This window comes from Aulonocara sp. 'chitande type north' Nkhata Bay, linkage group LG9, assembly GCF_057382095.1.
Source record: "Aulonocara sp. 'chitande type north' Nkhata Bay isolate Kocher_YH1m ecotype deep benthic linkage group LG9, A_spYH_male_GT1.1, whole genome shotgun sequence".
NCBI lineage: Eukaryota > Metazoa > Chordata > Actinopteri > Cichliformes > Cichlidae > Aulonocara > Aulonocara sp. 'chitande type north' Nkhata Bay.
In genome coordinates this window covers 36,176,577-36,300,015 of record NC_141352.1, presented here as the reverse complement: position 1 = coordinate 36,300,015, position 123,439 = coordinate 36,176,577, and the positions used below count along the sequence as shown (strand labels likewise).

At 40.0% G+C, this 123,439-nt stretch overlaps 2 protein-coding genes and 1 long non-coding RNA gene across 9 annotated transcripts; 1 reads left to right on the top strand and 2 right to left on the bottom strand.

Annotated features, from left to right (window-relative positions):
- Positions 1-20,681: 20,681 nt before the first annotated feature.
- LOC147322739 (outer dynein arm-docking complex subunit 2-like) lies at positions 20,682-43,677 on the bottom strand. 4 transcript variants are annotated; one of them, XM_086307294.1, is made up of 23 exons: positions 43,541-43,677; positions 42,723-42,931; positions 39,349-39,387; positions 38,929-39,086; positions 38,374-38,578; positions 38,131-38,237; positions 36,349-36,485; positions 35,870-35,983; positions 33,669-33,799; positions 33,069-33,200; positions 32,793-32,924; positions 32,512-32,665; positions 31,960-32,106; positions 31,410-31,619; positions 30,288-30,521; positions 28,182-28,292; positions 27,916-28,070; positions 24,844-25,024; positions 24,690-24,751; positions 23,937-24,051; positions 22,213-22,401; positions 21,782-22,003; positions 20,946-21,160 (listed from the first exon to the last, which is right to left on the bottom strand). In XM_086307294.1, exons 2-23 carry the CDS (start codon positions 42,905-42,907, stop codon positions 21,035-21,037), a joined length of 3,246 nt encoding a protein of 1,081 aa, XP_086163420.1. In that variant the 5' UTR covers positions 42,908-42,931; positions 43,541-43,677; the 3' UTR covers positions 20,946-21,034. The 4 variants fall into 4 exon arrangements, with proteins under 4 accessions (XP_086163416.1, XP_086163420.1, XP_086163418.1 ...); XM_086307290.1 differs by lacking the exons at positions 42,723-42,931; positions 43,541-43,677 and adding an exon at positions 20,682-20,826 and having other exon boundaries at positions 21,013-21,160; positions 39,349-39,656; XM_086307292.1 differs by lacking the exons at positions 42,723-42,931; positions 43,541-43,677 and having other exon boundaries at positions 33,669-33,796; positions 39,349-39,659.
- Positions 39,392-42,619, top strand: LOC147322740 (uncharacterized). Its single transcript, XR_015131127.1, has 6 exons — positions 39,392-39,805; positions 40,663-40,903; positions 41,001-41,112; positions 41,428-41,517; positions 41,632-41,804; positions 41,968-42,619. It is a non-coding gene; the product is annotated as an uncharacterized LOC147322740 (long non-coding RNA).
- Positions 43,678-46,543: 2,866 nt separating the features above from the next.
- Positions 46,544-80,840, bottom strand: LOC147322738 (MAGUK p55 subfamily member 7-like). Of its 4 annotated transcripts, none has more exons than XM_086307287.1 (20): positions 80,789-80,840; positions 71,049-71,167; positions 67,002-67,079; positions 65,785-65,865; positions 63,687-63,818; positions 63,449-63,530; positions 62,703-62,788; positions 62,132-62,206; positions 61,647-61,843; positions 61,053-61,117; positions 59,592-59,633; positions 59,022-59,042; positions 58,895-58,909; positions 58,114-58,146; positions 55,289-55,459; positions 54,758-54,838; positions 53,685-53,778; positions 52,903-53,011; positions 51,162-51,305; positions 46,544-48,418 (listed from the first exon to the last, which is right to left on the bottom strand). In XM_086307287.1, exons 2-20 carry the CDS (start codon positions 71,082-71,084, stop codon positions 48,263-48,265), a joined length of 1,698 nt encoding a protein of 565 aa, XP_086163413.1. In that variant the 5' UTR covers positions 71,085-71,167; positions 80,789-80,840; the 3' UTR covers positions 46,544-48,262. The 4 variants fall into 4 exon arrangements, with proteins under 4 accessions (XP_086163413.1, XP_086163412.1, XP_086163414.1 ...); XM_086307286.1 differs by lacking the exon at positions 80,789-80,840 and adding an exon at positions 71,377-71,582; XM_086307288.1 differs by lacking the exons at positions 58,895-58,909; positions 59,592-59,633; positions 80,789-80,840 and adding an exon at positions 71,377-71,582.
- Positions 80,841-123,439: the final 42,599 nt, after the last annotated feature.

The window sequence follows — 123,439 nt, the reverse complement described above, 5'->3', positions numbered from 1 at the left end:
ATGTGTGGAAGAAGACAATGTAGCATTTTTTAAAGGAGAGAAAAGAAAAGGCAAATTCCTTTTTTCTTTTGAGATTATTGAACCATTTGACAAATTTGTTATAAAATGTATTCTTAATTTTTATAGTATTTGCTACATCTGGAATTTTGCTTAAAATGTATTGTGCAATTTATTTAGATTTTTCAAGGGAAAAAGTCACACTGATTATATACACTAGATGTCGATACACCATATGTATCTATCTATCTATCTATCTATCTATATATATATATATATAGATATATAGATATAGATATATATATAGTATAATAACACTGTAAACTCCAAATATGTCCAGATAAGATGTTAAGTAAAGTTAAGTAAAGCATGCTACACTGCAGATGTCTTTTAAGAATGTGATGATAAAAAATAATCACTAGATGGCGCAATCAGCCCACTGAAAATATAACACACAAACCCTGTATTGGAGAATGGTAGGTACCTTAGGTTTACATTGCGGCTTCAGTATCTGTATTTTTGTGTTCAGACATCAGTAATCTCATCCACTGCCTTCCACGCAGGGCCCCTTATTCCTAATGATACGAAGGGGCCACAGAGGAGACTGTTTAGCTTTTGATCCTCATATAGTTAAGGTGGCACACAAACATAAAAAATTATATATATATATATATATATATATATATATATATATATATATATATATATATATATATATATATATATATATATATATATATATGTGCTAAAAAACAACAACAAAACTTTAATTTTACAGTGTTTATTTATCGGATAAAGTAAGTTAAATTTCATCGTTATTATTGTCCGGCTGGAAGCAGCAGGGGTGTCAAAATTCAGAGGCCATATCCACCCGAGGCCTTCGCGGTCTAAGTGCGCCGGGTCCTCCGAAAGCCAGGTAGGCTGAAGTGAGCGACTGTGAAATTGGACGGTCAGAATTACGTCACGGGCTCTCTCGGTGGAGATCAACTCTGCCGTCTGCTGCTTGCTATCTAAAATATAACCGGACTTTGGCGCAAATTCTCGACCATCTCACACTTCTGTTTAATCGGTTTTCTGTTTGACGTTTATTCAGTTGTGTGAAATACTCAGGAATCCTCCAGAGGGCTTAATAAAGTTTTATTGACTCTAATCATCTCAGCCAAACCGATTTACTCACGAATAAATAAAACACTGAAAAAAGCCAGACAATAACATTTTTAAGTTATCCAAGTGACTTATCATGTTTAACCTGAGTAGCAAAAACCGCGGGGGTTTGCTGCTCTCGCCGGCTCAGATATTTAAGGTTTACACACCTACATTCTCGCCTGAAAATATGTTAAAAGTTTATTTTGCGACCCAGAAAGAATAATAAGAGTAATATTAACACTAAGTAGCTGCCGCCATTGTTGGAAACTGGAATTGGCTGGACCGTGCTTTGAATTCTGGGATATGGTTTTTCAACTTTGTTGTCCGGGTGGAAAATCGGGAGAAATTCGGGAGAATGGTGGCTCCGGGAGATTTTCGGAAGGGGCACTCCCGGAGAAATCGGGACGGTTGGCATGCATGCCTTAGACCCATGCAATTAATTTTTCCCTACTTTTACAAAAAAAAACAAAAAACAAACAAACAAACGGTTCTGCGGCTCAGACAGCGTGTAGCGGTTGCTAGGCAACAGTTTCTCGTTTTTTCTTTGAGGGTGGGCGGGGTTAAACGCAGATCAAATGACATCACAACCAGGGATCAAAGGAGTAGTCACGTCACAGGCAACGTGTATCTATATATAGAAGGCAAGGCAATGTCTAGACACACACACCGCTTGGGTTCAAACGCAGTTACTTGCTTAATAACAAACCTAGAATAAATTTTCACGAAGCAAAGAGAAATTTAAACACAATGAAAAATATAAAAGCTAGGAGTAATCTGGATAATTGTACAACTGATGACACAGTAAGTGCTGTGAAATCACTTGTGCGCCAGTTGTTCGACAACATTACAGCGGGGCAGTGGGACGAGTTTCTGTTAGGTCGCGCAGACAAGGTCACCACACAACAGCTCTCTCAATTTGTGGCAAACATGGTGACCCTGTGCTCGCAGTCGACAGCTGCAAACCAGGGGTCTTCCCAGGCCACCCCTGCACTTGACGTCTCCTCTGCCACTGCTGGCAGAAAAATAGTCAAGCGAAGGAAGACTGCACGTGGCGGTGGGTTAAAGAAAAAACTCAAAAACCCGTGGATGCGCTGTAGGCGTCAGTCAAGTTCTGTCAGCTCCGCAGACGGAGTTGAAAGCGCCATAGAAAATCCAGTCAATGTAACATCTTGTGACGTTCCTATGGATTACACCGTACAGTCAGTCATTGACGGTGTGATTTTTCAGGCCGAAAAAGCAGCACATCTCTCTGCTGAAAATTACAAGAAAGAAATGTTTGACAAACTCTGGCCTGAGCTGGAGTCTAAAGATGTAGAAATCGCAGAAAATGTGGAAACTGTCATTTTCTCTGACATCTGTAAGGAGCTGGCTATTCCAGAGCATGCGGTTTTCTCCACCATGGTTTTAGACGAAAAACACCAAGAAACGATCATTTCTACATTCAAAAAACACCTGGTTCCATCTTCTGAATATACATCTAGTTCTGTAAAAGCTCCAACCCCACAGAAATCCCCTGTTAAACATGAAAGCGTGCCGGCTGAAAACAACTCTGAGGATAAAATATGGCTGAGCAAACTTATTCAAACTGTGTTTTCAGAGTTTGCTAAAATATCAGTGTCCCCCTCTTCCGATTCTCTGCATGAACGTTTGTTGGAGGAGGTCTGGGCTGAAATCCAGAACATTAAAGTGCCTTTAGGCCCAGAAGTGCTGGAAAAGGTTGCCAAGGACATTTTCAGTGATCTAAATGAAAAATTAACTGCTTTAGATGAATCACTGAGTGACACCACAGTTTTTTGTGTGTTCAAACAACACCTATTGGCATTAACAGACACGTGTGAAGTTGAATCACGTGAGAAAGAAGAAAAATACAGACTTTCTGTGGAACTCTGTAATGGGGACGTGATTAGGTGTGCTTTTGATAAGGCAGGCATTTTCATGCCCCCAGACATGATTGAAGCCATCCAAAACAGATTTACCACTGTAGTCTGGAAAGAACTCAAAGAAGAATGTGTTAAAGTTCCATTGGAGAACTTTAAAAACCTCAGCAAGCTGGTTTACAAATCTCTTTGCAAAAAGTATAAAACGCCTGAGAACGTTCTCCTGTTCATGCAGTTACAGTACCCAATAGTTGAGGAAACAATCGTGGACGTGTTCAAAAACCAAATAGCAAAATTATCTAAGAAACCGGGTTCCATCCGCCAATTTTTAGCATCTGCACGCAATTTTTTTTGCCGGAGCAAAAGACACAATAAGGTTTCTGTAATGTAGGGAAATCAACTGAAAACATTTCTTAAAAACTAATTGGAGCCATTTTTAAAATCATAATGGCTCTTTAATTAATTGGATCATTTATGAAACTCCGCGGACCGGTCGCGACAGATGGCCGTCCCCTCACTGAGCCTGGTTCTGTCGGAGGTTTCTTTCTCTTAAAAGAAAGTTTTTCCTCCCCACTGTCGCCGAGTGCTTGCTCAGAGGGGTGTGTCTGCTGGGGTTTTCTTTTTAACACTGGAAGGTACCAAACCTTACAGTAATACATTGTAAGGTTTCCTTACAGTGTATTACTGTAAGGAAACCTTACAGTGTGAAAAGACCATCATTTACTTTCCCTTACAGATTGAAGTGAACTGAATTGAACCGAAAACACAACTAATTCAGCGCTTCAAGTTAATGTCAATAAAAATGTTTACATTTCATGCCCTGATTTCTGTTTGATTTCATTGTCTGTGAGTTGAACAAATTCATTCTTACCAACTTCGTGTTTCATTTAAACGTGTAACCTATTTTTAAACCTTTCAAAAATCTGAACATGGCAGAATACCGTTTAATAAAGCAGAATGTGATATTTTGTATCTGACTTATTTCAAAACATACATTGATTTATGTGTGGAAGAAGACAATGTAGCATTTTTTAAAGGAGAGAAAAGAAAAGGCAAATTCCTTTTTTCTTTTGAGATTATTGAACCATTTGACAAATTTGTTATAAAATGTATTCTTAATTTTTATAGTATTTGCTACATCTGGAATTTTGCTTAAAATGTATTGTGCAATTTATTTAGATTTTTCAAGGGAAAAAGTCACACTGATTATATACACTAGATGTCGATACACCATATGTATGTATCTATCTATCTATCTATCTATCTATCTATCTATCTATCTATCTATATATATATATAGATATATAGATATAGATATAGATATATATATATAGTATAATAACACTGTAAACTCCAAATATGTCCAGATAAGATGTTAAGTAAAGTTAAGTAAAGCATGCTACACTGCAGATGTCTTTTAAGAATGTGATGATAAAAAATAATCACTAGATGGCGCAATCAGCCCACTGAAAATATAACACACAAACCCTGTATTGGAGAATGGTAGGTACCTTAGGTTTACATTGCGGCTTCAGTATCTGTATTTTTGTGTTCAGACATCAGTAATCTCATCCACTGCCTTCCACGCAGGGCCCCTTATTCCTAATGATACGAAGGGGCCACAGAGGAGACTGTTTAGCTTTTGATCCTCATATAGTTAAGGTGGCACACAAACATAAAAAATTATATAATTACATATATATATATATATATATATATATATATATATATATATATATATATACATATATATATATATATATATATATATATATATATATATATATATATATATATATATATATATATATATATATATATATATGCTAAAAAACAACAACAAAACTTTAATTTTACAGTGTTTATTTATCGGATAAAGTAAGTTAAATTTCATCGTTATTATTGTCCGGCTGGAAGCAGCAGGGGTGTCAAAATTCAGAGGCCATATCCACCCGAGGCCTTCGCGGTCTAAGTGCGCCGGGTCCTCCGAAAGCCAGGTAGGCTGAAGTGAGCGACTGTGAAATTGGACGGTCAGAATTACGTCACGAGCTCTCTCGGTGGAGATCAACTCTGCCGTCTGCTGCTTGCTATCTAAAATATAACCGGACTTTGGCGCAAATTCTCGACCATCTCACACTTCTGTTTAATCGGTTTTCTGTTTGACGTTTATTCAGTTGTGTGAAATACTCAGGAATCCTCCAGAGGGCTTAATAAAGTTTTATTGACTCTAATCATCTCAGCCAAACCGATTTACTCACGAATAAATAAAACACTGAAAAAAGCCAGACAATAACATTTTTAAGTTATCCAAGTGACTTATCATGTTTAACCTGAGTAGCGAAAACCGCGGGGGTTTGCTGCTCTCGCCGGCTCAGATATTTAAGGTTTACACACCTACATTCTCGCCTGAAAATATGTTAAAAGTTTATTTTGCGACCCAGAAAGAATAATAAGAGTAATATTAACACTAAGTAGCTGCCGCCATTGTTGGAAACTGGAATTGGCTGGACCGTGCTTTGAATTCTGGGATATGGTTTTTCAACTTTGTTGTCCGGGTGGAAAATCGGGAGAAATTCGGGAGAATGGTGGCTCCGGGAGATTTTCGGAAGGGGCACTCCCGGAGAAATCGGGACGGTTGGCATGCATGCCTTAGACCCATGCAATTCATTTTTCCCTACTTTTACAAAAAAAACAAAAAACAAAACAAACAAACGGTTCTGCGGCTCAGACAGCGTGTAGCGGTTGCTAGGCAACAGTTTCTCGTTTTTTCTTTGAGGGTGGGCGGGGTTAAACGCAGATCAAATGACATCACAACCAGGGATCAAAGGAGTAGTCACGTCACAGGCAACGTGTATCTATATATAGAAGGCAAGGCAATGTCTAGACACACACACCGCTTGGGTTCAAACGCAGTTACTTGCTTAATAACAAACCTAGAATAAATTTTCACGAAGCAAAGAGAAATTTAAACACAATGAAAAATATAAAAGCTAGGAGTAATCTGGATAATTGTACAACTGATGACACAGTAAGTGCCGTGAAATCACTTGTGCGCCAGTTGTTCGACAACATTACAGCGGGGCAGTGGGACGAGTTTCTGTTAGGTCGCGCAGACAAGGTCACCACACAACAGCTCTCTCAATTTGTGGCAAACATGGTGACCCTGTGCTCGCAGTCGACAGCTGCAAACCAGGGGTCTTCCCAGGCCACCCCTGCACTTGACGTCTCCTCTGCCACTGCTGGCAGAAAAATAGTCAAGCGAAGGAAGACTGCACGTGGCGGTGGGTTAAAGAAAAAACTCAAAAACCCGTGGATGCGCTGTAGGCGTCAGTCAAGTTCTGTCAGCTCCGCAGACGGAGTTGAAAGCGCCATAGAAAATCCAGTCAATGTAACATCTTGTGACGTTCCTATGGATTACACCGTACAGTCAGTCATTGACGGTGTGATTTTTCAGGCCGAAAAAGCAGCACATCTCTCTACTGAAAATTACAGGAAAGAAATGTTTGACAAACTCTGGCCTGAACTGGAGTCTAAAGATGTAGAAATCGCAGAAAATGTGGAAACGGTCATTTTCTCTGACATCTGTAAGGAGCTGGCTATTCCAGAGCATGCGGTTTTCTCCACCATGGTTTTAGACGAAAAACACCAAGAAACGATCATTTCTACATTCAAAAAACACCTGGTTCCATCTTCTGAATATACATCTAGTTCTGTAAAAGCTCCAACCCCACAGAAATCCCCTGTTAAACATGAAAGCGTGCCGGCTGAAAACAACTCTGAGGATAAAATATGGCTGAGCAAACTTATTCAAACTGTGTTTTCAGAGTTTGCTAAAATATCAGTGTCCCCCTCTTCCGATTCTCTGCATGAACGTTTGTTGGAGGAGGTCTGGGCTGAAATCCAGAACATTAAAGTGCCTTTAGGCCCAGAAGTGCTGGAAAAGGTTGCCAAGGACATTTTCAGTGATCTAAATGAAAAATTAACTGCTTTAGATGAATCACTGAGTGACACCACAGTTTTTTGTGTGTTCAAACAACACCTATTGGCATTAACAGACACGTGTGAAGTTGAATCACGTGAAAAAGAAGAAAAATACAGACTTTCTGTGGAACTCTGTAATGGGGACGTGATTAGGTGTGCTTTTGATAAGGCAGGCATTTTCATGCCCCCAGACATGATTGAAGCCATCCAAAACAGATTTACCACTGTAGTCTGGAAAGAACTCAAAGAAGAATGTGTTAAAGTTCCATTGGAGAACTTTAAAAACCTCAGCAAGCTGGTTTACAAATCTCTTTGCAAAAAGTATAAAACGCCTGAGAACGTTCTCCTGTTCATGCAGTTACAGTACCCAATAGTTGAGGAAACAATCGTGGACGTGTTCAAAAACCAAATAGCAAAATTATCTAAGAAACCGGGTTCCATCCGCCAATTTTTAGCATCTGCACGCAATTTTTTTTGCCGGAGCAAAAGACACAATAAGGTTTCTGTAATGTAGGGAAATCAACTGAAAACATTTCTTAAAAACTAATTGGAGCCATTTTTAAAATCATAATGGCTCTTTAATTAATTGGATCATTTATGAAACTCCGCGGACCGGTCGCGACAGATGGCCGTCCCCTCACTGAGCCTGGTTCTGTCGGAGGTTTCTTTCTCTTAAAAGAAAGTTTTTCCTCCCCACTGTCGCCGAGTGCTTGCTCAGAGGGGTGTGTCTGCTGGGGTTTTCTTTTTAACACTGGAAGGTACCAAACCTTACAGTAATACATTGTAAGGTTTCCTTACAGTGTATTACTGTAAGGAAACCTTACAGTGTGAAAAGACCATCATTTACTTTCCCTTACAGATTGAAGTGAACTGAATTGAACCGAAAACACAACTAATTCAGCGCTTCAAGTTAATGTCAATAAAAATGTTTACATTTCATGCCCTGATTTCTGTTTGATTTCATTGTCTGTGAGTTGAACAAATTCATTCTTACCAACTTCGTGTTTCATTTAAACGTGTAACCTATTTTTAAACCTTTCAAAAATCTGAACATGGCAGAATACCGTTTAATAAAGCAGAATGTGATATTTTGTATCTGACTTATTTCAAAACATACATTGATTTATGTGTGGAAGAAGACAATGTAGCATTTTTTAAAGGAGAGAAAAGAAAAGGCAAATTCCTTTTTTCTTTTGAGATTATTGAACCATTTGACAAATTTGTTATAAAATGTATTCTTAATTTTTATAGTATTTGCTACATCTGGAATTTTGCTTAAAATGTATTGTGCAATTTATTTAGATTTTTCAAGGGAAAAAGTCACACTGATTATATACACTAGATGTCGATACACCATATGTATCTATCTATCTATCTATCTATCTATCTATCTATCTATCTATCTATCTATCTATCTATCTATCTATCTATATATCTATATATATATATAGATATATAGATATATAGATATAGATATAGATATATATATAGTATAATAACACTGTAAACTCCAAATATGTCCAGATAAGATGTTAAGTAAAGTTAAGTAAAGCATGCTACACTGCAGATGTCTTTTAAGAATGTGATGATAAAAAATAATCACTAGATGGCGCAATCAGCCCACTGAAAATATAACACACAAACCCTGTATTGGAGAATGGTAGGTACCTTAGGTTTACATTGCGGCTTCAGTATCTGTATTTTTGTGTTCAGACATCAGTAATCTCATCCACTGCCTTCCACGCAGGGCCCCTTATTCCTAATGATACGAAGGGGCCACAGAGGAGACTGTTTAGCTTTTGATCCTCATATAGTTAAGGTGGCACACAAACATAAAAAATTATATAATTACATATATATATATATATATATATATATATATATATATATATATATATATATATATATATATATATATATATATATATATATATATATATATGCTAAAAAACAACAACAAAACTTTAATTTTACAGTGTTTATTTATCGGATAAAGTAAGTTAAATTTCATCGTTATTATTGTCCGGCTGGAAGCAGCAGGGGTGTCAAAATTCAGAGGCCATATCCACCCGAGGCCTTCGCGGTCTAAGTGCGCCGGGTCCTCCGAAAGCCAGGTAGGCTGAAGTGAGCGACTGTGAAATTGGACGGTCAGAATTACGTCACGAGCTCTCTCGGTGGAGATCAACTCTGCCGTCTGCTGCTTGCTATCTAAAATATAACCGGACTTTGGCGCAAATTCTCGACCATCTCACACTTCTGTTTAATCGGTTTTCTGTTTGACGTTTATTCAGTTGTGTGAAATACTCAGGAATCCTCCAGAGGGCTTAATAAAGTTTTATTGACTCTAATCATCTCAGCCAAACCGATTTACTCACGAATAAATAAAACACTGAAAAAAGCCAGACAATAACATTTTTAAGTTATCCAAGTGACTTATCATGTTTAACCTGAGTAGCGAAAACCGCGGGGGTTTGCTGCTCTCGCCGGCTCAGATATTTAAGGTTTACACACCTACATTCTCGCCTGAAAATATGTTAAAAGTTTATTTTGCGACCCAGAAAGAATAATAAGAGTAATATTAACACTAAGTAGCTGCCGCCATTGTTGGAAACTGGAATTGGCTGGACCGTGCTTTGAATTCTGGGATATGGTTTTTCAACTTTGTTGTCCGGGTGGAAAATCGGGAGAAATTCGGGAGAATGGTGGCTCCGGGAGATTTTCGGAAGGGGCACTCCCGGAGAAATCGGGACGGTTGGCATGCATGCCTTAGACCCATGCAATTCATTTTTCCCTACTTTTACAAAAAAAAACAAAAAACAAACAAACAAACGGTTCTGCGGCTCAGACAGCGTGTAGCGGTTGCTAGGCAACAGTTTCTCGTTTTTTCTTTGAGGGTGGGCGGGGTTAAACGCAGATCAAATGACATCACAACCAGGGATCAAAGGAGTAGTCACGTCACAGGCAACGTGTATCTATATATAGAAGGCAAGGCAATGTCTAGACACACACACCGCTTGGGTTCAAACGCAGTTACTTGCTTAATAACAAACCTAGAATAAATTTTCACGAAGCAAAGAGAAATTTAAACACAATGAAAAATATAAAAGCTAGGAGTAATCTGGATAATTGTACAACTGATGACACAGTAAGTGCCGTGAAATCACTTGTGCGCCAGTTGTTCGACAACATTACAGCGGGGCAGTGGGACGAGTTTCTGTTAGGTCGCGCAGACAAGGTCACCACACAACAGCTCTCTCAATTTGTGGCAAACATGGTGACCCTGTGCTCGCAGTCGACAGCTGCAAACCAGGGGTCTTCCCAGGCCACCCCTGCACTTGACGTCTCCTCTGCCACTGCTGGCAGAAAAATAGTCAAGCGAAGGAAGACTGCACGTGGCGGTGGGTTAAAGAAAAAACTCAAAAACCCGTGGATGCGCTGTAGGCGTCAGTCAAGTTCTGTCAGCTCCGCAGACGGAGTTGAAAGCGCCATAGAAAATCCAGTCAATGTAACATCTTGTGACGTTCCTATGGATTACACCGTACAGTCAGTCATTGACGGTGTGATTTTTCAGGCCGAAAAAGCAGCACATCTCTCTGCTGAAAATTACAAGAAAGAAATGTTTGACAAACTCTGGCCTGAACTGGAGTCTAAAGATGTAGAAATCGCAGAAAATGTGGAAACGGTCATTTTCTCTGACATCTGTAAGGAGCTGGCTATTCCAGAGCATGCGGTTTTCTCCACCATGGTTTTAGACGAAAAACACCAAGAAACGATCATTTCTACATTCAAAAAACACCTGGTTCCATCTTCTGAATATACATCTAGTTCTGTAAAAGCTCCAACCCCACAGAAATCCCCTGTTAAACATGAAAGCGTGCCGGCTGAAAACAACTCTGAGGATAAAATATGGCTGAGCAAACTTATTCAAACTGTGTTTTCAGAGTTTGCTAAAATATCAGTGTCCCCCTCTTCCGATTCTCTGCATGAACGTTTGTTGGAGGAGGTCTGGGCTGAAATCCAGAACATTAAAGTGCCTTTAGGCCCAGAAGTGCTGGAAAAGGTTGCCAAGGACATTTTCAGTGATCTAAATGAAAAATTAACTGCTTTAGATGAATCACTGAGTGACACCACAGTTTTTTGTGTGTTCAAACAACACCTATTGGCATTAACAGACACGTGTGAAGTTGAATCACGTGAGAAAGAAGAAAAATACAGACTTTCTGTGGAACTCTGTAATGGGGACGTGATTAGGTGTGCTTTTGATAAGGCAGGCATTTTCATGCCCCCAGACATGATTGAAGCCATCCAAAACAGATTTACCACTGTAGTCTGGAAAGAACTCAAAGAAGAATGTGTTAAAGTTCCATTGGAGAACTTTAAAAACCTCAGCAAGCTGGTTTACAAATCTCTTTGCAAAAAGTATAAAACGCCTGAGAACGTTCTCCTGTTCATGCAGTTACAGTACCCAATAGTTGAGGAAACAATCGTGGACGTGTTCAAAAACCAAATAGCAAAATTATCTAAGAAACCGGGTTCCATCCGCCAATTTTTAGCATCTGCACGCAATTTTTTTTGCCGGAGCAAAAGACACAATAAGGTTTCTGTAATGTAGGGAAATCAACTGAAAACATTTCTTAAAAACTAATTGGAGCCATTTTTAAAATCATAATGGCTCTTTAATTAATTGGATCATTTATGAAACTCCGCGGACCGGTCGCGACAGATGGCCGTCCCCTCACTGAGCCTGGTTCTGTCGGAGGTTTCTTTCTCTTAAAAGAAAGTTTTTCCTCCCCACTGTCGCCGAGTGCTTGCTCAGAGGGGTGTGTCTGCTGGGGTTTTCTTTTTAACACTGGAAGGTACCAAACCTTACAGTAATACATTGTAAGGTTTCCTTACAGTGTATTACTGTAAGGAAACCTTACAGTGTGAAAAGACCATCATTTACTTTCCCTTACAGATTGAAGTGAACTGAATTGAACCGAAAACACAACTAATTCAGCGCTTCAAGTTAATGTCAATAAAAATGTTTACATTTCATGCCCTGATTTCTGTTTGATTTCATTGTCTGTGAGTTGAACAAATTCATTCTTACCAACTTCGTGTTTCATTTAAACGTGTAACCTATTTTTAAACCTTTCAAAAATCTGAACATGGCAGAATACCGTTTAATAAAGCAGAATGTGATATTTTGTATCTGACTTATTTCAAAACATACATTGATTTATGTGTGGAAGAAGACAATGTAGCATTTTTTAAAGGAGAGAAAAGAAAAGGCAAATTCCTTTTTTCTTTTGAGATTATTGAACCATTTGACAAATTTGTTATAAAATGTATTCTTAATTTTTATAGTATTTGCTACATCTGGAATTTTGCTTAAAATGTATTGTGCAATTTATTTAGATTTTTCAAGGGAAAAAGTCACACTGATTATATACACTAGATGTCGATACACCATATGTATCTATCTATCTATCTATCTATCTATCTATCTATCTATCTATCTATCTATCTATATATCTATATATATATATAGATATATAGATATATAGATATAGATATAGATATATATATAGTATAATAACACTGTAAACTCCAAATATGTCCAGATAAGATGTTAAGTAAAGTTAAGTAAAGCATGCTACACTGCAGATGTCTTTTAAGAATGTGATGATAAAAAATAATCACTAGATGGCGCAATCAGCCCACTGAAAATATAACACACAAACCCTGTATTGGAGAATGGTAGGTACCTTAGGTTTACATTGCGGCTTCAGTATCTGTATTTTTGTGTTCAGACATCAGTAATCTCATCCACTGCCTTCCACGCAGGGCCCCTTATTCCTAATGATACGAAGGGGCCACAGAGGAGACTGTTTAGCTTTTGATCCTCATATAGTTAAGGTGGCACACAAACATAAAAAATTATATAATTACATATATATATATATATATATATATACATATATATATATATATATATATATATATATATATATATATATATATATATATATATATATATATATATATGCTAAAAAACAACAACAAAACTTTAATTTTACAGTGTTTATTTATCGGATAAAGTAAGTTAAATTTCATCGTTATTATTGTCCGGCTGGAAGCAGCAGGGGTGTCAAAATTCAGAGGCCATATCCACCCGAGGCCTTCGCGGTCTAAGTGCGCCGGGTCCTCCGAAAGCCAGGTAGGCTGAAGTGAGCGACTGTGAAATTGGACGGTCAGAATTACGTCACGAGCTCTCTCGGTGGAGATCAACTCTGCCGTCTGCTGCTTGCTATCTAAAATATAACCGGACTTTGGCGCAAATTCTCGACCATCTCACACTTCTGTTTAATCGGTTTTCTGTTTGACGTTTATTCAGTTGTGTGAAATACTCAGGAATCCTCCAGAGGGCTTAATAAAGTTTTATTGACTCTAATCATCTCAGCCAAACCGATTTACTCACGAATAAATAAAACACTGAAAAAAGCCAGACAATAACATTTTTAAGTTATCCAAGTGACTTATCATGTTTAACCTGAGTAGCGAAAACCGCGGGGGTTTGCTGCTCTCGCCGGCTCAGATATTTAAGGTTTACACACCTACATTCTCGCCTGAAAATATGTTAAAAGTTTATTTTGCGACCCAGAAAGAATAATAAGAGTAATATTAACACTAAGTAGCTGCCGCCATTGTTGGAAACTGGAATTGGCTGGACCGTGCTTTGAATTCTGGGATATGGTTTTTCAACTTTGTTGTCCGGGTGGAAAATCGGGAGAAATTCGGGAGAATGGTGGCTCCGGGAGATTTTCGGAAGGGGCACTCCCGGAGAAATCGGGACGGTTGGCATGCATGCCTTAGACCCATGCAATTCATTTTTCCCTACTTTTACAAAAAAAAACAAAAAACAAACAAACAAACGGTTCTGCGGCTCAGACAGCGTGTAGCGGTTGCTAGGCAACAGTTTCTCGTTTTTTCTTTGAGGGTGGGCGGGGTTAAACGCAGATCAAATGACATCACAACCAGGGATCAAAGGAGTAGTCACGTCACAGGCAACGTGTATCTATATATAGAAGGCAAGGCAATGTCTAGACACACACACCGCTTGGGTTCAAACGCAGTTACTTGCTTAATAACAAACCTAGAATAAATTTTCACGAAGCAAAGAGAAATTTAAACACAATGAAAAATATAAAAGCTAGGAGTAATCTGGATAATTGTACAACTGATGACACAGTAAGTGCCGTGAAATCACTTGTGCGCCAGTTGTTCGACAACATTACAGCGGGGCAGTGGGACGAGTTTCTGTTAGGTCGCGCAGACAAGGTCACCACACAACAGCTCTCTCAATTTGTGGCAAACATGGTGACCCTGTGCTCGCAGTCGACAGCTGCAAACCAGGGGTCTTCCCAGGCCACCCCTGCACTTGACGTCTCCTCTGCCACTGCTGGCAGAAAAATAGTCAAGCGAAGGAAGACTGCACGTGGCGGTGGGTTAAAGAAAAAACTCAAAAACCCGTGGATGCGCTGTAGGCGTCAGTCAAGTTCTGTCAGCTCCGCAGACGGAGTTGAAAGCGCCATAGAAAATCCAGTCAATGTAACATCTTGTGACGTTCCTATGGATTACACCGTACAGTCAGTCATTGACGGTGTGATTTTTCAGGCCGAAAAAGCAGCACATCTCTCTGCTGAAAATTACAAGAAAGAAATGTTTGACAAACTCTGGCCTGAACTGGAGTCTAAAGATGTAGAAATCGCAGAAAATGTGGAAACGGTCATTTTCTCTGACATCTGTAAGGAGCTGGCTATTCCAGAGCATGCGGTTTTCTCCACCATGGTTTTAGACGAAAAACACCAAGAAACGATCATTTCTACATTCAAAAAACACCTGGTTCCATCTTCTGAATATACATCTAGTTCTGTAAAAGCTCCAACCCCACAGAAATCCCCTGTTAAACATGAAAGCGTGCCGGCTGAAAACAACTCTGAGGATAAAATATGGCTGAGCAAACTTATTCAAACTGTGTTTTCAGAGTTTGCTAAAATATCAGTGTCCCCCTCTTCCGATTCTCTGCATGAACGTTTGTTGGAGGAGGTCTGGGCTGAAATCCAGAACATTAAAGTGCCTTTAGGCCCAGAAGTGCTGGAAAAGGTTGCCAAGGACATTTTCAGTGATCTAAATGAAAAATTAACTGCTTTAGATGAATCACTGAGTGACACCACAGTTTTTTGTGTGTTCAAACAACACCTATTGGCATTAACAGACACGTGTGAAGTTGAATCACGTGAAAAAGAAGAAAAATACAGACTTTCTGTGGAACTCTGTAATGGGGACGTGATTAGGTGTGCTTTTGATAAGGCAGGCATTTTCATGCCCCCAGACATGATTGAAGCCATCCAAAACAGATTTACCACTGTAGTCTGGAAAGAACTCAAAGAAGAATGTGTTAAAGTTCCATTGGAGAACTTTAAAAACCTCAGCAAGCTGGTTTACAAATCTCTTTGCAAAAAGTATAAAACGCCTGAGAACGTTCTCCTGTTCATGCAGTTACAGTACCCAATAGTTGAGGAAACAATCGTGGACGTGTTCAAAAACCAAATAGCAAAATTATCTAAGAAACCGGGTTCCATCCGCCAATTTTTAGCATCTGCACGCAATTTTTTTTGCCGGAGCAAAAGACACAATAAGGTTTCTGTAATGTAGGGAAATCAACTGAAAACATTTCTTAAAAACTAATTGGAGCCATTTTTAAAATCATAATGGCTCTTTAATTAATTGGATCATTTATGAAACTCCGCGGACCGGTCGCGACAGATGGCCGTCCCCTCACTGAGCCTGGTTCTGTCGGAGGTTTCTTTCTCTTAAAAGAAAGTTTTTCCTCCCCACTGTCGCCGAGTGCTTGCTCAGAGGGGTGTGTCTGCTGGGGTTTTCTTTTTAACACTGGAAGGTACCAAACCTTACAGTAATACATTGTAAGGTTTCCTTACAGTGTATTACTGTAAGGAAACCTTACAGTGTGAAAAGACCATCATTTACTTTCCCTTACAGATTGAAGTGAACTGAATTGAACCGAAAACACAACTAATTCAGCGCTTCAAGTTAATGTCAATAAAAATGTTTACATTTCATGCCCTGATTTCTGTTTGATTTCATTGTCTGTGAGTTGAACAAATTCATTCTTACCAACTTCGTGTTTCATTTAAACGTGTAACCTATTTTTAAACCTTTCAAAAATCTGAACATGGCAGAATACCGTTTAATAAAGCAGAATGTGATATTTTGTATCTGACTTATTTCAAAACATACATTGATTTATGTGTGGAAGAAGACAATGTAGCATTTTTTAAAGGAGAGAAAAGAAAAGGCAAATTCCTTTTTTCTTTTGAGATTATTGAACCATTTGACAAATTTGTTATAAAATGTATTCTTAATTTTTATAGTATTTGCTACATCTGGAATTTTGCTTAAAATGTATTGTGCAATTTATTTAGATTTTTCAAGGGAAAAAGTCACACTGATTATATACACTAGATGTCGATACACCATATGTATCTATCTATCTATCTATCTATCTATCTATCTATCTATCTATCTATCTATCTATCTATATATCTATATATATATATAGATATATAGATATATAGATATAGATATAGATATATATATAGTATAATAACACTGTAAACTCCAAATATGTCCAGATAAGATGTTAAGTAAAGTTAAGTAAAGCATGCTACACTGCAGATGTCTTTTAAGAATGTGATGATAAAAAATAATCACTAGATGGCGCAATCAGCCCACTGAAAATATAACACACAAACCCTGTATTGGAGAATGGTAGGTACCTTAGGTTTACATTGCGGCTTCAGTATCTGTATTTTTGTGTTCAGACATCAGTAATCTCATCCACTGCCTTCCACGCAGGGCCCCTTATTCCTAATGATACGAAGGGGCCACAGAGGAGACTGTTTAGCTTTTGATCCTCATATAGTTAAGGTGGCACACAAACATAAAAAATTATATAATTACATATATATATATATATATATATATATATATATATATATATATATATATATATATATATATATATATATATATGCTAAAAAACAACAACAAAACTTTAATTTTACAGTGTTTATTTATCGGATAAAGTAAGTTAAATTTCATCGTTATTATTGTCCGGCTGGAAGCAGCAGGGGTGTCAAAATTCAGAGGCCATATCCACCCGAGGCCTTCGCGGTCTAAGTGCGCCGGGTCCTCCGAAAGCCAGGTAGGCTGAAGTGAGCGACTGTGAAATTGGACGGTCAGAATTACGTCACGAGCTCTCTCGGTGGAGATCAACTCTGCCGTCTGCTGCTTGCTATCTAAAATATAACCGGACTTTGGCGCAAATTCTCGACCATCTCACACTTCTGTTTAATCGGTTTTCTGTTTGACGTTTATTCAGTTGTGTGAAATACTCAGGAATCCTCCAGAGGGCTTAATAAAGTTTTATTGACTCTAATCATCTCAGCCAAACCGATTTACTCACGAATAAATAAAACACTGAAAAAAGCCAGACAATAACATTTTTAAGTTATCCAAGTGACTTATCATGTTTAACCTGAGTAGCAAAAACCGCGGGGGTTTGCTGCTCTCGCCGGCTCAGATATTTAAGGTTTACACAGCTACATTCTCGCCTGAAAATATGTTAAAAGTTTATTTTGCGACCCAGAAAGAATAATAAGAGTAATATTAACACTAAGTAGCTGCCGCCATTGTTGGAAACTGGAATTGGCTGGACCGTGCTTTGAATTCTGGGATATGGTTTTTCAACTTTGTTGTCCGGGTGGAAAATCGGGAGAAATTCGGGAGAATGGTGGCTCCGGGAGATTTTCGGAAGGGGCACTCCCGGAGAAATCGGGACGGTTGGCATGCATGCCTTAGACCCATGCAATTCATTTTTCCCTACTTTTACAAAAAAAACAAAAAACAAAACAAACAAACGGTTCTGCGGCTCAGACAGCGTGTAGCGGTTGCTAGGCAACAGTTTCTCGTTTTTTCTTTGAGGGTGGGCGGGGTTAAACGCAGATCAAATGACATCACAACCAGGGATCAAAGGAGTAGTCACGTCACAGGCAACGTGTATCTATATATAGAAGGCAAGGCAATGTCTAGACACACACACCGCTTGGGTTCAAACGCAGTTACTTGCTTAATAACAAACCTAGAATAAATTTTCACGAAGCAAAGAGAAATTTAAACACAATGAAAAATATAAAAGCTAGGAGTAATCTGGATAATTGTACAACTGATGACACAGTAAGTGCTGTGAAATCACTTGTGCGCCAGTTGTTCGACAACATTACAGCGGGGCAGTGGGACGAGTTTCTGTTAGGTCGCGCAGACAAGGTCACCACACAACAGCTCTCTCAATTTGTGGCAAACATGGTGACCCTGTGCTCGCAGTCGACAGCTGCAAACCAGGGGTCTTCCCAGGCCACCCCTGCACTTGACGTCTCCTCTGCCACTGCTGGCAGAAAAATAGTCAAGCGAAGGAAGACTGCACGTGGCGGTGGGTTAAAGAAAAAACTCAAAAACCCGTGGATGCGCTGTAGGCGTCAGTCAAGTTCTGTCAGCTCCGCAGACGGAGTTGAAAGCGCCATAGAAAATCCAGTCAATGTAACATCTTGTGACGTTCCTATGGATTACACCGTACAGTCAGTCATTGACGGTGTGATTTTTCAGGCCGAAAAAGCAGCACATCTCTCTGCTGAAAATTACAAGAAAGAAATGTTTGACAAACTCTGGCCTGAACTGGAGTCTAAAGATGTAGAAATCGCAGAAAATGTGGAAACGGTCATTTTCTCTGACATCTGTAAGGAGCTGGCTATTCCAGAGCATGCGGTTTTCTCCACCATGGTTTTAGACGAAAAACACCAAGAAACGATCATTTCTACATTCAAAAAACACCTGGTTCCATCTTCTGAATATACATCTAGTTCTGTAAAAGCTCCAACCCCACAGAAATCCCCTGTTAAACATGAAAGCGTGCCGGCTGAAAACAACTCTGAGGATAAAATATGGCTGAGCAAACTTATTCAAACTGTGTTTTCAGAGTTTGCTAAAATATCAGTGTCCCCCTCTTCCGATTCTCTGCATGAACGTTTGTTGGAGGAGGTCTGGGCTGAAATCCAGAACATTAAAGTGCCTTTAGGCCCAGAAGTGCTGGAAAAGGTTGCCAAGGACATTTTCAGTGATCTAAATGAAAAATTAACTGCTTTAGATGAATCACTGAGTGACACCACAGTTTTTTGTGTGTTCAAACAACACCTATTGGCATTAACAGACACGTGTGAAGTTGAATCACGTGAGAAAGAAGAAAAATACCGACTTTCTGTGGAACTCTGTAATGGGGACGTGATTAGGTGTGCTTTTGATAAGGCAGGCATTTTCATGCCCCCAGACATGATTGAAGCCATCCAAAACAGATTTACCACTGTAGTCTGGAAAGAACTCAAAGAAGAATGTGTTAAAGTTCCATTGGAGAACTTTAAAAACCTCAGCAAGCTGGTTTACAAATCTCTTTGCAAAAAGTATAAAACGCCTGAGAACGTTCTCCTGTTCATGCAGTTACAGTACCCAATAGTTGAGGAAACAATCGTGGACGTGTTCAAAAACCAAATAGCAAAATTATCTAAGAAACCGGGTTCCATCCGCCAATTTTTAGCATCTGCACGCAATTTTTTTTGCCGGAGCAAAAGACACAATAAGGTTTCTGTAATGTAGGGAAATCAACTGAAAACATTTCTTAAAAACTAATTGGAGCCATTTTTAAAATCATAATGGCTCTTTAATTAATTGGATCATTTATGAAACTCCGCGGACCGGTCGCGACAGATGGCCGTCCCCTCACTGAGCCTGGTTCTGTCGGAGGTTTCTTTCTCTTAAAAGAAAGTTTTTCCTCCCCACTGTCGCCGAGTGCTTGCTCAGAGGGGTGTGTCTGCTGGGGTTTTCTTTTTAACACTGGAAGGTACCAAACCTTACAGTAATACATTGTAAGGTTTCCTTACAGTGTATTACTGTAAGGAAACCTTACAGTGTGAAAAGACCATCATTTACTTTCCCTTACAGATTGAAGTGAACTGAATTGAACCGAAAACACAACTAATTCAGCGCTTCAAGTTAATGTCAATAAAAATGTTTACATTTCATGCCCTGATTTCTGTTTGATTTCATTGTCTGTGAGTTGAACAAATTCATTCTTACCAACTTCGTGTTTCATTTAAACGTGTAACCTATTTTTAAACCTTTCAAAAATCTGAACATGGCAGAATACCGTTTAATAAAGCAGAATGTGATATTTTGTATCTGACTTATTTCAAAACATACATTGATTTATGTGTGGAAGAAGACAATGTAGCATTTTTTAAAGGAGAGAAAAGAAAAGAGCCAGCTGAGTCTATTATTGTTACCAGACAAGAATATAACTGCACCAAATTTTGGAAGATTAAATACAAGAAATTTTAATCTTTTGACAAAGTGATTAAGTGAAACATTTTGGATTTACTCAGTTTCGAATGATGAGATTTTCTGAAATGTAGATATATTTAAAATAAATACATTTTTAAAATAGACATTGAACAGGATACACTTCCTTTTCAACATGACACCCACCTTCAGAAGGCATGTGACGCTCCTTATTGGCCCACAGTTTTCACTGATCGATGTCTCAGGCCAAAGGGTTGAGTAATGAACCATGACGGCTCTGTAGGCACGTTCACTTATTCAACCTGAACTAAACTGAGAGCAAATTTTGGCTTTTAGGGAGAGGTGAAAGAGATACCTGTAAAGGAAAGAGGAGATGTTGATTCAAAGCAAAAAAAATATGAACAAATGAGATCTTCAAAGGTGGGAATTTTTTTTCTAACAATTAAATGGTCCAAACGAAATTTGATAAGCCTGGAAAAACAGTTCTTTAAAGTAACACATTACATAACTGCGCTGATCATTTTTGTATAGTCCCTCTTACATATCCAGGGGTGTTGCTGTGATCAGTTTCTAAAAGTGAATAACTCAGCATTCCTGTTAGCCATGTACAGTAGTCGGATGCTGCGCACACAGCCGGCAGCAGCTTCTTGAAGCTCCTCGTCATTGGATCCCATCATGTGGATCAGTGGCTGTGGAAGTATACAGGACAGAGCTGACAACCAGCAGAAGAATGTATTCCCAACAAATCTCATTTACTAAAGAGTGTTTCTCAAAACTGAATTAAAACACCAGAAACACATCACATTTCAAAGCATGAGATGCATTATAATACACCAGTCCACACATCGGTGTGGTTAGCAAAGAAGCAGAGGCAAGGCATTCCTAGGATTTTCCCAGAAAAACCAGAAGATGAAGTGAGCTAGCCTGTGGATGAAAAAGCTGTGAACTTACAGAATAAGTCTGGTTAAAATCTAAAAAACTGCTGTTCTTCTACTTATAACCACATTATTTTGTAGAAAAATACAAAAGCAGTCTGCTCAGTGTCGAGGAGTGTGTGTGAAACATTTGTGTTTCATGTGATTAAAATCCAAATATACATTATGGAGTAGTGTTGCAACTCTTAACTGGTACATTAATAAGGGCAAACATAGACACAGATTTAAAAAGTATTTCTTAAATTGGCACATTCTTACCACCCGTTAAAAAAAATCTAATAAAAATGTAAGTCTAAATGGAGGAAACAAAAAAGCAGTTTGAATGTGACTGAATTTTGGAGTCAGATATCTAGGTACCACAGCACTGTAACTGACCTGAACTACTTCTTTTTCATGCATGGTAATACAGTTGTTGGGATTCCTTGACAGCTGATACAGGGCCATGGCTGTGCTCCGCTGTACCGAGCCTTCTTTCGACTTAAGGTTACGCACAAGTGGTGCCACAGCTCCAGCCTCACCAAATGATGCCCTATTGCTGCCCCACATGCAGCACTGTGCGATGGCATCAGCAAGATGGTGACGGAGCCTGTCATGAGTCTGGAGAGAAATAAGACGCTACTGAATCCCAGACAGCATTTTTTACATTGCCCAGAACAAGTTGTGTCTACTAATGCACCCCTCATTAGCTGGATTCATACAGCAGTGAGTGATTAAAGAGCACCTAAACTCAGCATAAAGACGGTATATGAATACTGACAACAACACTACAACCCTGTTGTTTTTCTCCAGCTGTGAGGTGTTCTTACTGTGTTAGTCAGCTTGGCCAGCGATGGGACAACCCCGAAATCAGTGAGGATTGCCAGATTCTCCTCATCTTTGGCTATTTTGCAGATGGCAGCACAAATACTTGCCAGCACCTCATTGTTTGTTGAGCTCAGCAATTTAACAATCAGTTGGAATCCACCGATGAGCGAGCGTGCAGTTTCTCCTGCATCCTAGAGTCAAAAAGTCTGTTATTAGCTGCAAATGAACACAGAAGATGATCAATAGGGGAGCAGTCCTAAGAATCCAGTCCAGTGGATCCAGTGAATAAGTACTAACAAAGCCCGACCCTGTTTCCAGAAAATATCAGGATGCCTTTTAAAATGTAAATAAAAACAGAATGCAAGCATTTACATTTTTTTTCTTCCATCCATCCATCCATCCATCCATCCATCCATCCATCCATCCATCCATCCATCCATCCATCCATCCATCCATCCATCCATCTTCATCCGCTTTATCCGAGGCCGGGTCGTGGGGGCAGCAGCCTAAGCAAAGAGGCCCAGACCTCCCTCTCCCCAGCCACCTCCTCCAGCTTATCCGGGGGAACACCAAGGCGTTCCCAGGCCAGCCGAGAGATATAATCTCTCCAGCGTGTCCTGGGTCTGCCCCGGGGCCTCCTCCCGGTGGGACATGCCTGGAACACCTCACTCAGGAAGCGCCCAGGAGGCATCCTTGTCAGATGCCCGAACCACCTCAGCTGGCTCCTTTCGATGTGGAGCAGCGGCTCCACTCTGAGCCCCTCCCGGATGGCCGAACTTCTCACCCTATCTCTAAGGGAGAGGCCAGCCACCCTTCGGAGGAAGCTCATTTCTGCCGCTTGTATCCGCGATCTCGTTCTTTCGGTCACTACCCACAGCTCGTGGCCATAGGTGAGGGTAGGGGCGTAGATCGACCGGTAAATTGAGAGCTTTGCCTTTACACTCAGCTCCCTCTTCACCACGACGGACCGGTGCAGCGTCTGCATTACTGCAGCTGCAGCCCCAATCCGTCTGTCGATCTCCGGCTCCCTTCTCCCATCACTCGCGAACAAGACCCCGAGATACTTGAACTCCTCCACATTTTTTTTCTTTTTAATTTTAATTTTTATCTATCATCTATCTATCTATAAATCGATCTATCGATCTATCAACTTTCAAATCACTGAAGTGGACTCTGACAAACAACACGAGTAACTGATGCTTAAATTATTTTCTGTGTTAAAGCTCAATTTAACTGGAATCTACACTGGTCCAAAATATGGATTGGCCTTGCTAACCACACAACTTAGCATAACCTTGTTCAAATATTGGCACACAATAACAACACAAAAATGTCCAAACTGCTGAGCTAGAGGTTTAAAGGTGGTAGTCCACTGGATTTGGACACAGTGGGTACATCAATATTTAATTTACAGCATTTCATAAGTTTATATGTTTTCTATGCTTTTAACATACCACGGTTACAAATGAATATAATGTTATTCTGTGCATGGTTGCTCTGTCCTCTGAGCTACAGCCACCCCAACTGTGTGCCTCTGGAGCTGGTAGCATGTTCAGAGAAGATTTTCAGCTGGGAAATCAGAAGCCATGCCACAGGATATTTACTCAGTCTGGCAAAAACACTGCAGAACTCTTTGGTTTACAGGATAAATATGTGCTTCACTTCACACAAACAGGAGACACAAAAGACCCAGTTTTAAGTCACAGACAACTAAAGAAATACATACCTCTGCATTTTCAATGCATGCACAAAGAGCCCAAGCAGCACTAGACTGAACATCTGCACTGGGGGTTTTTAGCAGCGACCACACCAGACGGATTCCATCAAGCTGGTCAATGATTCTGAAGAGAGAGAAAGACATGGAAGTGTTGTGAGAAAAGAGGGAATGAAAGACTGAATGAACAAACAAATAAACAATTGTAAACACATTTTGCCCACTGTGTGAAACTCCCCACAGTAACTGGCTATATTTTATCATACTAACAATTTTTTATTGGGCTTTTTATCCCAAACACATGTAATGGGTTTATTGTTAGTTAGCACTAATAGATAACTAACAACGTGAATTCTGACATTAAGTTGTATTTAGGTTTAGGTATGTTAGTCTGACCAGCTCACCTCCTAACAGTGACTGCAGGCCGATAGTAAAACACTGGGAATTAAACCACAACCACATTTAACACAGCAGGTACAATAAACAAAGCTTTTAAAACCTGTCATTAAGCCGGGGATAACAGGGTAACCTACCTGCATAATTACAAATGTAAAAAACAGGAGATTTCTTGAAGCATCAATGCATGACCAGTTAATGATACCGTGTTTAGATCCTTGACTTGATGTCATTCTTTTGTAAAACGGTATGACCGTATTGTCAAGAATATGTGAGTGTATGAATATATGAGTCAGACACATCACATTTTAACAGGCAGTTTGTCTTGTGTAAATTGTACTTGTGATGTACAGAAAGAGACAGACTTACACCATGTTATCCTTATTTGTTGCACAGGCACCCACTGCTTTGGTAACATTCACAAGCAGCGCCTGGTTAGATTACAGGAAGATGAATCGGTAAAGGAGCAAGTTGTAAACATGGCATCACCATTAATGCAAAAATAGAAAAAAAATCTAGATACCTGGTTTGGGCTTGTGAGCAACTTAACTAGTGGTTTGATGCCTCCAAACTCACGGATGGCAGCCTTGTTAGCAGGTATCTGGGCAAATTCTCCCAGGGCTCCCACTACATTGACCAAGACTTCTTCGGGTTGATCAGTTAGTAGATTCACCAAGATCTCCAAGGCTTTGTACTCTTGAAACCTTTAAGGAAAGAAGACAAAACTGGGGTTGTATGATATCACTTAGAATAATTTAGCAATTAATTATATTAACCAAAGAATGTAAAACAACACTAAGAGTTTAGTAGTGTTTACCAGGTTGTGCTAGACTGGGAACTGTAAACATTTGTGCTACCATTGGCAGCAAAAAAATACATAGGTGGAAAGTCAGGGGATGAATAAAGTACTTCTTATCTCACTTTTTAATCCATTCACTAGTCTGAACCATGTCTGGACCACGGTGTGAAGTGGTTTGAACAACAGACTGATGACTATCACTATGTCTAGAACCCCATGCAGGGCATACTACTCAAACTTAGCATTGACTTAGTTGCATCTGCAAGCCACACTGCAACCCACCTCTACTCCCCTTCTCCTTTCATGCCGTTTCTGACTAAATCCAGCATGAAATACTAGGAAAACACATGCATATCTACAATGGGAAGAAAACCAAGTCAAAAATAAATGTAAAATGTCAACAGCCAGCACACTGTGTGGCTCCAGTTTTGCCTTTTAACTGCACCATGGAATCAATGTCTGTATTATCATTAATCAAGAAAATGGCTAATATGTGCTGCTGTCCAGACCATGTAAATCATCAGTCACAGAAAAGAAAAAAACATCCTGTTGTTTGCAGTGGGCCACAGGGTCTCATTTGACCATGAACTTAATGACGGAAAAGAGAAGAAAGTCGACTTCCCTCTCAATACTCCTGTAACAAAACATATTCAAAAATGATTGTCATTTCAGTACGCCACTCAGCCTGTGACTGATTCTGAAATGAGCGCATGCCCCTAAAACCCTGTTACCATTAACAGCCTTTCCTTTTTGACAGTAATGGCTCTGTCGCTTCATTCCAAACTTTTGCCTGACCTAGACATTTCAACCTCCTAAGACCCGCACTCCTCTACAGCATGCATTTTTCATTTCTCTTTGATATTTGGTCACATTGGGGCCTTATTTTTGTTTTTAAGAAAAATAAGAGCCACATATGAGGATATTCGTTTAAAATTTTGATAGAACAGTAGCAGTATAATGTCCTTGTAAGTGGATATCAGGCCCTTGTCGAGCAAAATTGAGTATTTTGGTCTAAATAACCCAAAATGTGATGTCCAAATATGTGGACGCCAGGTCCTAGAAGGTTAAGTGATAAGCCTGAGAGAGTTCGAAAAAACAGATCCACTTACACATTCAAGTGGGAATTAAAAACATTTGCTGTACATCATGCTGGTTTCCTCCCGAAGAGGCGGCCAATTTCACCTTCATTCATATCCAGCTGTGCATGTCATCCAAAAAACACAACATAACACAACACACGGAAACCAAACCACAAAATGAGAGAACGCTGTCAACCTTTGTGATAAGTTAAAGTTAGAGTGAGGACAACCAAAGTGTTTTTTAGTCTTTGTAGTGTCACTAAATGTGCTTTACATAAGATTAATGGCATCATTTCTTCTCCCATGGAGGTTATGTACGTGAAAGTGTTTGTGCGTGTGTGCATGCATGCATGTCATTCTTTCTGTAAACACTAAAATTGTTTTTATAATCCTTATAAAAATGTCTAAGGCTGTAGAGTGGGGTCATGTTTACTATCCATTAAAGTTTGGCTAACATCCTCCGAGGTCTCAAAGGTTGAGTTGATAATTAATTGGTCAAAAATTGGTAAATAGCTTCAAGTGTAGAATGTATTGTCAACATAGAGAAAGTACCGTACAAAGACCTATTTAAAACTATGTTTGTTACTGCCATTGTTTGTATGATAACAGCATATAAGAGATTCTAAATATCACATTACTTTGGACCTCTCACCTCTCTTTCATGGTCAAATGTTCATAAAATGTCTTTTATGTCGTAAACTGCTTAAAATTCTACTGCCATTGTTTGTAGTGGAAACATTTAGGAAGTGATACTGGCATATGGGAATTCTAAATATTACTTTATAGTTTTCATCCAAATATCATGTAACATTTGACCTCTGACCTCACTTTCAAAGAACAAAGAAAACGATAGGAACAAAATACAATACTGTTTCCTTGAAAGTAAATACAGCCCAGAGAGTGAGCTGCCTTGGCTGAGGTTTGCACTGTCTGAGCGCTTCTTCTGTTATTATTATTATCATTATCGGTAGCTGGATAACTGTTTTATAGTGTGACAATTCATTAAGTGAGGCAGAGACCCTGTACTGACAACAAGTGTTTTAAGCTGCTAAATTAGTCATGGCCAGTTAAGCTTTCATTGTGTCAGTTATGATATATGAAGTGCAGAAAGCCTTGTGAGTGCTACTGAACCCTTTTTCTAATTATTTTTAGAATTCCACTAAAATCTGAACTACACATAAGAAAAAATGCATTTTCTCACCTCAGGAAAAAGCTTTCAACTTCATATAGTACTTTTTTTTTTTTAAATCATAACAATTATTACAACAGACTAGCTTATGAGTTCATTTGCTAAACTGAAGGGAATAACCAACACATCCTGACGTCTATGCAATCAGCATCCACGCTGATCCTTTTGTTTAGCTGTGGAAAAAACTGAAATCTATAAAAATAACATGTGGTGATGGTATAATGTCCCTCATGCACAGAAGTCGGCAGGATGCGTTCTATATCCACCGCTGCTACTCATGTGTTCACAGACTGCATCATTCTGGCAAACATATGTTCGAAAGGCATGGGCATATGTGGACGATTCAGTGTTTTACTGCTATCAAACTATTTCATCAAGAGATTTGTCAAAGTCATACTAATCTGTTACATCTAATAACGAACACTAAAAAGTTATGAATACATTGTTCTTTGTGTCTCTTTTATATTCTCTTTTAAAATCTGTGTGTGTTAATGAGTGGTACCGCTGTGCTGTCTGAGGTATTCATACTTAGTTACATTCTCCTGGCTTATGGAACATTTCCATATTGCTCCGGTAGCAGCAGCCAGAAGTTGCTTGTTGTCTGCTTTATGCAGCAGTGAGACCAGTGGCTGCAGACCTTTATACTTGCGCACCAGGTCACGGGTTTGCTTATCCTCTGCACACTGCAGAGCAAAAAGAAAGAAGTGAGAGCTATGTTAACACTGTATAGAACTCTTTTAGTCCAAATCCTTTATTCTCCAATGGATCCAAGACACAGACAAGAAACACGGTACCTTAAAGATAGCACTGGCACAGTGCATTTGTAGCTCATCGTTGTCACTGCTTAGGTTTCTGACCAAATCTTTGATCATGCCTAAAGTCTGAATGTCATTCCTGTAGCTCTCCTGTAGTGACACAAGAATAAACAGATCACATAACCATGAATGAACCATGAGGTGCTGTAGGGTTAGGCTCAGTGTGTCTCAGGCAGCAGCCAAGAGTGAAGGCCATGGAGGACCAATTGGTGGCTATTGAGGCTGGCGACTGAGTCCCAGCCTCCCAGTCTCCTCTCTAGTGGGGAAGGAGCCTGAACTAGTGTGTGAGGTTGAGAGATACTGGCTAGATATAGCCTCACCTCAACACATGGCTTGAGCTATGGAACCAGTCTCCTAGAGAAGGACTGGACTCTGTTCTAGTCTAGAGTTGCCTTCAATGGGAGGTGGTGGGCTGCGGTGGGCATCCTTGAATTAGAGTTTTAATCAGTGGACAAGAGCGTTTGATCCCTGCACCTGCAAGCCAGGGAATAGGTCCTGGATGTTGTTTGCGCTTGGAGTACCCAGTGTACCCATAGTATCCACCCTTCTTGGAGTTGCTGGGTGGTGTGCTCGACAGTGCTCTGTCTGGAGCCTCTGTTTTCCTACTAGGAGACTTCCACACTCATATAGGCAACAATAGTAAAACCAAATGGTGTTCTGTTATTGGACCTGCACTATATTGCCAAATGTATTCACTCATCTATCCAAATCACTGAATGTAGGTGTTCCAATCACTTCTGTGGTCACAGGTATATAAAATCAAGCACTTAGGAATGCACACTGTTTCTATAAACATTAGAAAGAAAGAATGGGTTGCTCTCAGGAGCTCAGTGAATTCCAGCGTTGCACTGTGATAGGATGCCACCTGTGCAACAAGTCCAGCCATGAATACTTCCTAGCTACTAGACAGCCGACAGTCAACTATTAGTGGTATTAGCTCAAGAACAGTGCATAGAGAGCTTCATGGATTTGTTTTCCATGGCCGAGGAGCTCCAATTAAGCCTTACATCTATAAGTGCAATGCAAAGTGTTGGATGCCATGTTGTAAAGCATGCCTGGAGTGAAAAATCATGCTTCTCTGGCTGGAAGAGTCTGGTTTGGTGGTTGGAGTGATACTTGACTAACTGCACTGTGCCAAGTGTAAAGTTTGGTGGATGGGGGATTATGGTGTGTGGTTGTTTTTCAGGACTTGGGCTTTGCCCCTTAGTTCCAGTAGAAGGAATTAAAAAATTTTCAGCATACCAAAGCATTTCTGACAAGTTCATGCTTCCAACTTTGTGGGGAGAGTTAAGGAAAGAATGACAATAAGTCAGAATTGTTTTGTGCTCATCCAGTGCTCTCCTATGTCACACATTTTGTTCATAACCTTTAAGCACAGAATTTGTATGAACAACCAAGCATCGGAAAGTTACGGTTCGTGGCACCCAGTATCTCATGTGGTCTTGTTGGCTGCAGGCGGTGGTCTCCAGCTCACACTGGAGCAATTCACAGTCGAGCATGAACCAGTGAATATGAGAATTAACTCCTACATGTCTAAGGCCATGGCCATCAGCAGAAATAGGGTAAATATTTTGACCCCTCCAGATAAGGGGCTCGTTGCTGTCCCAAGTGGAGGGATTCTTGTTCCCTTGATTGAGGGAAGACAGGGGCAGAAGATTGACAAATAGATTGCGGCTGCTGTACTCGTCCGTCGTGGTCAAAAGAAAGCTAAATGTGAAAGCAAAGCTGTCGATTTACCGGTCTATTTACATCCCTACCCTCACCTATGGTCACAAGCTTTGAAACTAGTAGAAAACCAGCAGAAACTAAAAACTAAACATTTTTAAACAACAACAAAGAAAATGTAAATAAGAAAGTTAACTCTGAAACTAAATTTTAATTTTTTTTAAAGTTAAAATGAAATAAAAATAAAAACTAATTAGAAAATGCAAAACTATTATCAGTTCTATAAATGTATTTACAATAAAAAAGAAAGGGAAATTACTGGCATTGTCATTTAATAAAAATGATTTGCAGTATTTGTTTTAACACTTTGAATAGATGTTTTAATTTGACGACTTGTTGTCAATCCTAGGCCCCTCTCACCTCTGAAGCACATTCCTGTAGGGTGCCAACCACTGGAATAAGCATTTTCTGAAGTGGAGACTTGAGCAGGCGTCCCAGCAGAGGGATACCCCCAGCCTTCCGAATGGCCTTCTTGTTCTTGGTGCTCCTGCTGCAGCTCCATAATGCTAAAGCCCCACAACAGGCCACCTCTATATCCTCCTCCTGGCTGGGAGTAAGGCTGGCGAAATTAGGAAGGCAGTCCAGCAGCTTTACCTGATTAGAGATATAGACACCCCAAAACTTACATGTATATAAACACACAGATGAAGCTGTGTGCAGACAAGCAAACACACTCTGTATTTAATCTGATATTCTCTACATATAAGATCTGTGAGCCTAACACAAATTCAAGAACTAAACTCAAAAAATTTATTTGCTAGATTTGGGTAATAATTGATGGTTCCAGATGGAAATAGCTCATTTTTGGTCATGATGGGTGGGATTAAAGTTCTGTTACTAGAACATTTCATTCAGGGAGAATTAAAACAACAGAGAAGTTAGGAGTGGAAAACTGTCAGGATAGATGTTGATGCTGAAAAGCCCAGTGTGACCATTTAAAGCCATCATTCTGTGTTCATTTGATTTGGAGCTGAACAAAATAAACAAGACATGGTGGCTAAATTAGGAAGGCAGTCCAGTCAAAGATCCCTCCATCAATAATCACAAATGCAGGTCAGAGGATGTAGGAGACATTCTATCTGGTACCCAGCACCCACTTTCTAATTTAAAAAAAAAACTGATGACCACTATCAGGCATCTATTGTGTGAAAAGGGAACATAATTCTTTACTTCAAGGAAGCCAAAACAACAAAAAAAAACCTTTGAACTATGTTAATATATGGATTTCATCAGAATAAAACAGAATTTTTCTCAAGGTTTTCAGGTTTTCTGAGGTTATTACAAAGAAATACTACATCATAAATAAGCTGACCTGTGTTTTCAAGGAAAATCTGCCACTGTTGGACATTTTTCGTTATTACCAGTACAGAAAGATCAGGCTCAAATCTGCAGTGTTTTTTCCTGCTGCATTCCTCACCATGGGATTGTAGAGCTTGAGCCATGTCACACTCTGGACTTACATTTTACTGTGCTTACACTCACCAGTTTATTGATACCACCATATAACCTGACATTTCTTCTTGCTCTGCGGAACTTGGCCACGTTAGCGATGGTCTCGGCAGCTAAGGCCTTCAGTTCCTTGACTGGTGAGTCCAGGATCTTCACTATGCTCTGCACGCCTTTCATGTCAACAATAACCCGACGGATTTGCGAGTTGTGGCTGATGGTTCTCAGTATTTTTAGAGATCCGATCTAATCACAAGAACACACATTAATATTAAATATAACCAGTTAAAAATTATGTTTGTTTTATGATAAAGAAACTTATGCCTACAAGAGGTCTCTAGTAGCCAAAAAAGTAGCAAAACTTTCCACTAAAAGTAGATAAAATGTTGCAGTACAACCCAGTTGAAAAGCACCAACCCACACATCTCATTAGGAATGCTATAGAATAATTGCTACCCCATTTTTTAAACAGCATGCTTTCTACCTTGCACTCATGTTTCTGAAACTAAAACACAGGCTGGCACACATGGCCAGCTCTGTTCATGCCAGCAGGCCATGCAGGTCCAACTTTGTCATGGCAACTCACTTTGCATTTGTGTTCATCTGTATCCAGCAAGTTAAGGAGGACTTTAAGGCCACCTGTGTCCTGGATAGCCATTTGGCATGACTCCTGCATCAAATTAAAGTCCATCATGGCACAAAGAGTGTCAACAGTGACTATCTGGTCACCATCCTGAAACAATAATTTCAAACACAAATGAATTAAAAAGTAGGAGAGGAGGAAATAACATTAAGAATTCTCCATTCTCTTATACTGCTCTTCCCTCTTACTCTGTTGTTTTTTTTTCATAATGCTACACATGCTGGAGCTGTTTCATTGATGCCACAGCCTTGTACTTTAAGTGTTTAGCGTTGTGCTGGTTAACACTGATAGAAAAAAAAATGATTTGCTGAATTCCTGGTGTTCAGTTTGGCTCATGGTAGGTTTCAGCATCTAATGGTAATGATATTATAAAATGACTACTGGGCAAACTATAAATAACTGTGCTGTGTGGCGTCCAGACACACACACACACACACAAAGAGGTTTTTGTGAAACCTGAGTTTGCTTCTGTTGTGCAGAGTGAACTTATCATACCTTGAGATACTTAACCAGTTTCTGGATTTGCCAGTATTCAGAGGGCAGGTCTGTGTTAGTCTCTGGATGGCGATATGGCTGCTCCTCTTCCTCTTCACTCTCAGTGGAGCTCTCACTGAAAAGTTCCCCTGGCAGGGCTCCTGCTGATGTCTTCCTAAAATACACAAGAGCAACTTCTGCCTTTTTAATTAGACATACAATCAAAACCCTATATGTCTAACGTCTTGGTTGAATTTACCCCAATTGCAGATCTAGAGGAAACTCTTAAAAGGAAAACTTACAGTTTCTGGGAAGACACGTGTCCAGGTGAAGAAGATGCAGATAATTCTGCTTTCGTCTTGCTCTTGGCTCTTTGTCTTAGATTTTTGTGCTCATCTTCAGAACTCTTAAGGGGTTTATTTTCCTCTGTTTTACTATAATGAGGTGAAATAAGAGTCATTATAGCTGCTTCATGGCTACAATCAGATCCCTTGCACTTTTAACCTCTGCTTAGTTTAATTTAGCCCAGCTGCAGTGCAAGAAGGAACCCTTGTAGGTTTTGACAAAAGAGATCTTACCGTTTTTGGGAGGACATGTGTCCAGGTGAAGAAGATGCAGAGAATTCTGCTTTTATTTTGCTCTTGGCTCCTTGTCTAAGACTTTTTTCCTCCTCTTCAGAACTCTTATGGCCTTTATTTTCCTCTGTTTTACTGTAATGATGTGAAATAAGACTCATTATACCTACTTCTATTTTGAGATGGTCATTTTTCTGGCATAATCATTATTTAACAATTCAGGACAGGGTTCAGCATTTTTTAAGCAATTAAGATTAAAAAGACCAGTTTCTCCTCAGATGGGTACAAATATCCTGAGGTAAAGCTGCAACAGCTCAGCCCTTGCTAGATCTATTTATCAATCAAAGACCAAATTTGATAGATCTTTTGGGGATTCTTTTTTCATACTTATTCCTAAGTTTTGTGTTTAGCAGAGAGCAAAGAGGGTTTCCCTTGAATTTCTAAACCATATAACGATGTTTTTATAACATCTTAGCAGATACACTAAACACATGCATTAAAGACTTGGCATCATGGTCATCAAAGTTCATCTGCTCTTCAAGAAGAATACCTGCAATGCAATGAATATTCAGAAGAATTCTTAAGTGAGGAATCATCACATACCCACATGTAGACAAGATACCACTTGGTCTTGGTTCATATATGTTCCTACGTGTTGTGTGCAGCTCAAGCTGTAGTTGCTCATTCACAGTCTTTTCCTTTTTTGTTGATAGTTCTTGAACTGCAGAAGCCTGCTGGTAAGGGGGAAAGCGAGAAGTTGAAGAATGAATGTAAATACCTCTTCCAATTTGCAACAAAACAAGCGAAATTTGACTGTAAAGTGCTTTGTAGTCTGACTGTACATTTCTCAAATTCTTGCTTATATAAAAAAAGCTATTCTGATTAAGCTGATTAGCATTTCTTTGACTTCTTGTCAATCAGCGTGCTGTATTTTCCATCCATTTTTGCAACTCTATGTCTGACAAAGTCTTGGTCATGCCACTCAAGGAAGACTCATATAAAAACCACGAAAGAGTAAAAAGTTATAATTAAAAACACAAAATTGACATAAGAGCCCGTACTCAACAATATATGGACTTATTTATTTGGGCTGTGTTTGTGCATTAGCTAGAGCCAAGCATGCCCAATTGCTTTTTTCATTGGCTTGTGTTTTATAAAATACAAAGTGCTATTGGAAACGTATGTCAATATACAAACCCACAGTTTGACTTTACTAGGCTAACCAACTTTCTCCAGTTCTACTATATGAGAAATGGACAAATTCGTACTTGTCTGCCTGGAACTCAAAAGTACTACAGGAAATTAGCCCTGTTGTTCTCAGCCAACTTTGGTGGTTTCTCCCATTGATACTTGGGGACGTCTAGTCCATATGCGGCACAGATGTTTCCTATACACAATGTCTCTGTGCTGTCCTTTTTTTGCTTTTAGCCTTTATTTGGACAGATGCAGTGAAGAAAGACAGGAAAGCAGGGAGAGAGAGAGGGGGGTTGGTTTCACGGACTTCAGGTGGAGACCTCAATGCACTGTAAGGAGTTTTTTATGTCTTGGCATCAATGCCACCTATCACCTCCTGTGGCCAGCTTATTATTCCATCAATACATATGCCCTATCAGCATATGATCTTATTCCTGCTGTTCAGTTTGCTTTTCAGAACCTTTTTTACCTTCTAGAGGTACTTGGCTATGGCAGGCCTTCACTTCACCTCAGTTCCCACTGGCCTGTGGGATAAGAAGGTACTTGCAGCTGCACTTTTTATCTGATATTCTATCTTCTAGCAAGTTTGGATCACCTTCCCTCTCTTTGCAGCTATTCGCCTACACGTTCCCAGTCTGAATGACATCTTGATATCCTCGCTAATGATCCTGGTGATGTAATGTTCCCTCACTGATGGGATTTTGCCAGTGAGCCGGGGGACTCCTGCTCTTGGTTGAGTGGCTACTTGAGGTTGGGCACAATCTTTTTCCTCTGATAAAGATTAGATCCTTCTGTCCCTGTAGGCAGCTGGGTATCAACTAGTTCAATTCTACTGGTCTCTTTTACTACAGTTGGTTCATTATGTCCATATTGCTCACTACTGTTTCCACTGTGCAATAGCCTCTTAAACTCCAGCTTCATCTTTTATTGATGTCATTGCAGTGAGCTGCCAGGTGCTTCTTGGGCAGTGTGGATGTTGGCTTTTGTGTTCATCCATAGTTCCCACATGTGTTAAAGATAACTGATCTCTTACTGCATTGGCTGGAATAGTAGCATCCATCAATTCTGTGTTGTCAGTCCTTGTCCATGTATAAGGCATACATGGACAAGTAGTAGATCCAGTAGTCCACTTATCATCAGTATATCTGGGCATATATACAGATGTATAGTATTGCACTATTGCAAAAAATTCACATTCATTCACTCAGCTTAAATGGCTGAGAGTAGTACAACATGCTAATATAAACTGGGAGTTGGTGCAGACTATTGACTGATTAGCAAAGTCTGATAAAAAGTAAAAAAAACAGGGACACTGCAGGTTCATATACTAACAACTGCTCAATCATTGAAGTCATGTCCAGAAGCATACCCTGCTTTGCTGTCTGTTTGGTCTCTAACGAAATTTTTTAGCCTGGATTACAGAATCCCAACTCTGTGTACAGATATGAATCACACAGCATCAGTCATAAAATCACAGGATTAGAGAGAAGGTTCATAAGACAAAGAGGCATTTGAGAACCCACACACTTTTGCTTAGAGAGTTACAATTCACAGCAAAAAAAAAGACACACCTTAATGTGTTTATGTTAATTGCTATAATTCTACTCTACCTGGTTTATTTTATCAGCAAAATGTGGAGATCTGCTCTTCAGAAGTGTTACCAGGTCTTCATAAGCATCACTTGTTCGCTCATATCCATTCTCCTCCCCCTCCTGTTTTATGCCCTGTGAAAACAAAGTTAAATTAACTTTTTTTTAGTCCAAAAACCACAATTTATTGTGGCTCACATGTCAGCTGTTGTTAGTTAAAGTTACAGTTGAGCTGAGGTTAGAACATATCTGAAAGCTTGTGTGAAAATGAAATGATTATGTTTTAAGTCATATTTACATAGAAATATAAAAGATCACAATGTGGACCACACTGCCTTTCTACGGAAGAGGATTAGGGCCACTGGAAAAAAAATCTGAGAAAAAAGTTAGAATTCTGACTTTTTTCTCAGAATTCAGGAAAAGAAGAAAAAAAAAGACGTGCCCACTTTTTTTTTCCAGTGGCCCTAATCCTCTTCCGTACCTTTCACTTCTAGTCTTACCCCATTGAGAAAACTCCCAGCAGTGCTACAGGTAATGTAGAGGGTTTCAGTGTCACAGGGCTCAATCACAAGGTAGCAAATGTCACCCTGCACCTGTCTCCACAGGGGGGCACGATAGCCATTTGAAAATTGAAAGTCTGAAAACAAAAACAAGAAAGCCAACTTAATAACCTTGGAAATGGTTAAAGGTACAGTCCGTTGATTTTCGAGTTTATTTCACAGAAAAAAAGAATTCAGCTTCAAGCCTCATCTCCTGAACTCAAGTTAGGGTTCTAACCAGGGTTCATACGCATTTTTGAGCATCAAATTCAAGCACTTTCAAGGTCCATTTTCAAGCTTTTCCAGCACATTACCAAAAAAAAAGAATGCCTGTTTCACTTTGCATCACCTCAGTAAGACCATGTAAAAATTAAAACAAACCATCTTAGGTCGACTTAAATGTACTTTGTGCCTCTTGTTAAAACAGAGAAAAATGCACCACACAAAAATACTGAAAAAGGAAATGGTTGCCTTATATGCATATAGTATACAAACTCAAACACATTTCTCTTAAAAATTAAGATATGCAAATGTGAACAAATGAACTTGTTAGAGATATTCATCTCCACTTGAAAAAAACAACAACCCCACAAAACAAGAAAACTGCACCAAACACCACAATAATACACAGCAAGGCCAAATTAATAAGTCTCTTATCAGGTATTGATGCTTCTTTCCTATGTGACACAAAAATAGGAGACAGATGTTTGTTTTTTTTAAGCACCCATGCCCAGAAAAATGGGGGCAAAAGGGAGGAGATCGCGTTTAATCGGTTATAACAAGAGGTCAGAAATATAAGTGCCGACGTGAGTAGTGTCCATAGAAACCTCCGAATCTCAGCCAGAAAATCATGTAAACCATTTCAACAACAACCAAACAAAGCGAAGATACCAAACAGTTAAAAGAGCAGCTATGTCACCATGAATCTGTGGACAGGTAATATCCATATTTTGATTTATGATTTTCTGGAGTTAAAGGTGTTATATGCTATAAAATACTTTTAAATAAATTAGGTGAAGGGACTTTAAGAATGCACAAGCATCTACCTAAAATCTATTTATTTAGTCTATCATCTGTGATATAATTATGCAAAATTATAATGTGTTGTTCATCTCCCTTAAACAAACAGGCAGCCTTAAAGTATGAAATATTAATATATTAAAACACTTAAATTTCTCTGCTGTCTTGCTCATAGAGGGGCTGTCTGATTGTTGAGGTTTTCTCTGTATTATTTTAGGTGCTTAGCTTACAAAATAAAGGTGATGGTTGTGATTTGGCACTATATAAATTGTTTTGAATTAAAGTAAAAATATAGTGTGTAACAATTTTCTTTTTACGCAAACAGTAGTTGAACCACACCAGCTGGTGCAGCCATCATGGGGCACAGTCTAAATTTCATGTTTTTGATGTTTCCTACAGTAGCTAATCTACTGACATCTAACAGTGCAGCATGATATCATTGGTTATGATGTCTATAGTTATACTTGCAATATAAATTGGATTTGAATGGGGTTTTTTTTGTTTGTTTGCTTTTTCTGTAGAATAGAATAAAATGTGTCATTATGTGTGCATGCTGCTAAATGCAATGCAATGAAGCAAAATACCTGAGCTGAAAAATGACTTTGTAAACTGGAATCTGTCTCTCATGTCTTTGAGAGCAGCAGAACACAGCTTTTATGCAGCATTAGAGTTAACAGTGACTGCTTTCCTCGTATTCCAGTAAAATGTGGAACTGATTCAAACCTGATGTGTATCGCAGCGACTTCAACAGCCCTTTATCCCCTCCACCGCAGAACATTTGAAGGATTTCCACTTCATTCTTCACTGCTTTGGGGTTCAGCCTTACTTGTCTTTTGTGAATATTAAGGAAAACAAAACAATAATTCATTAGTAGTTACTTTTTTCAATATGCTTCCTAGTCCAATCAGATAGGCTGTTTCAAATGTGCTTGAACATGTCTAAATGGAAATATTGTGGAGCACTCACTCTGATATGTCTTTAAGAAGCTTGTCAAGGATCTGTTTGTCCATGTCTTGGAACAACTGAAACAGTTTGACCTTGACCTCCAAGTCCTTAGATAAGCCTTCCTCCTTCGTCCTGTCTACCACACTTACTGCATCGTCATGGGCTTCTATCGCCAGGTCAGAGGAAAAGCTCCTACCAAGAATCTTAACCAGGGGCTCTTTGTTTTCTGAACAACAAAAGAGGGGAGGTTTAGCGATTCAAATTCAAATGCTATGAGTTGGATTCATTCTGAACTATAAAAACAGCTGGCTTTGACTGTACTTTGTTTCTTTTCAAAACTAAGCTAATATTATCTCTCCATAACAAATCCACTGGCAGTATGAAATAAGTATTACTATATTCATCATGTGTCCATCTGTTAAAGAAATATATATTAGTTCAGAGAAAGAATTACCAATGGTGGCATAATTGGATGGCTGTACACAGTAACAAGGAGGACAAACACATTAAGTCTGTGGGTTATGGAGGAATGCTGGTGGTTGGACTGCTTAGGATGCAAATTGGACTCAAATTTACCTTCTAGACATGCCCGAACCTCCACCAACTTCTTATCATCTGCCAGATGAAGCAGTTTAGAGAGCTGGCTGAAGCTGCGTACATAAACAGTCGGTGGAGAGAGCTGCAGGAGTGGATGGCCCTCACTATCTCTTTCGTGGGACTGAACATCTGAGTCACTGAGTAGGAAATAAAACAAAAAAGAAACTTTAATTGCCTGAAATGCTTAATGGAGATCTGAGTCTTTGTTTTTGTACTTCTGATGAAATACAGTGGAACGTTCTCAATCTTACTGAAGCTGAAAAACAAATTAATTACAGTCCACATGCAGCTTTGAGTATGTCTAAGGTAAAAACATTTGGAGACCATGGTGACAGCAAATCCTGCACAGACACATAATACTGAGAGCCAGCCAGCTGCCCGCTTCATGATTAGACCAACCTGATGTCGTAGTCTGTTTTGAAATCAGACGGCACTAAACCCAGATAGCAAGGAGACATTGAACAGATGTTGATTTTCCATCTGAACCATCAGAATCGTCAGGATTGAAATGTCAACACAAAACCAATGTTGAAACAACATTGAAATACTGATGAAACCTGACACTGACATTGAAATAACATTGATTCACTGTTGTTCTGTCATCGTTGATTGTTGATCTATTTATAGTTGACAAGGTGACAACAATCACGTTGAAAAACCATCGATTTATGGTTGAGCGGGAAATTAAAGCTGCTACCACTTGGACTATTCCGCAGCACCCCTCTCAGTGGTACATCCCTCCAGGTAACCATTGTCTTGTACAGTAGAGCGGGACATTAGATTTACTCTCAGCGGAATTGACCGGAGAAGGCATCAGTTCATGCACTGCACTGGCCTGCACCACGATTAGTATAAGGTAAGAATGAATGACTTTTGTTCTATTCGTTATTTCCACGGTTGCATTTGAATAACAGTAAAAAAAACAAACAAACTTGTTAATGTAAAGTTTCGGATAAAATGCGGGAGCCCGAAATTGTGTCTACTTTCATCTTACAATCCGGCAACAAATAAATTGCACTGTGAACAAAGTCTATCAACAAAGAAAACATTTTCGTTTCATACTTTTCCGTTATATTCCCTTACAAAGCTAGCTTTAACGCTTCGAGGGTTCCTTTGTTCTTGCCGTCGCCTCGGCGCTTGACCCAGACTTTCGCTCTGTAGTTGCTTTTTAGCATAGTACTACAAAAAAACTGTAAATCTGTGATATATGATTGATAAACGTAAAGGTAACTGTATAAATGTGTTCAATGACTTTGTTACTTTTAATGATTGGAGAGCACCCGCTTCGATTCGCACTCAATTCAAACTTTACGCTGCACGCTCACCTAACTTGCGTTTGCACCTTTTGTCCACACGTAAACTGCGTTTAGCATTTACGTGTGGACGAGGAAGACGGAGAAAACGCAGCGTCAAAGGTGTGCGCCTATTTTGACGCCACACTGTGCGCCAAGTTTTTGTCTCGGTGCCATGAATTCCTACAATGGCAGACTTAGACAAAATACTGTTAATTTTATTATCTTCAGTGTTTAAATGCTTACATATACACACGCAGTTGTATGTTAAAAAAAAAAAAGAGTTTGTTTTATCGGGTTTGCTTGTAATTGTTGCCTATATACATTTTAAGCTATTATTTATTATTTAGTTCAATCAATAGATCAAGTTTTGTAGTGACTATGAAATATATTGTAATTATCTGTTTCCTGTTTATCCTAGACAGGGCAAAAAAGGACTCCAAATTAAAAAAAAAAGATAAAAATGAAAGACTGGTGCATTGTGCAGTTTAGCACTGGTGGTACAGAAATAGTCCCTAGATCATGGATAAATGGGGAGAAATTGTCATGGCCTCCATATCCTCCGTGAGACACATTCAGGATCCACGACGCAGTAAAGAGGAGAGTTCATCCTGGTGCAACATGGCTCACCTATGCACCAGTCTGACTTCTAATAAGCCATGGTGGGTATCATCTGGATTGGTATTGTATAAATGTAACAATAACAAGTTTTTCGTGTCCTAATTTATGTCTGGCCATACATTGTGTTTGTACTTCCAGACACATTTCACGAAGCAGAACGCAGTCTTCAGAAATATCTAAGTGAACACTGTGATATGTCTGACCTTCAGTCCGAAGCTGAAACTCAGACCAGTCATAAAAGAAAGCACAAGTAAAACTTTTTTTATTTCACAAACATATCTTTGATTGCTAAGAATTTATGATCTTGTCTTTTATACATATCTGTGGTGCTTGCATACTGCAATATCACCACATAATATAGTCCAAAAAGTGGAAGCTTGTAAACCTTTTATAAATGCAAAGCCGTGTACACTTGTGCACTTCAAAAATTCCTTGTATACTGTACCTTCTTGCACATCTCCGTTTCCTGTGTGTGTTGTTATAAATCAAACTGTAACTTTAGGAAAAAATATTCCAAAAGCACATTTGTAATTACTTATGACCGTTTTCAACTTTTTTTCTTTAGACCAAATCCCCTGTACACATATAGTGACTCAGAGGATGAGCAGCCCACAAAAAAAATGGTTTCCCCAGGCCCCTCGAGTGAAAATACCAGGTAATAAAATACTGTCTAGTGTCTTTGTACATATCTGTGTGTGACACAAGGAAACGTTTGACAAGTTGTCTGTATTCTTAAATACTTAAAAAAAAATGTATCTTTTTCTGTCAGACCTGACGAGAGCTGTTAACGAACTCCGTGAGGAGGTCAGAGCCATCCGCAATACCGGCTGCAATGAATCGGTAGATGCTGGGGTACTGCCTCTGGATTTGCCCTTGCACAACATTGAGGAGCTAAACAATGCAGAGCCAGCTCTTCAATCACAAGAGGCAAATAAGGCAATGGTAAGTATATAAAGGTTATGTACACTTTGTAACTATAAAGTGTAATAGCTGTCAGATGTGATTTAAATACATAACAACGGCCTGTTGGTTAAACACACAAGCACTTGCATACACATTTAAGACATGAGACACGCTAATTCCATCTCTTAAAATGTGTCTATAGGTGAGACGCTTTGCCTTGATTGGAGCCTGACGCAGCAGTTAGGGGCAAACTCTATGTCCGAGTTTGTCTTTGCACAAGCAGTGCAGAAATGGCTCCGATACGCCCCAGATCGTTTGGGTGGTGCAGGACGCACATCATGCAAAAAATTACAAACTTCTGTGAATCATATAAACGTAAATCGGAAACTGTCTTTTAATAAAGTATTTAGCAAACGAAACATGCCTATTGACCTTTTTTTGTTTATTTTTTTTCTCTGTTACATCACATGCAATGCTTTCTTATTTTAGGATATTAATATTGACATGATACATTGTGAGACATTTGGGGTTTTTTTTATAAAGGGTGTCCAATTTAAGGAATAAGTACAATTATGTGTTTAGGTGGTTGAAGTATTGATGGAAACATGCAGTAGTTTAGTATTGGTTAAAATACCTATAAAGAAAGGTAGATTTCCAGTCATGATTTAACTGTTTTAATAAAAAGCAACTGTGCGAAAGAGGCGGAAAATCAACACCATAGCTCAACAGTGTTTCAATATCAGAATCTGACATTGTTTCAATGTCAGCAGTATTAGAAAATATAACGTTGAATCAACGTCAGGTTTCAACATTGATTCAACATCAAAACCTGACGTTGTTTCAACATTAAAAAAGGGTGCAAGAGTGACGTTAGGTCAACGTCACTCTTCAACGTTGGTTCAATGACACAGCCTGATATTGACTCAACATTGTTTCAATGTTTCCTTGCTATCTGGGGTGGTACTCCACTGGAGTGGCTCCTCAAACACATGTTCAGCTTCCTGTGGGTGTTGGGAACTAAAGTGCTCCACAAAGTGCAGGATTTCTTTCAACAAGGACTCATTCATTGGTGTGGATGCCAGCTTTGCAGTACTGGAGCTGACCATGGTCCATTGGGCAGCCCTGGTCAATGATATCCCCATCGCTGTGTCTGGGATACTCTAAAACTTAACATTAACAAAGGAACCATTTAAAACAGCCTTTTAAGTCTTGGTTTGCTTGTTGGATATGACAGGAAATAAATAAATATTTCTGGATGGATTCATGGATAATTTTAAAAAAAAAGAAGACAGATGCTTGCACTGGTATCATGATGGCCATAGTGGGTCATTCAAATAAATGGCATGTACTATATACACTATATAATCCCCTCCCTCCTCCCATCATTATTATAGCTAAATAAAATCTAGAGAGCCAGACCCTTACGTCTGTGTTAGCTGCAGAACTTTAACAAAAGAAAGACATATCCAACAATCAAAACTCGCTAGAGGACAGCAATGCAAAAATAAACAAGTAATGTATTATAATAACGGCGTTAACGAGACTGTGAAGAGCACCAGCACACTTTCTTGGGACAGGAGTGACTACAGTTAAGCGTATTTTTATGCTACAGAGTCCCGTTATTAGAAAAGCCGATGGTCTTCAGCTAATATTAGATAAAACAACTGAAACCACACCGAGGTATTCCTCATTAATTCACCATGAAGCAAGTCTCTTCCGCTGTCTGTCATGACGTTATGACTATCTGTTTTTTACCTGTATTAGTACAAACTTACCGTGTATTTTAACTTGCTTTACAACACCTTTACTGGTAGCTAGTCAACCACAGTGTCCATAGAAACAAGACCACTATCGGCTCTAGTAAGTGCCCCTCCCACTTTTGTTGCCATGACACTGGTAAACGAAACGGCAAGCGAGTTAAGTCAAAATTCACAAAACCAATTGTTTCAGTTGACACATGACGATAGAAAACGACTTTTTATATAGAGAAGAAGAAGAAGAAGAAGAAGAAGAAAGGTGGTGTCAAGTGTTGTTGTTGTCACTTACTGAAGTTGGCAATCTTTTCAGCTGCTGGTGAACATGTTAGGAGCCTACAAGTCATGTCCTACGACCCAATCACTTACTGTATTCAAATTCAAATTTTATTTGTCACATACACAGTCATACACAGCACGATATGCAGTGAAATGCTTAGACAACTGCTCGTGACCTAAAATAAAAGACTATGAATAGGATAGGAAATAAATATGAAAATTTAAAAAAAAAAAGAAAGTTAAAAATAAAATAACTGTACAACAAAATACACAATATAGAAAATATATAAGAATATATGAAGAAATATAGAACAATAAGAGCAGCTGTACAAGTAATAAATGGTAATGAAAGAAATGTAATGTCCAGGGTTGTGCAATCCACATATTTAAGTGTCTTGTGCAGTGCAAAAATGCTTAAAAGTGATTTATTTAAGTGACGTGTGACTAAGTGAGTGATTTGATTAGATGACCACGCAGTGTAGTTGTGAAGTGCCCACTAGTGTAAACAAATGTCCGGAATGTCCAGTGTGTGTGTAAGAACCATATGTGTGGGTCAGTATTATGTGGTGATGTGATTGAGAGACCGTATCACCTGCGGGAAGAAGCTCCTCCTCAGTCTCTCTGTGTTGGTCTTCAGGGAGCGGAATCGCTTTCCTGACCTCAACAGAGAGAACAGTCTGTTGTTGGGATGGCTGAGGTCCTTCACAATCTTCCTGGCCTTGGTCCAGCACCGTCTGCTGTAGATTGAGTGCAGGTCAGGGAGCTCGGAGCGGATGGTGCGCTCAGCTGATCGCACAACCCTCTGTAGAGCTCGTCGTCTGTCCTGCATGGTGATGTTCCTGAACCAGGTTGAGATGTTTCCCGTCAGGATGCTCTCTATGGTGCACGAGTAAAAGTTCCTGAGCACCTTGGAGGGCAGTTGGAAGTCTCTCAAGCGTCTGAGGTGGTAGAGACGCTGACGGGCCTTTTTCACCACGGTGTTGATGTGACAGGACCATGACAGGTCCTGCGTGATGTGAACTCCGAGGTATTTGAAGCTGTCCACTCTCTCCACTGGGCACTCGTTGATGACAGGGGTCTGGTAGTTCCTCTCCTGCTTAGTGCTGAAGTCCACTATCAGCTCCTTTGTCTTACTGACGTTTAGAAGGAGGTTGTTCCTCTGGCACCAGTTCTCCTGTACTGTACTACTTTGTTATTTTAATGATCACAGAAGTGTAGTAAACTTTTCACGGATAATATTTGTGTTTAGTAAGTCACATAAACCAGTAAAATAAAAAGCTATGAAATGTTCAGGATTTAGCCTGTGGAAGGTTAGTGTGTAACAAATGAGATAATTATAAAAATCACTCTGTGTGATAGTTTGCATGTGAGAGGTGTATGAAAACACAGCTGCTGGGTGATCTTATGTGTGTTGGGAAATAATTTATAATTGTGATTTTTTCATGAAGTTATGGCTATTGCCATAACTTGGCAATAGCCATAACTATGGCTATGCCACGTGTGTCTCTTAGATACAGTGAGTACCAAAATGCCACTGAAAATTTGTCACACTTTCTCAAGGATGATACAGTTTGATAACCTCGAGTCAAGACCTGCAATATGTGTGATGACAAACTAGCTGCCTTAAACTAGCCCACTGAATGAACAATGGGCTTTGAGGTCGGTTCCATAATCATTAATAATCAAGGAACTGACCTCACAGCCCATTGTTCTTTCAGTGGTGCTAGTTTCAGTCATTGTTCAAAGGTACTGTTTATAAGGTTGTGAAAATCCTGCAGTCAGCTGAGACTCAAAGTCGTCTCTTAGAGGAGTGACAAAATGTTCCTCCCACTGAAGACGCTACGTCCAGATGAACAGAACTTTTGGGGATTTACTTACTTGGATGACTGAACATGCATCAAGACATAGCTCCCATAACAGAGGTGTGGGACAAGTGGGTAAAGGTTCTTCAGATTTTAGATTTTTAGTGAGTTTGGGTCATTTTTGACCCTAGGCGTGTACAGGACATGAGGACAACAGGAGGGCTAGAGTGTCTTCCTTAAAAGATGCAAAGCAACTTGTGGTATTAACAATTTAAGAGAAAATTTGGTCAAATACACTTACTTAGCACCTCCTAAACCCATCACTGTGCAAGCTTTAGACAGCCTGGAGGTGCTGTTGCCAGTACCCAGTACATCTCCGCATATTAAAAATGAGCCACTGACCTTGATTGCTTTTGGGGGGGAAAAACGTATTTGACCATTCATTCACTTGTGCGTACAGCCTTGGGAGTGTGGAGGGTTAGTGCCACATTACTGTATGTGAAAGCAGCCATTTTGTGTCCCCCTTTACTCTAGTATCCTAATTATGAAGCAGGAATGAGTGAAAGACATCAGCAGCAATGTGTGGACAAACTGAGTAAGTGGCTTCTCCTCCTCTTCCCCCACCTAGCACTTCTCTGCCCAACACCATTAACTCTCCTTTGCTCTGCTCTACTCTCAAAGTGAGCACCATGGAAGGTGTTTGGGTTAAGTCAACCTGATTTTGATCAGTACAGGATTTCTTTTGAACATCAAGTGGAGGGCGGCTAAATCCTCTTCTTAGGAGCCCCCCCCCCTTTCACCACCTCCACCTGTTCATTACCTTTATTCACAAAATATGCAACATTTTATTAAAGAGAAGTAGGGATTGTGCTGGTAAACATAAAGTTGTGTTCACTCTTTGCTTGGCTAACAACATATATGAATTAATTTGGGGACATTGCAATTACAAGTTTAGTCGTATTTTCTTTAATAAAAAATGCAGCAGTTATCAAGAATAATGTAAATTCATACAATGTGCCACTTAAAGAGTATATCATTACAGGGAGACATTAAAAAGGTATTTTCTGGAGACTGTACAAATGTGACTTTGATCTGTAAGATGGGCAGCAGGGGGGTGGGGAGGTAGAAAAACTGAATAAACAAAAAGACAAAAAAATGTTGGGACAAAGTATGGCAGACAAGAGTGTTAAAGACTTTTAAATCATATTACATCAGAGCAGTATAACCAATCATGCTTACACTTAAAAAAAAGGACACAAATCAAGTTTGTATATGTCACAGTTGGTGGAAAGGGAGAAATAAATGATGCACAATTTGGAAACATACAACCTGAGCTGGACATTCAGCAGAGTAAGAGAGTATTCTTAGAGTAAAGAAAAAAAAGAATAAATATAGAGTTTAAGGAATCATTTAGACAGTTTGGATAATATGCTTAATGCTTTTTTTTACTGAGACTTTGGAAGACTGATAGCACTCTTAGAGTTTTAAATGCAGCTAGAGATTGGAGGCAATCAGCCGAGCAAGCACAGAAATTAAGAGATGAATTCAACATGAACTAACTGTTATTAATAGGGATGAACAATGTACTAAAATCACAAGTTCAGAAAGACTAGCAGACATAGGCTAGCTCCTCCTAATTGTTTCCAGTCTCCAACTATCCTTGCGCTCTACCTCCATGTATAAAGGACAACTTATCCATTGGCTTGTATTTTGTCATATACTAAGCAGATATTAAACACTGCTAAATATGCAAAATATGCAAAAGGTCATCTCTGGGAGGCAGTGCATACGAGCACTAGTTTCTGTTTGCACAGGCTAGGTGAGGGGCAACCAATCAAAGAAAGTATACTTTTAAGGAGCAGGAAGTTAAAAAACAAAACAAAACAAAACAACAGCCCAAAGCATAAATAAATAAAATATGGATTGTTTTTGTGTGAATTCTGGTGAATAAAAATGTAGCTGGAATTATAGTCTCCCCTTAATTTAAAGGAGGTCAGCTTGTCCCAGAATCAACAAGAGAGCAAAATCTGGAGCTAGGAGAATTGTAGCAGTGCTGATAATAGAGCCAAATAAAGCCAAGTAGAGCTGACAGAGCCAAAAAACTAAACTAGGGTGACGAACAAAAAAATGCTAGATTGAGAGAAAAAAATGCTTCTAGTAAAAAGAGGCTGTCACAGAGATGGCTACAGCTAAGATCATATTAAAGTCATAAATGTATATAAAATGCATAAAAAGGACTACAAGCAGATATTAGAAAATATATTAATTTCTTTTAAATAAAATTACACTTATTGCCCTTTCTCAAAAGTGTACCTGACAGTGTTTTGCTTGGAATAACAGTCATGGAAGATTTTAGATGTACAAAAGTCTAGTAAGACAGAAGGCAAGTATGTTTTCCTTTCTCCTCTTTCCCTGGTGCTGTGCTCTTTTACAGACAAACACATGTAAGTTGTCCACGAAGAAGAAATACATCAATCCCTTTGGTTTCTAATGGTCTAATGTTATAAAACCACTAAAGGAGTCCTGTTTGGCCGGTTTACTGATGTGCTGGCAGGACTGCTGGTGCTACGATGCTCCAAGCTCGCTCCACGTTCCGGTTTGGACCAAGGCGCTCCAAGTTGTGGCCATGGATGTGTGACCCAGACTGAGACCCTGATCAATGTCAAAGTCTTAGATTCTGGAAAGAAGCCTGCAGCCACAACTGCAGCTCGCTGAAGGCAACATCGAGGTTGTCGTTGACTATAACCATCTCAAAGAGATGGCTGTACTGAGTCTCCATTGTCTGGGCCGTGTTCACCATCTCCTGAAAGTCTTCCTCCTGGGAAAAGAGGGAAGAGACAAAATAGATGGAAGTTAAAAACACAAAACGAATAAAATCTCTTTCGTCAGTCATCCAAGTGACTGATGAAACGTTTCTCCCACTGAGAACGCTACGTCCAGATGAACAGAATCAACTTTTGGAGAACTTATTTTATCATTTATCATTCAAGTAAATACTGCCTTTCTAAATGAGCCCAGGTATCTCTTGGTAGGTTAGGGTGCTGTGTTTTTACTGGGAACACTTAACTTTAAATTGGACTTTAGCTCATTTTCGCTGCTTGTATCTGTGATCTCGTTCTTTCAATCACTACCCAAAGTTCATGACCATAGATGAGGGGAGGGACATAGATCCACGGATGAATTGACAGCTTTGCTTTTACACGTTGTCATGATGAAGCTGTCTCTTACAGGGACTTTTGCCAGCAGTTCCTTCAGAATGTTTCTGGTGGTTTCTGCTTCATAATGGATTAGCTGTGTTTTTGTCTGCCCAACAAGAACATTAATCTGAGCAGGAAGCCGTTTAAGGAACAGCAAGCTGGGTTTGGAAGATGAATAGAAAATCAGAGAACTTAAAAAGAAAAGATTGGTTTAGGATGATGCCTCTTCTGGGGGACCAAACTTGAGAAAAAGCACACCCGGGACTCGTTTATTCCCACTAGGTGGCCTAATTTCCACAAGAAGTTATGTAGCATCTTGTGCCTGTTTAAGTACTTTGTAACAGCATAGATAAATTTCATTGCACAGCAACTAAATACTGAGTCACAGTTTAGGTGAACGTTCCCTCTGTTTTTATTGTAATTCTTTTATTTGTAGCCTTTATACATTTGTTGCTTTTACCTTACAGGACTATAAATCTTTACGCATTTCAGTGGCATGAAGCAGCACGTGTCAGCCTCAGTATCCTCTTTTACAAGCAACCACGTTCTCTGCTGGACACCTGCTTTGTTGTGCCAATAAAACCCACCTGTCTTTGCGTTTTAAAAAAGTGTCAGAAACCAAAGAGATTTCCTCAAATCACTTTGAAATGCCTGTGGTTCTTTCAGATTGGGTGCCAGTTTCTATGCTAACCACATTACAGCTGGGATTTTGCATTACATCAGATTGTTTTGCTTGTATTCACATCACGCTTCCAGCCAGCTCGACTGAAACAATGAGACGACTGTTCCTCGGCCTTTATCATTAAAGCAGACCTGTCTCTTGCAAAGAAAAATACAGCTAGCGTTGGATTGAAAATGTCTGGGACGACTTGCCCAACAACAGCTTCCCTTCATTTAATAGTAAATATAAGATGGGTTTGGTTCTGTCAGTGTACATGAACATTTACACAGAGACTTTGTTTGTTAGCTGGTTGAAATACAGCCCGCTGTCACACAGCTTTATAGAAGTATATTTGTATTACATGAGAGAATAACAGAAGCTAATAAAGGGACGTTAAAACTGCAACAGACTGTTCACAACCAGATTGCTTCTGACAACTAAAGCTTATTGTTCTCAAGACCCAGCTGGGAAATAAGGAGCGGACTGAGACAGAATTATGTTTACCTGTGTGAATAATATAAGCTGATGCTGTGTCTGTATCAAGGTTTAACAAGCTGACCTTCAACCATAAATTCACTGCATGTTCTAGGTGAAAGTGTATTGTACTCTAGCATTTTCCTCAACACTTATTACCCATAAATGCACTAAATTATGCCTCAATAAGTCGGATCCTATTATATTTTGTGTGAATATGACTTGATTAACTATCAGCTCTGGGCATATGTGTTGTAACTTTTTTAAACAGAGTAATGTTTGACCTTTTGATTTGACATGTGAGTTAAAGGTAAATCAACACATGTGGAAATGAAACCACTGGCTATCGACTGATGACAAATTAGCTTTTTATTAGCTTTCAAAAGTTTTCTACATTCCTAAACAATGACCCCTTTGGCTCAGATGTCTGCTGCCTATACCAGAAGCCCTGAAATATTGCCAGTTGTTCTACAGAGGTCAACTAAAGTCCTGTGACTGTATCACTGCAGATTGCATGTGTGTGACTTGTAGTTCATCGTAATATAATTGCCAGAGACTGCTTATTTTCAGGTCATTTCAGATCGGGTCTGACTACCAGGCTTTTAATTTTTATGGGGTTGTGTTTGGGAAATTAATTTGTACCAGTTTGTAATTTCTCTATGGTCCATTCTGGTGTCAGTATAGAGTTGATAGAGCTATGACTAGAAATGTATCAGTGGAGTCATCAACTGACGTGGAATTAAGATCTGCTGGAATTGCAGCTTAATTTGACTGCATGTCCTGCCTGAAGTAATGCTATGCTTGATTTGACAACTTTAGGAAGGTTTAACTGCTATATTAGCTCAAATAGAGCTGTTGAAACTGAAGAGAAATATTTTTATTTCACAGTATCACGTGAACCGTGCTTGAATGAAATGTACAGGATTGTATTCGTTCCTTGTTGGTCTTCAGAACGGCCATTTGCCCCAAGGCTGCACTTTGAAAACATCTGTTTGAATCAACCAAGCACCACGATGTACCTCAAGCAAAAAATACATCAGAACAAATCACATAAAACAGGTCGTGTGGACAGAGAGAAAGATACATTTAAACCCGACCGAGTCACAGTTACACAGTAACAATTTCCTCTTGCTTTTCTATCTCAACTTAAGCAGGGAGGTAATATCTGATTAACATACGATATAAACTATCAGCCATGTACAACCCACACACTAGAAATAAGTTTTTACCGTGAAGGGTTTGGTGGAGTCCTTGTCGTCTTTGCCTGATATAATTTGGGTTTTCTTTCTGGTCTCTCTCAGTCTGTCGACGGTCGGGGGCTTCACGAACACAACGAAAGGTTTAAACTCTGCTGTTCGAAGATGCTTTATTAGCTGAAAAGAATAAAAGTGGATGCAGAGAAAAAGGAGTTAGGCATTTGGCAGCACATTAAGACGTAATCACAAAGTGTGTCACGTATGGTATAAACAGACTGTGAAAAAATTAATAGACAAAACGTTTAAAAATATAATCCTGAAAAAAAAAAGGTTGCCAATTCATGGTCCACTTGTAATAGTGATATGAACTGGATTATGGGGTTGTCACAAAGTCCAGTTTAACAGATTCAGTCTGCTGATTTCCAATCGAGAAGATATTAAAAATTAAAATCTTCCTTCTATTTTTAAGCAAAGACATTTTCTGCCTTAAGTTCCTCAGACATGAAAAGTTGAGGCTTTTCTTCCATTCTCTCATTGTAAACCGAATATATTTCTGTTTTGCTGAAGCATTAAATCTTAAATTACCTTTTAACTTATTGACCTCTCTAGAATGAAGAAGTCTTTGCATAAATGACTTATTAGTTGGACAGAACAATTAATAATGACCACAGAGCAGATGACTTCCCATCATTCTGAGTGAATCTAGAACTTTGAAATCATGTTTATAGTTTTTGTCATTTAAAAATGACTCACAAACACCAATCTGAGGGATAAAGACTACTCACACTAACTCATCACAGCTTTTAAATTCTTTTGGAAGATAGTGGAGGATATATATGTTTTTATTTATGCCTGATCTTTGTGTCTGTCTCTTCTTTGTGGTGGCAGTTTTCTGAAATAACATGCCAATCTGGTACCTCAAGGGCCTTTCACATAGGATATGGCAAGTGCAGAGCTCTGAAACCCATTTGTTTCTATTGCTTGCGCCACTCAATAACAGTTTTAAAGAGCAAGTGCGCCGGTAAGAGTACTTTTGCATGCAAGGGTCAACGTTTAACTGGGTTAAACTTGGTTAAACTTTGACTGCTGCGACGTACCGTCGCACGACCAACAGAAACGAAGCAAACAGCCCTACTAAGTTCAACCACACAATGAATGAAAACAAGGAGGAAAAGTTGATTGTGTGTGTTTCCGAGTTCAACAAACTTCATGACACAAGTTGACATGCATACTGAGACTTTGGGAGGAAACAACACAAGTGTTCACTTGTGGGGACAGTGCCAAAGCTTTCTTTTTTATGGATGAGAAATAGCTGGTCCATCGAGTTTTCGACGTACAAGAGCGCAACAACCACTGCAAGACAAATTTTAGGCCACTCGCTCCAGCTCGTGGTAGGTGCGCCCAATGTGAAAGGCCCTTCAGAGGTATGAGAGAGATGAGATTTGATTAGAGGTGGTGTCTGGTGTCTGGTTCTGGCATGATCATCTGACCTTCTTGCTATGCTAATAGCAGTGGGTCAAGACCCACAACTCACAACAAGATGGATAAAAAACTTAATGGAGAGGCAGCAGCGGAACCACTGGGAAACAGCTTCCATCATTCACTCAGTTGGTCAATAACTGAGAAATGGCATTACTGTGGAGGTTTATGGTGACATAAGCCAAAGAGGAAATCTTCAAATAAAGTAACAGGGCGATCTGCTTCTGAGACAGGTAGTTTCCAAAACAGGCTAAGAATACAGTACAGGGATGGTGAGAAAGAAGGTGTCACTCACATGAGGCTGGACATCCAGCAGGCACACTTTCTTCTTTGAGAGGATTGAACGTATCGAGTCCAGACTTGTGCCGTAGAAATTCCCTTTGTACTCGCCATGCTCAATGAACCTGAGACATGAAAAGAAGAGTGATGAGAAAAAGCACGAACGCACATCTTTGGATGGACACATGGACAAAGTTTCAAATAATTATGTCAGTTTTTAGAAGAGTAATTACTGTAATCTGAGTTAAAGCTCAGGCCTTGTACCTGAGCTAAAAGAGGTTCTTTTAGACTGTGATGAGACAAGGATTATTTTTAACTGCATATATTGTCCAAGAAAGAAAATATAGATCTTGAAATGAGCATCAGGAGGACATTTTTAAACTAGTTTACATAAAACAAACAAACCTTTTTCCACTGTATTAGATATGTTAATTTGTGCTTTTAAGATTTTTTTATATATCCTCATAAGAGCAGGATTTTTTTTTTTAAACTTTCATTTTTATAATTAATTTTCTACAATCACTGTGATTTCTGAGATTAGAGTTTTGAGAAATGGTGATAAACCAAAACAATTCAGAATTGTTCTCTCCATTGTAGTAAACATTAAAGAAAGGCCGTTTGAAATAGAGACGTACAAACATATAATCTACACACAGCAGGATATCCAAAAAAGTTGTTCTCTTTTTTTTCCCAGGGAAAAAGTACTTTTGTTTTGGCCAGAGTATGAATATCAATTGTTCATCTCTGCTGCATAAAGTCTGAATGTGTGTTGTGATTGAATTCATCAGTTTTGCTTACTTGTTGTTTTGGATGTCCGTCTCAAAGAGCTGCTTGGAGATGAAGTGGTAATCCACACCATCGGTCTCCTGGTTCTTCTTGGGTCGACTGGTGTCTGAGTGAAAGAAGATGAAGATGGAAAGAGAGGGAGTGATGCCTGTGAGTCATTGCAATGAATAGTGCAATGCTCCTTGTGTGCAACAAGCAGAGAGACAGAGAGAGAGCCGGTGGTCTCCAAAGCTCCGGTTTTCAAATTAACAAAAAGAAGCAACACTTTTGGGCTTAACCCGAAACAACAGCAAGTGTTAAACATATCCATGTGTCCACTGGCAGCGATCAAACATTCAAAAAGAGCGAGACGAGACACTTTCCGATTCTCCTTCCTCTCAATGAGAGCCAGGACCTGTGCCATACGTTTCCTATACGGGTCTGAATCAGACTGTCTGGGCTCTATTAAACAACAGCAGCACAGGTCACATTTGAGAACAATTAACAGGCTGTGTGGAGAGAAAAAGGCCACGCCAATGGGATTTTAATACCGGGGACATTTCAAGTGTCAGACTTTGGCTGGGGGAAGACAATAAAGTCATAAAACTTGGTTATAAAAGTTTTTTTTTTCAATAATTAAAAAAATCTCTCTATGTAAAGAAATATTTCAAATAGTGAGAACAGTGAGAATAATACAGCCACGTTTTTATTACATTTTATTTTATTTCATTTATGTTGCATCCTCAATTCAAGATAAAGCACAGAACGGAAGAAAGACAGAAACTTTAGTTTCGGCACACAAATGTTTAAAGGTTTCTTTGGGATGAAACAAAGAGAAAAGAGATTGTTGGGAACACCACATTTAATGGTCAGCGAATTAACTTCTATTCTATTAACTAGTATAAAGCACACATTCACATATAAGACGCAGAGATAAGAACAAAGAAATATGCAGAGCGAAAGACAAATGAACTGTACTGTTCAGCCAAAGTTTGGTGGGCTTAAATCAGAAGAGTGAAGTTATCTTTTTTCCTTTTTTTTAATTTAACCTTTATTTACACAGGTAGTCACACTGACACCCAATGTCTCTTTTACAGGACACTTACGTGGAATGGTCACACTGAAGTGCTGGGGGTCAGAGATCAACAGTTTCTTCTTCAGTTCACTCAAGCCGACACCTGTGGGTCCTACACACAAACATCTAATTATAAACTCTGCCAAACTCCTCATCACGTTATTATCACATCCATAACATGATATGAGACATTCAAACTTTCTTTCGTCTGTACTTGGTGGTTAGAGTTGCCGAGGTTAACTCAAGACCTCAAACACTAATGATGAGAATATAAATTCAAATGTCTAATAGGATCAAATGATGAACTAATGAAAATTTGTATCCAAAAGATCTAAAGTTACTTTCTGGTTATTCATATTCACTTCTTAGGAACAGATGATAGAGAAACATAATATTCAGCTTCTCTCTTGCAGAGCTGGGCCACCTTTATTGTTTCTGTCGTCTCTATGTGACAATGAGATTGAAGGTGAGGATTTTCATTAAATTCGGTATCCTAACAGCAACAGTGTGTGAGGTAAGCAGCGACATCAGAGTTTGAGAACTTAAATTTCTCTTTACTCACCTACTAGCACCACCAGCCTGTGTTTGTCTCCCCTTTGCCTGCGGTACGGGACGACTTCCTCGTATGTGGGCACGTCAGCCATGTCGTACATTTCACTCTTCTTCGCCTCGTACATGGACTTGGTGGTCTTTCTGTCTCTCCTGCTGAGGCGAAAGCTTCTCCTGAACCCAGCTGGAGGTCAGCATGAGCCAAAAGAGGAGACAGAAGAAACAGATCAATCAATACAAAAAAAGAAAATTCTTTGTCAGTAGTGTAAAATCCAGCACAACCGTATGTACACATACAAATACTGTGGACTTCAATTTATAGTTGTTTCAGGATCTTGGCAAACACCTCCACACAAACATTACTTTCCCCAGGTGACATCAAACAGGTGAAAACTCATCATAGGTCTATCATCATCCAAAATACAGTCCCTCTCTCCTCTTGCACCCGCTGACACACTCACTAAAATAACACAGGTAACTAATTACACAACAACAACAACAACAACAACAACCATCCTGTCTTCCATACCAGTGGAAACTGTATTACACAGAGAGGATGACAATGAATGTGCTCCAAATTTTAGAACAAGTCAGGTATGGGTAAACGAAGCTTGCTCATTTGTTCTGGAAAGCCTCATAAGATGATCCAAACACGAACAAGTTAGTAAAAAGAAAGGAACTGGCACAAAGTTCCGATCTCTACTTTGATTCAAAGCCCCTTCAGTAAAGTAGAAGTGCAAAAATGTGAAGGAAAAAGATGAGCATATTTAACACAAGCTGGGACGACGCACACTTACACACAGATACATACAGGAAGCGACTTTACTTCCACAAACAAACAGTTAAATGAAAACAGAAAGTTGGTGTAAAGATTGAAATCAGTGAATGAATCTAAGCGTCATCAGCTTAAATGTAAATTAATCTCTACACTTGATGTAACCTAACACTGACCCCCACAGCTGCTCTGTATCAGCCCAACACAGAGCTTTACTGTGATTTCACCACATTAATGCAAGCTAACCTGTTTATTCTGCAAATATGATATTATAGAAAGACAAAGTTAGTATACTCACACAATGAAAATAGACCATTTGTCAAAACACATATGTGATTAAAAATTTTGACATGTAACCTTTAAATCTGCAGGTCATTAAATGTCCCAGAGCAGAGATCAGCTTTAAAAATAATCTCTACTCTTTCTCTCCTGACCTGACTTTCTTATCTTTCTCCGTCTCTGAGTGAAGTTAGCTCTCTTTCTTTTCTCTCCTTGTGAAATACAGCAGCTGGACCTTTAACTAGCAACACACTGAGACGAACAGCACACAAACAGCTTGAGTCTGCTGATGTTTGTTGAGCTGATAGAAATGTTGTAGAAACATTATGTTGTGAAGCAAGGTTACTCCCTTTATACTCATTCCTCTTTTGTAACACTAGCTACAAGCTGACTAAAACATACAGACAAACGCATTTTTTCCGACTCAATTTCAGCTGATACTGTTGAGTCTAGAGTAACGAGCCTGTTTTAAAAATGATATTTGTGCAAAAATGTAGAGAATAAGAGTAAATACTAAGGTAAAGTACAGATACCTGAAGGTTCTACTTAAGTACAGTAATGAAGTAGCCTCTAAACAGTGCTTACTAAGGAGATATCATTCTCAAGTTTGCAGGCTGTAAAATCAGGAATCTGTTCATCCCAAAGTTGTGCTCAAGAATGACTCTGGCAATGGAAGTTACAGACGTTGCATCATTGAGAGGCATGGGGAGAAAACAAACCAAAAACTAAGGACAACAACTGCCGCCCCCTCCCACTCCTTTATTTCCCCATGCAACCTCAGCAGCATTGCAAAAGCATCTGTAAGTTCTAAGATTTCAAACTTTTAGGGACAGGCCAACTTTAAATCATACAACCACATCCAACAGGCTGAAAAGCCATGCAGCAAGTACTCTCATAGAGAAGATGTTATTATAACTCACTATTTTTTACTTCTTCTCCCGAGGTTCTCTCATTTCATTTAAACCTCGTTCTTGGCTGCTGGACTCAAGGTGCTGGACTTTTTTGGGCAAAAAAATGGAATAATGTTTGGCAGAGTTCGGCTTTGGGAGTGACCCTGATTGAGCTTGGCAGACATGACTCAAATGTAGTATTTATAAACTTGCGTGTGCTCTGGATATCCTGTGAAATCTGGAGTCTAAATGTGCAAATGACAGTGGTAATAAAAACACGATGGGAAACATTTTCTGTACAAGACAGGGATTTGGAAGCAGCTCTCTGGAATTAAAGTGGTTGCAGAACCAAAGTGGGCCATGGTAATTGTCATTAAGTCTGACTGGAACCACATCAGCAAGACCGGCCTTCATCCGGACCTCCACAATGCAGCGAAGCACACAAACCTTTCTTTTAAGCCAACTCCAACCAGAACCTCTCAAAGAAGTCCTCAGACCCACAGCAGAGGCAGAACAGGATAACTACATACTGCAAATCCATGACATGATCTGCCAGTGCACTCATGCTGTCAGCATGGGAGCACAAATAGCACAGCACAGTGAGAAAGTACAAAACTATTAAAGTCCAAAAAGTGAATTATGTAAGAAGGTTTAAGAAGTGAATTATTTGCCCCACAAGTGCTCTGTGAGTTAGAAGAACAGGTCAAAGGTATGAACAACTGTTCCGTCCCGTGAAACATGTATGACTTAATAGTTCTTAGAAGATGATATATGAAGGATTCATGTGGAAAAAACAAAACTTGTACTTGGCCACTGTCCTCATATTTATTGTAACAGTGAAATGACCACATCTGGCAGGAAAAGGCAAGAAGACAAAAGAAGACAATCTCTCACCTAGGTGAAATCCACCACTATAATCAGCATCCTCTGGTGATGAAAAGAAAGGAGCCAAAGAGAACCACAACATCAAGTTAAATAGAATAGTCAGAAATGGGCTGCGGCCCTCTAAATATGATAAAGGGAAAAACACACAGGTGCTGTTAAGAAGAGAGTGATCAGAGGGGTTTGGGGTAAATTTTGCTTGAGTTACATTTTATAGTGTGTTCGTTATTTTTAAATATTGGCCTTTGCCCAGAATGACAGCCACGCATGTAGAGGTAAATTCAAGGACAGGTTACATATAACCTCCATCTAGTGAGCAGCTAAAGTTGACCAAAATAAACAAAATACTCTCTTTTTCTTTACAGAACTAACAATGTTGAAAAATGTTGATGGTCCCAGCTAACTGACTAAGCCCCATTTAGCCTTACAGGCCACTACATTCTTGGCTGTGGTGTTGGACGATTCTTGGAGACAGTGAATCAGTTTGTGCTGTGACTGAGTCCAACAAATATTACTTGTGACGGGATGATTCTCAAAAATGATGTCCACATTTATGAAAATGAGTCGAGGAAAGATGAGGCTTTGTAAAATGTTAAAGTCAATAAAATCTATGAGGAACCATTGACTGTGACAACTAATGTTACTCTTAAATGGTGAATAGCTTTAATGGGTCAATTGGGGAGATGAGGTAAGAAGTGGACCTCATTACACACAAATAGCATGAAGGGGAACCAATCACAGATGGTTGGGTTAGTAAAGTCCTACTCGGTGGAGGATGTCAGAAAAGTAGTACCTTCAATCTCTTCAGCTTTGAGTGCAAGAGAAGCAAGGAATGGAAATTAGGTAATACTAAACAAAATATTAGATTAGGAAAGTAAACATAACTCAGGGATGAGGAAGAAATATAAGAAGAAACCTACCAAACTCTACTGTCACATCATCTTAGAAAAGCAGAGCAAAAGACAACAGAGAGAACATTATAAAACATTTTAAAGCTGAGTGCCACATCCACAAACATCCTATGCAGGTTCAATTCAGTCATTTCTCACAAAACACTGAAAAAGCAAACAATTCTCTTCAGTTTTGTAATGTTTGTGAAAAATACCGAGCTTGACCACTACACTGTAACTCCCAGTATCACTCTAATGGTATCACTAGTTTAACTATCTACGTTTCAAATAATAAAATAACTCAAGTTCCACTTGGTTCTGAAACACTCGTCAGGTCTTCCTGAGAGGAAGTTGCAGTACACTCAGCTGTCATGACATAAATTGATGGAACTCATTGAGGAAATCTTATCCTTAACTTCTTTCTTTTTTTAAGGTTGGGTTTAAAAAGAACACGTACAGAAACCCTTCATAAGCCATGCTGCTACTAAAAGGTTACAAAAACACCAGTAAGTGGAGCTTGAGTTCAGGTTTTATGAGAATATAACAAACATTTACTTTCTATTTGCTCCTATTTTGATAGAAATGTATATCCATTGTTACCTAGTGATACACAATCTGCGGTACATGTCTGTGGTGCAGTCACTATTTACAGGGGGGAAAAAAGCCATTTAGATTCATAAGCCTCCAAATGATTGATATTGTAATACTGATACAGTCCTCTGTAAGTATTTAACAGTATGAAGCTCACCTTACATCACTGCATTCATTTTCCAGAGTGTTGTTCAGCATGTCCAGAATTAATGTCTAACCAAAACAACAGTCAAGACCTATCTGTGCAAGGTTGTTTGTAGGCTAGACGCATCAGGCACGAGAGCGGCAGCTGTTCTGAAGTGTGTGTACCTTTATCTGACATCTTGTTTCAAATGTCAGTGGCCAGGTCAGTTTTCCCACTGATGTTGCCCTCTTCCTGCTCTAATGTGGCATCTTAAGTTGGGACAGCGACCTCAAAATGTGGTTTTAAGAAGGATGAGAATTACTGTACTGTGAATAAGAGTTTAGCCAGATTTAATTATCTAATTTATTTGAAACTAAACCTTAAAGAAAGAATGTGATGAAAACTGCCATAAAGATGTATGATTAGTCCACCTTTATCAAGTCCATGGGTGAGCTGCCAGGAATGTTTACATTGGAAAAATCTGGGTAATAATGTAATAATACTGTAATACTGTTTGTCTTCATTCTCTCTTCCGGCAGTGATGATAAGGAGTTGAACTCTGCAGTTGGAGTCAATCACGGACAATTGCTGAATAACAGGCTGCCATCAAAACCATCCTTGTTATTACCCTCATCATCATCACCCCAAGAGTATAAGTGATTATCCAAATTAGAAGCCAGGCAGCCAAGTGACAATACCAGTTCACATGAACTTGTCTTTTATCTTTGCTATCTGCATTATGCACAGCTTTTAGAAAATCAATCATCTCTTTAGCTAGAGTAACAGCCAGAGGGCAAACCCTCTCCTAATTCATATTAAAGCTCCTGCGTGACTACAACAACAATCATATGACCCCCTATGAGCAAGCACTTTGGTAACATTGGGAAGGAAAAACTCCCTTTTAACAGGAAGAAACCTCTGGCAGAACCAGGTTTAGGGACGGGCGGCCATCTGCCGTGACCGGTTGGGGGGAGCAAAGGAAGGCAGGATAAAAGACATGCTGTGGACTTAGTGAACAACACACAAAGAGGCTGTAGAAGACACATGGAACAGACTCTGGATAGAAATTTAGAGGGAGAAACATTGAGCAGACAGGAAGGAAAATGAAAACAAAGATAAATCTAAATTGCTTCTCCAGACGACCAGCATGAACTACACAACTACACGAAAGACTCCAGTGGTGGAATCAGCAGAAGGATGAGTCTGTTTCAGAAATGAACTCCACAAACTGTCCTGACCAGCATTCCTCACTTTTGCCATTCTTCTCTTCCTCCCATCCACCTGTTAAAGACAACTGTCTTGTTGTGGTTTATTAGTCGCTAACACAGCAAATAATATATGCTTACATGATCGTCTAGTAGACCTCCTTAGGGACGAAAGAGTCGTAACAGGTTGCTGAAATGCAAGTCTCCTGAAAGCAAAAAGATGGATAAAGAAAGAGAAGAAAAAGGAAAGAACAGAAAAAAGAAAACCATCAGTTTTCATGGTCACTCTGGGAATAATAAACACTCTGCTATGCTACAGAAACCCTGCTCTACAATATCCTTCATTTCTATTCTGTCAGCTGAGACTGGTGAAACCAAAGATTGAGGAGGTGAAGAACAGAACATCTTTCTATTGAAAAAAGTAGAATAATAAACCTGAATATAAAATGTTCTACTCGATCCCTTTACTCTTCAGCCTTCCTCTTTCTGCCCAAGCCTCCTGAGCTCTGTGTAGGTCTGGTGTGTGTTTTCCATCCACTTGCAGTTCAATGTGGATTGGTACCAGCGCTATCATTTTCTGTCATTACTCACTTTGGACCAGAAAATGTGTGGAAACCCAGACTACTTTGGCAGAGTGAAGCAAGAATACATGGATTAAAGAGGGAGAGAAAGGAGATGGAACATCTATGACAGTGACAGCACTGGAGCCAATAAGGTCAGCCTTGTGTTTCTCACCTCTCCTGGAACTGTTTGGATGGTATTAAGCCAGCACGAGGATTTGTGTCGCCCTCGTGTTTGGCCTGCCACCAGGTTGCATCATCTTGGCTCATGATCTGTAGGATGCAACCCTTCTTGAAGGCCAAACCAGCTTCCTTACATGGGATGGTGTTGTCATCTTTTGGGTCGTAGTCAAAGAGCGCCTTCACAAACATCTGTACATCATCATGAGGGAAAGGCAAGAAAACAAAGAGGAGGATTGAAGACACAACAGGAACAAGTTCACTATGTTGTATATAAAATGTTTTCTTTCTAAAACATTGTCATCATGGTTAAAGGTGATTCACCAAAGCTCAGAGTGATTATTCTCAAAAGATTACAGCAATCGATGGTAAACGCTGCAAGTGATGGCCAAGATGGTCTTTCAATGACTTTCCACTATCAAAGGGTCTAAATCACTTAACAAGTGGATAAACCAAATAACAGAGAAAGACAGGACCTACCTGTGGCTCCTTGATAGATGCCTCGTCCTTTGCACCAGGGACAACTTTAAAGGTAATGGCTCCTTGTGACTGTGCCTAAATAATGTAGGAACAGAAGTTGGAGTAATTGTAAAGGATAGTTTTCCTATCCTTTTAAGTATTTTATAAGAGACCTAATCTAGTTACAGTGACATAGCGTCAAGCATTGATTTTTCAACAAAGGAAGGTTTAGTGGGATAGTATAACCATTCTTGACAGAATTAGGGAGTACAGTGCAGGGGTGTAAAGGAGGAGTGTTGAGAGCTCAAAGACTTTTGTGTCTGAGAAGGCCTTAAGAGTTTAAGATCCCAGGCACATGACAGAGCTCATTTAGGCCTGTGACCAAAGCTGCGTGGAGGAACTACACATCATCAGCCTCATCCACAGAGACTCTGCATGTGATCTATCGGCCATCAACACGGCAATGGGAGGCCTGGGTCGTGGATGAGTTGATAAGGGGAGGTTTCTGTCATTATAAACAAAGGCTGGTACCAAGGGAGTGGAGCTGAAAAACCCTCAGTCTCACAAACGTCCATAGAAAGACAAGACTTACCAGAATACGAATGATTTCCTCTGGTTTCTTGTCGTCCACAGGGATTCCATTGACCTCCTTCAGTTCATCCCCTACATGAATTAAACCTGCCACACATAAACAGACGTTACTAATTTGCAGTCATTCTGGCATTCTATTATTTTAACGCCCTGATGTAAGCGAGGTACTAAATTCTGTGCAATCCCAATATATTCCACACTACAGACTTGTATGGCTCTTTTCCACTAGTATCTACTTTGCTCATCTTGACTTGACTCTGTTTTTTAGGGTTTTCTATTAGATGGCAGCACCTGATACCTACTAGAGCAGTCGTTTTGAGCAACCTGAGTTGATCTGAAACTGTGACGTCAACAGACTCCATGCCACCATGTGATGCCAGTCAATTATGTCACTTGATGAGTCATGAAAGTGATTCCTTCACAAACATCAAAACTGCCCTTTTTGAAACACGGCATCCAGGGAAATGGGTGCAGAAAAACCAACAGTGTGATCGGACAGGTATACCAACGCCTCCATGTCCACTATTGTGTGCTGGGTTTGTGTTGCATACAAATGACATCATGGGACTTTTAAATGAGTTGCTATAACGACCCCATGTAAACTGAGGTGCTACACAGTGACAGAAAATGACAGAAAACTGAGTAGAATCGAGTACACACACACACACACACACACACACACACACACACACACACACACACACACACACGCAAACTTATAAAAGAGAGAAAAAGGCTGGAACCAACCACTTCTGTCAGCTGGCCCTCCCTTCATGATCCGGGCCACAATGATGGCACCTGTGCTCTCATCACGTCTTATTGTTGCTCCCTATAAAAGAAGAATAGTCATTATAACAGCATTTCTACCTTTATGACATTATGATGTGCAAGTCAAACAGCAATGACCTAAAATCACTGTAAAGATGAAAATTAAGGCGTAGAGACAGATAGATACTGCACACAGGATGATTGTTAAGTTACTTACCAGTGGCTCCTTGTTCTTGACCAATCTTATAATTTTCACAGAATCTTCATCGTCATCGATGTCTTCAGGCAGCGGAGGTAGTTCGGGGTCATACTTCTTTTGGGCAACTGCGTCGTGGACGGACAGGAGGCTCTAGAAAAAGGAGAAAATAGGATTTATGGGAGGAAACACAAAACAGGCAAGGGTTATCTGTCAAGCCACGAAGGCCTCAACTTTACCCCAGTCCACTTAGCTAAATAAAGTATGGCCATGCATGCTATTAAGAGTCCGATCTATCACTTCCTTTTTTAAGCAGGACAGAGACACTGCAGACTGCAGGGAGGATGGTTATGAATTGGGTTGTCTCCCTCATGTGCTGGGTGATGGATTTGAAAGCATTCAAGGCCAGAGCTTGTAGATGAACAAGCGTTAATTGCCATTAGGCCCGTGCTCTCCCTCCATACATCTCTCTGATTAAAGGCAACCCAGGCTCGCCCTGCACCATTGCTCAGCAAGAGCTGCAAATGTGACCACCACAAAATCCACACTTTGCAGGGTAAGGTGGTGAAGACTCAAAAGCAAAGTTCTCAGCTCAGATATTTCACACTTTCACGAGCAGGCATAAAAAGAGACGGGACGCAGACGGGAATGATGCCATTCAGGAGACATTCATTTTTCAAAGTATTTAACAACCGCGTGTCCGGACCAAGATGCAGCTAGATGCGTGCTGCTTTTTCTGTGGTTTAGAGGGGGGGAAAAAATTGAGAAAAACATCTTCCAACCAAAGTGCCAGACAAAAGTAGAGGGGTGGAGAGCAAGAGAAACAGGGAAGAAAGAGAAGGATATGGTGAGAAGAGAAGCAGTGTGTTTTATGACATGGGAGCATGCTGCAGTACAGCATTCAAGATGTTGCTAACTGGGAGCAGATGAGAGGAGGAGACACAACTGGAGCTATGTGAGTAGTCTTTGGAAGGCAAAGAGTCTGTATTACCTTATTATAACTAAAAATAATAACTTCTTTCGATCAAGAGAATCCCAAATGAATAACACATGTAAAGAAAATCTCACAGCCAGGAAATCTTTAAAAATGGTTGGTTTTGATCCTACTTCAGAGATAAAATGCCACTCCTCTCCAGCTTGTCTTCTTTGGCTTGTGCTGCTACACCGTCTGCCAAAATTCACCAGCCAGCAATGGAGGAAGCAGTAGCAGAAAGAACATTTTCCATTGTTTGGTGGGGAATTGCTTGGCTGACCCCATTCTGCACTGGAGCTGAGAGACCACTGCACAACTACAGCAGCAATTATATGTGTTAGGTGCAGGGGAAAAACATAGTAATGAGCCAAATGAGTACCAGTTTGCTGGAGGTGTGTGTGGAGTTGCTGATTCTATGTCTAAAATATGTGCTGCCTGGTGAAATATGTGTGTCTGTACCTATAGCACCTGTAAAAAACACATGCTCCACACTTGTCTTTGAACAGATTAATGTAGTTGTTCTTAATGTGTTTGGAGAATTTAGGAAATGAATCATAATTACCAGCTCAGACATTGAAAAATCCATGTTTGGGAACCACCATCTCTTGAATTCCTGCTGTTTGACACTGATAGGTATTAAATATTTGCATGTACTGTAAGTGTGTGTGTGTGTGTGCTATGTTGGGGGAGAACTAGAGAGCTGTTGTTTCTGGCAGAGCCCAAACAAGCATGACGACAGCGCATTAAAAACGGAGCCTGTCCAACTCTGCTTCTATCCTGCCGTCGTGAAGGCAGCTCTGTCTGGCTGAGACACCTGGAGGCCCTGATGGATGGCCCCAGTTATGCATTAGAAAATAAAAATGTGTAAATTTATTTTGTAGCTGTCTGCATCTGGCTAACGAGGTCAGCAACGGCAGCCAAGAAAACGAGACAAGGCCTGGATCTAACAGGCGTGTTATTTTGTGTACAGCACGATGATTGTAACGCTTTAATGTGGCTGCTGTGCAAACAGCAAAGATCCAGAGCCAGAATTGCCAAATGCTTTGCTGTTTTTTGGATGGAATAATACAATCCTCCACAAAGAGAATATGTGGTTTTAGTTTGTTAAAACCTGCTCAGTACAAAATAAGCAAATCCTTTACTCACCTTTACATGTGGGTTTGCCAGCAGTTTAAGAAGCTCTTTGACATCCTGACTGGCTGATTTGCCTTCCAGCTCATCAGACACCTGAAAATAGTCAAGGACACAATGTTCACACAACTGTGCTCAGACCATTAAGCATGCTTCTCTTTTTCAGGTGTGCATGTGAACATTCAATGCTTCGACAAGAAGACAACAGCAGTCTGTATAATGAAAAACCAATGGTAGAGGTTTGTAATTAACAGTTCAACTCTGCAAGGTGTGCTTTGTGTCAGTAATGAATAGAGGACTTGCATTTAGAGAGATAAACATACTAGTTATGCTTTATCTAAAGAAGTTATGTTGGTGTATCTTCTATTTGTATCATATTGTATTAAGACATAAAAATGCAGCTCTTTCAGTTACAGGATTTATCTGCAGCTTCATCTTGTCTTAAATAAGGTAAATCGCAGCTGGAGGCAAGGCCACACTTTGTCATGTGGCCTAGAACTCCCACCTACTGGCACCTGCCCTTTGATAAATCTTCTATTGTACCAGATCATTTTCCAATGAGAATCTCAAGAACTAAAGAAAACAGTCAGTTAAACCTGGAAACAATGGGAGCTCTGAGAGCATCACTGATTTATGGAAGATCCTCCTGGACTTGGTTGGAGTGTGGAAAGGAGCAGCAAGCCATCCCACACAGTAAAAACTGACATGAAAGCCACTTGACACTGATGAACCCTTTCTCTGTGTTTGTATTTTTCGTATCTGACCCTGCAGGAATAAAATGCAGACCAATGCTCTCTGATGGCACCAAGTGATCTGTCCAAGTAACAGCAGAGTTTGTATTAAGATGTTTGGAAGTCAGCCAGAAGAGGAAAACGGTTTTCCAACAGGGAGAAGGATACAAGTCAACCATAACAACCATACAGTTCTAGATCAGTGGCCATCATTTGAACTATTTATTGATGATGTGGTGTGTCTCACTTGCTTACACCAACGGCACTGGCCATGCTGGTTTCACTTGAGCGGTGGCAGTCACTTGCTGGGAGTTCTAGACAGTGCGGCCGGGGCCAGACGAGGGTTGAAGTGTCATTTTATGTTAGTCAATAAATTAAACCTCCATTAACCGAAACCCATCTAGACAGACACTGTTCACCAAAGGTTCCTTTAATCGATTCATTTGCCTCCCAGCCAATAAAAAGATCGATCAGTTTAAACAAGTTTTTTAAAACACTTACGTCACGTGCCAGAGGTGCAGCTCCTTCCAGGACAGGGGCGGGCTTGCTCTCTTCATAGTGCTGCAGCCGTTCGTGGATCTGAAAGGACAGATTGTATTCATTATTAAGGTAGTTATTGAGATAGTAGTGAGCACATGTGGAAGAAAAAGTGTGCACGCTGGAAGCCATGTGCACGTCTCCAAACAGACATGTGAGAAAACATGTACAACCTTCATCAGCACCATCTTGTACATACACAGAGTTCATTAAATCATGTCCTTAAATACCAAAAGCACACACAAAGATCTTTCACTCCCTCGATCCACTAAGTATTTCAGTTAGCTTAGCCACTGTACAAACAATCCAGTTTTCCACCATGCATTCGATATGTCCCAGTGGCCCCGTGATGATTCCAAATCATTTCAACAGTCTGGTGAAATTGGCTAAACATTTCCTTATCAGCCTCAGCGCTGTGACTGCACAGTGTTGAGAGACAGAGCTGCGTCTCTGGAGAGTTGCTAAAATGGAAAGTAAGCCTGACTCGTGCGCTCACTTTCACTCATTTATACACGCAAAACCACTTCATCATATGTGGAGCAGAGATGGAATAATTTATATACACACAAAGCACACGTTCACGCCCACGCACACAACGTCAAAGGCACAGTTGCACACTTGTGCCTACGCACACACAGACTCACAAAAAACACTACAGATATCCCATTTGTGATTTAAAAGCAGCTGCGCAGGAATGCATTGACAGCCTACAGGCTGCTGTCAGGTCCCATCAAGGAACAGACAGGGACAGCTTTCCTCCTAGCAGCCACTCCTGCGTCTCTCCTTCCTCAGGCCCAGCATGGTGAAGGGGATCTGGGCCACAGGTCTGACTGATAGCTGGGCCCCGAGCCTGGAGCTTCCAGCTGGATGTCCTAGAAAGCATTCCAGGAGGATGGTGGAACAGAGGAGCCTCTGGCTGAGGAGAGAGTGACAGAGACGCTCTGGGCCACTTCTATATCTAAAGGGCCAAATCCACACATGCGGGAGTGCGCACACACACACACACACACACACACACACACACACACACACACACACACACACACACACACACACACACACACACACACACACAGATGGAGCAGTGACAATGTGTGACAGAAAATCACTCAGCAGGACAGAAAAAGACAAGAAAAGCAGTTTGTTTGCTGTCACACTGAACGGCTACAGATGCTTTGTGCAATTAAAACATCTGTTTTAGGAATGTTAGACATAGTTTTTACTCCTCGCAACACAGGTGATTATGTTTTAAAGCTAGATGGTAGCAGTACTGTAAATACGGAGGAAAGCAAGTCAGAATCACTGACAGTTGAATGTTCTGACACAGTCACAGGACGGTATTTGACCTCAATGTTTTTGGCCCTGGCAGAAGTTCTGATTAGCAATAACATGAGCAGCGTGCGTAGATGAGTTGATTTGAGTCTCTTCAAGCTGTCATCTGGCTTCGATAATCACCAGGGACCAACACCAAAATCCAAAACATGATGTCATTCAAAAACATTACCCAAACACCAAATGTCACCCATCAAAATCACTTTTATAACTTTCCAGTGAAGAAAACGCGACGCAACGACGTGTGAAATGTCTTTACATCGTCTCTCCCCATCAAGATTCCAGTTTAAATCTTGGCCTTAAACAGCTACAGCCATTTCAGCTGGACTTATCCACACAGTCTGCCGAGATAAATCACAGCCTGTTAGGACTCTGTCTTGGCCAGCACAACAGTCATGTTTCAAGGTCAGCTTAGAAGTTCAAATCCTGCATAAAGCCGTTATTACTCAGCAATAAAACACGGTGCATTAGGCGTGTCGTGGAGGTAAACATGTTTTTCCCCTGTGGACATGCTGATGGATGTTAGGACTGCTGTTGATGCTTCGGCAACCTGTCATGCTGTAAACTTTTTTAGACCCCCAATTATCTCAGAATTAATCCTGAGATAAATGGGGGTCAAATCACTCTATAACACTATATAAAACAGTGCTAACTGCATCTTGTGAACATCATCTATAAGCCCTAACATTATGGCTAACTAGTTTTATTTTTCTTTCCACTGAGTTATTGGTTTGAAATAATCTGTCACTAGTTTGCTAACATGAACTAATGTAATGTTTAGGGTCAGGGTTGCACACTTTGGAGACTTTTCAAAATACCCGAAGACATAAAACATAGTATTTAAGCAGGCTTAAGACCTCTGCCCAGAAAACTTCACATCACATCCTTTACAAGCTGAACATCTTTTTCAAAGTGACCCGGAGCAAAACCCTGTGACAGACTGGCGACCTGTCCACGGTGTACCCTGCTTCTCGCCCTAAGACAGCTGGGATAGGCTCCACAGTCCCCCCGCAACTCTGAAAAGCAGCAGAGAATGGATGGAGGGATGGATGAAACTGGAGTAATGGCTGTGGGATTTTCCTTGATTACCAATACAGACAATACAAAATGATAGAATAGGGACTGTTTGACCTGTAGCTTTCTTCTTGTTTTAATTGTCCCTCCAGTGTGCTTGACATGGTTCAAAAAGTTTTTCAGTAGTCAACAGCATAATGTGACCTGTCTGCTGCAATATGGAGTTTCCTTCTTCCTTCCCCTGTCCCTATCATAACCTTGCATTTGGCTTCATCTATCATCATCTAGCCACTTTTGGCTCATTTCAGAGGTACTTGTTTGTGAACAACGTGCTTGATCCGGTAAATCTGGGCTGCAGTCGACCATTGAACTTTAATGAAAATATTTGGAAGGCAGCCTAAATCCAAAGTAAGACAGTGCAAGGAAGGGGATATATTTTGGATTCAAGTGAGGCTTTTAAAATATAAATAAGCACCTGGCTCGTGTCATGAGAATATTTTCTAGCAACAAACAGATGTAAATAAAAGCTGAAAGATGATATCGGACAATAATTCTTTCATCTCTGTAACATAATCGGATTAGGATGGATGTGAGACGTCCTGACCATCTGGTGAGTACAGGTGAGAGAGACAGAAAGAGCATATGTCTGGTTTAAGTCTTCATGTTACTCTGAATTCTCTACTTCTTTCTTGTTTCTCTCTCCATCTGTGACACCTCCTCCTCTGGACCGTCTCTCTCCTTCCAGACAGAGTGACCAACAACTGGTTGTAATTACCCAGGTGAGGCAATTACAACCAGTGAGCGACCTGGGTTGGGAAGCCTGTCAGATTAACTTGATGTGTGTGTTTTCTCTCTGCTGTTTAGCCATTCTTTCGTATCCCCTCTACAACCTTACACAAATCCCAAATAAAGGTGGACTGTGGAGATTTGGTGGCCGAGCTTTAGGAAGAGGATAATTAAGGTTTTATTAATGGTGTGTCCATGATGTTAGCCTGAATGCTGCATCTGGTTTCTGAGTAAGACGAGATGGTTGTTTAGTACTTGTGTGCGTTTTAAAGTCTGCCCGTCTGTCCATTTGGCTCACTAGGATGGCTCAGTTAATCAGTCAGACACAGCAGTCGAGCAGCTATTACATTTATTTACTGAATAATAAAGAATGGAAAGCCGATTTGCAGGAAACTACCCCATGTTTAGGGGGGAAAATTGTTCTCTATTTAACAACAAAAATCAGAGAAAGATTTCAGACAAACCTTCTCCCCAATCTCTGCAGCTATCTAGTTTAACAGGCAGTAACCAAACCACAGGCCCCTTCCTGCTGGTAGAGGAAGGAATTAGAAGATCTGGGCAGGTAGATGGTGCAATAGGACTGTAATTCATGAATAATAATTGCTTTGGAGGCCGGGGGCTCCTCTTTTCAAGACTTTTTATGTGACTAATTTAGTTGTCTGCCTTCTTGACAATAAACTTTGTACACAATCTACATGTGCAATTAAAGCTAGGCTTGGTTAAACTGAGGTATTCATATGTATAGCACTTAAATGAAATTACTTAAGTGTTTTAAGTGTATTTAAGAGTTATCAGTGCGTGCATATATGAGTTAAACAACACATGATTTTCTGAAAAATATGTAGGCGAAATTCCTATAACTCTATTTGTTTGTTGTACCTTAACAAGTGAGTGGAGACTTCTCTCTCCAAACATATCCTGAAGGAAGGTGTTGTCCTCAGAGCAGTTGACATGAGGCTGCAGCTGGGATGGCAGGGCCGCCAGCAGCTCATACAGACCTGCAGAAGGAAAGAGGAAGCAGGAGGGGTCAGTGTGGTAGTGGGAGGTGTGAGTTGTTGCATGCACAGCAAAAGACACAAGTGCTGTATGTGTGCATGAATACATATACACCCAACACACCCAGAGTCAGGCAGAAAGCAGATGCACACGTAAAAACAAAACACACAAAGTCCTGTACTAGTGCCTTTAGGAAGGAGTACATACTTACACAGACTACAGCTCTAATTATAATCTGTGGATGCTCTTCCTTTTCCTTCCATGCTGATTCTATTACGCATTAAAAAAAACAGAAACAAAAATGTATGGTTCAAACTTCTACGAGCGACAAAACAGACGATGATATCCCTCCCTTTCTTGCCACTGGAAAGAAGAGGAAACGTAAAGGCAATAAACTATTTCCCTTCCCCCGCCTTTACTTCTTGCTTTTGTTCCAGACCTTCCTGTTGTTTGAGGGACGCTTCTGTCCATGATTAGAAACAACTGAAAAAAAACAGGGAATAAATCTGAATCCTCTCAGAACAGCGGATGCTGAAATCCACAAGGCCTTTCAGGGTTTTACTCACCCAGCTTATAAAAAGAATGAAGATTTCAAATTCAATTTAAAGAGAACCAGACTGGGGAGCTGATGGTTTCAAGATTAAGCAGGGGGGAGGTGAAGCACTCAAGACGGAGAGAGCGCAAAACCAGTGAGTGAGTGGGGTTACATCCAAACACAACACAGTCTTGGAGCACAGCTGATGGAGACTGGTAGCAGATACTTGTTTGCTGCTCACTTCTGGTCCTCAGCCTGGCTGTGATCCACCAAACTAGGTGATGCATTAAAGGTCAGGCTCATACTGAATGCAGTCAAGCTGCATCAAAGACCCCTTCACTAATTCTCCAGAAAAGGCCCCCCAGTTTCAAACTCCACAAACACAACCACACGGTGCTTTAAAGCCTTTGAACTAACACTGATCATGTGAAGAAGTTCTAAACATATCCACAGCAGAGCCACTGAAACGTCAAAACAAAGACAAGTAGCTTGGCTACCTCTCTGAGAGTGTCTTTCATCAGAGCACAGGGCAACAGAGAGAAAGGAGAGAGCAAAAAATCACCACAGACAGAAGCAGAGTAAGTCAGAGCTGAAAAGGACTGATTGATGGTTGACGTTGACTGCTGGACGAGCGACTGACTGAACTGGGTTCTGACCAGGTTAGAGTCAGTGTGTACTGGCAGCTCTGGACGTTTTGTGGGAGAGCTTATGTCATGCTCTCCATCTGCTGCTGTTGGGCACCAGGATACATCAGTATGATATCCTGTCCTTTTCTCTAAACCCTGACATGATTCCTGTGCAGTGTTAGCGCCTCATACCTCACCGTTTCTCTGGAGAAAAAAAAAGGGGGGAAGAGAGACCAAGAGAACTTTTACACATAATGATGCAGGCCAGATGCAGGTTCTGGTGTCCTCATCACCAGAAAGTTTGCTTTGTAGCTAACAAAAGCCGACTGAGGGCAGCTGGCCCTCTCAATCATTTACAACTTGGAACTCTCTACAGAACATCTCACATAATATATTCAACTAAAGGATTTAAAGAGACATGGGATGAGGTGATGGGTGTAGAAAGGGCTGCTAAGGGAGCCCACTTCCCACACTATACTGATCTTCTTACAAAATACGAACTGATGAAAACAAACTCGTTTGAATAGAGGAAATGAACGCTGGGTTTTGTCTTTCTCCCAGGTGCTCGGTGAATTATGGACCCCCCTCAATATATGGGGGGATTTACGAGGTTTGCCAGACTGCTGGGGGAATAGTGTTGTGACAACATATTTCAAACACTGCCTTGTGAACATGTCTGAGAGTCATGTTCACTAATCCACTTGAGGCTTGATTTACCTTCCTGTTCTCCAGTTGAGAGAGGAGGAAAGACAGCCTCAAGCAACAGCTTTACTGACAAAGCAGTAGACTTGATAGTAAAAGATACTTATTTGAATTTTTTTTTGCCAAACTTGCTGAAAAAAACGGTTTTCAGTGAACTTTGATAAAAGAAATTACAGAAGAGGATGTACTGATGGATAACTGCAATCACACTGAGGAGCGTGAATTTTTGTCAGGCATGTGTTTGGTGTTTTGCTGACAGATTTGACATGTTTTGAGTATAAATGTGGGAACAGGGTGACAGCAGAAGTTGCAGACTGATGGATTTGGATGGAAAATCTCAAAACCCCATTATTTGTCACTATGACCTGCCAGTTTAATAAGCTAGAACTGTCAGATGACATACAAGGGCCCAAATAGCAGACAGGTCTGGCCCGGATCTGGTGTCAAGCCGGCACTGCTGGCTGACTTCCGGCATGGTAAGTGATATGTCATCCAGATATGGGCCAGGCCTGGCATAGATGGCACTGTTTATGTGATGGCATGCCACATTTGGCCCGATGTGATTTGGTGTATGTGGCCCAGGCTCATAGAAAATAGGTCTGGCCCGGATCTGGGATCAAGCTGGCACTTCTGACTGACTGGTGTCATGGCAGGGTGTATGTCAACCAGATGTGGGCCAGGTCTGGCAATGATGGCACTATTTATGTTCCTATTTTCCTATTTTAGTTAGAAGACCCAAATGCCATGTTGCAATACTATACTGCTATGGTAGCCAACGTTTCAAATGCAGGTTTGACAGGTTTATGAGTGTACACTTTATCCAAAACCTAGTGACAGTTTACTCATGTTTACCACTGGGTGGCTGTAGTTCAGGAGGTAGAGCAGGTCATCTACTGATCGGAAGCTTAGTGATTCGATCCCTGGCTCCTCCAGTCTGCATGTCAAGAGTGTGAATGTGTACGAATGTAGTTAGGAAGCACTGAGTTAAGAATCAGTCCATTCACTGTCTGAACACAGTTTCGTCATGTTACTTTTGTTCTATTATGTTCCAGCACATGTTGTTATTACATGGCTTGATTAAGGTACACATTAGGCTGATATCTGGGGCCAGAGGTGAAACTGTTCTGGGCCAGCACAGGGCCAGCAGTGTGTCTGCAACTGGCCCTGTGCTGGCCCATGTGTGGGCCACCTCTGGTAACCTGATCTGGGCCACCAAAGGGCCGTCATTCTTTGTGGTATGTGTGCCACGTGTAAGCACAATGTGTGGGCCAGATCCGGGCCTTACAAATTTTGCTATGTGGGGATGTGTGCTGCATACAAATTCAGGAAAATACACATCAAAACACAAACATTTTGATGAAATGTATCTACAAATTGAAGTTTACAGACATACTTACAGTTTTTAGAGGTTAACATTTTTCAAGTTATTAAATTTATATGAATTATTATATAAACAATGGCGTGGCTTTTTGGCAACAAATCATAGGTATGGAAAATGTCATTTTTTCCCACTCATCAAGTCAGGAACTCCCTTTAAAAAACACACATTAGTAATTTAATGTGTGTGACACCATCCCTACCATATTGTCTGTTTTCTTCTCATGATTCTTTTAAAGTCAGGTGTCACAGTGTAAGTACCATATTCTTTATTTCCTCCTGAAGTTTAGCTTAGATTCATTTCTCTTACCTCTGAATAAATCTATGGAAGTGCTTGTTTGTATAAGCCTTTGTATTGTTGAATGTAACTTCCTTTACTCTATGTCCTCTTTGTCTATGTGTTATTGTCTGAGTTTATTCTCTCCTTTTTTTTCAGTTCCTACCTCTTTCATTTTAAATGTTGGTTCCTCTTTGGGCTTTCACTTTTAAAGATAGATTTGGCAGAAAAATGAGTTTCATTCTAATTAAGGATGGGAATCAATAACAAGTTCTTGTAGAGAAACAGTTCCCAGTAGTCCAAGTCCTTGGAACCGTTAATGTGCTTGCCTATCGATTCCACTTATCCACTTGCACTTGCTCTACAATCAGCGGGTGTTAAAGTGCAAATGATATCCAGGACAGAAACAACTGTACTATGCTCTTAACACAACTTTGGCTCTTTGCAAGTATCTGCATAGACAACATGCTAATGCTAAGCTAGCCAAGAACCTAAAGTGATGTTAAAGCTGAGTGAATGGCAACCCCAGACCCTGAACTTCAACAGATTACAAACAGACGAGCACAAACCTTTGAGCATACAGTCTGTAATTAATTTGAACAAATGTAATGTCTTTGAGATCCTACTTAACAATGGTGACAACAGCTGATATTGATAATGGAATCAGAATCAATAAATTCTGATCAATTCCCATCCATACTTCCAAGGATGGCTGGGCTGTCCCTTAGAGACAGGATGAGGAGCTCGGAGTAGAGCAGCTGCTGCTCCGCATTTAAAGGAGTCAGATAAATAAGGGATCTGACTAGGATGCCATCTGGATGCCTGCTAGATGAAGTACAGTGGGGCAAAAAAGTACTTAGTCAGCCACCGATTGTGCAAGTTCCCCCACCTAAAATGATGACAGAGGTCAGTAATTTGCACCAGAGGTACACTTCAACTGTGAGAGACAGAATGTGAAAAAAAAATCCATGAATCCACATGGTAGGATTTGTAAAGAATTTATTCGTAAATCAGGGTGGAAAATAAGTATTTGGTCAATAACAAAACTACAACTCAATACTTTTGTTGAAATTTCCCAATTCTTTGAATCTTTGGGCTGAAGGAAGGACAATACTCGGTGTATTTATGCTCAATCAACAATCATTTATTTCCATACAATTCAACACTTAAGAGCATAAGGACCATCATGATGGGGAGACCTGCCTGAAGAGGGTCACAGCAGTCTCAAAATGGTGACGGGTTATTCAGCTTCTTATAGTCTCTGGTGGCCCCCACCTAGTCGTAAAAGCCTAAACATTACATTCTTTCTCTCTTACGGCGCCTAAGTTATGACCTCGGCTCCCTGTCTTTCTGCTCTTCTGAAAGGTGGGGGTATGGAATGTGGTCTATCTCCCCTGTCTTAGACACCAAGTCTCCTGCTTACAACCTTCTTTTTATGATTCAACAATAGAGCATGTCAAGAAAACAGTGTAACACATTCCCAGCAGATCAAGGATACAGAGTGATGCACATTTATCTAATGAACTAATATGTGAATATGTTCTGTTAACTCAAAAGTATAATGAGAACTAAACTACATACAGATCACACCCTCTATATTAAAGGGTATAATATGATCTACAGCAGTATTATAATTCAACTACTTTGATTACATATACAGTGGGGCAAAAAAGTATTTAGTCAGCCACCGATTGTGCAAGTTCCCCCACTTAAAATGATGACAGAGGTCAGTAATTTGCACCAGAGGTACACTTCAACTGTGAGAGACAGAATGTGAAAAAAAAATCCATGAATCCACATGGTAGGATTTGTAAAGAATTTATTCGTAAATCAGGGTGGAAAATAAGTATTTGGTCACCTCAAACAAGGAAAATCTCTGGCTCTCACAGACCTGTAACGTCTTCTGTAAGAAGCTTTTCTGTCCCCCACTCGTTACCTGTATGGATGGCACCTGTTTGAACTCATCATCTGTATAAAAGACACCTGTCCACAGCCTCAAACAGTCAGACTCCAAACTCCGCCATGGCCAAGACCAAAGAGCTTTCGAAGGACACCAGGAAAAGTATTGTAGACCTGCACCAGACTGGGAAGAGTGAATCTACAATAGGCAAGCAGCTTGGTGTGAAAAAATCAACTGTGGGAGCAATCATCAGAAAATGGAAGACATACAAGACCACTGATAATCTCCCTCGATCTGGGGCTCCACGCAAGATCTCATCCCGTGGGGTCAAAATGATCATGAGAACGGTGAGCAAAGATCCCAGAACCACACGGGGGGACCTGGTGAATGACCTGCAGAGAGCTGGGACCAAAGTAACAAAGGTCACCATCAGTAACACACTACAACGGCAGGGAATCAAATCCCGCAGTGCCAGACGTGTTCCGCTGCTGAAGCCAGTGCATGTCCAGGCCCGTCTGAAGTTTGCCAGAGAGCACATGGATGATACAGCAGAGGATTGGGAGAATGTCATGTGGTCAGATGAAACCAAAGTAGAACTTTTTGGTATAAACTCAACTCGTCGTGTTTGGAGGACGAAGAATACTGAGTTGCATCCCAAGAACACCATACCTACTGTGAAGCATGGGGGTGGAAACATCATGCTATGGGGCTGTTTTTCTGCCAACGGGACAGGACGACTGATCCGTGTTAAGGACAGAATGAATGGGGCCATGTATCGTGAGATTTTGAGCCAAAACCTCCTTCCATCAGTGAGAACTTTGAAGATGAAACGAGGCTGGGTCTTCCAACATGACAATGATCCAAAACACACCGCCCGGGCAACAAAGGAGTGGCTCCGTAAGAAGCATTTGAAAGTCCTGGAGTGGCCTAGCCAGTCTCCAGACCTCAACCCCATAGAAAATCTGTGGCGGGAGTTGAAAGTCCGTGTTGCTCGGCGACAGCCCCAAAACATCACTGCTCTCGAGAAGATCTGCATGGAGGAATGGGCCAAAATACCAGCTACTGTGTGTGCAAACCTGGTAAAGACCTATAGTAAACGTTTGACCTCTGTTATTGCCAACAAAGGTTATGTTACAAAGTATTGAGTTGTATTTTTGTTATTGACCAAATACTTATTTTCCACCCTGATTTACGAATAAATTCTTTACAAATCCTACCATGTGGATTCATGGATTTTTTTTTTCACATTCTGTCTCTCACAGTTGAAGTGTACCTCTGGTGCAAATTACTGACCTCTGTCATCATTTTAAGTGGGGGAACTTGCACAATCGGTGGCTGACTAAATACTTTTTTGCCCCACTGTATAAGGTAACATATAGTAACAGAATAATCTAATACTTTGTAACATAACCTTTGTTGGCAATAACAGAGGTCAAACGTTTACTATAGGCCTTTACCAGGTTTGCACACACAGTAGCTGGTATTTTGGCCCATTCCTCCATGCAGATCTTCTCGAGAGCAGTGACGTTTTGGGGCTGTCGCCGAGCAACACGGACTTTCAACTCCCGCCACAGATTTTCTATGGGGTTGAGGTCTGGAGACTGGCTAGGCCACTCCAGGACTTTCAACAGGACTTTCAAATGCTTCTTACGGAGCCACTCCTTTGTTGCCCGGGCGGTGTGTTTTGGATCATTGTCATGTTGGAAGACCCAGCCTCGTTTCATCTTCAAAGTTCTCACTGATGGAAGGAGGTTTTGGCTCAAGATCTCACGATACATGGCCCCATTCATTCTGTCCTTAACACGGATCAGTCGTCCTGTCCCCTTGGCAGAAAAACAGCCCCATAGCATGATGTTTCCACCCCCATGCTTCACAGTAGGTATGGTGTTCTTGGGATGCAACTCAGTATTCTTCTTCCTCCAAACACGACGAGTTGAGTTTATACCAAAAAGTTCTACTTTGGTTTCATCTGACCACATGACATTCTCCCAATCCTCTGCTGTATCATCCATGTGCTCTCTGGCAAACTTCAGACGGGCCTGGACATGCACTGGCTTCAGCAGCGGAACACGTCTGGCACTGCGGGATTTGATTCCCTGCCGTTGTAGTGTGTTACTGATGGTGACCTTTGTTACTTTGGTCCCAGCTCTCTGCAGGTCATTCACCAGGTCCCCCCGTGTGGTTCTGGGATCTTTGCTCACCGTTCTCATGATCATTTTGACCCCACGGGATGAGATCTTGCGTGGAGCCCCAGATCGAGGGAGATTATCAGTGGTCTTGTATGTCTTCCAATTTCTGATGATTGCTCCCACAGTTGATTTTTTCACATCAAGCTGCTTGCCTATTGTAGATTCACTCTTCCCAGTCTGGTGCAGGTCTACAATACTTTTCCTGGTGTCCTTCGAAAGCTCTTTGGTCTTGGCCATGGCGGAGTTTGGAGTCTGACTGTTTGAGGCTGTGGACAGGTGTCTTTTATACAGATGATGAGTTCAAACAGGTGCCATTCATACAGGTAACGAGTGGGGGACAGAAAAGCTTCTTACAGAAGACGTTACAGGTCTGTGAGAGCCAGAGATTTTCCTTGTTTGTGGTGACCAAATACTTATTTTCCACCCTAATTTACGAATAAATTCTTTACAAATCCTACCATGTGGATTCATGGATTTTTTTTCACATTCTGTCTCTCACAGTTGAAGTGTACCTCTGGTGCAAATTACTGACCTCTGTCATCATTTTAAGTGGGGGAACTTGCACAATCGGTGGCTGACTAAATACTTTTTTGCCCCACTGTATTTTGGGCATGTCCTACCATGGGGTAACCCCAGAGCAGACCAATGACTTGCTGGAGAGATTATATCTGTTGATTGGCTCTGTTGAAGTCTTGGTGTCCCCTAGAAGAGCCTCCTTTCTCTGACTAAAGATAAGGCAGCCAGGGTGAGGGAAGTCTGGGCTTCTCTGCTCAGGCTGCTGCTGCTTAACTACGATACAGGGCAGGGACGTGCAGAGAGGTTTAAAGGGGCGGGTGCTCAAAGTTAAAAAGGGGCACATTGAACCATGCTGAATAACAACAACACACATTCATCAAGAATCTAATATGGGAAGGGCAGGGCTGTGTTGATCTGAGACTGTAGACATTAAAAAGTCCACAGGAGAGATGGTAGCTGATTAAACAAGTGTCATGAGATAATAACAAAATGCAAAGATTGGTGACAGCGCTTGGAACCATAAGGCAACGAAAAACTGTGACATAAACTCGGCTCTGCCTGTGAATCACTCTTTGCTTCTCTTCTTCCTTCCTTCCCATCATTTCATATATCACTCTCCACTTGCTGTCTATCTGAGAACAAGGCACAACTTGCTATTGCAATAAACTATAATCTAATTATCCACACCTAACAACTCTTGCACTTAATCTATAATAAAATGATGACAGAAAAATGTTATAGCACTGCCTTTAGTAGCCTCATACAGCTCCTACTGTTTCCTCCTCATGTCCTTACCAGCCATGTCTGCACAATGTTATATCATGAGTAATATTTTTTTAAATCCAGCTAAATAAAACACACACATGCACACACAGTGACATTTTAGACCTTCTTCAGAATACTGTATATACTATGGGCATCCTTACATTATTATTTATTACTAGAGCTACAATAATAAAGCAATGAGGAGGGGGAAGTAATAAATATGAAATAATGTATTTATGATGATTCCATTTGTTTCACTATCCACTCTGTGCAGGGCAAAGCTTATTACATTTTTAAACTGTATTTTTACTGCTGTAAAATCCAACTTTTGTCTTATTTAAAATATAAATCTAATATAATCTGCTTCTTAATGTATGTTCTTTAAAATACAGCGTGTGTTTTTTAATATATTATAATTATAATAATTATTATGTGGACATGCATATTAGATCGTTTTTTAGTGAAATATAATCCCTCCAGAAAGGCAGGAAATGCCCAGAAACTTACTTTAAAACTAAATATGTTCCCTAAAACGGTGACAGAGCTACAGACCCATGACAGCCTTACACAGGTAGCCAGCAGCTATGACCAGCACTACTTGTGCAGTTAATAAAAGGACAGGTAATGTTTGTCGCGCTGTTGCACACACAGCACCAAGACAGCTTACCAACGTGTACGTAATAAGCTAATACTCCTGTGTGCTACACACTACAGTGTACGCTGTACACCTACTTACTGGTTTTGTCGCATCAGTCTGTGTCTCTGAGTTAACTTGTGTTTCTCCTACAGCTCCGGACCGCTAAAAATGCGCGTGCTCTTTGTGAGCTCGTTCCCGGCTCGTAACCAGCGCGTTCTGCCGTCGAGGGCGATCATTGGTTAAATGTGATCATGTGACTGATGCAAGCCAGATCCTTTTATTTAGCAAAACTATGATTAATAGTTAAATATTATTGTTGAGGGGCACAGACAGGACTCCGCACACACACACACATAAAATAAATAAATAAATAAATAAATAAAATTTAAAAGTTGCCTCAACAAAAGGGCACTTTGGGCACTCATCAGGAAAGGGGCGGGTGCTCAAGCCCCTCTAGCCCCCCCCTCTGCACGTCCCTGATACAGGGTGATTGATGGATGGATGTTGTTCATTCTTCGTGTGGTAGGAAGGTGTGATCGCGTAATACCTTGCTAAGGGTGCAACAAACCTCAGCATAGCACAAACCTTTCTCCCCATGCCATAACTGCCGTTCACTTTAGTTTATCTCAGTTTCTCATTTCTTCTCTCTCGTGCTTGGCCTCTCACTCGTCACACGATTCTGCAGAGTTTCATCATCATCATTTTTGTGGCTTATTTGTGGTAGCAGAGCAACCTTTAAAACCAGGGCATGGCAAATATAAAACTACATTGCAGAAAGGAAATTCAATAAAGTATTATCTATCATATGTCTTCCAGCTGGAAGTACAGATTGTATTGAAACAGATTAAACAACAGTGGTGCACCAGGAGTCATCATATTTTTTAAGATGTTATTTCCTTATTACATTTTGAAGCTGTAGTTTTAAGTCACAGCTGATCTAAAAATGTATTTATCAATTAAATTGTTGCTTTTTTTCTTGAAAACTATGAATTCTTTTTTCCATCATTCTCACAGAACTTTGGCTCCTAAATCAACAGCTTTCTTAGGATACCAGGAGTAATACTACCAGTAATCTGTGCGAACGTCGGTCACTCCCTATGCCAGGCTAACCACAAGCATTTATGACTTCTCCCAACCTGTAACACAACATTCATCCATAATGCTCATTAGGTTTCACCTGCACACACAACTTCACGGCTTTCTACTTTGCCTCTACAAATTTCCAGAACAACAGGACCTTTGGTTACTAGTAAATGGACTGATTCTTATATAGCGCTTTTCTACTCTCCCAGAGCACTCAAAGCACAACATGCCACATTCCCCCCCATTCATTCTTCTATACTTCAGGGATGTTTAGCAAACATTCACACACATTCACGCTGCGACGGATGTATTGGAGAGCAACCGGGGGTTAGAATCTTGCTCAAGGATTTTTGGCATGCAGACTAGGGGGAGCCAGGGATCGAACCACCAACCTTCCAATGAGTAGCTGACCTGATCTATCACCTGAGCTACAGCCACCCTGGTGCTCTTTACTCTGTTAAAAGTCTGGACACAGAAAAACACACGCTCTTTATCCATCAGCGTAAGACTTAATGTCTCTCCTCCTTTTGTCCTCATGCTGTTCGGAGCTTGTCAAGACCTCTGTGTGTGCGTGCACAGTGATGTAGCTGCCCATTAAGCCGGTCTGAGAGGAGGAAAGCGTTCCTGAGGGGAGAGGTGGTGATTTCTGCCAGCTGTCTCTGTGATGACAAGTCTGACATGTTCCTCGTTCTGACATCACACACACGCACTCCTCACAACTGGAAGGCGAGAGCACGGTGTATGTATTTTAACATCGTTTTGCTCTATGTTGTTAAACTGTAAATTCACAGCAGTATGCTTTTCATTGAGCTGGGCACAAAATGGAGCGAAAATAGACTTTGGTTTATTTTCCAACCGCAGTTTTACATGGTCCACTCGAGTGAAGAAAAAGTACCCTGAGGCACACGAATAGTAATTCTTTTCTACACTGAAATTAAATTTGGGCTCCCCTTGAAGTGGTGGGCGCACCAACAGGCTATACTGACATTTAAATAAAGATGTATTCATTTTTCAGCTGAGGTCAGACTTGCATTCATACTCTTCTATTTGTATGCTGTGGAGCCACATAATAGCATGAATCAAATAAGTCCTTTAGCAATTTCTTCTAAATGACACATATTAGTAGTGTTGCTCAGGTGTGATTTTTTTGACAGCTCAGACAGAATCAGCACTCAGCCATGTGTTCCTCATGATTCTCTAGTTTTTCCACATAAAATACTTCTGCTTATATATGTACACACATGAACAAATACATGCTATACAGATATAAATCTGTGTTTAGGTCAACCTGTCCTTACAGAGTGCTTAGATATGTGAAATCATTCTCTCCTTACTTAGTGCACGCCAAGAAAATCAACATGAGTCTACTGTATTTTTTATTTCCTATAGAAAACTCCAGTAAATAACTGGTAGGTTTTGAACTTTGCACCAGATCCTCACACTTCCCGTGTTAATATAAGCTCTTAGTTACAAGGTTATCGTATCAATCAGTATGAACTGTACGAATAATGATAAAAAGTGACAAAAGTCACTTTGTCTACACAAAAATCATTTGACCACAGAAATAGATTTGAGTAAGCCAACCAGCCAAAAATCTACAGGAATACAGGATGATACCCACCCGCCAGGTGTGTCAGCTCACCTGAACAGACCTGGAAATCAAGTTTCTGCCTAAGGTTTGACTGTGCTTCTCCCTCTTTTACTTTAGACGAGATCGGAGGTGCTCAGGGTGGTATGGCTGTAAGTTAAATAGGGGTGGCTGTAGCTCAGGAGGTAGAGCAGGTCATCTACTGCTCAGAAGGTTAGTGGTTTGATCCCTGGCTCCTCCAGTCTATATGCCGAGTATCCTTGGGCAAGTTGCTTTCTGATGCATCAATGAGAGCATGAATATTAGTAAAGAACAAAATCTGAATTGGGTGAATGTGGCATGTTGTATAGAGCGCTTTGACTACTCTGGGGAAGTAGAAAAAGGCTATATAAGAGTCAGACCATTTACTTAACACTACAAATCAATAGTGAACAGACAGGGAAGGTTTTATCCAGTTTGACCCCCCAAAAAACAAAAAGAAAATTATAAAAGACTTTTTGAGAAACTGGAATTTTTCATTCCATTTGTGTTGACATACAGTTTAGTTAAACATGTTTTTTAACCCTTTAAAGCCTGAAACATGAAATCATTTCAGGCAAATTCCTTTTTTCTTTTGAGATTATTGAACCATTTGACAAATTTGTTATAAAATGTATTCTTAATTTTTATAGTATTTGCTACATCTGGAATTTTGCTTAAAATGTATTGTGCAATTTATTTAGATTTTTCAAGGGAAAAAGTCACACTGATTATATACACTAGATGTCGATACACCATATCTATCTATCTATCTATCTATCTATCTATCTATCTATCTATCTATCTATCTATCTATCTATCTATCTATCTATCTATCTATCTATCTATCTATCTATCTATCTCTCTCTATATATATATATATAAAGTTTTGTTGTTGTTTTTTAGCATATATATATATATATATATATATATATATATATATATATATATATATATATATATATATATATATATATGTATATATATATATATATATATATATATATGTATATAGATATAGATATAGTATAATAACACTGTAAACTCCAAATATGTCCAGATAAGATGTTAAGTAAAGTTAAGTAAAGCATGCTACACTGCAGATGTCTTTTAAGAATGTGATGATAAAAAATAATCACTAGATGGCGCAATCAGCCCACTGAAAATATAACACACAAACCCTGTATTGGAGAATGGTAGGTACCTTAGGTTTACATTGCGGCTTCAGTATCTGTATTTTTGTGTTCAGACATCAGTAATCTCATCCACTGCCTTCCACGCAGGGCCCCTTATTCCTAATAATACGAAGGGGCCACAGAGGAGACTGTTTAGCTTTTGATCCTCATATAGTTAAGGTGGCACACAAACATAAAAAATTATATATATATATATATATATATGCTAAAAAACAACAACAAAACTTTAATTTTACAGTGTTTATTTATCGGATAAAGTAAGTTAAATTTCATCGTTATTATTGTCCGGCTGGAAGCAGCAGGGGTGTCAAAATTCAGAGGCCATATCCACCCGAGGCCTTCGCGGTCTAAGTGCGCCGGGTCCTCCGAAAGCCAGGTAGGCTGAAGTGAGCGACTGTGAAATTGGACGGTCAGAATTACGTCACGAGCTCTCTCGGTGGAGATCAACTCTGCCGTCTGCTGCTTGCTATCTAAAATATAACCGGACTTTGGCGCAAATTCTCGACCATCTCACACTTCTGTTTAATCGGTTTTCTGTTTGACGTTTATTCAGTTGTGTGAAATACTCAGGAATCCTCCAGAGGGCTTAATAAAGTTTTATTGACTCTAATCATCTCAGCCAAACCGATTTACTCACGAATAAATAAAACACTGAAAAAAGCCAGACAATAACATTTTTAAGTTATCCAAGTGACTTATCATGTTTAACCTGAGTAGCGAAAACCGCGGGGGTTTGCTGCTCTCGCCGGCTCAGATATTTAAGGTTTACACACCTACATTCTCGCCTGAAAATATGTTAAAAGTTTATTTTGCGACCCAGAAAGAATAATAAGAGTAATATTAACACTAAGTAGCTGCCGCCATTGTTGGAAACTGGAATTGGCTGGACCGTGCTTTGAATTCTGGGATATGGTTTTTCAACTTTGTTGTCCGGGTGGAAAATCGGGAGAAATTCGGGAGAATGGTGGCTCCGGGAGATTTTCGGAAGGGGCACTCCCGGAGAAATCGGGACGGTTGGCATGCATGCCTTAGACCCATGCAATTCATTTTTCCCTACTTTTACAAAAAAAACAAAAAAACAAACAAACAAACGGTTCTGCGGCTCAGACAGCGTGTAGCGGTTGCTAGGCAACAGTTTCTCGTTTTTTCTTTGAGGGTGGGCGGGGTTAAACGCAGATCAAATGACATCACAACCAGGGATCAAAGGAGTAGTCACGTCACAGGCAACGTGTATCTATATATAGAAGGCAAGGCAATGTCTAGACACACACACCGCTTGGGTTCAAACGCAGTTACTTGCTTAATAACAAACCTAGAATAAATTTTCACGAAGCAAAGAGAAATTTAAACACAATGAAAAATATAAAAGCTAGGAGTAATCTGGATAATTGTACAACTGATGACACAGTAAGTGCTGTGAAATCACTTGTGCGCCAGTTGTTCGACAACATTACAGCGGGGCAGTGGGACGAGTTTCTGTTAGGTCGCGCAGACAAGGTCACCACACAACAGCTCTCTCAATTTGTGGCAAACATGGTGACCCTGTGCTCGCAGTCGACAGCTGCAAACCAGGGGTCTTCCCAGGCCACCCCTGCACTTGACGTCTCCTCTGCCACTGCTGGCAGAAAAATAGTCAAGCGAAGGAAGACTGCACGTGGCGGTGGGTTAAAGAAAAAACTCAAAAACCCGTGGATGCGCTGTAGGCGTCAGTCAAGTTCTGTCAGCTCCGCAGACGGAGTTGAAAGCGCCATAGAAAATCCAGTCAATGTAACATCTTGTGACGTTCCTATGGATTACACCGTACAGTCAGTCATTGACGGTGTGATTTTTCAGGCCGAAAAAGCAGCACATCTCTCTGCTGAAAATTACAAGAAAGAAATGTTTGACAAACTCTGGCCTGAGCTGGAGTCTAAAGATGTAGAAATCGCAGAAAATGTGGAAACTGTCATTTTCTCTGACATCTGTAATGAAGGATACAAAAAAAACAACAACAGCAATAGAATAATATTAAACACAAAGTGAACCCGTCTTCCTTCATTAAATAGGTTCTTTTAGATGTTAAGGAGGAATTGACTTAACCAGGCTGGCGGAGAATGAAGACAACCGGACACCTGCTGCAGATGGGGAATCAGTGAACTTTTATTGAGACAGAGACAACCTCTCAACACAGCTCACATCAAGAGATTCCTAATATTTGCTGTGAGGATGGGTATATATTCTCTAAAACTTACAGGAGGGGGTTGTGAGGAAAGTGCTGCATTAGCAGAAAAAACAACTCCATAAAAGGAAATCGGCCTTGGGTGTTCTAGTCTCTTCGCTTGCAGATATCTTGCACCTGCAGGATGAGGCGATCGCTTCTTATCGCTCTCAAGGCCAAAGTCGTGAGCACATTTTTATTACACAGTTGCACAGTAACTTTAAAGCTGAACAATATCTAAAGCTGAATAATGTTTGATCAGGTTATATTTTCTTCAAATCCCCCTTTTGACCCATCTTAAATGGGTCAACACACAAAAATAAGTAACATTCAAAGGAACACAGAGACGTGTCGAAGCCTGGCTCGAAAAACTCCTCGGGTCTTATCATTTGTCTTTATCTGTCATTGCAGATGAGGAGAAAAGAGTCCAGGCACCACCCTGCCCAGGGGTCGGCTGCAAGCAGTCTCGGTTCCCGACGAAAGCAGTAACAGCTGTCCTGCAACCAAGGATACAACGAGTCAGTGCAACCAGGGTAGTGACACAAAATTAACAGTTCCTGTAACCTAGCAACCAAAAAGCATAAGTAATGATAAAAATGTGGAGAGTACAGAGTATACTATAATAATGAGAGATATAAACGTGAAAATGTGAAAAAATAAATCAACCGTAAAATAAACACAGAACGGTAACTGCTAAGGACATTCAAAAGTGAATATGTTAAAAAGTGAGGAAGGGGTGTGGAATAAAACAATTTATATCCAGTGGTGGGAGTACACATTCGCTCAGGCTTAAGTCCGGAGACCCTGAGAACATCGCTTAACCCTCACAACCCGACCAGACACAGTTCAACCAGATATATCCTTCAAGAGGAAGTGGGTGAGGGAAACAATTAATAACAAGCCTAATACAAAACACCACAGAGAAACAACCATTCTAGAAGCATTTAAACAAGAGAAAGACGATAATGTTCGTCACCCTCACGATCAGAGTTTTCATCATCCGTTGGCGAGGAGGTGGGAAGTTGACCAGCTAATAAAGGCATCTGCCGGGCGAGATCCTTATCCTCAGGAGTGAGAGCTGTAACAATCAGTCTCTGGAAGAGGGATCGAATGCATGGAATACAACAGCAACCGCAGGTGACTAGGACAGCAACAAAAACTGAGATGGAAACTAGGACGGAAGCTACAAGGGCCTTATATTTGCCAAACATGTTAAGCCAAGAGTCCCACATGGCAGTATCAACGCCCGAGTGTTCCTTCATTTTAACAGTAAGAGCTGTGAGACCAGTAATAGCTTTAGTGAGGGAACCATCAGGAGCTGTGTTATTGGGGATATAGGTACAGCACTCCTGACCAAAAAGGCTGCAGACTCCGCCTCTTTCTGCGAGGAGAAAATCCGTTGCGACCCTGTTTTGGAAAGCCATTAGGGAAGTGGCAGATAACTGTGCATGCACAGCTTCAAAACCATCTCGAGTGTAATTAGCCAACAGTTGCACATTAAAGTGAATGTAGTTAATTCTGTCTACATTCGCATTTATTTCAACCATCCAAAGTATCGAGGCCCATCCTGCTTTAACCTGGTCTCGCAGTTTATATTCATCGGGGACCCCACGGGGTATACCTACAGCATCAATATAGGTTGGATTATGAGCTGAACCTGGGATTAGAGAACGTTTAGAGCGGCGTTCAGAGGAGGATGGGAGGCCAACTTCGTGTACTTCTATAGAGAGATCTACTGGAGTGACTGAAACGGGTAAAATAAGAGTTATGAGAGCGCAAAGACCTGACGCATCCCGAGGGAAACCATCATATAACTTGTTATTGCCACACCACCACCACAAATCAGCCCTAGCCGTAGGTCGGAAGTTTGGTTTCATAACCGTCATCTCAGTGCACCAAGAAGAGTTCAAGCTACCTAGTTTTACTGCATTGCCAGTCAGGTTAATACAAGTGAAATTGTTCACAGCTACATCTGAAGAAAAGAAAGGTGGTTTATTAGAGACCGAGCGTTGAGTTTTAGGAAAGTGGTTTTCCAGATATGAGCAATGACCTCGTTTTGTATTGTTCATAAGATGCAGGAGGCATGCACTATTGACTGGCGCCGGTACGACTCTTAAAGTGGGGCGGGCTCCCATACAGACTATGCAGTCGGAAGCCGTCTTGTCAGCAGCTTGCTCAGCTAGTAGTAACCAGTTGTTTGTTGCTCCAGAAATACCGGTTAGAATTTGGAAGAGGTCATCTTTAGACATTTTATTTGTGTCTACAATGCGTATTCGGCCGTTTCTCCCCCCGTTTGTATATGTCACCGGAGGGCCATTAAAGGTGGGGTTATCATCTTTAACTACAGAGCTTGGAGCTGCACCAACGCTAGGGCATATTTCCATTTGCCAATACAGGGCGGTGCGATCAGTCCAAGGGGCAAGTATAAATTGTTGACAGGAGGTCAAGGCCAGATCCTTTAGGGTAAAAATTAAGCCTGAAAGATCCGGTTTTTTTGCTATTCTGAGCATATTTTGGTTTCTCCAGTGCAAAGCCTGACCCCTAGAGTGCTTGGACCAATCGAGGTCCGTTTCTGACACTAAACTGGACCACTTCCACTGATGCCAACCTCCCAGGGTTATATACCACACTGAGGAGGAGAGATGTACTGCAAGGTTAAAAAGATCCCCCCCTTGGTCTTTGGTGACGGGAGTGACTGGGAAGCTAGCGAAATCTATTTCGACTACCCAACTTTTATTGTTGGGGACACAGAGAGTAATCATTCTAGTCGTACTTGGGGTGCAGGAGGTAACCGTGTGTCGTTTCTTTCTAAATGGATCGGGCGTGGGCAAAACTGGAGAGGAAGTGGTGGGCAAGACCCTAGGGGCTACATTTGTCAGATTGGGACTGTCAGAAGGGGGCGAAGCTTTTGAACTTGAAGGTGTCAGAAGTGTCGGGGGCCCTTCACAGATCAGGATTATGCCAATGGGAATGAGACCCAGGGCCAGGAAGCAAACAAAGACGCAACATCTTTGCCTGCCTGTCATTTCAGGGGGAAAGGGCCAAGACATGTTTACTTAGCTTGGATGTCTTCTAATAGAGGATGATGGGGCAGAGAAAGGTGGTCCAGTTCCCCCCACCTCGCCAAGGGCGTGTTCTAGGAGTTAAAGAGCAACAAAAAGTATCAGTGACACAACTTTAAATGAGCTTTCAGCAGTTAAAACTATTGCAATGTAAAATGTAAATCTTAAAAACTCAAGCCAATATAAAAGCAAAGTCATAAAAGATGTTAAAAATAGAAAAATAAAAATGTTTAGTTCAGTATGAAGAACACCCCCTTTTGTAACCAGCCGGCTTGTAGGTTGAGTTTTGGCTCCCTCAAGTGGTTGGTGATGCTGTTGCAGCTCCTTCTGACAGGTCCTTCTGCACCTCTCTCAAGGTTCTTCCTGGTTCGGTGGCAGCAGCGCACTGTGTGTAATGAAACCAGGTGTCACCTTTCCCTTCGAGCCTGACAGCGTGGGAGGTCCGCTCTGTTATGCGGTAAGGGCCTGTCCAGCGAGGCTCAGCCCACTTTCTCTTTGTGACTTTCAGGAGGACGTAGTCCATTCCAGGTGTAGCCGCCTCTTTCAGCTCTTGCTGGTTTCTTTCAGCGACCTGTGAGGAATACTGGGCAACAAAACTGCGGAGCATGTTATAATATGTCCTCGGATCGAGGTCTGAATCAGCTTCATCCGACATTAACAGGCGAGAGGAGGGGCCAGGAAAAGGCCTGCCATGCTCCAACTCAAATGGAGTGTAACCAGAGGTTTGATTTACTGAGCATCTTATGGACATTAATGCAAGAGGCAATGCCTTAACCCAATCTAATTTGGTCTGTGCACAGATTTTAGCCAATTTAGTTTTTAGAGTTTGATTCATCCTTTCCACTTTCCTTTCATTAACCTTTCAGCTGTTTTCCTCAATGACTCTTTCTGCTTTTTTGCTTCTTTAGGCTGGTGTGTGGAGTTGATGACTGTCTCAACACATGTTAATTGTTCTCCCAATGTGCTAAGAATAACACCGGGACCCCAACCATCATCATTAGTTTCTCGATCTAATTCTCCATCCATTTTACTGTCAATGGAGGAGTGTTCTTTTATTGATTTTAAAGGAGAATTTGGGCCAGCTGGGTTTCTGCCTCTGTTAGGCACTAACAGCTGGGGCGCTGCTTTAAAGGTGAGTCAGCACTGAAATATCCCTTCAGGTGTTACCAAGCTTCTACCAAACCGGGGTCTGGCGGGTAGCCTTGCCTAGAGCTTCCTGATAGGGGTGCTAGTTGGTTGTCACCTTGTTCACACGTCTCATTCACACTTCATACATTACCTGCAGTCACTCATTACCCTCCTTATGTATGTAATAAATGTGTAAAAAAAATTCTATGTGTGGTGTATTATTTTAACCAAAAGAGGAACCTAGTTCCTTTAATTGTGTAATCTGTGAACAACGGAGAACCAAACTGTCCTGCCCAGTGTTTCACAGCAAGCATTCAGCGTGTATTTATGTGTGTCCAATATCAAACAGAACATCAAAACATTTAAAACACTAAAATCATCAGGGTTTTAAGAAGAGATCCGTTTTCTCCTATTGATCCAAGGGACCCCTCCTTTGGACTCCAACCAGTACTTCTCCTTTTTAAGTTTTAGAGGATCTTTTCTAATAAAGTCCTCTGGGCCTTCCTAACCCTTCTGTAGTTTAGAGAATATTACTAAAAAATATTCTCAAGGCCTTTAACCTTTTAATTTGTTTAGAAAGGCGTTACTAATAAACCCTTTCAAGGTCCCAGACCTGCACTGAGGTATGTATCCGACACCGGAGAGCAACCCGTCGGCTGCAACCGTGGTCAGACCTCAGTTCACTCTTATCTTTATTCACTTATTCACTTATTTCTTATTCACTTATCTCTTATTCACTTATTTCTTATTCACTTGTCTGATTCTCAACAAGCCTTAAGTAAGCCAGACAATTTTGGTTATGAATTACTAGGAGTTTGGACACTAAGTATTTTTATAATGTTCAATATAGCAGAAATAAAAGGTCTGCTTACCTTGTTTTTGTGTGCACACAGCTTTTGTCCAAACTCCGTTCACTCAGACCACGGCCGAAGTCCTCCCATCCGTTCCAGTTGACCTGGAGCGGATCCTGTTCGTGACGCCAATTGAAGGATACAAAAAAAACAACAACAGCAATAGAATAATATTAAACACAAAGTGAACCCGTCTTCCTTCATTAAATAGGTTCTTTTAGATGTTAAGGAGGAATTGACTTAACCAGGCTGGCGGAGAATGAAGACAACCGGACACCTGCTGCAGATGGGGAATCAGTGAACTTTTATTGAGACAGAGACAACCTCTCAACACAGCTCACATCAAGAGATTCCTAATATTTGCTGTGAGGATGGGTATATATTCTCTAAAACTTACAGGAGGGGGTTGTGAGGAAAGTGCTGCATTAGCAGAAAAAACAACTCCATAAAAGGAAATCGGCCTTGGGTGTTCTAGTCTCTTCGCTTGCAGATATCTTGCACCTGCAGGATGAGGCGATCGCTTCTTATCGCTCTCAAGGCCAAAGTCGTGAGCACATTTTTATTACACAGTTGCACAGTAACTTTAAAGCTGAACAATATCTAAAGCTGAATAATGTTTGATCAGGTTATATTTTCTTCAGTAAGGAGCTGGCTATTCCAGAGCATGCTGTTTTCTCCACCATGGTTTTAGACGAAAAACACCAAGAAACGATCATTTCTACATTCAAAAAACACCTGGTTCCATCTTCTGAATATACATCTAGTTCTGTAAAAGCTCCAACCCCACAGAAATCCCCTGTTAAACATGAAAGCGTGCCGGCTGAAAACAACTCTGAGGATAAAATATGGCTGAGCAAACTTATTCAAACTGTGTTTTCAGAGTTTGCTAAAATATCAGTGTCCCCCTCTTCCGATTCTCTGCATGAACGTTTGTTGGAGAAGGTCTGGGCTGAAATCCAGAACATTAAAGTGCCTTTAGGCCCAGAAGTGCTGGAAAAGGTTGCCAAGGACATTTTCAGTGATCTAAATGAAAAATTAACTGATTTAGATGAATCACTGAGTGACACCACAGTTTTTTGTGTGTTCAAACAACACCTATTGGCATTAACAGACACGTGTGAAGTTGAATCACGTGAAAAAGAAGAAAAATACAGACTTTCTGTGGAACTCTGTAATGGGGACGTGATTAGGTGTGCTTTTGATAAGGCAGGCATTTTCATGCCCCCAGACATGATTGAAGCCATCCAAAACAGATTTACCACTGTAGTCTGGAAAGAACTCAAAGAAGAATGTGTTAAAGTTCCATTGGAGAACTTTAAAAACCTCAGCAAGCTGGTTTACAAATCTCTTTGCAAAAAGTATAAAACGCCTGAGAACGTTCTCCTGTTCATGCAGTTACAGTACCCAATAGTTGAGGAAACAATCGTGGACGTGTTCAAAAACCAAATAGCAAAATTATCTAAGAAACCGGGTTCCATCCGCCAATTTTTAGCATCTGCACGCAATTTTTTTTGCCGGAGCAAAAGACACAATAAGGTTTCTGTAATGTAGGGAAATCAACTGAAAACATTTCTTAAAAACTAATTGGAGCCATTTTTAAAATCATAATGGCTCTTTAATTAATTGGATCATTTATGAAACTCCGCGGACCGGTCGCGACAGATGGCCGTCCCCTCACTGAGCCTGGTTCTGTCGGAGGTTTCTTTCTCTTAAAAGAAAGTTTTTCCTCCCCACTGTCGCCGAGTGCTTGCTCAGAGGGGTGTGTCTGCTGGGGTTTTCTTTTTAACACTGGAAGGTACCAAACCTTACAGTAATACATTGTAAGGTTTCCTTACAGTGTATTACTGTAAGGAAACCTTACAGTGTGAAAAGACCATCATTTACTTTCCCTTACAGATTGAAGTGAACTGAATTGAACCGAAAACACAACTAATTCAGCGCTTCAAGTTAATGTCAATAAAAATGTTTACATTTCATGCCCTGATTTCTGTTTGATTTCATTGTCTGTGAGTTGAACAAATTCATTCTTACCAACTTCGTGTTTCATTTAAACGTGTAACCTATTTTTAAACCTTTCAAAAATCTGAACATGGCAGAATACCGTTTAATAAAGCAGAATGTGATATTTTGTATCTGACTTATTTCAAAACATACATTGATTTATGTGTGGAAGAAGACAATGTAGCATTTTTTAAAGGAGAGAAAAGAAAAGAGCCAGCTGAGTCTATTATTGTTACCAGACAAGAATATAACTGCACCAAATTTTGGAAGATTAAATACAAGAAATTTTAATCTTTTGACAAAGTGATTAAGTGAAACATTTTGGATTTACTCAGTTTCGAATGATGAGATTTTCTGAAATGTAGATATATTTAAAATAAATACATTTTTAAAATAGACATTGAACAGGATACACTTCCTTTTCAACATGACACCCACCTTCAGAAGGCATGTGACGCTCCTTATTGGCCCACAGTTTTCACTGATCGATGTCTCAGGCCAAAGGGTTGAGTAATGAACCATGACGGCTCTGTAGGCACGTTCACTTATTCAACCTGAACTAAACTGAGAGCAAATTTTGGCTTTTAGGGAGAGGTGAAAGAGATACCTGTAAAGGAAAGAGGAGATGTTGATTCAAAGCAAAAAAAATATGAACAAATGAGATCTTCAAAGTTAACGGAACGCAAGCTGATGAATGATTCAAATGAGTTTTTATCCCAATGAGCTTGTTTAATTGGTTGTTAAAAGCCAGAATTGTGATTTAAATCATAATTCAATTCATCTCCCAGCTCTGTGATTAATTACTGGATTATTAAAAGTATACTCATCACTTCTCGTAGCACAACAATAAACTGTGAAAAATGAATGAATGAAAATCTGTGGTCTCAAAGAATCACCTGTTAGGACATTAAACATTGTTGAGCTCGATATGGCCAATTTGTTTGTGTTGAGCTTATTCCTTGGTCATTTGGTGAAGAGGGTTCTGTGTGAACCTGTGATGACAAAAGTGCTGAAATTAAATTGTGCGTTTTTATTTTACTGTGAATGACAAACAGGAAGTTGGTACATGCAAGAATGAAATGTCCCCAGTAAATAGAACAGAACTGCCCTTTTGTCACGGTACTGGCTTAACCATCATACACCCTCTCTGTGCTGTTTGAGTTTTTGGTTTTGTTGTCTGTATTAGAGTTTTCCAGCAACAAAGCTGCCGTTTTGACTTTACTCCCCATGTACAAGTCCTGGTGAGACCTTTACTGTCATTGTACATGTACAACGAAATTGAGGATGCTTCACACCAACTGCAGGAATAAAATATTCATTGTAAGACAGCAGCAATTTAAAAAACAAAAACAGAAATGTATACAAAAGGAGAGAGGAGCACACATTTCACTGTAAGGTCTAGTCCAACGTAAGATCACTAAATTAGGACAACTTAGTCATTGCAAGTACACAGTAATAAGAATAACCCGATTAATCTCAGTGTGAAATACCAATTGTATACCCACTAAACACCAAGTGCTAAAAAATTAAAAGAAAACATTTTTTTCTTACACAAATTAAATGCAACTAGATCACATGATGTTTTTTTCTCATATTTCTAGATTAACACTGCAAATATAATTCAAAAATAATTAACAACACTTCTTGTAATGGAGTTAAAATCCAAATTTTATTTTCAAAACAAAAAATATATCAGCCAACATACTGGACACTGTTCTGCTGCACAACAAACAATATATTGCCACTATTAGAGCTTGTGTTATTTCACTATATTTTAAATGTTATCAATTTTATATACTATATTTTTAGTTAGACAACCTGAAACTTTAAGCTTACAATGAAACTTAGTCTCAGATTTAATTAATCTGAAACTAAGTTTAAGCTTCCCATAACTTTGTATTGCAAGTTACATTACCGATATAGTCTATATAAAATGTATTGTTTACCTACAAATGCAGTCTGTAGTTCAAATGCTTTTTTTGCATTCAAAAAACAGAAGCTAATATTCCAGTCATGGCATTACTGCCAAAATGACTGTCATGGATTTAGGTCGTCCAAATATAAGTTGATTCTGTTCATCTGGACGTACGCTACGATACGTCCAGATGATACAGTAGTGAGGAGTAGATTTCTTCACAGTAGATGTCATTCTAAAAGTGCGGTAACTACGTTTTTAGGATATAATCCACCCACTGTTATCATCGTCAATGCCCTGTACCAACACAGAGCAGAGCAGCTACTTGAACGCTACTCTAACAGAGGTCGATTATCTTGTTAATAATTTTACCTCCTCACTATTTATGACTGGTGAGTACGGTGGCCCCTAGAGACAAAGCATGTATAAACTCCAAAACACTTACAAATTCCAAATAGCACGCACAAAGTCCTCAACACATACAAAATCCAAAACACATGCAAACTCCAAAACACATGCAAAATCCAAAACACGTACAAAATCCAAGACACGTACAAGCTCCAAAACACATACAAAATCCAAAACACGTACAAAATACAAAACACGTGCAAAATCCAAAACACGTGCAAACTCCAAAACACGTGCAAACTCCAAAACACGTACAAAATTCAAAACAGTACAAAATTCAAAAAACGTACAAAATTCAAAACACATACAAAATCCAAAACGCGTACAAAATCCAAAACACATGCAAAATCCAAAACACGTACAAAATCCAAAACACGTGCAAAATCCAAAACACGTACAAAATTCAAAACACGTGCAAAATCCAAAACACGTACAAAATTCAAAACACGTGCAAACTCCAAAGCACTTACAAAATCCAAAACACGTGCAAACTCCAAAACACTTACAAAATAAAAAAACACATGCAAAAGACAAAACACGTACAAAATACAAAACACGTGCAAACTCCAAAGCACTTACAAAATACAAAACACGTGCAAACTCCAAAACACTTACAAAATACAAAACACATGCAAACTCCAAAACACGTACAAAATACAAAACACATGCAAAATACAAAACACGTACAAAATACAAAACACGTACAATATACAAAACACGTGCAAAATACAAAACACGTGCAAACTCCAAAACACTTACAAAATACAAAACACATGCAAAATACAAAACACGTACAAAATACAAAACACGTGCAAAATACAAAACGCGTGCAAAATACAAAACGCGTGCAAAATACAAAACACGTGCAAAATACAAAACACGTGCAAAATACAAAACACATGGAAAATACAAAACACGTACAAAATACAAAACACGTGCAAAATCCAAAACACGTGCAAAATCCAAAACACGCGCAAACCCCAAAACACGTGCAAACTCCAAAACACATGCAAAATCCAAAACACAACGGAAGTGCTCCAGGACGCTAGGGGCAGTGTTGAGCTTTTGTTACCTAGTAACTACACAAGCCAGGAAGTACCAATGACCGGATTTGGGGTCTGCAGCCTTAAAGGCCGCATTTTAAGGCCGATTATGTCACAGCGACACGACAAAGACTGTCCCAATTCAAAGGCTGCTCGAAATGCGGCCCTCAAATGCGTCCTTAATTTCCCTGAATTTTAAGAATGGATCTGTGTAGCCTTCATGGCCCAACATATCCCAGACTTCATAGCGCGGCGGTGGTTTGGATAATTTTGCCGAAAAAAAAACGGCGGAAGCGGAGCGGACGAAGAGTAAACTTCCAGAAGTAAGTACTGAATATTATGTCACTTATTTATGCGCAAATGTTTTTATAATGAAGAACATTAAAACATTACTGTTGGCAACATGTCGGGAAAGTTATGTGACATTAGCGACGTTTGTACTAACTTGGTTTTAAAGCCTTCACTTCAAAATATTCGCCGTTCAATAGCTGACTTTAATCTTACAGAGAATGTGATGATTTTATGCGTAATTAAAGTCAGTCATGTCAGTCAGCTGACGGTTCACTCCTTAAGCTGAAAGAAAGATGCTTTAATCACAGGAGTCACACATGTGTCCACTGTACCATCTGGGAACTCTTCTTGTTTAGCACTCGTAATGACACAAACACTAAATCCTCCTTCTCTGGTGCTGTTTTGTAGCAGTGTGTACACCTGAGACTGTCACCTGTCTGTCTGTCCTGCACTCTCTCTCTGTTTCTTTCTCTCTGATTGTGGAATAAAAGTATGAACATGTATTTATAAGTCACACTTGTGTTTGAATCCTGCAGCTTATCACACATTTGATTTCTATGTGTGACACCTGCAAGTGTCCAGAGTGAGGACAGACTGAGGGACCCACTGCATTACATCATCTGTGAGGCTTTGCACCCCTGATGATCCACCAGGACAATCTCAGCAGTATGTGAGGAAGAGGAGGAGGAAGAGCCAGCAGCAGCTGACAGATGGAGAGAATAGACAGACTGTTCCCTGTTTGTGAAGGACTGCTAGAAAAGTTTAAAATAACTAATTGTCTGTCCTGAATCAGTCTTATTAGGTAATGTTCAAATAATTTTATCATTCCAGTGTTTCCAGTGTGGGAGAAAGTACTCAGGGCCTTCAAGTTACGCACTATGAAAGGCAGCAACAAGTTTAATGTTCAGAAACCTAAAGTCTGTATCAGCAGCAGAATGGAACTAAAAATAAATGTTTGTTTCAGTTCTATGAAGCTTTGAGTATTTTGGATTAGTAGCACTGCTGTGTTTGTTGCATCATATTGCTGTAATTGTTTATATGCTTTATATATTCTGAGGTAAGTTGATCTATAGTGTTACATCATATTCTATAAGGATGTTATGTGTTTGTATACTTTCTGCCCAGTTTGACCCATTTAGCAGACGTCAGCCTGTTTAAAGCTCTGATATCTATTCTGTATGACTTAAAGCAGTTATGACATGGTCTGATTTTCTCACCCAATAAAGGAATATTTAATACATCAGTCTACTCTTCATTTTATCAGAAACATATATATACTATTATATATTGTACATATATTTATTAGTTTCAGATGTAGCCATTCTTGTATTTTGCTTGTTTACATTATTGTATTTTGCACAACTCTGTTGCTTGTGAAGCTCGCACACAAGAATTTCACTCACATGTGCTGTACCAATGTACCTGCACATGTGATGTGACAATAAAAGGGATTTGATTTGAAACAGCTCACAGCTTGTACATTTTCTTTTTACACATGTATGTAAGCATTTGAGCCAAATTTAGTAATGCCAACATACTGAAGGAACAACATTTGTCTCTTATATATGATACACCTATATATGCACTGTCAATATACATTTTGAACCAGCTGCAGATGTCAGAGTAACAACTGACTGACCCCCACATAAAGTGCGTTACAGTAGTCCACAGGGGAAGAAATAAAAGCATGGATCACGGTTTCAAAGTGCTGCCTAGAAAGAAACGATTTCACTCTTGCCAGTCGCCTTAAATGATAAAAATGGACTGGTCCAACTTAAAACCAAGGGCAGTAACAACAGGTTTAAAATAAACCTCCAGGGGTTCCAAATGAAAAGAAGAGGACTCACAGGGGCCACTGGGTCCAAACACCAACAAATCTGTTTTCTTTTCATTCAAATTTAAAAAGTTTAGAGCCAACCAAGCTTTAATGTCATCTAGGCATGTCAAGAGAGGTTTTATTCAGATGCCATCCTTCGGCTTCAGTGGCAAATAAATTTGGCAGTCATTCCTATATACTTGTCTTTGAGTGAAGATTTAAGGTGGTAAGACATGTAAATAACTGCAACTTGAATCTGTACTGAAGCTCAGTATTTGACAAAGAGTTCATGTTCACTGCTGTAATACCTAATAATGACTAATATAATAACCATAATATTGGCCATATTATATTTACATTACCAAAGTGATATGACTTTAGTCTCATGAACAACATTAGCTAATTGTTATTTACTAGCTAATCTTAAATGACTGTTCAGTACAGAAATGAAGCCCAAAAATCATGTTTTACTGTCCTGTGGTCTCAGCCTCAGATACTTATCAAATCACACAAAGCTCTTGTAGAAACAAACAAACAAATGAAAAAAAATATGTTCTCCTTCATTTCTGTCAAAAAAAGTTGTATGACACGTTTCCAGCTGTTAGTATCATAGTTGCTAGGCAACCTGGGAAGCGCAACGGAGACTAGAGCCCATGTGTTTGCAACAAACTTGCCGTTTATTTTACAAATCGAGCTCAACACTGCCCCTAGCGTCCTGGAGCACTTCCGTTGTGATTTGGAGTTTGCATGTGTTTTGAATTTTGTACGTGTTTTGGATTTTGCACGTGTTTTGTATTTTGCATGTGTTTTGGATTTTGTACGTGTTTTGGATTTTGTACGTGTTTTGTATTTTGCATGTGTTTTGAATTTTGTACGTGTTTAGTATTTTGCACGTGTTTTGGAGTTTGCACGTGTTTTGAATTTTGTACGTGTTTTGGATTTTGCACGTGTTTTGGATTTTGCATGTGTTTTGGATTTTGCATGTGTTTTGGAGTTTGCACGTGTTTTGAATTTTGTACATGTTTTGGATTTTGCACGTGTTTTGAATTTTGTACGTGTTTTGGATTTTGCACGTGTTTTGAATCTTGTACGTGTTTTGGATTTTGCACGTGTTTTGGATTTTGTACGTGTTTTGGAGTTTTGCATGTGTTTTGAATTTTGTACGTGTTTTGAATTTTGTACGTGTTTTGAATTTTGTACGTGTTTTGGAGTTTGCACGTGTTTTGGAGTTTGCACGTGTTTTGGATTTTGCACGTGTTTTGTATTTTGTACGTGTTTTGGATTTTGTACGTGTTTTGGAGCTTGTACGTGTCTTGGATTTTGTACGTGTTTTGGATTTTGCACGTGTTTTGGAGTTTGCACGTGTTTTGGATTTTGCACGTGTTTTGTATTTTGTACGTGTTTTGGATTTTGTATGTGTTTTGGAGCTTGTACGTGTCTTGGATTTTGTACGTGTTTTGGATTTTGCATGTGTTTTGGAGTTTGCATGTGTTTTGGATTTTGTATGTGTTGAGGAGTTGGTGCGTGCTATTTGGAATTTGTAAGTGTTTTGGAGTTTATACATGCTTTGTCTCTAGGGGCCACCGTAGGTACGGCCACATAATAGCATGAATCAAATAAGTCCTTTAGCAAATTCTTCTATAAGACACATATTAGTAGTGTTGCTGATTGTGTTCCTCGCCTGGCTCATGGCCGGCTCCGGTGGCCAGGGCAGGCATGTCTCCTGCCGGCTGCTTCCTGGTTCTCCTCAGACTGTGGAAAATGGCAGCGGGGTGTCAGAGTTAAGGAGCTCCTCAGAAGGAATCTCCACGGAGCAGCTGAATCTGAGGATGGGCTTTATGCCATAGAGCCCTGCAAGAGAACAAGAATTTTGAGCCTACTTGTGGCAGAATAGATGTATATGTCTGAGTATGTGTTTAGGGATTACACTGGCATCTGTAACCATGGATATAAATATATATATTATAAAACATATATTTGTCTCTGTAGGTGAGCCAGTGCATGACTCACTCTGTGTGCATTGACAGCGCGTTCACAGTTTTCTTGAGGTGTTTACAACCCAACACTTTTTTCATAAGCTGCTGTACATCCTGCTTCATACATGATCAAACAACACCTTGCCCAGCATCCATGCTGTGTATGTACACATCTGAACACACACACACACACACACACACACACACACACACACACAGCTATGCCAGAGTTTGTTCAGCATCCAGCAGAAATGATGGAAACTTTATCTGCTGAGGGGAAAATAAGCAAGCAAATACAAGAAACCTGTGAAATATCTAACAGGCGTGGAAAAACAACGCTTCATAAATAATGGCAATAGACCAAACAGCCAGATAGAGCAGGAAGAAGGGGATGTAGAGGATAAATAAAAATGAATGTGGCTCACTGAAATCTTCCACTGCAGCAGATGAACCTCCTGAATCACAACACAAGGAAAACACATAGTTAATGTGAATCAACTTGGACAATGCAAAGCATATTCTGTTCATTTCCGGCTCCATACCTTAATTCCTGAATTCTAGTGAAGCCCATTTCTATGATTCATGGTTCAAACTACTTTTTTATCCTTCTCTTCATCATCTGTATGGGTTCTTCCCCAAAGTTTTAAGCCAGTTTTTTTCTGACTGACCCCTCATATTTTTAAACAAACATCCTGTGACTAGTTTGCTACTCTGTTAAAAAAGATCCTAATCAGCAAGTCTAAAAGACAGAAAATACTGAGATATTAGGTAAAACGGGCACACTAAATAGAAAAGTTAAACATTCGCCAACTAAACATTTCTAAACATTTCATTTTCATTTTAAGAGCTGCATGAAACCATTAATCACGTTCCTCATTAATCAAATCATGATTAAGTGATGCTGAAATGTGCAGCACTTTGCACCATGTATATGTTGCAGGCACATAGTTTCAGATTAATATTATATTTCAAAGTTTTCCCTTCAGCAGACCCAAAAGACCCCTAGAAATCTGTGCAAGGTCCCCAAGTCCAGCTAGTTTTTTTGTATCCAGCACAAACGGTTTAACTGAAAAAATAGAGAATGGAAAATAATTCGGCTCTTTACAGCACGCAGCCTAATCAGCTATATGTCAGCTCCCGTGTGCTGTGGCCCAGTCAAACTGTAGTTCCTTTGGGTACTTTTAACATTTCACTTTACTGGAAGAAAATGCTATAATTAAACTCAAGTGGTGACATAAGCTACATTATGTGTGTCTCTCATGTTGATAAGTGTTGGCTCCTTGGGAACACTGAGTCACAGTGTGTAGTATTTGACTCAGAACCACTTGACCAACGATGGGGAAAACCAAGACACCTGCGGCACTCCAGCTCACTGGTTCACTCAATGGCTAGGTGGTGTAAGCCACACACACGAAGTCTGAAAAGAATTCTTCAAACTGTTAACCAGAACTTTATTATACAAACATTTCTGTAAATTAATTTCCTCTGCCCCTGCTGACAGCTGTGTACAAACACATGGAGAGGTTGAGCCTCAAACCTGCCAAGACATCAAGCCCACATAGAAAATATTACCACGCCTGTCTGACATACTGCGACGTGAACTCACCTCAGGGCCTAGCAGACCCCAGGTGGACCCTTGTGGAAAAAGCATCCAGACAATACAGTCCAGTATCAGAAAAAGGGATATTTTTCTTCTGGATTAAGACGTACAAAATATGGTGCATCCATCAAAGACCACTTAAGAAACAATCGATTTTCCAATGTGAGGAGATCTGGGAGATGAATTCAAAATCCTGCTACTATGTCACCGCAGATTTGACAGTCGTTTGCATGAGCTTTCAAAATGGTTAGGGACAATCGAAAAAACCTGAGGAAATCAGATTTAACTTCTGTTAAACCTTTTGTTTATTTCAATAAAACAGGTTAAGAGGATCAGCAGAGACGAGCAAAGGCACCTCAAGCCATGACCACAAAATCTCTCCAGCAGGCCAATTTTGAACAGGGGGGCTAATCCTAACATGCCAAGAGCACTGACCCATGCTAAATCAGTTCAGTGTTTCAAAAGACAGCACTATGGCACGGTTTTGTCATAACCTTTGTGATTGGAATGACAGACTTTATGAAAAACAAGGGATGGAGAAATGGCTTTGGTGGGATTAAAGGGGGGGGGGGGGGGGGGGGCAGATTTACTGTATGCTATGTTGTAAAAGGGGAATGACCACATTGTCCCTGATCGGAGGAAGGATTCATCTTTCCATTCATGGAGTTTTCTGAAGGCCAAGGATCATGTCGCAGGCCTGGAACACCTGGGAATGTTTACAAGCCCCAAAAGGATCATAATAGACAAACTTTAAGATTAGAAAAAAAAACATTCTCAACTGTTAGAGTCTGCTCAGAAGTGACACCTTACCGTTTGGACAACGGTCAAGCTCTGCTTAATTGCAATCAGTTGTTCCATCGTATGTCCCTGTAAAACTTGATATCTTCACATGGTTCTGCCACCATCTAGTGGGAACTATTGCAACTGCAGGGACTGTTGGACCTGAAAACCCAACCTGAAGGACCTTTCCTCAACAAAACACCTGTATGTATGTAAGTCAGAAGATCTTGTCTGCACGTTTTTTGTCGTGTTCAGTGTGTGAAACCTGAGGTTCAACAGATATTTAAAGAGAAAACATCTCTGGATGATGGATGGATGAGTGGAAAGATGGAAAGGTGCACAGACTGTTTTTCTTCTTCTCTTTTCAAAAACAATCCTTTCTGCTGGGCCTGCGGGGAGAATCGGTGGAACAATCTGAATCTCAGCTGGATGCTGATGAAGTTAGAGAAAGAAACAGTCAGGAGGTGAATGACTTACAGAGAAAAACACTCGAGTGCCTGAAACTTCTCACTGCCTATCAAGAAATGTAAAGTCTGTTTCAAGTTTAAAACTTGAAGACAGTTTTGTTATTTAATCTTTAGCTTCCTCTCCTCTTTCTTGAGCAGACGGGACATTGGAAGATCACTGCTCAAAGCAAATGACCAAAAGACATCAAGAACTTCATCAGGTAAAGAAACAGGAGAAAAACGTGTCATCCTCTGAATGCTTTCTCAGGGTTCAACTGGGAGAAATGCTGTCTCCATCTGGGCCTGACAGGAAGAGCAACGACAGGACACAAGAGAGGTCAACTTTGCCAACGAAGGTCAGCGCCACTGAATCCTCCCCAGGCACCCACTGGGATGTTGGATTTTCTGTCTGTCCTGTTCTTCCCACATCCAGTAACATCAAGGCCAGCTCCTGGCACTGGATTTTACTGGGCCACCATGAATGACACTCGTCTCCACTGCGTAACTGATGACCATCCAAAACCAGCCCTGTCACACCTGCTCTGGTTACAGCTCAAAGGAGCAGTTAGCTCCAAAGTTATCCAGCAGCTCCAGTGTCTGCTGATCAGCTTCAGGGTTTATCTACACTGGTCCTTATATGACAGAAAATCTATTCAGCAGCCTGTGCAACACATGCTCCTTTTACCAACACCGTTCTGTCAGTTTCAGCATTGTTTTGTCTTAGGCCTAAATGATCTTTGGTCAAATTACGAAGATCACCTTTTATTTTCCACTGTGCTGGTGCTTTTGACTTCATGAATCCCTCTGATCTTAAGAAAAACAATTAAAAAGAACTTTACTCTCACAGTTTTCAAATTACTCTCAATGAAAAAAGTTTTAAACTCAAATTACAATTTCACAAGCACTGCTGCAACTTCCATTCCTACATCAGTGATCCCAGCTCTAACTCATAATCCCATAATTTCTTCAATCCAACCATTGACAATCAGAATTTGTATTTTTTGCTGTCACTTTAAACTTCACATGTCACCCTATTGAGGCTGGGATTGGCTCCAGGCCTCCTGTGGCACCTAATTATATAAGTGGAAGGTGGATGGATGGACGGATGGATGAACGGATGGATGATTTGCCTTTCTCCAAAACACAAGGTTAGGGTTAGCACCTGTGATGCATCTCACAGGGTTTACGGTAAGACTTGGGTCTGTCTTTTTGTTTTCCTCCTCCAACATCATAATAAATCTTCTGTTTCTTGCAAAATAGTGGACCATGCATTGATAGGAAGAAAAATATTTTCCAGAATGTTCCTCCCAAAAGGCCTGATAATAGACAAATAGTACTGAAATTGCCTAGTTCCTAGTGAAAAACTCATTTTGATTGTGTCACATTTGTAGTGCAACGGAAAAAAATTAAGATAGATTTTTCAGCCCAAAGCACATCCAGCACCAGAAAGGAGAATCATAATTTAGTCAGTAATTTAAAACAGATTTTAGGACTAATTCCAAATGGGGTTAAACCCTCCTGCCTCTACTACCTCCACATCGTTGGCAGCTAAAGATTAACTGTGAACCAAACCAGCCCTTTTAATGTCTTTTCCCTCTTTTCTTAATCTTTCTGGTTTATCCAATTATAGAGGTGTGCAAAAGGGAACTGCGTGAATATATATATATATATATATATATATATATATATATATATATATATATATATAAACAAAACAGCAACGCATTCCCTCTAACTCCAACTATCATCTAAATCCACTCTACGAGTCCTGTCTTTGCATCTTAATCCATTCCCCACCACAGCATAGTTCCGCACTCTTGCAGCATCCAAGGCCACAGACTTGCTGAGGTATTAAATTTGCAGACAGTAATCAACAGCTGCATGCTGAAGGGTACACTATGTTGTTTTTGCTTGCTCTTGTGTGTTCCCATAAAGGTCAGTTATGATAGCAGACAGCACACAATCTTCAAGTCCACAAAAAGAGGTTTCCAAACATTAGTCCTGTGATGATGTTTAAAAAGAGGGAGGTTCTGCTACAGACACTGAAGATGAGAGATTTACAAGCTCGTGGGTTTAAAACGAGGAATAAAGCTGTGCTTTTTATGGAAAACTGTGTTTTTTTAACTTGAAGCCCCATTGGTAAGCTTCGGTTTGGGGTGTTGGTATCGGGGCGACTGTGAAGAAAGAAATCAATTTGTATTTCAGCTACTCTACATCATACTGACTTGAAGGAACCACAATGTGCAAAGTCAGACAGACAGAAGTAGATAGAGTTACAGGCGATGCACACAAGCATACATGACACACTTGTAAGAGCATAATTGCAGCTTAACCAGCTGTGGTAAAGGCGAACATTCATTTACACACAGTGGAACTCCATTTCAATGAGCTGTGCATAATTGCAGTGTATTAAAGCGTGGTCTTTGGGAATTTTTATCCACATGACATTCTGAAATGGAAAGAAAGAAATTGAGAAATCCTTCTGATGGCAGCCCTCTGCCGTTTTCTGGTTCTTCTGTGGAAAAACACATTGTTGAATAATGTCTTTCTCCTGCCTCGCTGTGGCCCTGCCAAAGTGTCACCACGTCCATTCGTATTAAGCATGAGGCGCGTGGCGTTGGCGGGACAGGGTTGAGTTTTCTGGAGCGTGCCATGCGTCTTCTGCTTAATAGCCGTTAGCTTTATGAGGGATCGGGGCTGCTTAAAATAAGACTTGGCGGTACCTGGCATGGTTTGTGTTCCTGCAATGACTGACTGCTATGAAGGAGGAGAGGAGCAGTAATAACAATGCAATGAGCAATAGGAAGAAGTCCATGCATGCATATAAACAGCGTATGGAAACAGATAAGCAAATGTGGAATATCGATGTAAACCAAGATGTAGAAGAGTTCATATCAACAAGGGCAGCATCCTTGTGAGCGCTCATCTCTCGGGCTCAGGTGTGATTTTTTTGACAGCTCAGACAGAATCAGCACTCAGCCATGTGTTCCTCATGATTCTCTAGTTTTTCCACATAAAATACTTCTGCTTATATATGTACACACATGAACAAATACATGCTATACAGATATAAATCTGTGTTTAGGTCAACCTGTCCTTACAGAGTGCTTAGATATGTGAAATCATTCTCTCCTTACTTAGTGCACGCCAAGAAAATCAACATGAGTCTACTGTATTTTTTATTTCCTATAGAAAACTCCAGTAAATAACTGGTAGGTTTTGAACTTTGCACCAGATCCTCACACTTCCCGTGTTAATATAAGCTCTTAGTTACAAGGTTATCGTATCAATCAGTATGAACTGTACAAATAATGATAAAAAGTGACAAAAGTAACTTTGTCTACACAAAAATCATTTGACCACAGAAATAGATTTGAGTAAGCCAACCAGCCAAAAATCTACAGGAATACAGGATGATACCCACCCGCCAGGTGTGTCAGCTCACCTGAACAGACCTGGAAATCAAGTTTCTGCCTAAGGTTTGACTGTGCTTCTCCCTCTTTTACTTTAGACGAGATCGGAGGTGCTCAGGGTGGTATGGCTGTAAGTTAAATAGGGGTGGCTGTAGCTCAGGAGGTAGAGCAGGTCATCTACTGCTCAGAAGGTTAGTGGTTTGATCCCTGGCTCCTCCAGTCTATATGCCGAGTATCCTTGGGCAAGTTGCTTTCTGATGCATCAATGAGAGCATGAATATTAGTAAAGAACAAAATCTGAATTGGGTGAATGTGGCATGTTGTATAGAGCGCTTTGACTACTCTGGGGAAGTAGAAAAAGGCTATATAAGAGTCAGACCATTTACTTAACACTACAAATCAATAGTGAACAGACAGGGAAGGTTTTATCCAGTTTGACCCCCCAAAAAACAAAAAGAAAATTATAAAAGACTTTTTGAGAAACTGGAATTTTTCATTCCATTTGTGTTGACATACAGTTTAGTTAAACATGTTTTTTAACCCTTTAAAGCCTGAAACATGAAATCATTTCAGGCAAATTCCTTTTTTCTTTTGAGATTATTGAACCATTTGACAAATTTGTTATAAAATGTATTCTTAATTTTTATAGTATTTGCTACATCTGGAATTTTGCTTAAAATGTATTGTGCAATTTATTTAGATTTTTCAAGGGAAAAAGTCACACTGATTATATACACTAGATGTCGATACACCATATATATCTATATATATATGTATCTATCTATCTATCTATCTATCTATCTATCTATCTATCTATCTATCTATCTATCTATCTATATATATCTATATATATATATATATATATATATATATATATCTATATATATATATATATATATATATATATATATATATATATATATATATATATATATATATATATACATATCCATAGGTCCCTCATCCTATTCATGTAGCCCCTTCCGCCGGGGTTACTGACCAACCTGTGCACTGCCTGGATTGATTACAAGAAGGCCTATGACTCAATGCCCCACAGCTGGATACTGGAATGCCTAGAATTGTACAAGATCAATGGGACCCTAAGAACCTTCATCAGGAACTCAATGGGGATGTGGCGTACAACACTAGAGGCCAACTCCAAGCCCATAGCACAAGTCACCATCAAGTGCGGGATCTACCAGGGAGATGCTCTGTCCCCACTGCTGTTCTACATAGGCCTGAACCCCCTCAGTGAGATCATTAACAAGACTGGCTACGGATACCGACTACGGAACGGAGCAGTTGTCAGCCACCTCCTGTACATGGATGACATCAAGCTGTATGCCAAGAGTGAACGAGACATCGATTCACTGATCCACACTACCAGGCTATACAGCAATGACATTGGAATGTCGTTCGGACTGGAGAAGTGTAGTCGGATGGTATCAAAGAGAGGGAAGGTAGTCAGAACTGAGGGGATTGAACTACCAGAAGGCAACATTGCAGACATAGAGGACAGTTACAAGTACCTGGGGATCCCGCAGGCGAATGGGAACCATGAAGAGGCCGCTAGAAAAGCTGCAACCACCAAGTACCTGCAGAGGGTCAGGCAAGTCCTGAGCAGTCAGCTGAATGGTAAGAACAAGATCCAGGCCATCAACACGTACGCCCTGCCCGTGATCAGGTACCCTGCTGGGGTAATAGGCTGGCCAAAGGAGGAGATAGAAGCCACTGACATAAAGACAAGAAAGCTCCTTACCATGCATGGAGGGTTTCACCCCAAGTCCAGCACCCTGAGGCTGTACGCTAAGCGGAAGGAAGGGGGCCGGGGACTGGTGAGTGTCAGCACCACAGTCCAGGATGAGACAACGAACATCCAAGAATACATTGGGAAGATGGCCCCAACTGACCGAGTGCTCAGTGAATACCTCAGGCAACAGAAACCCAAGAAAGAGGAGGGAGACGAGGAACCATCATGGAAGGACAGGCCCTTGCACGGTATGTACCACTGGCAGATAGAGGAGGTGGCTGATATCCAGAAATCCTACCAGTGGCTGGACAAAGCTGGACTGAAAGACAGCACAGAGGCACTAATCATGGCAGCACAAGAACAAGCTCTGAGCACAAGATCCATAGAGGCTGGGGTCTATCACACCAGGCAAGACCCCAGGTGCAGGCTGTGTAAAGATGCCCCAGAGACAATCCAGCACATAACAGCAGGGTGCAAGATGCTAGCAGGCAAGGCATACATGGAACGCCATAACCAAGTGGCCGGCATAGTGTACAGGAACATCTGTGCCGAGTATAACCTGGAAGTCCCGAGGTCAAAATGGGAGATGCCCCCAAGGGTGGTGGAGAATGACCGAGCTAAGATCCTGTGGGACTTCCAGATACAGACGGACAAAATGGTGGTGGCTAACCAACCGGACATAGTGGTGGTAGACAAACAGAAGAAGATGGCCGTAGTGATCGATGTAGCGGTTCCGAATGACAGCAATATCAGGAAGAAGGAACACGAGAAGCTGGAGAAATACCAAGGGCTCAGAGAAGAGCTCGAGAGGATGTGGAGGGTGAAGGTAACGGTGGTCCCCGTGGTAATCGGAGCACTAGGTGCGGTGACTCCCAAGCTAGGCGAGTGGCTCCAGCAGATCCCGGGAACAACATCGGAGATCTCTGTCCAGAAGAGCGCAGTCCTGGGAACAGCTAAGATACTGCGCAGGACCCTCAAGCTCCCAGGCCTCTGGTAGAGGACCCGAGCTTGAAGGATAAAACCGCCCGCATGGGTGTGCTGGGTGTTATATATATATAGATATAGATATAGATATAGATATAGTATAATAACACTGTAAACTCCAAATATGTCCAGATAAGATGTTAAGTAAAGTTAAGTAAAGCATGCTACACTGCAGATGTCTTTTAAGAATGTGATGATAAAAAATAATCACTAGATGGCGCAATCAGCCCACTGAAAATATAACACACAAACCCTGTATTGGAGAATGGTAGGTACCTTAGGTTTACATTGCGGCTTCAGTATCTGTATTTTTGTGTTCAGACATCAGTAATCTCATCCACTGCCTTCCACGCAGGGCCCCTTATTCCTAATGATACGAAGGGGCCACAGAGGAGACTGTTTAGCTTTTGATCCTCATATAGTTAAGGTGGCACACAAACATAAAAAATTATATATATATATATATATATATATATATATATATATATATATATATATATATATATATATATATATATATATATATATATATATATATATATATATATATATATGCTTGTGCTTGTGAATGAGCCATGTTGTATAGAGTGCTTTGAGTACTCCGGGAGAGTAGAAAAGCACTATATAAGAATCAGTGCATTTACCATTCACAGGTGAGACTGAGTCCTTTACAGCTCAGGAAAAGCAGACTTCGAGAAAGACTTTCATTTAAGGGCTCACATGATAATGAATTCATAGGAAATTCATATATTGTCATTTTTCATCTTGTGTAATTTCACTTTAGTGATCTTTTATGAGTTGATGTTGTAGCTCTACTCACCAGTCATAAATAGTGAGGAGGTAAAATTATTAACAAGATAATCGACCTCTGTTAGAGTAGCGTTCAAGTAGCTGCTCTGCTCTGTGTTGGTACAGGGCATTGACGATGATAACAGTGGGTGGATTATATCCTAAAAACGTAGTTACCGCACTTTTAGAATGACATCTACTGTGAAGAAATCTACTCCTCACTACTGTATCATCTGGACGTATCGTAGCGTACGTCCAGATGAACAGAATCAACTTATATTTGGACGACCTAAATCCATGACAGTCATTTTGGCAGTAATGCCATGACTGGAATATTAGCTTCTGTTTTTTGAATGCAAAAAAAGCATTTGAACTACAGACTGCATTTGTAGGTAAACAATACATTTTATATAGACTATATCGGTAATGTAACTTGCAATACAAAGTTATGGGAAGCTTAAACTTAGTTTCAGATTAATTAAATCTGAGACTAAGTTTCATTGTAAGCTTAAAGTTTCAGGTTGTCTAACTAAAAATATAGTATATAAAATTGATAACATTTAAAATATAGTGAAATAACACAAGCTCTAATAGTGGCAATATATTGTTTGTTGTGCAGCAGAACAGTGTCCAGTATGTTGGCTGATATATTTTTTGTTTTGAAAATAAAATTTGGATTTTAACTCCATTACAAGAAGTGTTGTTAATTATTTTTGAATTATATTTGCAGTGTTAATCTAGAAATATGAGAAAAAAACATCATGTGATCTAGTTGCATTTAATTTGTGTAAGAAAAAAATGTTTTCTTTTAATTTATTAGCACTTGGTGTTTAGTGGGTATACAATTGGTATTTCACACTGAGATTAATCGGGTTATTCTTATTACTGTGTACTTGCAATGACTAAGTTGTCCTAACTTAGTGATCTTACGTTGGACTAGACCTTACAGTGAAATGTGTGCTCCTCTCTCCTTTTGTATACATTTCTGTTTTTGTTTTTTAAATTGCTGCTGTCTTACAATGAATATTTTATTCCTGCAGTTGGTGTGAAGCATCCTCAATTTCGTTGTACATGTACAATGACAGTAAAGGTCTCACCAGGACTTGTACATGGGGAGTAAAGTCAAAACGGCAGCTTTGTTGCTGGAAAACTCTAATACAGACAACAAAACCAAAAACTCAAACAGCACAGAGAGGGTGTATGATGGTTAAGCCAGTACCGTGACAAAAGGGCAGTTCTGTTCTATTTACTGGGGACATTTCATTCTTGCATGTACCAACTTCCTGTTTGTCATTCACAGTAAAATAAAAACGCACAATTTAATTTCAGCACTTTTGTCATCACAGGTTCACACAGAACCCTCTTCACCAAATGACCAAGGAATAAGCTCAACACAAACAAATTGGCCATATCGAGCTCAACAATGTTTAATGTCCTAACAGGTGATTCTTTGAGACCACAGATTTTCATTCATTCATTTTTCACAGTTTATTGTTGTGCTACGAGAAGTGATGAGTATACTTTTAATAATCCAGTAATTAATCACAGAGCTGGGAGATGAATTGAATTATGATTTAAATCACAATTCTGGCTTTTAACAACCAATTAAACAAGCTCATTGGGATAAAAACTCATTTGAATCATTCATCAGCTTGCGTTCCGTTAACTTTGAAGATCTCATTTGTTCATATTTTTTTTGCTTTGAATCAACATCTCCTCTTTCCTTTACAGGTATCTCTTTCACCTCTCCCTAAAAGCCAAAATTTGCTCTCAGTTTAGTTCAGGTTGAATAAGTGAACGTGCCTACAGAGCCGTCATGGTTCATTACTCAACCCTTTGGCCTGAGACATCGATCAGTGAAAACTGTGGGCCAATAAGGAGCGTCACATGCCTTCTGAAGGTGGGTGTCATGTTGAAAAGGAAGTGTATCCTGTTCAATGTCTATTTTAAAAATGTATTTATTTTAAATATATCTACATTTCAGAAAATCTCATCATTCGAAACTGAGTAAATCCAAAATGTTTCACTTAATCACTTTGTCAAAAGATTAAAATTTCTTGTATTTAATCTTCCAAAATTTGGTGCAGTTATATTCTTGTCTGGTAACAATAATAGACTCAGCTGGCTCTTTTCTTTTCTCTCCTTTAAAAAATGCTACATTGTCTTCTTCCACACATAAATCAATGTATGTTTTGAAATAAGTCAGATACAAAATATCACATTCTGCTTTATTAAACGGTATTCTGCCATGTTCAGATTTTTGAAAGGTTTAAAAATAGGTTACACGTTTAAATGAAACACGAAGTTGGTAAGAATGAATTTGTTCAACTCACAGACAATGAAATCAAACAGAAATCAGGGCATGAAATGTAAACATTTTTATTGACATTAACTTGAAGCGCTGAATTAGTTGTGTTTTCGGTTCAATTCAGTTCACTTCAATCTGTAAGGGAAAGTAAATGATGGTCTTTTCACACTGTAAGGTTTCCTTACAGTAATACACTGTAAGGAAACCTTACAATGTATTACTGTAAGGTTTGGTACCTTCCAGTGTTAAAAAGAAAACCCCAGCAGACACACCCCTCTGAGCAAGCACTCGGCGACAGTGGGGAGGAAAAACTTTCTTTTAAGAGAAAGAAACCTCCGACAGAACCAGGCTCAGTGAGGGGACGGCCATCTGTCGCGACCGGTCCGCGGAGTTTCATAAATGATCCAATTAATTAAAGAGCCATTATGATTTTAAAAATGGCTCCAATTAGTTTTTAAGAAATGTTTTCAGTTGATTTCCCTACATTACAGAAACCTTATTGTGTCTTTTGCTCCGGCAAAAAAAATTGCGTGCAGATGCTAAAAATTGGCGGATGGAACCCGGTTTCTTAGATAATTTTGCTATTTGGTTTTTGAACACGTCCACGATTGTTTCCTCAACTATTGGGTACTGTAACTGCATGAACAGGAGAACGTTCTCAGGCGTTTTATACTTTTTGCAAAGAGATTTGTAAACCAGCTTGCTGAGGTTTTTAAAGTTCTCCAATGGAACTTTAACACATTCTTCTTTGAGTTCTTTCCAGACTACAGTGGTAAATCTGTTTTGGATGGCTTCAATCATGTCTGGGGGCATGAAAATGCCTGCCTTATCAAAAGCACACCTAATCACGTCCCCATTACAGAGTTCCACAGAAAGTCTGTATTTTTCTTCTTTTTCACGTGATTCAACTTCACACGTGTCTGTTAATGCCAATAGGTGTTGTTTGAACACACAAAAAACTGTGGTGTCACTCAGTGATTCATCTAAAGCAGTTAATTTTTCATTTAGATCACTGAAAATGTCCTTGGCAACCTTTTCCAGCACTTCTGGGCCTAAAGGCACTTTAATGTTCTGGATTTCAGCCCAGACCTCCTCCAACAAACGTTCATGCAGAGAATCGGAAGAGGGGGACACTGATATTTTAGCAAACTCTGAAAACACAGTTTGAATAAGTTTGCTCAGCCATATTTGATCCTCAGAGTTGTTTTCAGCCGGCACGCTTTCATGTTTAACAGGGGATTTCTGTGGGGTTGGAGCTTTTACAGAACTAGATGTATATTCAGAAGATGGAACCAGGTGTTTTTTGAATGTAGAAATGATCGTTTCTTGGTGTTTTTCGTCTAAAACCATGGTGGAGAAAACAGCATGCTCTGGAATAGCCAGCTCCTTACAGATGTCAGAGAAAATGACAGTTTCCACATTTTCTGCGATTTCTACATCTTTAGACTCCAGCTCAGGCCAGAGTTTGTCAAACATTTCTTTCTTGTAATTTTCAGCAGAGAGATGTGCTGCTTTTTCGGCCTGAAAAATCACACCGTCAATGACTGACTGTACGGTGTAATCCATAGGAACGTCACAAGATGTTACATTGACTGGATTTTCTATGGCGCTTTCAACTCCGTCTGCGGAGCTGACAGAACTTGACTGACGCCTACAGCGCATCCACGGGTTTTTGAGTTTTTTCTTTAACCCACCGCCACGTGCAGTCTTCCTTCGCTTGACTATTTTTCTGCCAGCAGTGGCAGAGGAGACGTCAAGTGCAGGGGTGGCCTGGGAAGACCCCTGGTTTGCAGCTGTCGACTGCGAGCACAGGGTCACCATGTTTGCCACAAATTGAGAGAGCTGTTGTGTGGTGACCTTGTCTGCGCTACCTAACAGAAACTCATCCCACTGCCCCGCTGTAATGTTGTCGAACAACTGGCGCACAAGTGATTTCACAGCACTTACTGTGTCATCAGTTGTACAATTATCCAGATTACTCCTAGCTTTTATATTTTTCATTGTGTTTAAATTTCTCTTTGCTTCGTGAAAATTTATTCTAGGTTTGTTATTAAGCAAGTAACTGCGTTTGAACCCAAGCGGTGTGTGTGTCTAGACATTGCCTTGCCTTCTATATATAGATACACGTTGCCTGTGACGTGACTACTCCTTTGATCCCTGGTTGTGATGTCATTTGATCTGCGTTTAACCCCGCCCACCCCAATTATATATAATTTTTTATGTTTGTGTGCCACCTTAACTATATGAGGATCAAAAGCTAAACAGTCTCCTCTGTGGCCCCTTCGTATCATTAGGAATAAGGGGCCCTGCGTGGAAGGCAGTGGATGAGATTACTGATGTCTGAACACAAAAATACAGATACTGAAGCCGCAATGTAAACCTAAGGTACCTACCATTCTCCAATACAGGGTTTGTGTGTTATATTTTCAGTGGGCTGATTGCGCCATCTAGTGATTATTTTTTATCATCACATTCTTAAAAGACATCTGCAGTGTAGCATGCTTTACTTAACTTTACTTAACATCTTATCTGGACATATTTGGAGTTTACAGTGTTATTATACTATATATATATCTATATCTATATCTATATCTATATATATATATATATAGATATATATGGTGTATCGACATCTAGTGTATATAATCAGTGTGACTTTTTCCCTTGAAAAATCTAAATAAATTGCACAATACATTTTAAGCAAAATTCCAGATGTAGCAAATACTATAAAAATTAAGAATACATTTTATAACAAATTTGTCAAATGGTTCAATAATCTCAAAAGAAAAAAGGAATTTGCCTTTTCTTTTCTCTCCTTTAAAAAATGCTACATTGTCTTCTTCCACACATAAATCAATGTATGTTTTGAAATAAGTCAGATACAAAATATCACATTCTGCTTTATTAAACGGTATTCTGCCATGTTCAGATTTTTGAAAGGTTTAAAAATAGGTTACACGTTTAAATGAAACACGAAGTTGGTAAGAATGAATTTGTTCAACTCACAGACAATGAAATCAAACAGAAATCAGGGCATGAAATGTAAACATTTTTATTGACATTAACTTGAAGCGCTGAATTAGTTGTGTTTTCGGTTCAATTCAGTTCACTTCAATCTGTAAGGGAAAGTAAATGATGGTCTTTTCACACTGTAAGGTTTCCTTACAGTAATACACTGTAAGGAAACCTTACAATGTATTACTGTAAGGTTTGGTACCTTCCAGTGTTAAAAAGAAAACCCCAGCAGACACACCCCTCTGAGCAAGCACTCGGCGACAGTGGGGAGGAAAAACTTTCTTTTAAGAGAAAGAAACCTCCGACAGAACCAGGCTCAGTGAGGGGACGGCCATCTGTCGCGACCGGTCCGCGGAGTTTCATAAATGATCCAATTAATTAAAGAGCCATTATGATTTTAAAAATGGCTCCAATTAGTTTTTAAGAAATGTTTTCAGTTGATTTCCCTACATTACAGAAACCTTATTGTGTCTTTTGCTCCGGCAAAAAAAATTGCGTGCAGATGCTAAAAATTGGCGGATGGAACCCGGTTTCTTAGATAATTTTGCTATTTGGTTTTTGAACACGTCCACGATTGTTTCCTCAACTATTGGGTACTGTAACTGCATGAACAGGAGAACGTTCTCAGGCGTTTTATACTTTTTGCAAAGAGATTTGTAAACCAGCTTGCTGAGGTTTTTAAAGTTCTCCAATGGAACTTTAACACATTCTTCTTTGAGTTCTTTCCAGACTACAGTGGTAAATCTGTTTTGGATGGCTTCAATCATGTCTGGGGGCATGAAAATGCCTGCCTTATCAAAAGCACACCTAATCACGTCCCCATTACAGAGTTCCACAGAAAGTCTGTATTTTTCTTCTTTTTCACGTGATTCAACTTCACACGTGTCTGTTAATGCCAATAGGTGTTGTTTGAACACACAAAAAACTGTGGTGTCACTCAGTGATTCATCTAAAGCAGTTAATTTTTCATTTAGATCACTGAAAATGTCCTTGGCAACCTTTTCCAGCACTTCTGGGCCTAAAGGCACTTTAATGTTCTGGATTTCAGCCCAGACCTTCTCCAACAAACGTTCATGCAGAGAATCGGAAGAGGGGGACACTGATATTTTAGCAAACTCTGAAAACACAGTTTGAATAAGTTTGCTCAGCCATATTTGATCCTCAGAGTTGTTTTCAGCCGGCACGCTTTCATGTTTAACAGGGGATTTCTGTGGGGTTGGAGCTTTTACAGAACTAGATGTATATTCAGAAGATGGAACCAGGTGTTTTTTGAATGTAGAAATGATCGTTTCTTGGTGTTTTTCGTCTAAAACCATGGTGGAGAAAACAGCATGCTCTGGAATAGCCAGCTCCTTACAGATGTCAGAGAAAATGACAGTTTCCACATTTTCTGCGATTTCTACATCTTTAGACTCCAGCTCAGGCCAGAGTTTGTCAAACATTTCTTTCTTGTAATTTTCAGCAGAGAGATGTGCTGCTTTTTCGGCCTGAAAAATCACACCGTCAATGACTGACTGTACGGTGTAATCCATAGGAACGTCACAAGATGTTACATTGACTGGATTTTCTATGGCGCTTTCAACTCCGTCTGCGGAGCTGACAGAACTTGACTGACGCCTACAGCGCATCCACGGGTTTTTGAGTTTTTTCTTTAACCCACCGCCACGTGCAGTCTTCCTTCGCTTGACTATTTTTCTGCCAGCAGTGGCAGAGGAGACGTCAAGTGCAGGGGTGGCCTGGGAAGACCCCTGGTTTGCAGCTGTCGACTGCGAGCACAGGGTCACCATGTTTGCCACAAATTGAGAGAGCTGTTGTGTGGTGACCTTGTCTGCGCGACCTAACAGAAACTCGTCCCACTGCCCCGCTGTAATGTTGTCGAACAACTGGCGCACAAGTGATTTCACAGCACTTACTGTGTCATCAGTTGTACAATTATCCAGATTACTCCTAGCTTTTATATTTTTCATTGTGTTTAAATTTCTCTTTGCTTCGTGAAAATTTATTCTAGGTTTGTTATTAAGCAAGTAACTGCGTTTGAACCCAAGCGGTGTGTGTGTCTAGACATTGCCTTGCCTTCTATATATAGATACACGTTGCCTGTGACGTGACTACTCCTTTGATCCCTGGTTGTGATGTCATTTGATCTGCGTTTAACCCCGCCCACCCCAATTATATATAATTTTTTATGTTTGTGTGCCACCTTAACTATATGAGGATCAAAAGCTAAACAGTCTCCTCTGTGGCCCCTTCGTATCATTAGGAATAAGGGGCCCTGCGTGGAAGGCAGTGGATGAGATTACTGATGTCTGAACACAAAAATACAGATACTGAAGCCGCAATGTAAACCTAAGGTACCTACCATTCTCCAATACAGGGTTTGTGTGTTATATTTTCAGTGGGCTGATTGCGCCATCTAGTGATTATTTTTTATCATCACATTCTTAAAAGACATCTGCAGTGTAGCATGCTTTACTTAACTTTACTTAACATCTTATCTGGACATATTTGGAGTTTACAGTGTTATTATACTATATATATATATATATATATATATATATATATATATATATATATATATATATATATATATATATGCTAAAAAACAACAACAAAACTTTAATTTTACAGTGTTTATTTATCGGATAAAGTAAGTTAAATTTCATCGTTATTATTGTCCGGCTGGAAGCAGCAGGGGTGTCAAAATTCAGAGGCCATATCCACCCGAGGCCTTCGCGGTCTAAGTGCGCCGGGTCCTCCGAAAGCCAGGTAGGCTGAAGTGAGCGACTGTGAAATTGGACGGTCAGAATTACGTCACGAGCTCTCTCGGTGGAGATCAACTCTGCCGTCTGCTGCTTGCTATCTAAAATATAACCGGACTTTGGCGCAAATTCTCGACCATCTCACACTTCTGTTTAATCGGTTTTCTGTTTGACGTTTATTCAGTTGTGTGAAATACTCAGGAATCCTCCAGAGGGCTTAATAAAGTTTTATTGACTCTAATCATCTCAGCCAAACCGATTTACTCACGAATACATAAAACACTGAAAAAAGCCAGACAATAACATTTTTAAGTTATCCAAGTGACTTATCATGTTTAACCTGAGTAGCGAAAACCGCGGGGGTTTGCTGCTCTCGCCGGCTCAGATATTTAAGGTTTACACACCTACATTCTCGCCTGAAAATATGTTAAAAGTTTATTTTGCGACCCAGAAAGAATAATAAGAGTAATATTAACACTAAGTAGCTGCCGCCATTGTTGGAAACTGGAATTGGCTGGACCGTGCTTTGAATTCTGGGATATGGTTTTTCAACTTTGTTGTCCGGGTGGAAAATCGGGAGAAATTCGGGAGAATGGTGGCTCCGGGAGATTTTCGGAAGGGGCACTCCCGGAGAAATCGGGACGGTTGGCATGCATGCCTTAGACCCATGCAATTCATTTTTCCCTACTTTTACAAAAAAAAAAAACCAAACGGTTCTGCGGCTCAGACAGCGTGTAGCGGTTGCTAGGCAACAGTTTCTCGTTTTTTCTTTGAGGGTGGGCGGGGTTAAACGCAGATCAAATGACATCACAACCAGGGATCAAAGGAGTAGCACGTCACAGGCAACGTGTATCTATATATAGAAGGCAAGGCAATGTCTAGACACACACACCGCTTGGGTTCAAACGCAGTTACTTGCTTAATAACAAACCTAGAATAAATTTTCACGAAGCAAAGAGAAATTTAAACACAATGAAAAATATAAAAGCTAGGAGTAATCTGGATAATTGTACAACTGATGACACAGTAAGTGCTGTGAAATCACTTGTGCGCCAGTTGTTCGACAACATTACAGCGGGGCAGTGGGACGAGTTTCTGTTAGGTCGCGCAGACAAGGTCACCACACAACAGCTCTCTCAATTTGTGGCAAACATGGTGACCCTGTGCTCGCAGTCGACAGCTGCAAACCAGGGGTCTTCCCAGGCCACCCCTGCACTTGACGTCTCCTCTGCCACTGCTGGCAGAAAAATAGTCAAGCGAAGGAAGACTGCACGTGGCGGTGGGTTAAAGAAAAAACTCAAAAACCCGTGGATGCGCTGTAGGCGTCAGTCAAGTTCTGTCAGCTCCGCAGACGGAGTTGAAAGCGCCATAGAAAATCCAGTCAATGTAACATCTTGTGACGTTCCTATGGATTACACCGTACAGTCAGTCATTGACGGTGTGATTTTTCAGGCCGAAAAAGCAGCACATCTCTCTGCTGAAAATTACAAGAAAGAAATGTTTGACAAACTCTGGCCTGAGCTGGAGTCTAAAGATGTAGAAATCGCAGAAAATGTGGAAACTGTCATTTTCTCTGACATCTGTAAGGAGCTGGCTATTCCAGAGCATGCGGTTTTCTCCACCATGGTTTTAGACGAAAAACACCAAGAAACGATCATTTCTACATTCAAAAAACACCTGGTTCCATCTTCTGAATATACATCTAGTTCTGTAAAAGCTCCAACCCCACAGAAATCCCCTGTTAAACATGAAAGCGTGCCGGCTGAAAACAACTCTGAGGATCAAATATGGCTGAGCAAACTTATTCAAACTGTGTTTTCAGAGTTTGCTAAAATATCAGTGTCCCCCTCTTCCGATTCTCTGCATGAACGTTTGTTGGAGAAGGTCTGGGCTGAAATCCAGAACATTAAAGTGCCTTTAGGCCCAGAAGTGCTGGAAAAGGTTGCCAAGGACATTTTCAGTGATCTAAATGAAAAATTAACTGCTTTAGATGAATCACTGAGTGACACCACAGTTTTTTGTGTGTTCAAACAACACCTATTGGCATTAACAGACACGTGTGAAGTTGAATCACGTGAAAAAGAAGAAAAATACAGACTTTCTGTGGAACTCTGTAATGGGGACGTGATTAGGTGTGCTTTTGATAAGGCAGGCATTTTCATGCCCCCAGACATGATTGAAGCCATCCAAAACAGATTTACCACTGTAGTCTGGAAAGAACTCAAAGAAGAATGTGTTAAAGTTCCATTGGAGAACTTTAAAAACCTCAGCAAGCTGGTTTACAAATCTCTTTGCAAAAAGTATAAAACGCCTGAGAACGTTCTCCTGTTCATGCAGTTACAGTACCCAATAGTTGAGGAAACAATCGTGGACGTGTTCAAAAACCAAATAGCAAAATTATCTAAGAAACCGGGTTCCATCCGCCAATTTTTAGCATCTGCACGCAATTTTTTTTGCCGGAGCAAAAGACACAATAAGGTTTCTGTAATGTAGGGAAATCAACTGAAAACATTTCTTAAAAACTAATTGGAGCCATTTTTAAAATCATAATGGCTCTTTAATTAATTGGATCATTTATGAAACTCCGCGGACCGGTCGCGACAGATGGCCGTCCCCTCACTGAGCCTGGTTCTGTCGGAGGTTTCTTTCTCTTAAAAGAAAGTTTTTCCTCCCCACTGTCGCCGAGTGCTTGCTCAGAGGGGTGTGTCTGCTGGGGTTTTCTTTTTAACACTGGAAGGTACCAAACCTTACAGTAATACATTGTAAGGTTTCCTTACAGTGTATTACTGTAAGGAAACCTTACAGTGTGAAAAGACCATCATTTACTTTCCCTTACAGATTGAAGTGAACTGAATTGAACCGAAAACACAACTAATTCAGCGCTTCAAGTTAATGTCAATAAAAATGTTTACATTTCATGCCCTGATTTCTGTTTGATTTCATTGTCTGTGAGTTGAACAAATTCATTCTTACCAACTTCGTGTTTCATTTAAACGTGTAACCTATTTTTAAACCTTTCAAAAATCTGAACATGGCAGAATACCGTTTAATAAAGCAGAATGTGATATTTTGTATCTGACTTATTTCAAAACATACATTGATTTATGTGTGGAAGAAGACAATGTAGCATTTTTTAAAGGAGAGAAAAGAAAAGAGCCAGCTGAGTCTATTATTGTTACCAGACAAGAATATAACTGCACCAAATTTTGGAAGATTAAATACAAGAAATTTTAATCTTTTGACAAAGTGATTAAGTGAAACATTTTGGATTTACTCAGTTTCGAATGATGAGATTTTCTGAAATGTAGATATATTTAAAATAAATACATTTTTAAAATAGACATTGAACAGGATACACTTCCTTTTCAACATGACACCCACCTTCAGAAGGCATGTGACGCTCCTTATTGGCCCACAGTTTTCACTGATCGATGTCTCAGGCCAAAGGGTTGAGTAATGAACCATGACGGCTCTGTAGGCACGTTCACTTATTCAACCTGAACTAAACTGAGAGCAAATTTTGGCTTTTAGGGAGAGGTGAAAGAGATACCTGTAAAGGAAAGAGGAGATGTTGATTCAAAGCAAAAAAAATATGAACAAATGAGATCTTCAAAGTTAACGGAACGCAAGCTGATGAATGATTCAAATGAGTTTTTATCCCAATGAGCTTGTTTAATTGGTTGTTAAAAGCCAGAATTGTGATTTAAATCATAATTCAATTCATCTCCCAGCTCTGTGATTAATTACTGGATTATTAAAAGTATACTCATCACTTCTCGTAGCACAACAATAAACTGTGAAAAATGAATGAATGAAAATCTGTGGTCTCAAAGAATCACCTGTTAGGACATTAAACATTGTTGAGCTCGATATGGCCAATTTGTTTGTGTTGAGCTTATTCCTTGGTCATTTGGTGAAGAAGCTTCTGTGTGAACCTGTGATGACAAAAGTGCTGAAATTAAATTGTGCGTTTTTATTTTACTGTGAATGACAAACAGGAAGTTGGTACATGCAAGAATGAAATGTCCCCAGTACATAGAACAGAACTGCCCTTTTGTCACGGTACTGGCTTAACCATCATACACCCTCTCTGTGCTGTTTGAGTTTTTGGTTTTGTTGTCTGTATTAGAGTTTTCCAGCAACAAAGCTGCCGTTTTGACTTTACTCCCCATGTACAAGTCCTGGTGAGACCTTTACTGTCATTGTACATGTACAACGAAATTGAGGATGCTTCACACCAACTGCAGGAATAAAATATTCATTGTAAGACAGCAGCAATTTAAAAAACAAAAACAGAAATGTATACAAAAGGAGAGAGGAGCACACATTTCAC

Coding starts and splice junctions, on each gene's coding strand:
- LOC147322739 (XM_086307294.1), bottom strand. CDS start 42,907: ATGGGGATATCATTGACCAGGGCTGCCCAATGGACCATGGTCAGCTCC. Junction 38,238..38,373: donor CTTCTTAAAGACATATCAGA/GTGAGTGCTCCA, acceptor TATTCACAAAAG/ACAAGTAAGGCTGAACCCCA. Junction 25,025..27,915: donor AGCCAGGAGAATGTAACTAA/GTATGAATACCT, acceptor CTTTCCTTAAAG/GTTTCAAGAGTACAAAGCCT.
- LOC147322738 (XM_086307287.1), bottom strand. CDS start 71,084: ATGTTTGGAGAGAGAAGTCTCCACTCACTTGTTAAG. Junction 51,306..52,902: donor TGCTGGATGTCCAGCCTCAT/GTGAGTGACACC, acceptor TATTCTTTTCAG/CTAATAAAGCATCTTCGAAC. Junction 48,419..51,161: donor ACTCCACCAAACCCTTCACG/GTAAAAACTTAT, acceptor CTCTTTTCCCAG/GAGGAAGACTTTCAGGAGAT.